The sequence below is a fragment of the Aotus nancymaae genome, unplaced genomic scaffold, assembly GCF_030222135.1.
Source record: "Aotus nancymaae isolate 86718 unplaced genomic scaffold, 86718_ANA_hifiasm-v0.15.2.pri h1tg000072l, whole genome shotgun sequence".
Taxonomy (NCBI): domain Eukaryota; kingdom Metazoa; phylum Chordata; class Mammalia; order Primates; family Aotidae; genus Aotus; species Aotus nancymaae.
The window spans coordinates 11995181-12137885 of NW_026988487.1; the positions used below are offsets into that span (position 1 = coordinate 11995181).

Here is a 142705-nt window from a genome sequence, read left to right on the forward strand (position 1 = left end):
TGCTCTTGGTGACACCCTGAGATCCCTTAAACGCATGCCCTACAGTCTTGTCCTCTATAGTCAAAGACCGTGTCTTTTGACCTGTCTCTAATTATCAGACCACTGAGCTCTGAGGGAAATTAAATATGCATCATGTTCCAGAACTTCTCAGTCATTCAGTCCACAAATATTGAGCACCAATGATACAGAGTTCACTGGTTGATCAGAGATGAATTAAACCCAACCCCTGCTTTTGCCAAGCTCTCAGTCTAATGGGGGATCAATACTATTGGACTATAAACATTCACACAGTATATTAAGTCCTGTTTTTTAAACCAGTGTATTATAATAGCCCAGTGAGGAAGTAGCCGCTAGAGAAAGTACCCTAGAGTTGGTAACTTCTGAGTTCAGTTTTGAAGGACTAGTAAGAATTTGAGCTGGATGCAGTGGCTCATGATGTAATCCCAGCACTTTGGGAGGCGGAGGCGGGTGGATCACCTGAGGTCGGGAGTGCAAGACCAGCCTGGTCAATATGGTAAAATCCCGCCTCTACTAAAAATACAAAAATTAGCCATGCATGGTGGCACACACCTGTAATCTTAGTTACTCAGGAGGCTAAGATTACACAGGAGAATCACTTGAACCCAGGAGGTGGAGGTTGCAGTGAGCCAAGATTGTGCCACTGTACTCCAGCCTGGGCAACAGTGTGAGACTGTCTCAAAAAGAAAAAAAAAAATTGGAGGCAAATGATACTCTAAGCAGAAAGTAAACACAAAGTGACTATTCATTCATAATTCAAATATTTATTGTACAACTACTAAGTGGCAGACATTATTACAAACACAGAAGATTCAGTTACTCAAACTCTGCCTATCCCTGCCTTTTTCCAGACAAACCCCTAAGCTTCCCCTCACCAATGGGTATGAAAGACCATGGCATCTGTGGAGGAGTATTTAATACCCTGGTCACCTGTGAATCTTCTCCCCCACACCAGCCACCAACAGCCATTGATTCACAGACCTTTATATTGGTAACACCTCCAGTTTATCCATATTCAGTGGTATCTTGTGAATTTCAATCAAGTCTGCCAAACTATCCACATTGTTTAAAATACTGAATAACCATTCAGTGTGTTTATTATCACTTCCAGGTTTGCATTACCTGCAAAGTTAGTAAAGCATCTTCCCTAGCATCTTGATCAAGCCACTCACAGAAGTATTAGACACATCGTGTTTGAAATTAAATTATCACGTGCCAGACACATGGTGCTGACCAAAAAGGGTTGTCTCCCCACTGACATCAAATGATTCCCTCATTCGACAACCCTAATTTTGACTATGTGCTTGACACTGTCCTAGTGATAGATCAGTAGACATAACCAACCCTGCTCTTGAATTATTTAGTATCTAGACACAATTACAAAGAAAGATGCTACTAACCCTGACACAGTAAGTCAGGAAATATTTCTGCAAAAAAAAAAAAAAAAGGTGGGGGTGGACATTTAGGCTAGCTCTTGGCAGATGCATAGGAGTTTGCAGGGAGGCTAAGAAGAAAGGAACATCCAAGGGGAGAAAACTGTGTGTGCAAATGTGATGCTTCGGGAATCTGTGAGTGCCTGGGTGAGGCTGCAGCTTGGAGAATAGGGGGATTGGAAATGTGGGCGGGTACCAGACACTAAGAAGCCCCATGTCTAATTAATTCTTTAAATCCATGTCATCCTCCATCATGTCCACAAAGACATCTTGAGAAGCCATTCCGTTTTGTTGCGGAGCTGAGTGTGCCTGAGGTTCCAAGTAGCACCACTTCTTGATAAATAATTCAAAGCTCTGTCTTCATGAATCCACATACATCTTCTCATTCAAGGAGTGCTGATTTATAGACACTTAGCTTTTGAACACAAAAGGCTCTGATTCTATTTGGTTGAGTTTTTTTTTTTTTTTTTTAAGTGCTCGGGATTTACTACACTGATAGGCACATATGGAAAATGAGCACAAGAGGAGCTGGGGGCTATTTGTATAAATACACAGGAATGCTAATACAGTCCAACTGCAGAGGAACTGTCTTGCTGCCTGCCTCCCAGTCTCTCCATCTCAATGGGCAGAGAGGGACAAGATGCTCTCTATCCACCCCAGTGATTCCCTATTACAGCTCAGCCCCTCTGTATCACAGATGGGAAAATCATCAAAAGCCAAGCAGAATGCATGGAACCACTCAGAGCTCTGCACCTTGGCTGATGAAGTTTTCACTTCTTGAGGCCTTTTCAATTTCTTCAAATCCAAAGCATGTGTGGACCTCTACAGGAAGGTTGTATGGCTGAAAGGAGAGCAGGACCTGATGTGAGGGAGGTTATGCCATGCACCAGCTGCATGATCTTAGGCAAACTACTTAATCTCTCTGTGCCTCAGTTTTCTCACCTCTGAAATGGGGGTGATGATGAGTAGATGTCATAAGGATTAAAGAATGTCTGGAGTACTCCCTAACCACACTCATCTTTAGTTCAAAATTGTGCTGAAGGGGATTTATGTCTTTTGCCATCTTTTTCTTTGGGTTTTTTGAGTATGTATGTTTGTGTGATGGAGTCTCACTCTGTTACCCAGGCTGGAGTGCAGTGGCACAATCTCAGCTTACTGCAACTGCAACCTCTGCCTCCTAGGTTCAAGCAATTCTCCTGCCTCAGGCTCCTGAGTAGCTGGGATTACAGGCACCCGCCACCATGCCTGGCTAATTTTTTGTATTTTTAGTAGAGACAGGGTTTCACCATGCTAACCAGGCTGGTCTTGAACTCCTGACCTTGTGATCAGCCTGCCTCGGCCTCCCAAAGTGCTGGGATTACAGGCATAAGCCACTGCACCTGGCCTTTTGGTTTCTATCATATCTGCACATCTATGGTGTAAAGTAGGAACTTAACTTCCCTTTGTATAAATATCTTCATCATATGTGAAGTTTTTTGGATATTTCTTTAATCCAGCAGCTCTAAGGTGAGTGAATCTAGTGTTGATTAAGGTTGAGGAAACAGGCTTTCTTATTATGCTGTCAAATTGTATTTATATAATCAAATTTAAAATATAAATACCCTAAAATCTTATGATCTTGCTCCAGAACTCTATCTTACAGAAATACTAGTAGGACCATGTGAAGCACAAAGTGTAACATTGGTTGTAATGGTAAAAAAAAAAAAAAAAAAAAAAAGTTGAAATAATTTAAATATGCATTCATATCTGAATGAATAAATTATAGTATATCCCTACAAATAAAATTCTACACAACTATTTAAAAGGTACCATATGTATAGACTTGGAAAGAAGTCTATAACATATTGGAAAGTGAAAAAGGAAGTTGCCACACAATATGTACAGTGTTAATACTCATTTTGGATTTTAAAAGCCATATTTAATAAAAATCACTATGATTTATTCAATGCTTATTAGTTATTTAAATATTTTACCCTTACAGCAACCCTTGAGATAAGTACTATTATCCCATTTTGTAGATGAGGAAACTGAGGCACTGAGAAGTTAAGTAATTTTCCCAGGGTTGTAGAATTAGCAAGTGGTGGAGCCCAGAACTGAGCCAGCCCATCCGGCCCCTGAGCCTGCCCCTTCAACTCCACATGTCAGAAGCAAAGAAGAAGGCCTCAAACTGGAATGGGGAGGACCATCCCTCTCTGCCCCCTTTATCCACTTTTGTGTTGTTTGGATTTGTTACAATGAGCGTGTAATTGAAAAATAAAAATTTTATAAAAGCACCCAACCACGTGGAATCCTTGCCTGGGATAGGAGCCAAGAGCGGGCGGAGGGACCACAGACACTTCCCAGCTGGGCTAAGCTCAAATCTGACATCCACAGATCCCCAATAAACACCTTCCTCATCGGCAAGGAGAGGTGTGTGGGGAAAGGCACTAGTTTGGGCCTAAGACAATCTGAGTTCAGTCCCACTTTTTCCACCTACCAGCTAGGTGGGCTTTGACAAATGCCTTAACCTCTCTGAGCTTCCACTTTGCAGCTGCAAAAGACTGATGCCACCATTACAGGCTTGCTATGAGGATTAAAGAGAATGATTGATGCACAGCAGGTGATCAGGAAGAGGAGCTTTATTGAGGACTACATGATTAGGTACTGGGGAAAAAAAAAAAAAGGAAGAGGAGCTTGTTGAAGGCTACTTGGTCCCCATCCTCTCAGCAGCTATGGCTCCAGGGGACTTAGCATCACATGAATAAAGATAAAGTCTGCTGGCTGACATCATCCGGGAAGATTTTATTGTCACACAGGGTTTGCATCCAACTCTCAGCTCCAAACTCAATTCAGAGAAAGACGATTTCACAATGATATTGTAATTTCAAAAGCCCAATGACTTCCCAAGTCTCCCCCTAGCTTCAAGGCTCCTCTCATTCCAAGGAACAAAAGGGATGGAAAGAGAGATTTCTGTTCCCACTTTACGCAGTGATCTAGTCTCAGCCCTTGGTGTTCCAAATCTAGTCGGGTGTTTGGAAGAAATAATTTGCCTCGAGTTTCCCTGTCAGTGGGTCTGGGAACCGCCTGGACAATTGGATGCAAAGCTGCAACATGGAAAGAACAAAGCTTTTAGACTTGGGTCCTGCCTTTAGAAACCTGGACTTAAGGGTGTTCAGTACAGGGGGGACAGAGAAGGGCTGGGAGGTGTTTTGACCCCTTTAAAGTTTATATATCAACTTTAAAATGACTTTAATATTCTAATATTCTCCCTTTTAATATTAGCCAGCATTACCTGCATTGATTGGATTATCTAGATAATTACTGGAGTGATTATCTCCACTACCTCTACTCCCAGCCCCTAACTGGGTACTGACCTCAGAGTGAAAGCATTCTCCCTTCTGAAGGTCCTTGCAAAGTCTGCGTGATGCTGTGTAATCTCCCAAGCAGCTTCATTTGTCACTATTGTGCATTCCTACAGATTCTTAGTGTAATGACACCCTTTCTGAAGCAGCAGCGATGGTGCCAAATGGCACTTGCATTTCCAGGAAAGCAGCCAAACTCATTAAGTTAATAAAGGAATTTAGCTGTATAGAGATACCTCCTTCACATACATTCCCGAAAAACCCTCACTCTTACAACTCAGCAGCAGCAGCCATTAAATCTCTGCCTCCACCTGCAAAGCACTGACCCCACTGAGTCAAACCACATTGGCCCTGTGGTCAGCTGCAGAAGACAGGGCACATCTCAGAGCCTGGCCAGCTGACTTCTCTACCACTTCTGCTCCCAAAGCAACTCCCCAAGGTCCCTCTCTCCATGCCAGCACGAGCCTCATTAGGGCCGACAGATCCTAGATGGGGATGGGACAGGCAAGCTCTGTCTGCCCAGTTGTTATAGCTGGACTGTCTGGAGTCACAGCATACTCTGGACTGGCAGGAAGCAGTTGTCACATGAGTCATCACAACAGCCACCTGTGTAGTCTTTCTACCTCAGTCTTGCCCCTCTCTGATCATGTTTCGCCGATGCAGCCAGGGTAATCTTTCTAAACTAGAAATCTCATTGTATCACTCCTCCACCATATTGTTTCAGCAGCTCCACATGGCTCACAGGAGACCAGTCCAAACTCCTAATAGCATCAGGCCTCCCAGGGTACTCTCCATTACCACTTCCCTCTCCAGCCTCTCCTCACATCATCACCCATCCAGCTCCCAAAACACACCCAGCTTTCCCACACTCTAGGCCTTTGTGTACCACTCTTCAGATGCTGTGATGCCTTCACCAGCTCCTCTGCTTCCTTTTCCTGCATAACTACAGTTCATCCTTCAAGACTCCATGCAGAAATCTCCTGTAACCCTTACCTGGCCTCCCAAGTTTGCATAACTTAGGTATTCCTTTTAAACTCCACAGCAATAAGTGTGTCTCTATACCTGAGCATGTACCACACTGAATCATGGTCATCTCCTTTATTCTCAGACTCTGCATCTACAGCATGAGCACCCAAAGAGTGGGCACTGTGTCTTTTTCACCTCTGCATGTCTATGTACCTGGCACATGGAGGCACTAGATAAATGAAGCCACAGGGTCCTGTCTTGTGGAATGGGCTTCGGTGCCCTGCATGTTGAATTCCTGTCTTTCCTGCCATCCTACCTCCTCAATGACCTTTATAGAAATGTCCAACCTTTTTCTGGTGCCCAGATCTCTCTTCCTTGCTCTCTTAGCTTCTCTCTTTCTTTCTTTCTTTCTCTTTCTTTTTCTTTGGTTTTTTTTTTTGTTTGTTTTTTCAGACAGAATCTCACCCTGTCACCCAGACTTGAGTGCAATGGCACGATCTCGGTTCACTGCAACCTCCACCTACCAGGTTCAAGCGATTCTCCTGCCTCAGCCTGCCTCAGCCTCCCGAGTAGCTGGAGCTACAGGTACATGCCACCACGCCTGGCTAATTTTTGTATTTTTAGTAGAGACAAGGTTTCACTATATTGGCCAGACTGGTCTCGAACTCCTGACCTCCTGATCCACCCACCTTGGCCTTCCAAAGTGCTGGGATTACAGGCATAAGCCACCATGCCCAGCCTCTCTTAGCTTTTTCTCTTCTCCTCTATCATATGTACTTGTCAAACTGAAGCTTTAAGCATTTTTATTTCTCCACTCTTGGGAAAGGTTTCACTGGGTCCCATCCACTTCCTTGGAGTAACTCATCCATCTCCTGACCAGCCCTGGTTCCCTCACCTCAATCCCTATGCCTTTAACTCCACCAGGTGTTGGGGAGTCCCTTCACCCTCCTGCCATCCTGCAAAGGGATGTGAGAGCCACCTGGGGGTCAGACTCGGGTTCACTCAGCCCAGGTTCTGGCTCCAACCAGGTCCCCTAAGACACATTATCACTGCTCCATAGTGAGGGGTGGCTGCATGACGGACTCATTTCCCTTAATAATCCTACACTGATCAATTGTTGAGTTCAGCCAAGCCTCTCAGGAAGGGTTTTATATTTCCTGTTGGCACCAGCTCTTGGCATAATGAATTGCTGGAGTTTACTGGCCTCTGAATGTGTTTCAAACACACTTCTTCCAAATGTCAAGGCACAGAAGGTAATTAGTATCCTGGAAGTAGTGGCCACGTGTGGGTTGTGGTCTTGCACCAAGCCTCCTACCCTGTTCCGTCAGGATTCAGGATCCTCCTTCATGAGAACCAGCGAGCATGGAAGCATGGATTCAACTAGGGATGCAGATCACCAAAATCACTGAAAGGGAATCATAAGGCAAATAGCAGTAGGAGACAATGCTGGTGCTTACAAGGGCCACCAATGGCTGACTTGCAGGGACACTGTGGCCAAGACAAGAGACCCCCATAGGTAGAACCCAGGGCAGAGGCTGGTCCAGGAACCCCAGGACTGAACGTTCAGTTGATTTATGAAAGAAGACTGTGATGATAAGGATCTAGTCAGGAAAACTGAAACCACTCTAGTATTTCAATCACAGGAAATTTAATAGGGAGGATGGGCCACAGTGAGGATAAAAAGACTAAGAAGCCACACGGGTTTGGTAAAGCAACCCAAATATGAGCAACAGCAGGGGCTAGTGTCCCCTCAAATAGCTGCAGGACATAGGGGGATGACAATATTACCAAAACCAAGATGCTAGGGCCATCTAGCCCAAGCTAGAACCATAGCAGAGGTTGCCAGGAAAAGCTGAGACCATGGTGGGAGGGCCATCCAGCAGGGACTTGAAACAGCTGTGCAGATGCAGCCATGGCCAGAGCAGAGAGAAAGGAGAAATGGCCTGGCCTCTCCCTTCCTCATGCTCCAATCTCCTGCCAAATCTAGACAAACACCCCTGGCAAGGGTACCTGGGAAACACAGCTTGCAGGAGAAAGAGAGGGAATGGATCTAAAAGCCAGGGGCATTGACCAGCCAAGGGACCACTGGACAAATAGACACCCATAGTTCATATGTCCCTCTCTGTCCTCCTTAGCATTTTATAGCATTTGGTTGTGCCTTTTCTCAGCTTCCATCCTTCTAGACTTAAGAGCTTGTCCCCACAAGGCAGTCTTCTGTGTCCATCCTATGGGCTCAATTCATTTTACAATTCTCCAAATACTTATTATGTATCAAATATGTGCCAGGCACTCTGCTGGGCAATGGGGGAAGGAAATGCTGAAAGAAATAAGCTATCACTCTTCTGAAAGCACTTGTGGTCCGGGGGATGGGGTATCAGATAGTGCTCAGCACTCTATAACAAGAAGTAAATAATTTATGTGTGGTCAGTGAAGGAACTTTGCCTGGGGTCATGGGAGAAGGCTTCTCACAAGAGATGATATCTGAACTGGAGTAGAAGAGGAGGAGTTCACCGTCCAGATTGAGGGAGCAGTCTCCCCAAAGGCACCCAGTGGGTGGCAAAATGGTTCTGGAGATGCCCAGAAGGCAAGGCGGGCATGGAGACCACATGGGGAGAAAGATACAGACAAGGCCTGAAGCTTGGATGAGGGCTAAAGGACCTGGAGTGCCACACAGTAGTGGGAAGTCATGGAAGGAGTTTACCAAGGACTGTGATGTGATTAGGTGCGAGTTCCAGAAAGGTGTCTCTGACTACCTATGTGGAGGGCCAGTGCTAAAGGACCTAGAGCACCAGACAGCAAGTGGGTAGTAATGGAAGGGGTTTATCAAGGGGTGTCGTGATGAGGTGCGAGTTCCAGAAAGGTCTCTCTGGCTGTCTATGTAGAGGATGTGTTGGAAGGGGTGGGATCAGAGGCAGGGAAAAGAATTTGAGAGGTGACTACAGGGTAATACATGGAAGAAATGTTGATGAGCAGAGGGGATAGAGAGGAGAACCAGAGGCAGGAAATGAGCTGTCTTAGGGACAGAGCACTGTGAGGGAGGATGAGGATGCAGGCAGCAGGCGCCTGATACATGGCCTGGCGCTGGGCTTTGCATTTTCAAGCTGGTGCTGAGATCAGAGCTGAACCCAGAGCCCTGAGGATGTGCAAAGAGAAAGGCTGAGCCCAGATCCCTGAGGATGTGCCTGGTGGTGCCAGGCCTTGGGGACCCTTTTTGCTGCAGTTGTACATTGGGCACTGACATCAGAGTTCCCTGACTCATACCAGAGCAAGGTTTGAGTCATTTTCCCAAATCACTCCCTGTATCACCTCTTGGTTCATCTATTTTGATGGCTCTGAAATTTTCTCTCTTTGCCCACTGATTTCTGAGCTCTAGAGCAGAAACTTACGTTCCCGAGAGCCTGTTTGAAAGACTGAAATCTCTGGTCTTAGGTTCACTCCCCTAGTTCCACCTATTTTCCCCAATTCTTCCCTCCCTCCTCCCTATCTTAGCCTTGTATTATATGACAGTCTAAGATACTAAGAAGCAACATGGAAGAATCAAGAACTGTATTTTTTTAGCCCATTCAGATGTGAGTAAACAAATACAAAGAAGAAATAAATGTAAACAGCAATCCTTCATCTTCTACTCCCCAGAAAATATCAACTGAGACATTTCATGGGGATGAGTTTAGAGCCAGGTCTACATTTGTCATATCCTTGCACAGTCCTGCACAATGAGAAGTTATGCACCTTTTATTGAGAGCTGACTTTGTGCCTGGAATCGTGCAGGACACTGAGCACTCAGAGGTGGACAAGGCACACTCTCTGCCCCATAAATTCACACCTTAAGCCCCTGCAGTCTGGCCCCAGCTTGCTCCTCCAGCACCCTCTCCTGCCACTTCCCACCACACATCCTTCAACCATAGTGACATAGAAGGACTGGGACTGAGAAATAAAAACTCCATAGACACAGATGAAAAATGAGGCATTTAACTCGTGGTTCTATGGAGAGAGAACTACTTGGACCTAACTCAGCAGACTGTTTGGGGGCCACCACAGGCACAGTAAGACTGACAAGGAACTACATAATTCAGTGAATACATACTAGGAACAGGTTTTGTGCAGTGTTGCAGCAAAGATCTGGGAGGAAGGCAAGAAAGCAACAGACCAATCTACCGAAAGAAGCCAGGTGCTGGTAAGAACCCTGGACAGCTCCATGAAGGCCAGCTCTTGTCCTGCCATTTATTCATTCCTTTGTTCAACAAACATATAGTGAGCTTCTACTTACATATAGCTAATCCACTGCATTGGGTGCCGGGGGTATGGTGGAGTGCAAAATGGACATAATCCCTGCCCTCAAAAAAAGTTATAGTGTAGGAAACAGGCAAGAACACATCAAGAATCAGTGGCATCTCCGTTGCAGCCCGAGAGAGCTCCCTTTGTCTGGGGAAAACCGCAGATGGGCCTTGTCCAGGCCACACCTCCTTGAATAGGGGGACTCATTTCATATGCCCAAGATTCATTGGGCAGCAGAGTATTAGGGCCATGCACAGTGCCTCACACCTGTAATCCCAGCACTTTGGGAAACTAAGGTGGTAGGATTGCTTGAGCCTAGAAGTTTGAGACTAGCCTGCACAACATAATGAGACCCTGTCTCTACAAAAAAAGGAAAAAAAGCCAGGTATGGTGGCTCACATCTGTAGTCCCAGCTACTCAGGGAGCTGAGGTGGGAGGATCACTTGAGCCCGGGAGATCAAGGCTGCAGTGAGCCGTTATCACATCACTGCATTCCAGCCCTGGTGATAGAGTTAAGACCATGACTCAAAAAAATAAAAAAATTTTAAAATATTTTAAAAAGTGATCACAGCGGGAGGCTAGGAGATCCTTAAGAGTCAGGAGAGGCATCCCATTAGTGCATCTGCTAATTGCATCTCAACCAGCACTGGATTCACAGAAAGGTTCCCCTTCTTGCTCCAAGAAGGAACCTTCCAGACTGCTTTTAATGTGTCCTCTCATGGTTCAAAGAAGCCATGCACGGCCCTATTTCTGTTGAATTATCGCCACCTACTGGCCTAAATTAAACTTTGTCAAGAAAAGGCAGACAAGTAATGCAGCTTAAAGAGCAGTTGACATCATGGATCTGTAGTTTTCTAGGAAGGCTTAGCAGGGCTTTCACAAGGGGCCTCATTAATTCTCCACAGTAAGCCCCAGATGGTTGGAAATTTAGCTTGTTCTTAAAGGCTTCTTGAAAGGAATTCCATGCTTACCTCCCCTAACTCATTCCTACAACTTAGCATCTCTCACTGGGCGGAATTCCTACCCCAGAGTTAATCCCAGTTTCTTCTGCTGCAGTTAAAGCCCCCTTGCTTTGATTGTCATCCATGGAGCTGGATACACTCAGTGGCCATCATCTGACTTCTGCATTTTTGGGCTCAGAAGCCTCCATAGGGAGGGGTAGGCAACAATCCACTTAAGGCAATGGACACAGATATGTTCCGAGAGGTTCGGGCTTCCTCCATGTGAGGGCCAAAGCAAGTGCAGAGCAAGCTTAAAGCAGCTTCAGGAGTGACAGGAGGACAAGCCTGTTGGAGAGGGATATGCTGGCAGCCACTCGGAGAGCACACCTCTCCGCACATTAGAGGTATTGTGATGCATGGGAAGGAGGAGGCTTTGGGGTCTTATAGATCTGGTTCTTGTCTGCAAAACAGGTATGATAATTTTAATCTTAAAAGAGAGTTGGGAAGATGAAATGAGCTGGCTTTACAAAGTGCCTGGAATGAAGCAGATCCAACTCAACATTGTCATCTGCTCCTCTCCCCACTCCCAGGACTGTCATTAAGAAAACTCAATTCAGGCCAGGCACAGTGGTTCACACCTATAATCCTAGCACTTTGGGAGACCTAGGTGGGCAGATCACCTGAAGTCAGGAGTTAAGGACCAGCCTGGCCAATATGATGACACCCTGTCTCTACTAAAAATTTTTTTTTTTAATTATCTGGGTGTGGTGGCACTGCCTATAATCCCAGCTACTTGGGAGACTGAGGCACAAGAATCACTTGAACCTGGGAGACAGAGGTTGCAGTGAGCTGAGATCATGCCACTGCACTCCAGCTTGGGAAACAGGGTGAGACTCCGTCTCAAAAAAAAAAAAAAAAACTTGATTCAGCCATTTTATGTACTCACAGCACATACTGTTCTGGAGTGACTCGGTGTACAAATTTACATATAAAGATATATGATAAAATTAAATTGTTATTACGTTAGTATGTACAGCAAGCAAAATTAAATGAGAGTAGGGAGAAAATAAGATGAAACCAGGAGGTAACACTGTAGACAAATCATGTGCTTTAAGATTGAACTTTGCATGTACATTTTTAAGAGATGAGCCAAACCTCTGACTTGAAAGCCTCCCAGAAGACAAACCAAAGATGTGTGTCTAGTTGCTTAGTGCCGTGGTCAAAAGACAAAAATAATGAACTCTCAAGAGAAGCACATTTCTGAACCCAAATTTTTAAATGTGTGATCTCTTCAACCCAGAAATTCTTCTACTAGGACTCTATCCCTTAGAGGTACTCACATGAATGTGACAAGATACACGTGTGTCCAAAGTTGGTTATGACAGCATGGCTGGTAAGAGGAAAATGCAAATGAAATCCAGCTAGATTTCCATCAAATTTGACTAATCAAATAAATTATAGTAGACCTAAGCTATTAAAAACTCAACAATTACAAAAAAGAAGCAAGAACAACTAAGATCCCTGTGTACTAACATGGGGGGATCTGCAAAATATTTTAAGAGGAAAAAAATTCACTCCTAAAAAACTTAGGTCGTATATATTTGGCACATAGAAAAGTAACTGTGATCATATAAAACTGTTTTCTTTCATGGAGCACTGAAACATTCATGTAACATCGGCTATTCTTGGGGAGTAGATACGATGGTGCAGAAAGTCAAAAAACATTTTTACTTTTCCCCCTATATATTTCTGTATTATATTTTTATGATCCTAATAATCTAAAGAACAAGTTGAAAATGTCATTTTAAAAGTTACATGTAATTGGATAGTAGTATTGCATCAACATTTTAAACTTCCTGAATTTTATCATTGTACAGTGGCATATAAGAAAACATCCTGATTCTTAGTAGATATTGCCAAAGTTCTTAGAAGTAAATGTTATGGGCCATCCGTGGTGGCTCATGCCTGTAATCCTTGCACTTTGGGAGGCCAAAGTGGGTGGATCACCTGAGGTCGGAAGTTCGAGACCAGCCTGGCCAACATGGTGAAACCTCATCTCTACTAAAAATACAAAAATTAGCCAGGCGTGGTGGCAGGCACCTGTAATCCCAGATACTAGGGAGGCTGAGGCAGGAGAATCACTTGAACCTAGGAGGTGGAGGTTCCAGTAAGCTGAGATGGAATCAGTGCACTTCAACCTGGACAACAGAGCAAGACTCTGTCTCAAAAATAAAGAAGTAAATGTTATGATATCTGCAGCTTACTCTCAATAATCAGCAAACATAAATAAATAAAACAATAGTAAATGTTAATAATTGGTGAATCTAGGTTAAGGTTATATAGAAGTTCACTGTACAACTCTTGACATTTTTCTCTATGTTTGAAATGTTTTCAAAGTAAAAAGTGTCTCTGAAAAGTTATGCATGACTTCTTCCTTTTAGCATAGAGACTTAGGGGGTGCCTTGCCTGGTTTCTAAGAGAGCCTTGTTGGTGGCCCTATAAAGCGGGAGCCAGTCATCATTCTTTATTGAGATTTAAATGCAGTTAAGAAAGTCAGATGAGAATACTCAGAGTGAGAGATGCGTTCTGTTGTAAATGATGTAAATTGGCTGTGACCTTTGAATACCATATGTTCTTGGAAGATGGTGATGCAGGTGTGTGTATTCTTGTCCAAGTTCACAGGAAATTAAAAGCAGACCATGGTAGGGGGAACTCCAAGTCCTCATATTTCCTTCACTTTACATTAGAGGAAAGACTAGGAGGAGGAAGAGAAATCACAGGCAGAGGAAGAGGGCTAGATGAACTAGACTATATTTTTTTAACAAAAGATTTCATCTGTTGATGTTCAAAGCACTGTTTTATCTAAGCCTGAAACGCACCAACTTTGGGGAAATGAATTGTCAAACTATTGAGATGATTTTGTTGGGTTCAAAATACCAGCACACATCTGAAGGGAATAGCTATTTCCATGTCAATCATCCAGGAAGGAGGATAATCCTGGGGCCCATGCTAGGAGTGATATGAATGTAGAGCAGCTTGTTCTCTTTTTTTTTTTTTTTTTTTTTTTGATGGAGTTCAGCTCTGTCACCCAGGCTGGAGTGCAGTGGTGCAACGTCAGCTCACTGCAACCTTCACCTCCCGGGTTCAGGCAATTCTCCTGCCTCAGCCTCCTGCATAGCTGGGATTACAGGCTCTTGCCACCATGCCCAGCTAATTTTGTTGTTGTTGTTGTATTTTTAGTAGAGATGGAGTTTCACCATGTTGGTCAGGCTGGTCTCGAACTCCTGACCTTGAGACCAGCCTGACCAACATGGTAAAACCCCATCTCTACTAACATGATGATTAGCCCACCTCAGCCTCCCAAAGTACTGAGATTACAGGCATGAGCCACCGTGCCCAGCCCACTTGTTCTCTTTCTAAGTATTAGAGCCAGGCGGACCTGGCCTCCAAAGGTGAAAGACACTGGAGAATCTTCGGGCTGGGGAATGACCTGCCCGTTTCTGATGGAAATCACCAGAGCTGCAGAGAGCTCCAGCTGGAAAAGGAACAGCAGGGATGATCCTGGACCAGAGAGCTCCGAGGACAATGTGAACCACAGCTACAGAGAGTGATACCCTCTTCCTCGCTGATCCTTCGGGAAGGTCTTTCTCAAAAGCATATCCTCATGTCACAGTCTGAGCTGTGCCATGAATTGGGAAAGCCCTGTCCCACATTTCAGGAATAGGCCAGAAAAGAGCAGTGCCCCAAAATGATTGAGACAGAGAGGACACCTGGGCCCAGCAACTTCAGGAGGATAGAAACGGAGTCTGAGACCAAGGGGATGACAGCAAGGCAGTAAAGGCCACTTGGTCAGAGGGAAACCAAGGACTGACTTCAGAACCCCATGAGGCAATGTCTGGGACACACTTAGAAATAGGTGGGAGGAGGGGAATTTCAAGGAGGCTGATTTCCAGAAGTTATCCAGATCTGGATTCAAGTCATAGTAATTTGAACATAGAAAGTCTGACTTTTCTCTGCTGGAACATTGGCCATACAGATATTCCTCATGAGTTAAGTTTTAATTGAAAATAGCTTGACTTGAATAAAAGTAAGATTTAATGTGTTCCTAAAATGCCTCCGGGAAAGGAAACAAAGACTCAAAGCACCAGAAATAGGAATAACTTTAAAAATACAGGCTCAGAGAGTGCCAGTGAGTCCTCTCCACCAAACCCAAGAGGCTGCTTCAATGCACAGAAAGTACTTGAGTGCCATCAAGTGGCCAGAGTGAGTAGCTGTTTAGAAGGATAAAAAGGAAAGCGTTCAAAAGACAATCAGTGTCTGTAGTATTTATTGCGCTGACATGGACCAGGCACTGATTTAGGCATAGGGGATACAACAGTGAACAAAACAAGCTAAGTCCTGTCTCCAGGGACCTTAACATTCTCTTGACAGGAGGGGATGACAGAAGGTAAACAAATAAACAAGTCTATAATATCAGGCGGTAATAAGTGTCATGCAGAAAAATGGAGCAGGGTCTGGGTGCGGTGACTTATGCCTGTAATCCCAGCACTTTGGGAGGCCGAGGTGAGGGGATCACGAGGTCAGGAGATCAAGACCATCCTGGCCAACATGGCGAAACCCCGTCTCTACTAAAAAAAAAAAAAAAAAAAAAAAAAAAATACAAAAATTAGCTGGGTGTGGTAGTGCATGCCTGTAATCCCAGCTACTCAGGAGACTGAGGCATGAGAATCGCTTGAACCCAGGAAGCGGAGGTTATAGTAACTGAGATTGTGCCACTGCACCCCAGCCTGACAACAGAGCAAGACTCTGTCTTAAAAAAAAAAAAAAAAAAAAGCAGGGAATGGAGGAGTACTGCTTCTCTGAATATCTGTTGAAACCATCCCAAGACAATGGAAACAACACTAGTGCAAAGACCCTGGAGTGAGAATATTCTTGGTGTATTCAAAGAACAGGGAAGAGACTAAGAGAACCCAGGGCAGAGTAAGGGAGGGGGACAGGGTAGAAGATAATGCTGGAGAGATATCAGGGGCTAGATCATGCAACCCCCGGGAGCCACTGGGAGGACTTCAGGGGACTTGGGAAGTTGGTTTTTGTTTTCTGGGATTTTTTTAAGACTGAGTTTTGCTCTTGTCACCCTAGCTGGAGTACAATGGCGTGATCTTGGCTCACTGAAATATCTGCCCTCCAAGGTTCAAGCAATTCTCCTCCCTCAGCCTCCTGAGTAGCTGGGATTACAGGTGCCCACCACCACGCCGGGCTAATTATTTATATTATTAGTTGAGACGGGCTTTTACCATGTTGGCCAGGCTAGTCTCAAACTCCTGAACTCAAGTGATCCACCCACCTTGGCCTCCCAAAGTACTGGGATTACAGGCATGAGCCACTGTGCCCAGTTGGATTTAGGAAGCTTTTTAGTATTATTTTATAGGGACAGGGTCTTGCTGTGTTGCCCAGGCTGGTCTTGAACTCCTGGCCTCAAGTGATCCTCCCACCTTGGCATCCCAAAGTGCTCGGATTACAGGCATGAGTCATCGTGCCTTTGGTTGGACTTTGCTTTTTATTCAGAGTGAGATGTGAGTATGGGGAAGTCTTGAGCTGAGAAGTGACTTGACCTAATTTATGTTTTAAGTGGATAATCCTGGCTGCTGGACTGAGAGTAGACAGTAAAATGACAGCGTCAGCATGGGTGGGGGGACTTGGGAGGCTAGCACAGTGATCCCAGTAAGAGACAATGGAGGGCTGCACCAGCAGCCCCCGTGGGTATGGTGAAAAGGGTCAGACTTCTGATCTATTTAATAGGTTTAGTGGATCTCCAGTGGCCAGTGATTTAATCAATTATGCCTATGAAGTGAAACCTCCGGAAAAAAAAAAAAAAAAACCCACAGTTTTGTTTGTTTGGGGTTTGGAGAGCTCCCAGGTTAGTGAAGTAGGGAGGGGCAGGGAGAGTGAGGTCCTGGGAGGGCAAGGTATCGCTGTGCCCCTCCCCACCCACACCTTGACCTCAGCATCGTTTCCATTGGGCCATTCCTGAGCTGTATACTTCATCATGAATCAGTAATAATAAATAAAGTGCATTTCTCAGTCCCGTGAGTCATTTCAACAAATTATTGAACCTGCCGGGGGCTGTGGGAACCCTCAAATTTATCACCAAGTCAGACAGAGAGGTGCCAGTGGTCTGGGCACCCCATTTGCAACTGGCATCTGATATGAGGCCAACTCTTCACTGAGCCCCTACACCTGTGATGTTTGATGCTGACTCCAGGCAGTTAGTATATAGAATTGCACTGCAGAAAACCAGTTGGTGTCAGAATTGACTGGTGTGAGGAGGAAAAAAACCCCACACAGCCCTCCAGGCTCCAGGCCATTCCTCCCTCCACGTGAGGTCTCAGGGTCCTTAACGGAGTGCTCAGACCCCCCCCCTCGCCTCCCCCCACATCATCCCACTTTTAGCACAGCGCTTTTCCACTTCTGGTCATTCAGTCTAATATTAGAATGTCCTACAATGTACTTATTAGCCATTTTTAAAACTAACATTCAAACAATTTATTTAGGCCGGACACAGAGGCTTTGTATTGTATAAATGTAATAATTTATAATTGTATAAATGTAATCCCAACACTTTGAGAGGCCGAGGTGGGCAGATCACCTGAGGTCAAGAGTTCGAGACCAGCCTGGCTAATATGGTGAACCCTTATCTCTACTAAAAATACAACAAAATTAGCCAGGCGTGGTGGCAAGTGCCTGTAATCCCAGCTGCCCAAGAGGCCGAGGCAGGAGAATTGCTAGAACCCAAGAGGTGGAGGAAAGGTTGCAATGAGCCAAGATCTTGCCACTGCACTCCAGCCTGGGTGATAGAGAGGGACACTGTCTCAAAAATAAATAAATAAATAATATATATATATATATATAAAGGTTACTAAGCCCTTTTGCTGAATTGAAGCCTCTTGGTAAACCTATGATGTCCCATTTAATAGATGAGCAAACTGAGGATGAAAGAAACAAATCAGGCACACAAGGAGCCCTTGTTCAAGTAAGCTGTGGGCTGAAGCCTGGGCTCTGCCAGTCCAGGTGAAACCAAAGCATCTCCAGAAATTCCTGGTGGTGTGTTACATCAGCAAATGAGTTGGGTAATGTCATTACTCAACCTGGAGTCAGCAGGATCTTGCAGATTCAACAAAAGAGGAAGTCTGCACCCAGCTCCCTGAGGCCTGCTTGCAAGAATGAGGAAGGGGCTATTCTGCTTTCAGGTGAGAATGTTCACCAGCTAAGTGCTGGGCTGCCCACAAGGCAAACAGCCCCCTGGGCCTAGGACCTATGCTTCAGTGCCCCCGGTAGCATGGCAGGACATTCAGTACAACTCAAGAAGCCCCCAAAACCATGAGAGGCTGGGGAAAAATGCTCCCTGGCCCAGCTCTAATGTTTCCCAGTAAGGAGCTGCCCTGTCAGACAGAGGAAGGCACACTCATTCTGAGAGGCTGGGCCTGGGCTGCAAACACAACTGCCTGAAAAGTCTGCCTCCTGGCTCTGCAGACAGGCTCTACGTGATAACTGGCGGAGTGCCTGCATGGAGATGCACGCACCGTGTGTAGTATGGGCCTGTACCTGCTGCAGCATCAGCTAATCTAGGCCTCTACCCTTGGTCTGCCTACAGACACCATGTGGCCCATCTGGATATGTGGCTCTGAGCGTAGTCTACCCAGGCCTGTTTTGATCCCACCCTCTGGCCACGCCTCTTGCGGGTTTCCTCTGGATGACTTTTCCTTCCTGCTCTGGCTGACTGGGGACTGTTCTTGCTGGTTGGTGTCCCAGGACCAGGAGAGGTCTGAAGAGACCTGAGAACAAGCAGCTCTGGACTCAGCTCTGGGTTCTGAAAGCCAATTCCCTGCTCTGCAGCTCTTCCCACCCCACCTCTTCTCAGCCTTGCCGCTCAAGTGTTGATCTCAGGAGTCCAGGACCCAGGAGAAGGAAGAATCTGAGGAACGCAGAACAGTGAGTGTTGCCCACACCCCATACTCCATCACCACATCTCCCTTCACCCTCACCCATCCTGCCTGGCCCTAGGCCCCATCCCAGCACCTCCATATCAGCTGACTTCTTCCAGTGTCCCGCAGGACCCTCTGGGCTCCTCCCTCCTCTGACTTTTCCTACCACTCCCCTTCTATCGGCATCTATCTACAGGTGCCCTGGGGTTTATAAAACTGGATTCTGAATGCTGAATAAGAACAGTAAGAGCACTGTTCTTTGCCTGATACCCTCACCATCCGTAAACATCCCCCAGATACCCCCTTAACTCTGGGACAGAGATGGCTGGTGGAGCCTGGGGCAGCCTGGCCTGTTACTTGGAGCTCCTGAAGAAGGAGGAGCTGAAGAAGTTCCAGCTTCTGCTGACCAATAAAGTACACTCCAGGGGCTCTTTGGGTGAGACACCTGCTCAACCAGAGAAGACGAGTGGCATGCAGGTGGCCTCACACCTGGTGGCTCAGTATGGGGAACAGCAGGCCTGGGACCTGGCCATCCATACCTGGGAGCAGATGGGCCTGAGGTCACTGTGTGCCCAAGCTCAGGAAGAGGCAGGTGAGTAGACAAAGGACCCCTCTGCCTACTGGAGAGTTCCTGGCCCCAACTCTTCCCCTGCCCTCTTGGGACCCCACCATCACCACTGAACCCTCCCTGCCAGGCCTTCCTCTGGACAGTGACATGGAACTGCCCTGTCAAAGGGAGATTCATGCCCCAGACTAGGCTTGAGCCAGAAGGCTTGCTGGGGGGATCCTTGCTGCACCTTAGAGCCCTACAGCTTCCCTCTTCTATTCAAGTGCATTCCCAGGACTCATGTGGTCCCCATAGTACCTGGGAGGGGACACCCAAAGGGCCCAAGAAGGGAGAGAGAGAGGTTGACATTCAGAAGGACACCGGCAAAGGTGGGCATGGGTTTTAGACCAAGCTCCCAAGTGGGGCACTTGCCTGGCATTGTAGTTATGAGCACAGACTTGGGAGTCAGGCACTATCACCAGTCCTGGCACTATGGCCCTGGGCAAATCACTTCACTGCTCTCCACCTGTTTCTCTGTCTGCAAAATGGGAGAGTGAGAGCCCACCTCCCTGGGCTGTGTGAGGGTTAAAAGAGCTCACCATGTTAAACATTTAGCACAGAGTCTGATATACAGTATGTGCTCAATAAATAAGATTTCTCATTGCTGTTAATGCTGCTGCTTCTGTTATTATCACTATTAGCCACCCTGAGTGGCAGATGCTGTTAGCCCAGTATGGAACAGCTGAGGCTCAGAAAGAGCAGTGATTTGCACAGGGAGGTAGTCAGGACCAGGACAGATATGCAAATTTCCTGATCCCAGATCAGGACTTTTTGTCTATCAGTATCTATGAGAGCATCATTCTTCAGATAAACTTCTAGAGGAGGTTGTAGAGGACTGCAGTAGGTTCCCTGGTGTCTCCTGACCTCTCTTGGTTGAAACAGGCAACCAGCTTAATATGAAGAACCCAAGCTCAGTTGCTCTTTGTCTCCTTCCTGTAGGCCACTCTCTCTCATTCCCCTACAGCGTAAGTGAAGCCAGCGCAGGGTCTCCCAACCAACCCACCTCTACTGCAGTGCTGAGGTCCTCGATCCCTGAATTGCAGGGGTGCACCCAGGGCTCAAAGAGAAGCATTTTGAGACACCTACCTGACACATCTGGACACCACTGGAGAGGTGAGGCTTGCTGAGTGGTGCTGACAGCTCTGGGTGGGACTGTGAGTCAGCAGGCAGGCTCCACCCAGGTGATATGTCTATGCGTGGGGACCTGGCATGGTAGAGAGAGCAGAGGAAAGACAGGGGAGCCAGGTCGGGGTGAGAGGAGTAGGCCTAGAAATTATCTTTCAGGAAACTTCCAGGGCCGAGATTGCACCCCTCCCCATTTGACAGATGGGGAAGCTGAGACCCATGTGGATCAGGCGTGAGTCTGGCCCCAGGAGAGCTCAACTCATAATATTGATGGACTCTGAAGATCCTTAGGGTCAGAGTAGTCCAGAAGTTCCAAGGAGGACTCTGCTTTCCAGACAGACCCCAAGACGAAGCTAGGCTTAGTCCTCAGCCCAAGCTAGCTTCCTCACATGACTTCTCTATTCACTACTAAAAGAATAAAATTGTGTCTCTACTTTGCAGTGGCTTTAAAAATAATATTATTAAGACCCATCTCTCAGCCCCAGGTTCCCTGGGCTGGCTTTAGGGGTTCTCACCCCCACCCATAGTGGGCCCAGAGCTTTGGAGGTCAGCAGGGGCTGGATCTGGTTGGCCCCTGAAGGAAAGAGCGGTCCTCGAAGAGACAGCTTGTGAGAGCTTAAAATATATGCAACTAAAAGGAAATAGATGTTCAGTCAGTAAATGGTCGTTTTTCCTTTCATTTTCCCCTAGAAATCACTTCCTCACTCCTCTACCAAGCTCCTTTAAGCTCTCCAGACTATGGGTCTCCAAGCCATGAGTCACCCAATGCCCCCATATCCACAGCAGAGCTGGGGAGCTGGGAATCCCCACTTCAGTCCAGCCCAATGCCCAGAGAGCAGGAGGCTCCTGGTATCCAGTGGCCTCTGGATGAAACGCTGGGAAATTACTACACAGGTGAGACCCTACTGAGCTCCTGGTGGGGTGGTAGGGTAGGAGAGGCAAATGCAGGGACAAAGAATCCCCTGGGGACCAGGTTGGCAGGCTGAGCAGAGGTTCTGGAAAACATCTGAAATTTCTCTCAGGAAATCCCACCCTTGGAGCCTCTCCACTGGTCCAAGGCACTGTTTCCAGGAGGCTCCTGGGCATTAAAATACAGATGTGTTACCCAGCACATCTGGGGGACAGCAGAGCAAGGATGGCAGAGCCAAGATAGAATTACACATCACCTGGTTTACTGGACAGGGCACTGGCCTGAGGTCAGGAGAACTGGGTTCAATTTCCACTGAGTTCCTCACCCCACAAGTGGCCTATAGTGAGTCCCACGCCCATAAGTGCTCACTGGACACTCCGTGGGTTAGACCATGTCCAGGTCTTCACCTGTACATTGAACTTAAATTTTACAACCACTCCATGAGATAAATATTGCTATTATCACAACTTGGAGATGAGAAAACCAAGGATCAAAAAGATAGTCTCACAGTTAGTACTAGCAAAGATGGGATTCAGCCTTCACTCTCTCATGCAACAGTTCACATGTTTAACTTACACAGGGAGTGCTCTCATCTGGACAATGAAGACAGTCATACTAAAGTCACAGGTTCAGAGGCTCCTGATGCAACAGGCTCCTTAACCACTAAACTACACTGCCTCTCAATGCCAAAGGATGCCTCCTTTGAAATCTGAGAGATGTTAAGTTAAAAGGATTTCTTCTGCACCCAGCTAGGAGTAAACTTGTAGATTTCATGGTCCTAAAATATGTCCTAGGCTCAAAGTGTATCAGTTTACTTAATTATTCACACCTCTTGCCATTCAAAAAAAAAAAAAAGCAGCAGCCATGTAATAAACCTGCACATATACTACCAGAGCCTAAAATAAAAAGTAAATAAACCCATATTTTTAAAACTTTGATAGGGCATATAAGGAAAGATCAACGTTCAGGTTAAACTAAGGAAAACAGAAGTCAAGAAAGGAAGATTCTAGTACTTTAAGTTCTTTCTTTCTATATCTGAGAATCACAAAGATAACTTTTTCTCAGAATTATTTTGTGAACTATAAAACCCAAACAATAGACAATTAAAACTGAAAAACAGAAAGGATGAATATAAAGACAGATCAGAGCCATCTGTAGAAGCATAGAAATGCAATAACCTTAAAAGAGAAAAAAACAAGTGTGAAAACCATGAAGACTTACACATTGCTATAAATAAAGGTTCCACTGGTTTTGGGGAATCTAGCAACATAGTAGGTTACACAATACCCACTAGAAATATAGTGGATTACACAATACCTGCTACTCAATAGAAAAGACCAATGCAAGAGAAGTACGTTTTTCTAAATTCTGAGGGAATCTTCAAATAAGGAACTTTAAAAAAATAACCTCTTAGTTTCAGAAGCACGTGTGCAGGTTTGTTCTCTAGGGAAATTATGTGTCACAAGTGTTTGGTGTACAGATTATCTCGTTGCCCAGGTAATAAGCATGGTACCTCTAGGTAGTTTTTTTTTTTTTTTTTTTTTTTGAGATGGAGTTTCGCTCTTGTTACCCAGGCTGGAGTGCAATGGCGCGATCTCGGCTCACTGCAACCTCCGCCTCCTGGGTTCAGGCAATTCTCCTGCCTCAGCCTCCTGAGTAGCTGGGATTACAGGCACGCGCCACCATGCCCAGCTAATTTTTTGTATTAGTAGAGACGGGGTTTCACCATGTTGACCAGAATGGTCTCGATCTCTTGACCTCGTGATCCACCCGCCTCGGCCTCCCAAAGTGCTGGGATTACAGGCGTGAGCCACCGCGCCCGGCCTCTAGGTAGTTTTTTAATCCTTACTCTCCTCCCACTCGTTACCCTCAAGAGGCACCAGTGTCTGCTGTTCCCTTTTCGTGTCCATGTGTACTCAATGCTTAGTTCTCACTTATGAGTGAAAACATGTGGTATTTGGTTTTCCATTCCTGTGTTAGTTTGCTTAGGAAAACGGTCTCCAGCTCCATCTGAGTTGCTGCAAAAGGCATGATCTCGTTCTTTTTTATGTCTGTGTAGTATTCCATGTGTAAATATACCACATTTTCTTTAACCAGTCATTGGTTGATTCCATACTGTTGCTACTGTGACTAGTGCTGGAATGAACATACATGTGCATGCATCTTTATGATAGAATGATTTACATTCCTTTGGGTATATACCCAATAATGAGATTGCTGGATTGAATGTTAGTTCAAAGTTTTTTGGGAAATTGCCAAATTGCTTTCCACAGTGGCTGAACTAATTTACATTCTTACCAGCAGTGTATAAGCATTCTTGTTTCTCTGCAATCTCACAACATCTGTTATTTTTTGACTTTTTAATTGTAGCCATTCTAACTGGTGTGGGATAGTATCTCACTGTTGGTTTGATTTATATTTTTCTAATAATAAGTGATGTTGAGCATTTTTTCATATGCTGTCGGCCACGTGTATGTCTTCTTTTGAAGTGTCTATTGGTGTCTTTTGTCCACTTTTTTTTTTTTTTGAGACAGAATCTCACACTGCCATCCAAGCTGGAGTGCAGTGGTGCAATCTTGGCTCAGTGCAACATCTGTTCCTGGGATCAAGCGATTCTCCTGCCTCCGCCTCCTGAGTAAGCTAGGATTACAGGCATATGCCACCACACCTGGCTAATTTTTGTATTTTTTGGTAGAGATAGCCCATTAGCTAGACTGGTATCAAATTCTTGACCTCACGTGATCTGCCCGCCTCAACCTCCCAAAGTGCTAGGGTTATAGGCATGGGCCACCTCGCCCAGCCATTTGTCCACTTTTTAATGAGATTGTTTTTGTCTTGTTAATATGTTTAAGTTCCTTATAGATTCTGGATATTCAAACTTTTTCAGATGGATAGGTTGCAAATATTTTCTCCCATTCTGTGGGTTGTCTGTTTACTTTATGGGTAGTTTCTTTTGCTATGCAGAAGTTCTTTAGTTTAATTAGGTCCCATTTGTCAATTTTTGTTTTCATTGCAATTGCTTTTGGCATCTTCCTCATGAAATTTTTGCCAGGACCTATGTTCAGAATGGTATTTCCTAGATTTTCTTCAAGAGTTGTTAAAGTTCTAGGTTTTACATTTAAGTCTTTCATCCATCTTCCATTGATCTGTGTGTGTGGTATAAGGAAGGGGTCCAGTTTCAGTCTTCTGCATATGGCTAGCCAGTTATCTCAGCATCACTTATTGAGTAGGAAATCCTTTCCCCATTGCTTGTTTTTGTTAATATTATCAAAGATAAGATGGTTATAGGTATGCAGCTTTATTTCTGGGCATTTTATTCTGTTCTCTTGGTCTGTGTCTGTTTTTGTACCAGTAGCATGCTGTTTTGGTTACTTTAGCCTTGTAGTATAGTTTAAAATTGGGTAATATGATGCCTCCAGATTTGTTATTTTTTACTTAGAATTGCTTTGGCTATTTGGGCTCTTTTTTGGTTTCATATTAATTTTAGAATATTTTTTCTAATTATCTGAAGAATGTCATTGGTTGTTTGATAGGAATAGCATTGAATCTAAATTGTTTGGAATAGTATGGCCATTTTAACAATATCAGTTCTTCCTATTCATGAACATGGACTGTGTTCCATTTGTGTGTGTCATCTCTGATTTCTTTCAGCAGTGTTTTGTAGTTCTTACTATAGCAATCTTTCACATTCCTGGTTAGATGTATTCCTAGGTATTTGTGTGTTGGGGGGGAGCTATTGTGAATGGGATTGCATTCCTGATTTGGCACTCAGCTTGGATGTTGTTGGTGTATGGAAATGCACCAACATTGCACAATGGGTCACATATTACTTATTACCCAATATAATAAATTGATTTTTTTTCTCCTGAAACTTTGCTGAAGTTGTTTATCAGATCTAGCAGATTTGGGGACGACCCTAGGGGGTTTTCTAGGTATTAAACCATATAATCTGCAAACAGAGATACTTTGACTTCCTCTCTTCCTATTTGGATGTCTTTTACTTCTTTCTCTTACCTAATTGCTCTGGTTAGGACTTCTAGCACTACGTTGAACAAATGGTGAGAATGAGCATCCTTGTCTTGTTCTGGTTCAAGGGAAATACTTCCAGCTTTTGCCCATTAAGCATGATGTTGGCTGTGGTTTTGTCCTAAATGGCTCTTACTATTTTGAGATATGCTCCTTCAATGTCTAGTTTGTTGAGGGTTTTAACATAAAAGGATGCTGAATTTTATCAAATGCCTTGAGATGATCATGTGGGGGCTTTTTTACTTCTGTTTATGTGATGGATCATATTTATTGATTTGCATATGTTGAACCAAACATGCATTCCAGTGATAAAACCTACTTGGTTGTGGTGAATGCGCTTTTTGACATGCTGCTGTATTCAATTTGCTAGTATTTTGTTGAGGATTTTTGCACCTATGTTCATCACAGTTGGTGTCCTTAAGTTTTCTTTTTTTGTTGTATCTCTGCCAGGTTTTGGTATCAGAATGATACCTAACTCAAAGAATGATACCTAACTCATAGAATGAGTTGGGGAGGAGTCCCTCTTCCTCAATTTTTTTGAATAGTTTCAGTAGAAATGGTGCCAGCTCTTCTTTATATGTCTGGTAGAATTCAGCTGTGAATCTATCTGGTCCTGGCCTTTTTCTGGTTGCTAGAATTCTTATTACTGATTCCATTTTAGAAATTTGTTATTGCTCTGTTCAGGGTTTTAATTTCTTCCTGGTCCAGTCCTAGGAATTTATCTATTTTTTGTAGGTTTTTCTAGTTTGTGTGAATAGAGATGTTCACAATCGTCTCTGAGGATTTTTTGTATTTCTGTGAGGTCAGTGGTAATATCCTCTTTGTCATTTCTGGTTGTGTTTATTTGGCTCTTCTGTCTTTTTTCTTTTTCTTTATTAGTCTAGTTAGTGGTCTATCAATCTTACTTTTTCTTCCACAGAACAAACTTTTGATTTTGTTGATCTTTTATGTGTTTTATTTCCATCTCAATTTCATTCAATTCATCTCGGATTTTGGTTATTTCTTGTCTTCTGCTAGCTTTGGGATTGATTTGCTCTTGTTTTTCTAATTCTTCTATTTGTGATGTTAGATTGCTAATTTGAGATTTCTCTAACTTTCTGATATGGGCATTTACTGCTATAAACTTACCCCTTAACAGTGCTTTACCTGTATCCCAGAGATTTGGTATATTATATCTTTGTTCTCATTGTTCAAATAATGTTTTGATTTCTGCCTCAGTTTCATTGTTTACCCAAAAGTCACTCAGGAGCAGGTTGTTTAATTTTCATGAATTGTATGGTTTTGAACTATCTTCTTAGTATTGATTTTTTTTTATTATGCAGTAGTCCAAGAGTATAGCTGATATAATTTGTTTTTGTTTTGTTTTAAATTTGCCGAGAACTCTTTTTTTTTTTTTGTACTTTAGGTTCTGGGGCACATGTGCAGATCATGCAGGATTGTTGCATAGGCACATACATGCCAAGGTGGTTTGCTGTCTCCATACCCCTGTCACTTACATCTGGCATTTCTCCCCATGTTATCCCTCCCCAACCTTCCCAACCCCTGTTGTTCCTCCCCTACCCCCGCAACAGATCCCAGTGTGTGATGCTCCCCTCCCTGTGCCCATGTGTTCTCATTGTTCAACACCCACCTATGAATGAGAACATACAGTGTTTGGTTTTCTGTTCTTTTGTCAGTTTGCTGAGAATGATGGCTTTCAGATTCATCCATGTCCCTACAAAGAACATGAACTCATCCTTTTTATGGCTGCATAGTATTCCATGGTGTATATGTGCCACATTTTCTTTGTCCAGTCTATCATTGATGGGCATTTTGGTTGCTTCCAGGTCTTTGCTATTGTAAACAGTGCTGCAATGAACATATGTATGCATGTGTCTTTATAATAGAATGATTTATAATCCTTTGGGCATATACCCAATAACAGGATTGCTGGGTCAAATGGAAGTTCTATTTCTAGATCCTTGAGGAATTGCCACACTGTCTTCCACAATGGTTGAACCAATTTACACTCCCACCAACAGTGAAAGAGTGTTCCTATTTCTTCACATCCTCTCCAGCATCTGTTGTCTCCTGATTTTTCAATGATCACCATTCTAACTGGTGTGAGATGGTATCTAAATGTGGCTTTGATTTGCATTTCTCTAATGACCAGTGATGATGAGCGTTTTTTCATGTTTGTTGGCCTGATAAATGTCTTCTTTTGAAAAGTGTCTGTTCATATCTTTCACCCACTTTTGAATGGGTTTGTTTGTTTTTTCTTGTAAATCTGCTTTAGTTCTTTGCAGATTCTGGATATTAGCCCTTTGTCAGATGGGCAGATTGCAAAAACTTTTTCCTATTCTCTTGGTTGCCAGTTCACTCTAATGATTGTTTCTTCTGCTGTGCAGAAACTCTTAAGTTTAATTAGATCCCATTTGTCAATTTTGGCTTTTGTTGCCATTGCTTTTGGTGTTTTTTGCCATGAAGTCCTTGTCTATGCCTATGTCCTGAATGGTTTTACCTAGGTTTTCTTCTAGCGTTTTTATGGTGTTAGGTTTTATGTTTAAATCGTTAATCCATCTGGAGTTAATTTTAGTGTAAGGTATAAGGAAGGGGTCCAGTTTTAGCTTTCTGCACATAGCTAGCCAGTTTTCCCAACACCATTTATTAAACAGGGAATCTTTCCCCGTTGCTTGTTTTTGTCAGGTTTGTCAAAGATCAGATGGCTGTAGATGTGTGGTGTTAATTCCGAGGCCTCTGTTCTGTTCCATTGGTCTATATCTCTGTTTTGATACCAGTACCATGCTGTTTTGATTATAGTAGCCTTGTAGTATAGTGTGAAGTCAGGTAGTGTGATGCTTCCAGTTTTGTCTTTTTGCTTAAGACTGTCTTGGCTATGCAGGCTCTCTTTTGGTTCAATATGAAGTTTATAGTGGTTTTTTTCAGTTCTGTGAAGGTGGTCAGTGGTAGCTTGATGGGGATAGTGTTGAATCTATAAATTACTTTGGGCAGTATGGCCATTTTCATGATATCGATTCTTCCTAACCATGAGCACGGAACATTTTTCCACCTGTTTGTGTCCTCTTTTATTTCCTTGAGCAGTGGTTTGTAGTTCTCCTTGAAGAGGTCCTTCACATCCTTTGTTAGTTGTATTCCTAGGTACTTTATTCTCTTTGTAGCAATTGCGAATGGGAGTTCACTCCTGATTTGGCTCTCTGTCTGTCTGTTATTGGTGTATAGGAATGCTTGTGATTTCTGCACATTGATTTTGTATCCTGAGACTTTGCTGAAGTTGCTTATCAGCTTAAGGAGATTTTCGATTGAAACAATGGGGTCTTCTAAATATACAATCATGTCATCTGCAAATAGAGACAATTTGACTTCCTCTTTTCCTAATTGAATACCCTTTATTTCTTTTTCTTGCCTGATTGCTCTGGCTAGAACTTCCAATACAATATTGAATAGGAATGGTGAGAGAGGGCATCCTTGTCTGGTGCCATTTTTCAAAGGGAATGCTTCCAGTTTTTGCCTGTTCAGTATGATATTGACTGTGGGTTTGTCGTAAATAGCTTTTGTTATTTTGAGATACGTTTCATTGATACCTAGTTTATTGAGAGTTTTTAGCATAAAGGGCTGTTGAATTTTGTCAAAGGCCTCTGCACCTATGGAGATGATCATGTGGTTTTTGTCTTTTGTTCTGTTTATGTGGCGGATTACATTTATAGATTTGCATATGTTGAACCAGCCTTGCATCCCCAGAATGAAGCCTACTTGATGGTGATATATAAGCTTTTTGATGTGCTGTTGCCTTCAGTTTGCTAGTATTTTATTGAAGATTTTTGCATCAATGTTCATCATGGATATTGGCCTGAAGTTTTCTTTTTTAGTTGAGTCTCTGCCAAGTTTTGGTATCAGGATGATGTTGGTATCATAAAATGAGTTAGGGAGGATTCCCTCTTTTTGTATTTTTTGGCATAGTTTCAGAAGGAATGGTAACAGCTCCTCTTTGTACATCTAGTAGAATTCGGCTATAAACCCGTCTAGACCTGGACTTTTTGTGGTTGGTAGGCTATTAATTGCTGCCTCAAATTCAGACCTTGTTGTTGGTCTATTCTGGGATTCAACTTTTTCCTGGTTTAGTCTTGGGAGGGTGAAAGTGTCCAAGAATTTATCCATTTGTTCCAGATTTGCTGGTTTATGTGCATAGAGTTGTTAGTAGTAATCTCTGATGGTGGTTTGTATTTCTGTGACATTAGTGGTGATATCCCCTTTATCATTTTTTATTGCATCTATTTGATTCTTCTCTCTTTTCTTTTTTATTAGTCTAGCTAGTGGTCTGTCTATTTTGTTGATTTTTTCAAAAAACCAGCTCCTGAATTTTTTGCTTTTTGAAGGGTTTTTTTTGTGTGTCTCTATCTCCTTCAGTTCTGCTCTGATCTTAGTTATTTCTTCTTTTCTGCTAGCTTTTGAATTTTTTTGATCTTGCTCCTCTAGTTCTTTCAATTTTGACAATAGGGTGTCAATTTTAGATCTTTCCTTGCTTCTCATGTGTGCATCTATTGCTATAAAGTTCCCTCTAGACACTGCTTTAAATGTGTCCTAGAGATTCTGGTACATTGTGTCTTCATTCTCATTAGTTTTGAAGAACATCTTTATTTCTGCTTCATTTCATTGTTTACCTAGTCATCATTCAGGAGCAAGTTGTTCAGTTTCCATGTAGTTAAGCAGTTTTGAGTGAGTTTCTTAATCCTGAGTTCTAATTTGATTGTGCTGTGATCTGAGAGACTGTTCATTATGAATTGCATTATTTTGCATTTGCTGAGGAGTGATTTACTTCCAGTTGTGTGGTCAATTTTAGAGTAAGTGCGATGTGGTGCTGAGAAGAATGTATATTCTGTGGATTTTGGGTGGAGAGTTCTTTAGATGTCTGTTAGGTCCACTTGGTCCAGATCTGCATTCAAGTCCTGGATATCCTTGTTGATTTTCTGTCTCGTTGATCTGTCTAATATTGACAGTGGAGTGTTAAAATCTCCCAATATTATTGTGTGGGAGTCTAAGTCTCTTTGTAGGTCATTAAGAACTTGTTTTACGTATCTGGATGCTCCTGCATTGGGTGCATGTATGTTTAGGATAGTTAGTTCTTCTTGTTGCATTGATCTTTTTACCATTATGTAATACCCTTCTTTGTCTCTTTTGATCTTTGTTGGTTTAAAGTCCATTTTATCAGAAACTAGGAGTCCAACCCCTGCTTTTTTTTTTTTTTTTTTTTTTTGGCTCTCCATTTGCTTGGTCAATCTTCTTCTATCCCTTTATTTTGAGTCTACATGTATCTTTGCACATGAGATGGGATTCCTGAATACAGCACACTAATGGGTCTTGACTTTTTATCCAGTTTGCCAGTCTGTGTCTTTTGATTGGGGCAATTAGGCCATTTACATTTAATGTTAACATGTTAATGTGTGAATTTGATCCTGCCATTTTGTTACTGGTTGGTTGTTTTGCCTGTTAGTTGACACAGATTCTTCATTGTGTTATTGGTCTTTACCATTTGGTACATTTTTACAGCGGCTGGTACTGGTTGTTCCTTCCCATGTTTAGTGCTTCCTTCAGGAGCTCTCGTAAGGCAGGTCTGGTGGCGATGAAATCTTTCAGCAATTGCTTGTCTGTAAAGAATTTTATTTCTCCTTCACTTATGAAGCCTGGTTTGGCTGGATATGAGATTCAGGGTTGAAAGTTCTTTTCTTAAAGGATGTTGAATATTGGCCCCCATCTCTCTTCTGGCTTGTAGGATTTCTGCCAAGAGATCCACTGTGATTCTGATGGGCTTCCCTTTGTGGGTGACCCAACCTTTCTCTTTGGCTGCCCTTAGCATTTTTTCCTTCATCTCAACCCTGGTGAATCTGATGATTATATGCCTTGGGGTTGCTCTTTTTGAGGAATATCTTTGTGGTGGTCTCTATATTTATTGGATTTGAATGTTGGCCTGCTTTGCTAGGTTGGAAAAGTTATCCTGGATAATATCCTAAAGAGTGTTTTCCAGCTTGGATTCATTCTCCTCGTCACATTCAGGTACACCAATCAAGCGTATATTAGGTCTTTTTACATAATCCCACATTTCTTGGAGGCTTTGTTCCTTTCTTTTCACTCTTTTTTCTCTAATCTTGCCTTTTCATTTTATTTCATTGACTTGATCTTCAATCTCTGACATCCTTTCTTCTGCTTGATTGATTCAGCTATTGAAACTTGTGTGTGCTTCGTGAAGTTCTCGTGCTATGTTTTTCAGCTCCATCAAGTCATCTATGATCTTCTCTAAGCTGATTATTCTAGTTAGCATTTCGTCTAACCTTTTTTCGAGGTTTTTAGTTTCTTTGCATTGGGTTAGAACATGTTCCTTTAGCTCAGAGAAGTTTGTTATTACCCACCTTTTGAAGCCTGCTTCTGTCAATTTGTCAAACTCATTCTCCATCCTTTTTTATTCCCTTGCTGGTGAGGAGTTGTGATCCCTTGAAGGAGGAGAGGCATTCTGGTCTTTGATAATTTCCTCCCATTTATGCTGATTTCTTCCCATCTTTGTGGATTTATCTAGCTTTGATATCAGGGAGCTGCTTGAGGAGGCAGTCTGTCCCTTGTCTGCCTGCAGAGGCACTGCTGGGCTGTCACAGACTCAGTTCCACTGCTTTGTAAGCTTCCTCTGGCTTTTGTTTACACAGGAAGATTAAACCCGCCTCTATAATAGCAGACACACTTCCCCCCACCTAGCTTGATCATTCCAGGTCAAGCTCGAGCTGATGTGCTGGCTGTGAAACTCTCAAGTGAGAGGGATCAGGTTTGCTGGGCTTTGTCGGGGAGGGACCCACCCAAGGTTTGCTGGGCTTTGTGGGGGAGGGACCCACCCAGCCGTATAACCTCTCTCCCTGTGCAGGTAACTCGCAGGGCTTTTCAGTTCAGCACAGGTCTCCTGGTCTGTGGGTTGCAAGGGCCATGGGAGAAGCACAGTATCTGAACCAGAGTGCTGGAGGGGAGAAAGCCCCCAATCCTCCAGTCAGATGCACTTCCCAGGTGGGACAGCACCCCATCCTGCCTTGGTTTGCCTTGCTTGGGTTATACCCACTCTCCAACCAGTCCCATTGTAATGAACCTGGTACCTTGTTTGGAAATGTGGAGACCACTCGCCTTCTGCATCTCTCTTGCTGGGAACTGTGCTCCAGAGCTGCTTCTATTGGCCATCTTGGTGGAATCCTCTGCTGAGAACTTTTTATGGTAGATTGTGTGGTTGATTTTGCAGTATATGTCATGTGCAAATGAGAAGAATATATATTCTGTTGTTTAGGATGGAGAGTTCTGTAGATGTCTGTTAGACCCATTTGGTCAAGTGTTGAATTTAGGTCCCAAATATCTCTGTTAGTATTCTGCCTCGATGATCTGTTCAATACTGTTGGCAGGTGTTGAAGTCTCCCATTATTACTATCTAGTTATCTAAGTCTCTTCAGTCTCTAAGAACTTTTTTCTAAGACTATTAAGGTGGTACCTCTATGATTCTGCAAGAACTACACCATTACTGGGTTTGGGGTGCCCTCTAAAACAGAAATACCTTGGATCACAAAACTCAAGTCCTTTCAAATCTGGAAAGCCCTCCCAAAAAGGCTGGCTATAAATAAGCCCGGACAGTGAAGACTACAATAAATACTCAACTCTTCAATGCCCAGACACTGAAGAACATCTACTGCCATTAATACCATCCAGAAAAACATGACTTCACCAAATGAACCAAATAAGATACCAGGGACCAGTTCTGGAGAAAGAGAGATATGTGACCTTTCAGACAGAATTCAAAATAGCTATGTTGAGGAAACAAATTCAAGATGGCACAGAGAAAAAATTCAGAATTCTAGCAGATAAATTTAATAAAGAGATTGAAATGATTAAAAATAATCAAACAAATTCTGGAGCTGAAAAAATTCAATTGGCATACTGAAAAATGCATCAGAATTCTTTAACAGCAGAATAGATCAAGCAGAGTAAAGAATTAGTGAGCTGGAGAGATCCAAGATGGCTGATGATTAGCAGCTCGGGCACGTACCTCCCAGTGAAAGCGCAAAGAACGAGAGGACGCCACACTTTCAGACGAATATTTGTTGCTCACGGACCAGGAGATTCCCAGTGGAGGAGCCCCACGGGTCGCCAGGGCGACTCTTGTGGCCGGCGTGGTGGTTTTGCTGGTGCCTTAGCACGCCAGTTCTTGGTGCAGAGTCCGGAGATTCCCGGGCAGAAAAGCACCATCAATCTTAACACCACTGTTTTGGCCGGCTCAGTGGATTGCTCAGATCTCGGCGCAGGGAATCAACAAGTTGGACGTCAGAGACCCAGTTAGAAAGCCGGTAATTATAAAGACGACAGACGGACAAATATATAATGAAGGGAAGAAACCAGCGTAAAAAGGTAGAGAATACTCAAAATCAGAATGCCTCTCCCTCTACAGGGGATTGCAATTCCTCATCAGTAACGGAACAAGGCTTAATAGATTACACGTGTGTTCCAATAACAGAAGCAGGTTTCAAAACGTGGGTGATAAGAAACTTCTGTGAATTAAAAGAACTTGTTCTAACCCAATGCAAAGAAACTAAGAACCTTGAAAAAAGGTTTGACGAACTGTTAATGAGAATGGACAATTTAGAGAAGAATATAAGTGAATTGATGGAGCTGAAAAACACAACACGAGAACTTCGCGAAGCATGCACAAGTTTAAACAGTCGAATTGATCAAGCAGAAGGAAGGATATCAGAAGTCGAGGACCAGCTCAGTGAAATGAAACGAGAAGACAAGAATGCAGAAAAAAGGATGAAAAGGAATGAGCAAAGTCTCCAGGAAATATGGGACTATGTGAAAAGACCTAATTTACGTTTGATAGGTGTACCTGAATGTGATGAAGAGAATGAATCCAAGTTGGAAAATACTCTTCAGGATATCATTCAGGAAAATTTTCCCAACCTGGCAAGGCAGGGTAATATTCAACTCCAGGTAATACAGAGAACACCACAAAGATATTCTTCAAGAAGACCAACCCCAAGGCACATAATCGCCAGATTTATTAGGGTTGAAATGAAGGAGAAAATACTAAGGGCAGCCAGAGAGAAAGGTCAGGTTACCCATAAAGGGAAACCTATCAGACTTACAGCAGATCTCTCAGCAGAAACCCTACAAGCCAGAAAAGAGTGGGGACCAATATTTAACATCCTTAAAGAAAAGAACTTTCAACCCAGAATTTCCTATCCAGCCAAACTAAACTTTATGAGCGAAGGAAAAATTAAATCTTTTGCGAACAAACAAGTACTTAGAGAGTTCACCACCACCAGGCCTGCTTTACAAGAGCTTCTGAAAGAAGCACTATACATATAAAGGAACAACCAATATCAGCCTTTCCAAAAATATATCAAAAAGCAAAGAACTTTAACACAATAAAAAATTTACATCAACTAATGGGCAAAACAGCCAGCTAGCATCAAACGCCGGTATTAAACCTATATATATTTTAATTGGATAAAAAGCCAAAACCCATCGGTATGCTGCATCCGGGCCCATCTTACATGCAACAATACACAAAGACTCAGAGAGAAGGAGGAAGATTTACCAATCAAACAGAGAGTAAAAATAAACTAATAAACAAAAAACAGGAGATGCAATTCTCGCCTCTGATAAAGTAGACTTTATAGCAACAAAGATCAAAAGAGGCGAGGAATGACATTACATAATGGCAAAAGGATCAATGCAACAAGAAGAGCTAACGATTCTATAGATCAACGAGATAGAAAATTAACAAGGATATTCAGAACTTGAACTCAGACCCGGAACAAGTAAACTTAATAAACATTTATAGAACTCTCCACTTCAAATACACAAAACATACATTACCACCTCACACCTATTCCAAAGGTGACTATATAATTGGAAGTAAATCACTCCTCAGTAATCGCATAGCATTTCATAGGTTTAAATTAAATATTGGTTGGCTGTTTGTTTGTTATCTTCTTCCCTTATTCCTTCCTGACTACATCATTAAGTATAATTATCAGTATAAAAGAGCTTTTCAATACCCATTACTAAATTGCATTCTAGCCTGGGCAAGAAAGCAATACTCCCATTCTCTCCCCCTCTTTCTTTTCCTTCTCCCTCCTCCCCATTCTCTCTCTCTCTTTCTCTTCCTTTTTCCTCTTTCCTATTCTCTCTCAAAAAAAAAAAAAAAGAAAAAAAAAAAGAAAACAAATCCTTCCCAAAAGAAATCTTGGTCTGAGTGCAGTGGCTCATGCCTGTGCTAAAAAAAAAAAAAAAAAAAAAAAAAAAAAAAGAATTAGTGAGCCTGAAGATAGGCTGTTTGAAAATACACACAAGAGACAAAAGGAAAAAGAATAAAAAACAATGAAACACACCTGCAGGATCTAGAAAACAGCCTCAAGATGGCAAATCTAAGAGTTATTGGCCTTAAAGAGGAGGTAGTGAAAGAGATAGGAGTAGAAAGTTTATTCAAAGAGATAATAACAGAGAACTTCGCAAACCTAAAGAAAGATATCCAAGTACAAGAAGGTTACAGAACACCAAGTACATTTCACTTAAAGAAGACTACTTCAAGGCATTTAATAATCAAACTCCCAAAGGTCAAGGATAAAGAAAGGATCTTAAAAGTAGCAAGAGAAAAAAACAAATAACATACCATGGAGTTCCAGTACATCTGGCAGTAGACTTTTCAATGACAACCTTGTAGGCCAGAAGAGAGTGGCATGATATATTTAAAGTGCTGAAGGAAAGAAAACTTTTACCCTAAATAGTATAACTCATGAAAATATCCTTCAGCGGCGGCAGGAACAGAGGCAGAAGGGGTCCTGCAGTGACAACGTTGTCGGCAGGGGTGGCCAAGGGAGCTGAGCACCGAGGGGACTTGCCCGCTCAGAAGCTGGATCCTGAGCCGGGCAGGATGGATCACCACCAGCCGAGGACTGGGCACTACCAGGTGCTTCTTAATGAAGAGGATAACTCAGAATCATTGGCCATAGAGCAGCCATCTATTTCAAACCTGGCACCATAGATTGTGCAGGCTGCCTCTTCACCAGCATTTGAAACTGACTCTTCCCCTCCACCGTATAGTAGTATTACTGTGGAAGTACCTACAACTTCAGATACAGAAGTTTACAGTGAGTCTTATCCTGTGCCACCTCCCTATAGTGTTGCTACCTCTCTTCCTACATACGATGAAGCTGAGAAGGCTAAAGCTGCTGCAATGGCAGCTGCAGCAGCAGAAACATCTCAAAAAATTCAGGAGGAAGAGTGTCCACCAAGAGATGACTTCAGTGATGCAGTCCAGCTCAGAGTGGGGAATGATGGCATTTTCATGCTGGCATTTTTCATGGCATTTATTTTCAGCTGGCTTGGGTTTTGTTTATCCTTCTGTATCACCAATACCATAGCTGGACGGTATGGTGCTATCTGTAGATTTGGCCTTTCCTTGATCAAATGGATCCTTATTGTCAGGTTTTCTGATTATTTTACTGGATATTTCAATGGACAGTATTGGCTTTGGTGGATATTTCTTGTACTTGGCCTGCTTCTTTTCTTCAGAGGATTTGTTAATTATCTAAAAGTCAGAAACATGTCTGAAAGTATGGCAGCTGCTCACAGAACAAGGTATTTCTTCTTATTATAGAGACTGCATCAACCCAACATTCCTTTTTTAATACCAACGTGAAATTTCCAGATCATCAGTAACCCTACAACTTTAATAGGATAGAAGACTACTAATAGCAGAAGACAAATTAGTGAAGAAAAGACAGAGCTTCGAAATTGAATGGCAGGGTGGTTTATGTTTACAGGCCACTTCTGTTCATTCTTTAAGTATCTATATTTCATTTGTTTTGCACATAAGCAGATGTGCCCACTTAAGAGATCTGCATATACTTGAAAGAAATCATAAAGTTGTAGCACTTCAGTCCAGTCACATTTGGTTAATCAGTGTTTGATATAATTGAAAGAGGTGAGTGATAAACAGTCTTCCAGCATGTAAATGCCATTGACTTTTGACCTGACATTTAGTATAATAAAAATGAGATTATTAACCATGAAAAAAAAAAGAAAGAAAAGAAAATATCCTTCAAACATGAGGGAGAAATAAAGATTTTCCCAAACAAAAGCTAAAGGATTTCATCAATACCAGACCCATTCTACAAGAAATGCTAAAAGGAGTACTTCAGTCAGAAAGAGAAGAACATTAGTGAGAAATCATCACCTGGAGGTACAAAAGTTACTCATAACAGAAAGTACACAGAATATTTTAACACTGTAACTATGGTGTATAACCTCTCTTATCCTAAGTAGACAGACTAAATGATGAACCAATCAAAAATAATAGCTACAACAACTTTTCAAGACACAGTACAATAATATATAAATAGAAGCAACAAAAAGTTTAAAAAGCAGGGAGATGATGTTCAGGTGAGTTTTTATTAGTTTTCTTTCTACTTATTTCTTTGTTTATGCAAATAATATTATCAGGTTAAAATAATGAGTTATAAGATGGTATTTGCAAGCCTCATGGTAACCTCAAACCAAAAAACATAAAACGAATACACAAACAATAAAAATTAAGAAACTAAATCGTATCACCAGAGAAAATCATCTTCACTAGAGGAAGACAGGAATAAAAGAAAGAAAGAAGAGAAGATCAGAAAACAAAAAATAAAAATGACAGAAGTAAGTCCTTACTTATCAATAATAACATTAAATGTAAATGGACTAAGTTATCTAATCAAAAGACATAGACTGGCTGAATGAATGAAAAAAACAAGAACCATTGATCTGTTCCCTACAAGAAACACATTTCACCTATAAAGACACACATAAGCAGAAAATAAAGTGATGGAAAAAGATATTCCATGCCAATGGAAACTGAAAAAGGGCAAAAGTTACTATACTTGTATCAGACAAAATAGATTTCAAAACAAAAACTGTAAGAAAAGACAAGGAAAATCACTATATAATGACAATAGGGTCAATTCAGCAAGAGGATATAACACTTTTAAATATAGATGCATCTAACACATGACCACCCAGCTATGTAAAGAAAATATTACTAGAGCTAAAGAGAGAGATAGGCCTCAATACAATAATAGCTGGAGACTTTAACACCCCACTTTTAGCATTGGACAGATCTTCCAGACAGAAAATCAGCAAAGAAACATCAGACTCAATCTGCATTATAGACCAAATGGATCTGATAGATATTTACAGAACATTCCAAGAGCTGCAGAATACACATTCTTTTCCTTAGCACATGGATAATTCTCAAGGATACACCATATGTTAGCTCACAAAACAAGTCTTAAAACATTCAAAAAATTGAAATAATTTCAAGCATCTTCTCTGACCACAATGCAATAAGATTAGAAATTAATAATAAGAGGAATTTAGAAAACTACACAAATACAAGAAAATTAAACAATATGCTCCTGGGTCAATGAAGAAATTAAGAATTAAATAAAAATTTCTTGAAACAAATGATCATGGAAACACAATACACCAAAACCTATGGGATATATTAAGAGAGAAGTTTATAGCTATAAATGCCTACATCAAAAAAGAGGGAAAACTTCAAATAAACAATGTAATGATGCATCTTAAAGAACCAGAAAAGCAAGAACAAGCCAAACCTACTATTAGTAGGTGAAAAGAAATAATAAAGATCAGAGCTGAAATAAATGAAATTGAAAAAATACAAAAGATCAATGAAACAAAAAGTTGATTTTTTGAAAAGTTAAAATCAACAAACCTTTAGCCAGGCTAAGAGAAAAAGAGTGAAAATCTAAATAAACAACATAGGAAATGAAAAAGGAGACATTACAACTGATACTGCAGAAAATCAAAGGATCATTAGTGGCTGCTATGAGCAATTATATGCTAATAAATTGGAAAATCTAGACGAAATGGACAAATTCTAGATACATGCAACCTACCAAGACTGAACCAGGAAGAAATCCAAAACCTAAACAGACCAATAACAAGTAACAACATGGAAGCCATAATAAAAAGTCTTCCAATAAAGAAAAGCCAAGGACCAGATGGCTTCACTGCTGAATTCTACCCAACATTTAAGAAGAGCTAATATCATGCCTAGGCACGGTGGCTCACACCTGTAATCCCAGCACTTTGGGAAGCCAAGGCAGGTGGATCACGAGGTCAAGAGACAGAGACCATCCTGGCCAACATGGTGAAACCCTATCTCTCCTAAAAATACAAAAATTAGCTGGGTGCAGTGGTGCGCACCTGTAGTCCCAGCTACTCGGGAGGCCGAGGCAGTAGAATTGCTTGAACCCAGGAGGCGGAGGTTGCAGTGAGCCAAGATCAAGCGACTGCACTCCAGCCTGGTGATGGAGCAAGACTCTGTCTCAAAAAAAAAAAAAAGAACTAATATCATTTCTACTGAAACTATTCCAAAAAATAGAGTAGGAAGGAATATTACTGTGATACCAAAACCAGACAAAAACACATCAAAAATTTGACTGAAAACTTAAATCTAAGACCTCGAACTATGAAACTGCTACAAAAAACCGTTAGGGAAAATCTCCAAGACATTGATCTGTAAAGATTTCTTGAGCAATACCCTACAAGCATAGGCAACCAAAGCAAACATGGACAAACAGGATCACATCAAGTTAAAAGCTTCTGCACAGCAAGGGCAGCAATAGGAGGCTGCACCCCTCTGCTGGATTTAGACAGAAGGAGGACCGGCTGGACTGGAAGCTCTAGCAGACATGGCCTGTCTGGCTAGGTGAGGTGGTGGTGGGTGGAGTCACCCACCCTGCCTTCAGAGTGTTTCCCGAGGCACCAGGAGTTTGCCTCTGCTGGCTGAGTTTAGACAGAAGCAGGACTGCTAGCAGACGTTGCCTGCCTGGCGACCAGTGGCAGGGGTGGGCAGAGTCACCCCCACTGCTGTCCAAGTGGGAAACCTGAACAAAATAACCTGAAGAATAGTTTCATGACAAGTATAAAAACTACATGGCATGCTTTTTAATCTATTAAGAAAAAAAGTAGGAAAACTTGTTTTGGTAAAAGACAAGATAGTAGGTCGGGCGTGATGGCTCATGCCTATAATCCCAGCATTTTGGGAGGGCGAGGCGGGCAGATCACTTGAGGTCAGGAGTTTGAGACCAGCCTGGCTAATGTGGCAAAACCCTAGCTCTACTAAAAATACGAAAATTAGCTGGGTGTGGTGGCATACGCCTGTAATCCCAGCTACTCAGGAGGCTGAGACAAAAGAATTGCTTGAACGTGGGAGATGGAGGTTGCAGTGAGTCAAGATCATGCCACTGCACTCCAGCCTGGGCTACAAAGTAAGACTCCATCAAAAAAAAAGAAAAGATAGTAAATGTTTTAGTGTTTGTAGGCCATAGGGTCTCTGTTTTAAGTACTCAGGTCTGCCCTCGTAGCCTGAAGGCAGCCATAGACATAAACAAGTGGGCATGGCTGTATTCCAATAAAACTATACTCCAGAACAATAAATTTTAAATGTTATGTTATTTTCACATGCATAAAATATTATTTTTCTTTTGATTTTTTTCCAACCATTTAAAAATGTAACAATCATTCTTAACTCACAGGCTGTACAAAAACAGGTGGCTGGCTTGGGTTGGCAAACTTCAGCCAAATCCAGCCAGCCACCTGTTTTTGTGGATTTGACCAGAGTTTGCCAACACTTTGGTCAGGAGCATAACATTAAAATAAACTTGTTAGAGGTACCAAGGGTAAGGGTACAATTTTTAGTCTGGCTTTTCAAGAGGATTTAGCTACACAGCATGGTAACAGAGCCATGAAAACCAGGAGGTTCTGGAGAATGTGGCATCTAGAAGAGCAAAGCCCTTCTGTGGCACCTCAGACAGGCACGAGTGGATCACTTGAAGTCAGGAGTTTGAGACCAGCATGGCCAACATGGTGAAACGAAAATACAAAAATTAGCCAGGCATGATGGCAGTTGCCTGTAATCCCAGCTACTCAGGAGGCTGACGCAAGAGAATCGCTTGAACCTGGGAGACAGAGGTTGCAGTGAGCTGAGATCATGCCACTGCACTCCAGCCTGGGTGACAAGAGTGAAACTCTGTCTCAAAAAAATGAATAAAATAAAATAAAATTCACCTAAGGAGAGAAGGAAGAGGCACTCAAAATACTGTGAAGAACAGAAATTGTGACTGTTGTTCTATTTGGAGTCTGACTAAGACAGGAGCCTGAGGTCCCTCCCTGGGAAACAATCACATACGTGAGCTCAGCTCCTCACAGGTCAGGAGGCATCTTCCATCTGTCTCAGGTTGGGCTCGCCTAGAAGCCTGAGATCGGATTTGCTTGCAGGTGGTTTATTGGGGCAGTGATTGCTTAAAAACATCAACAGGAGAGAGAAGTAAGGCAGGGAAGCCCAAGAAAGGTAGATTATGGAACAGGTTACCTTGCGAGCAACTGAAGTTCCATGCTGCTGCGGATGTCTGGGAGACAGTGAGAACATGCCTGAGTGTTATCTGCCCTGGGGGCAAGGGACCCCCATCTGTTGTCCACTAAGGGCATCTCCTGGACTGCAGTACTATCCCCCAGTATTTCTGGCCCTCCTGGCTGACAGGTGGAGAAAGAGCCCTCAGACAGATGACCAAAGCTGCTGCCAAGAGACACTGTTGGCAGGTACTGCAACAGCAGGAGCTCAGGGGATGCTGTCAGCATCTGCTACACACTCCACTATCTCCTCCACTGTTCCGTGACCTCCTACAACCCCCAGCTTATGGATGAGAAAACTGAGGCTCATAGGAGCTAATGGCCGGCATCATGACCTTAGTGAGGACAGAGAGTTATGTCTGTTTTGTTCACTCTTTATCCCCAACCCCTACAGCAGCACCTGGCACATAGTAAGCACTTAATAAATATTCAGTGATGAAAAGTCATTCAGGGAGTATGACTTGGTTGAGTCAAGACTTGAACTGGGATCTTCTACCCCCAAAGCACATGTTCCTTCTACCACATGGCGAGAACATACCAGTGTCTGCAGCCAGTGCAGTGTGTGTCTTGGAGTAGGTGCCTAAAACAGTTTTTAATTAATTATTCTATTCTCTACCTTTATGTTCCTTCTTTCCCTCCCTTAGGAATCAGAGAAAGAGACCAGAGCCTGTGGAGGGAGAGCAGCTGTTCCAAATGGTCCTGGAAAAATGAGGATTTGAGCCAAAAATTTACACAGCTGCTACTTCTACAAAGGCCTCACCCCAGAAGCCATGAGTGCCTGATCAGGAGAAGATTGCTTCATAATGTGGACGAGGATCAAGGACGTTTAATTGAGATCAGAGACTTATTTCACCCAGGCCTGGATACCCAGGAACCTCTCATAGTCATACTGCAGGGGGCTGCTGGAATTGGGAAGTCAACACTGGCCAGGCGGGTAAGGGAGGCCTGGGAGAGAGGCCAGCTGTATAGGGATTGCTTCCAACATGTCTTCTACTTCAGCTGCAGAGAGCTGGCCCAGTCCAAGGTGCTGAGTCTTGCTGAGCTCATTGGAAAAGACTGGACAGCCACTCAGGCTCCCATTAGACAGATCCTGTCTAGGCCAGAGCGGCTGCTCTTCATCCTCGATGGTGTGGATGAGCCAAAATGGGTCTTGAAGGAGCAGAGTTCCGAGCTCTGTCTGCACTGGAGCCAGCCACAGCCAGCAGATGCACTGCTGGGCAGTTTGCTGGGGAAAACTTTACTTCCCAAGGCATCCTTCCTGATCACTGCTCGGACCACAGTTCTGCAGAGTCTCATTCCTTCTTTGGAGCAGGCACGCTGGGTAGAGGTCCTGGGGTTCTCTGAGTCCAGCAGGAAGGAATATTTCTACAAATATTTCACAGATGAAAGGCAAGCAAGTAGAGCCTTTAGGTTGGTCAAATCAAACAAAGAACTCTGGGCCCTGTGTCTCGTGCCCTGGGTGTCCTGGCTGGCCTGCACTTGCCTAATGCAGCAGATGAAGCAGAAGGAAGAACTCACACTGACCTCCAAGACCACCACGACCCTCTGTCTGCATTACTTTTCCCAGGCTCTCCAAGCTCAGCCATTGGGGTCCCAGCTCCGGGGCTTCTGCTCCCTGGCTGCTGAGGGCATCTGGCAAAGAAAGACCCTTTTCAGTCCAGATGACCTCAAGAAGCATGGGTTAGATGAGGCCATCATCTCCTCCCTCTTGAAGATGGGTATTCTTCAAGAGCACCCCATCCCTCTGAGCTACAGCTTCATTCACCTCTGTTTCCAGGAGTTCTTTGCAGCAATGTCCTGTGCCTTGGAGGATAAGGAGAGAGGTGAACATTCTAATCACATCATGGGTTTGGGAAAGTTGCTAGAAGCATATGGAACACATGACCTGTTCAGGGCACCAACCACACGTTTCCTATTGGGCCTGTTAAGTAAACAAGGGGCGAGAGAGATGGATAACATCTTCGACTGCCGGCTGTCTCAGGAGAGGAAGAGGAGGCTTCTGCAGTGCGCCCAGTTCCTGCAGCCCCCACTGCAGTCACACTCTCTGGAGTTCCTCCACTGTTTGTACGAGACTCAGGGCAAAAGGTTCCTGACACAAATGATGGCCCATTTCCAAGAAGTGTGCATGTGTGTGGAAACAGACATGGAGCTCCTGGTGTGCACTTTCTGCATTAAATTCTGCCACGATGTGAAGAAGCTTCAACTGATTGACAGCAGGCAGCGCGGACCAGCATGGAGCCTTGACAGGGTAGTCCTGTGAGTCCTCTACCTCCCGTGTCTCCAGCTCCTCTGTCAGTCCATAAGCCCAAGTGTCCTGAGCACCAGAGGCACAGTCACTAAGCCTGGTTGGGGGGGTGGGGGTGGCTAAAGAATCAGGGTCGCCAGTGACTTCTAACTGCCCGCTCTGTCCACCTAAGCTCCTCTATAGTATCCAACTGTGGGGCAGACTCTGCTTGCTTCTGGAGACGTCACTGGACCCTGCCTTGTGCTGCCACCTCTCCTCCTACCCTTAGAATGACTACCCATCTTCTCTCCTGGACCTGTTCCCAGCTTCCAGCTGACCTTAGCTACCCCCACACTCCCCAAGGATCAGGGAGCCCCCCCACCCCTGCTCCTCTCTCTGGCCATTCATTCTCTCAAAGAAATTGCTCCTCCAGCTGCTTCAGAAACCCTCTTGATGACGACATTGGCCCTGAGATCTTCCCCATCAGCTATCAAAAAGAGTTTCCTGGCCAGGCACTGTGGCTCATACTTGTAATCCCAGCACTTTGGGAGGCTGAGACAGGCAGATCACGAGGTCAAGGGATCGAGGCCATCTTGGCCAACATGGTGAAACTCCCTCTCTACTAAAAATACAAAAATTATCTGGGTGTGGTTGTGGGCACCTGTAGTCCCACCTACTCAGGAGGCTGCGGCAGGAGAATTGCTTGAACCCAGGAGCTGAGATTGCGCCATTGCACTCCAGCCTGGGTGACAGTGACTCTGTCTGAAAAAAAAAAAAAAGTTTGCTATTTTTCCCTGCAAAACTGACTTCATAATTCTTTGTGACTGTGGTGCCACCGTTGCCCCAGGCACTCAACATGAAACCCACTCTCTGGTTTCGCAAGAGCAGCTTCCTCTAGGCATTCTCTAGCCCAGCAACACTCAGAACTTCCCCATCCCGGTTCCCCCACCTCTGCCGCAGTATAGATCACATGGTATTGGTATGTGTCTGTGTCCTGCTTTAGATGATTCATTCGATATTTATTAAGCACTGATTCTATGCCAGGCCCTACAGATGACAGATTAAAAAACACAATCCTGGCCGGGCATGGTGGCCCACACCTATAATCCCAGCACTTTAGGAGGCCAAGCTGGGAGGATCACAAGGTCAAGAGATTGAGACCATCCTGGCCAACATGGTGAAACCCTGTGTCTACTAAAAATACAAAAATTAGCCAGTCATGGTGGCAGGCACCTGTAATTCCAGCTACTCGGGAGGCTGAGGCAGGAGAATCACTTGAACCTGGGAGGTGGAGGTTGCAGTGAGCCAAGATTGTGCCATTGGACTCCAGCCTAGAAAACAAGAGCAAGATTCCATCTCAATAAATAAATAAAAATGCAAAAATTAGCTGGGCATGGTGGCTCATGCCTTAGTTCCAAGTATTCCGGAGGCTGAGGCAGGAGAATTGCTTGAAGCTTGTAATAAGCTGAACTCTTGCCACTGCACTCCAGCCTGGCAACAGAGCAAGACTCCATCTCAGAAACAGAAACAAAAACACACCAAAAAAGAGCACAATCCCTGCCTTAAGGAGCTCAAAAAACAGGGGAGAAGACAAACATTTCATTTAATACTGACAACAGGGTGTGGTGCCTACAACAGTAGAGATATGGACAAGGTACTGTGGTGTGGCCCAAGGAAGGGAGTGATCACATGAGTGGACAAAAAAGAAAAGATTCTCAGAGGAAGAAATGTTTGATGTGGGTCTTTATATTCATATTTTTAAAACTTTTTCTCACAATAAAACTCATGTTCATTAAAATATATATATACAAAATATATATATATATATACATATATATATATATTTTTTTTTTTTTTGAGACAGAATCTTGCTCTGTCACCCAGGCTGGAGTGCAATGGCACACTCTCTGCTCACTGCAACCTTTGCCTCTCGAGTTCAAGCAATTCTCGTTCCTCAGCCTCCCGAGTAGCTGGGATTACAGGCGTGCGCCACCACACCCAGCTAATTTTTTTTGTCTTTTTAATAGAGATGGGGTTTCACCACGTTGGCCAGGCTGGTCTCGATTTCCTGACCTCAAATGATCTGCCTGCCTCAACCTTCCAACGTGCTGGGATTATAGGCATAAGCCACCATGCCTGGCCCTTCTTATATTTTTAAGCCACCATGCCCGGCCCTTCTTATATTCTTAAAATATATACAACACCATTTTGAATGACGACATGCTATTCCATAGGGAAGTGCCATGGCTAATTTGACCATTCTCCTATTCTTGGCCATTGTAAGCTGTTTCTAGTTATTCATAATTATAAATGTGGGGTAGGCCTTAAAGGATCTGGATACAGGTATTCCAAGTGGCAGTGGACCAATGGGAGACCTTCAGAAGAGTTCCAAGCAGCCAGAGGCAGAGGCCAGATGGTGGCTGGCCGGGGGTGGGTACTGGGATGGGTAAGGGGAACCAGGAACACCAGACCAGAGAAGACAGTTTGGGATAGGTGGGAGCAAGTAGGGCCTTAAGAGAATGCCATGGGAAAGTCAGAGGCTTCAGCTGCAAGTGGGAGGGGAAATTTTAAAGGAAGCGAGTCAGCTAGGCAAGGCAGAGAGAAGAGTAAGAAGGCTACTATAAACAACAAAGTGAAAGTTTAGGAAGAAAGGGTGGAGGTTGGCCAAGGGCTGTGGGAAGGAAGAGGAGAACCAACCAGAGATATTAAGGAAATGAAGATGGCAGGATGAAAGGTTTCAGATTGTGATTAAGCATTGTGTGTTTTCAATATAAACTTAATTTTTTTTTTTTTTTTTTTTTTTTTGAGATGGAGTTTCGCTCTTGTTACCCAGGCTGGAGTGCAATGGCGCGATCTTGGCTCACTACAACCTCCACCTCCTGGGTTCAGGCAATTCTCCTGCCTCAGCCTCCTGAGTAGCTGAGATTACAGGCACACGCCACCATGCCCAGCTAATTTTTTGTATTAGTAGAGACAGGGTTTCACCATGTTGACCAGGATGGTCTCGATCTCTTGACCTCGTGATCCACCCGCCTCGGCCTCCCAAAGTGCTGGGATTACAGGCTTGAGCCACCGCACCCGGCCTAAACTTAATTTTTTTCCAGTCCTCTTAATTAAAGATGGCAAATGCTGACAGAAATTAAAAAATTTTAATGTATTTTTCAAGTTTCACAAAACTAAGCAAATGTAAAAGAAATTCAAATAAACTTTCATTTATGGCTTTTTTTTTTGAGTGGGGGGGATAAGTCTCGCCCTTGTTGCCCTGGCTAGAGGGCAATGGCACGATCTCAGCTCACTGCAACCTCCGCTTCCTGGGTTCAAGCGATTCTCCTGCCTTAGCCTCCCAAGTAGCTGGGATTACAGGCGCCTGCTACCACCGCCGGCTGGCTTATTTTTGTATTTTTAGTAGAGATGGGGTTTCACCATGTTGGCCAGGCTGGTCTCAAACCCCTGACCTCAGGTGATCCGCCCGCCTCGACCTTCCAAAGTGCTGGGATTACAAGCATGAGCTACCACATCCAGCCTCATTTATGGCTTTTTTACTTCTCTCTGTGTCTGTGTGTGTGTGTGTGTGTGTGTGTCTGTGTGTGTGTGTGTGTTTGAGATGGAATCCCGCTGTGTCTCCTAGGAATAGTGCAGTGGCATGACCATACCTTACTGTGCAACATTGGCCTTCCAGGTTCAAGCCATTCTCCCACCTCAGCCTCCTGAGTAGCTGGGACTACAGGTGCACACTACCACATTGGCTATGCTTTTTTTATTTTTTGTGGAAACAGGATCTTACTATGTTGCCCAGGCTGGTCTCAAACTCCTGAGCTGAATCGATCTTCCTGCCTTTTCCTCCTAAAGTACTGGGATTATAGGCATGAGTCACTACGCTCAGCTGGCTTTTTCTATATGTTTATAGTACTTGTACTTCCACAATTATTAAAACTTAAACTGCTCTAGGACTTTTGGGATACTCTGTAGTAGTTGTTAATCCTCACACACCCCTCTGCAGCAGATGCTATTGCTGTCCTGTTTTTACAGCCAAGGAGACGGAGTGAGGCACAGAGATGCAGAGCCCATGTGCAGGCAGCTCCTTGCCTCTGCTCCTTGCCCCCGCACAGCAAGAGGCCAGGTCCTATACCAAGCACCGAAGATTTAAAAAAAAAAAGACAAGTGTCTGTGTCTGCCCTCAAGGAACTCTCAGACTGAGGGAGAAACAGACATACAAAATGAACACTTCAGTGTCCCATGGTAAGGGCTGTAGAATGAGGAGTCACATGGAGGAGAGGGATCTAGCCCTAGGTGACAGGAGCAGATAGGGAGGCTGGTCGGTACTGGGGATGGCACTGCCTACTGTGGTCTGGTGCTCAGGGGGACAGATTTCAACTGTGCTGTGCAGGGCTGGGCACCTCAAACCCCCCACACACAACACATCTCTCCTGTCCTCCTTTCTCTCCCTCAGGTTCAGGTGGGTCACAGCCACAGATGCCTATTGGCAGATTCTCTTCTCCGTTCTCAAGGTCACTGGAAGCCTGAAGGAGCTGGACCTAAGTGGAAACTTGCTTAGCCTCTCTGCAGTGCAGAGTCTTTGTGAGACCCTGAGATACCCTCGCTGCCTCCTGGAGACCCTGCGGTGAGTCTGGCCTGGATTCTGTTCTGAAGCAAGGATGGGGAGGAGATCCAAGGCAGAAGCTGAGTCTGGCCTGAGGGATTTGCCTTCGTATTCATCAGATACTCGTTGAGGCCCTCTCTGGCCAGTGTGACTTTGCTAAACAAACACAGACAGGATGTTTTGCTTATACACACACACAAAATTCTCTCATGAAGTGAGGCTTGAGGGAGGTCTGAAGAATACAGAGGATTGAACTAAGCAAAGCAGGAGGGAAAAAGTTTCAGGCAAAAAGAATAGCATGTACAAAGGCTCTGTGCAGAAGGCAGGAAGAGGCAGTCAAGAAATTGAAAGCAGGCCAGTGTGGCTGGAGGGCAGATAGCAAAGGAGGGAGATAAGATTTCAGATACCAACAAGAACCAGACTATGCAAGCCTTGTGTGCCATGTTGGATTTGGGGTTTTTTCCTGATGGAGTGAGATTTTAAGCAGAAGATTGACAAGATCAGTATGTTTTCTTTTTTTTTTTTTTTCTTTTTTCTTTTTTTAAAGATGGGGTTTCACCATGTTGGTCAGGCTGGTCTTGAACTCCCAACCTCAGATGATCCACCCGCCTTGACCTCCAAAGTGCTTGGATTACAGGCGTGAGCCACCACGCCCAGCCAAGATCAGTATATTTTCAAAATAGAAGCTGGCTGCAACATGGAAAATGGATTTGAAGAGTGCAAAAGTAGAGGTTGGGAAACCAATTAGTAAGAAAATTGAGTAGTTCTTGCAAAGATGATGATAGCTTGGACTAAGGAAAATTATAGTAGTTTTTGTAACAGACAGCACAGCTTAGACTATGGTATTGGCAATGGATATGGAACAGTGGCTAGATGTAAGAGATCTTTAAAAGTAAAATCAACTGGGCTGAGTAATTGATTGAAATTAGGGAAAAATGAAGAGGAAGATATCAAGGATGATTTTAGGTTTCTGACCAAAGCAACTCATGAGATAGTGGCACCTACATTACGATGGAGAATACTAAAAGAAAAGTGATTGGGGGGGTGGAGTGTCATGAGTGTGATCTCATGTTTGCTGGTTTCAAGATCCTTTCAAGGTATCCAAGTGGACATGCCAAGCAGGTATCAAATAAAGCTCTATAAAAACAAATCTCAACAAATTTGAAAGGACTAAAATCATACAAATTATATTCTCTGACCATGATAAAATGAAATTAGAAATCAACAATAGAAGGAAATTTGAGGAGTTCATAAATACACTGAAATAGCAACATACTTCTAAATAACCAAGGGTCAAAGAAGTAATTACAAAGGACGTTAGAAAATACTTTGAAAGGGATGAAAACAAAATTACAACATGCCAAAATGCACTGGATGCAGCTAATGCAGTGCTTAAAGGGAAATTTATAGTTATAAATGCCTCTATTTAGAACAAAAAAAGGAAAGATAGGGCCAGACATGGTGGCTCATGCCTATCTATAATCCCAAAGGTCTGGAAGGCCAAGGCAGGACAATTGCCTTAGATCAGGAGTTTAAGACCAGCCTGGGCAACATAGAGAGACCCTGTCTCTACAAAAACATAAAATAAAAAATTAGTTGAGAATGATATGTGCCTGTTGTCCTAGCTACTTGGGAGGCTGAGGTGGAGGATTCACTTGAGCCCAGGAGTTCAATATTAGAGTGAGATATGATTATGCCACTGCACTCCAAGCTGGGCAACAGAAACAGACTTTATCTCTAAAAAAAATACTCAAAATGTTTAAAAAATTAATGAAGAAAAAGAAAAGATACCCATACACACCTATTAGAGTGGCCAAAATCCAAAACACTGACAGCACCAAATGCTGGTGAGGATGTAGAACAACAGGAAATCTCATTCATTGCTAGTGGGGATAGAAAATGATACAGCCACTTTGGAATACAGTTTGGCCATTTTCTACAAAACAAAATAAACTTTCACCATATGATCCAGCCATTGCACTCCTTGATATTTACCCAAATGAATTGAAAACCTCTGTCCACACAAAAACCTGCACATGCATGTTTACAACAGCTTTGTTCATAATTGCCAAAACGTGGAAGCAAGATGTCCTTCAGGAAGTGAATGGACAAATAAATTGAGATACAAACAGACAATGGACTATTATTCAATGCTAAAGAGAAATAAACTATCAAGCTGCAAAAAGATATGGAGAAATTTTAAATGCACGTTACTAAAAGAAGCCAAACTGAAAAGGCTACAGGCTGTATGATTCCAACTATATGACATTCTGGAAAAGGCAAAACCAAGGAGATAATTAAAAAGTTAGTGGTTTCCAGGGCTTGAGGGAAAGGAGGAATTAATAGAGCACAGAAGAGTTTTAGGGCAGTGAAACTATTCTATCTACTATAATCATGGGTTAGCGTTAGGATTAAGGTTAGGGTTAGAGTTAGTATGTATTATTATACAGCTGTCAAAATCCACAGAATGTACACCAAGAGTGAGCCCTAATGTAAACTATGGACTTTGGGTGATGATGTGTCCATGTCAGTTTATCAATTGTAACAAATGTCACCACAATGTACTAATGTACAGCATGTCAATAGTGGGAAAGATTGTATGAGGGATGTGGGGACAGGGAGTATATGGGAACTCTCTGTACTTTTTGCTCAATTTTACTGCAACTCTAAAACTACTCTGAAAAATAAAGTCTGTTAAAGAAAACGAAAGAGAACAAGAAGAGGAAGAATCTCAAATCAGTAACCTAAACTTAAACTTTAACAATTTTTTTTCCTTAGGTCTTTCATGTTAGTAAAGAAATTTTTTAAAAAAAAAAAGCAAACAAAACCAAAAGCAAGCAGGGGAAAAGAAATAATAAAGACTAGAGTAGAGATAAATGAAACGGTATAGAAAACACTTCAGAAAATCCATGAAACTAAGAGTTAATTCTTTAAAAATACCAACAAAATTGACAGCTTTTAGCTGAACTAACTAAAATTAAAAGTAAGAAGATTCAGATTACTAAATACAGAAATAAAAGATGGGGCATCACAACTGAACTTACAGGAATAAAAGAATTATAAGGGAATATTATGAAATATTGTAAGCCAACAAATTAGATAACCCAGATGAAATGGGCCAACTTCCAGAAAAACACAAATACCTAAACTGACTTAAAGAACAAATACAAAATCTTAATAGACCTATAACAAAGACAGATATTGAATTAGTAAGTAAAAAACTTTCTATGAAACAAACAAAGTCCAGATCCAGATGGTTTTACTGGCGAATTCTACCAAATATTTAAAGAAGAATTAACACTTAGTTTTTCAAACTCTTCCAAAAATATCAGAAAGCCAATTCGTTCTATGAGATCAATATTACCCTGACATCAAAATTAGACTAAGATAATCAAAAGCATCACAAGAGAAAAAAAAATCTACAGGTTAACATCCTTTATGAATATATATATGTGAAATTTCATAACAAAATACTGGAAACATATAAAAAGGATTGTAGACCATGACCAAATGGGATTTATCCCAAGAATGCAAATTGGGTTTAACCTAGGAAAACTGATCAATGTAATGCAACATGTTAATAGAATAAAGAACACAAACTAATGATTATCTCAAAGACAAAAAAAAAAAAAAGCATTTGACAAAAATCCAACACCTTTCACATTGATAACACTCAGCAAACTAGAAATAAAAGGAAACTTTATCAACCTGATAAAGTTGTTAGCAGTGAAAAACCCACAGCTAACATTATACTTAATGGTGGATGACTGAGTGCTTTCCCCCTAAGATTAGGAATAAGACAAAGATGTCTGTTCTTGCCATTTCTATTCAACATTGTACTCGAGGTTCTATCCAGGGCAATTAAGCAAGAAAATGAAATTAATGGCTTCTAGATTGAAAAGAAAGTAATTAAACTATTATTTGCAGGTGACATTATGTTGTATGTAGAAAATCCTAAGGAATCTAAAATATTAAAATTAGGGCCAGGCATGGTGGCTCATACCTATAATCCCAGCACTTTGGGAGGCTTAGATGGGTGGATTCCTTGAGTTCAGGAGTTCAAGACCAACCTGGGCAATATGGCAAAACCCTGCCTCTATCAAAAATGCAACAAATTAGCTGGGCATTGTGGCACACGCCTGCAGTCCCAGCTACTCAGGAGGCTAAGGTGGGAGAATCGCTTCAGCCCGGTAGGCAGAGGTAACAGTGAGCTGAGATTATGCCACTGCACTCCAACCTGGGTGACAGAGGGAGACCCTGTTAAAAAAAAAAAAAAAAAAAAAAAAAAAAAATTTCAGCAAGGTTTCAGGAAACAAGAACAATATACAAAAATTAGTGGTACTTTTATACACCAACAGTGAATAATCCAAAAATTAAAATAGAAAAACAATAAATTTAACAAAAGAAAACTTGTACACTGGAAACTACAAAACAAAAATTGTTGAAAGAAATTACATAAGACCTAAATAAATGAAAAGATGTCCCATGTTCATAGATTGAAAGACTTGATATTATTAAAATGGCAGTACCCTCCAAACTGATCTACAGATTCAATACAATCCCTATGGACAAGCTGATTCAAAAATTCATGGGCAAAAATAAGATTGTATGTCAAGCCTGGGGAACACCCCAAGCCCAGTGTTTAATGGCCTGACAAAGAAGAGCCAACAAACAAGCCTGAGAAGGAGGGGCCACATAGATGAAAGGGACACCAGGAGAGAGTGGTGTCATGGAACCCAACAGAACAGAGGGTCTCAAGGAGGTCAGCAGGGGCTACTGCTGCTGGGAGGTCAAGTAAGATAAGGACTGAAATGTGTCCACTGGATTAGAGATAGAAAAGTCATGAATAACCTCAGCAGAAGTAGCTTATGTAACATGAAGAGGCTGGAATGCAGACTGGAATGGATTAAAGAGGGAGAGAGAGGTAAAAAATGAGACCACAAATTTACTTTCTTCAAAGACTTTGGTAGTGAAAGGGAGGAAAGCACTAAAGCAGAGGGGATGGTGGGCTGAGTAAATGTGTGTGTCCATCTGCTTACTTGCATTTAAGAAGGAAAAGATCTCAGTTTGAGTATCAGTGGAGGAGGAGTGATAAAATATACAAGAAGGAGAAGGAGTTATTGATGGCTCTCTATCCTCAGAGGAAGCGAGTAGGAGAAAGAGTGGCCTTGGAAGAGGAAGGAAATGTTTCTCTACTGTAACAGGAGGGGAGATAAGGACAGGGAAGATAAGGATAGGTTTCATTCTGAGAAGCTGAGAGGTTCCCACTGATGGCATGATTTTTCTCTGAGAAATAGGAATTTTGAGTTGTTTGCTAGGAGTGAGTGTGAGGATTGAGGTGCTGGAGGTTTGAAAAAGACAAGATCTTCAAATGGCCGGAGGACAGCATGAGATCTCTGCCTGTCAGGCATTGCTGTAACCCACGTGAGGGTTGTGGTCATGATTCAAGATGGCAGCCACCTACTCTATTGCACAGGTGGGAGTTGGGGTGGAGAGTGGGAAGATAGTAGAGTTCAGGGTTAGCCAGGGGAATGTGATGGAAGGTCAGAGGGTAAGAAATTCACTGCCGGTGAAGGATCATAGAAGCTAAGCTACATTCCAAGGAAAGTGAAGAAAAGAAAGTGATAAGAGATTGAGAGAAAGGAGATGGCAAGAAAGGAAAGCAACCAAGAGGTTGCTCATTGAAAAGGAGTTACAGTGGGAGAAGTTGAGCAGGCAGAGTAAGGAGGCAAGCCTAGCCTTGTGCTGGGATTTTCAATATCCATATAAAGCTGCTCTACCACCCCTAAAACCTACCCAAGGAGAACCACCAGAGTCCAGTAAAAATGTTTTTGAGTAGGACTCAGGAATCCTGGTTCTACCTCAAACTTCACACCCCAGTAGGAAGACACTAATCTTCAGTGTACTCTTTACAACATTGGCATAGAACCTTACAATCTCAAACCCAAACACCTTCATATCCATTAATTCCTTGGGCCTTCCCAAAAAACAAAACAAAACAAAAAAAAACACTGTGTAAAAATGGCAGAGCAGGGACAATTATTTCTATTTTCCATATATGACGAAATGGGCTGGGGAAGGACTTTCCCTGGAGCCAGACACACACAGGTTCAAATCTTGCCTCTATCAGTTACAAATTGAAAACTACAGGTAGGTTTCTTTATCAAGTTTCAGTTTGATTTACTCATTAATAACATGGATTCACCATGTCTATTGCAGAAGGTGGCTACAAAGTCAAAGGAGATCATGCATGCTATGTACTTAGGACATGTATGCTATATACTTAGGATCATGTATGCTATGTACTTAGTGCCTAAGTTGTCCTAAGAGGCTCAGGGAAATTAACAACTTGCCAAATTCACATAGTTAGCAATGGGAGAACAGGACACAACTCAGTGAGGGGGTGACCCAGCAACACCTACCTCCTCTGTGTCAGGTAAGCCAGGGCCTGATTAATTCTAGCTCACTGATTGGATCACCTATGAGCTGAGGCTCCACGGTCCCATCAGACTTCACCTACAAAACACAAATTCAAAGACAAATTTATTAAGAAATTCAAGATGGTGTCCATAGAGCATTAACCCTCAATCTAGAAGGGTCCTCCTCACACCCCTGCCAATTGCAGGTCCTTCTGAGCATGGGGCCCTGTGCAGCTGCCCTGGTTGTACACCAATGAAACTGACACTCTTCTCACATCTACTTTCTCATTAAGTGACAGCAGCTTCTACTCTGAATACAATCTAGAAGCCTCCCTGGACTCCACTGAGTAACACAGGGTCTACTTAAAACATCTCCCAAAAGTCACTATTCTGATCCAGTTGTTCATCCTCCCACCCAGACCCCCTGCCTCCTGCCTCTCCCTATCCAGCCCCCTCAGAGATCTTTCTCTTTTTTTTGGAGATGGAGTTCTGCTCTGTCGCCCAGACTGGAGTCCAGTGGCACGATCTCGGCTCACTGCAACCTCCTTCAGGGACTTTTCTAAAGCAATGCAGAGACTACATCACTGGTGTCCTCAAAAACTTTTATGGGCTCATCACTGCCCTGGGGAAATAGGTTTCAACATCTTATAATGGCATCCAAGACCTACCACCATCATGATATTTTCTAGCTTTACCCTCAAACTTTCTCTCTACCTGGGTAGCCTTTATGCCAACATCACTACACTAACTGCATGCTGTGATTTCACATCTGCCCTACCAGCCATACACACCCCTGCCTCTGCCCTCACTTCAGTGAACTACTCATATAAGGCTCACCTTTTCCTCCCTGCCTTGACAATCACTCATTCCTCTGCCTTCAGCTGTACCTGACTTGCCCCTCTTTTGTTGCTATTTCATTCATTTATTTACTACATCCTTACTAAGCACCTACTGTATGCTAGATCCTGCTCTGGACACTGGGATATGACTAGAAAATGGGGCCTGGCATGGTGGCTCATGCCTGTAATCCTAACACTTTGGGAGGCCGAGGTGGGTGGACCCCTGAAGTCAGAACTTAAAGGCCAGCCTGGCCAACATGGTGAAACTTCGTCTGTACTAAAAATACAAAAATTAGTTGGGCGTGGTGGCACATGCCTGTAATCCCAGCTACTTGGGAAGCTGAGGCAGGAGAATCACTTGAACCCAGGGGGGTGGTTGCAGTGAGCCGAGATGGCGGCACTGCACTCCAGCCTGGGCGAAAGAGCAAGACTCCATCTCAAACAAAAAGAAAGAAAATGGGCAAAATTCCTTCCTAAAGGAGCTTACATTCTAGTTGGGAAGGAGAACAAGAAACCAAATAAATAAGTAAAATATATTGTGAGTGACATGAGCTGTAGAAAAAGTAAAGCAGAAAGGAGCAGGGAGCCTGGGGGTGGATGTGCAATTTTAAGTGGAAAGATGAGGGAAGAGGTCCCCAAGGTGACTTCCTTCAGAGCAAAGACCTGATGCAAGCGGAGAAACAAACCATGAGATATCAGCTCCAGAAGATTGTTCTGGGCAGAAGCAGCAGCAGAAGCAGCAGGTGCAGAGGCCTTAGGTGGAACTGTGCCTGGGGTGTGTGAGGAACAGAGAGAAGGCCAGTGAGGATGGAGCTAAAAGAGATTAGAGATAAAGACAGAGATGATGAGGATCCAAGTCCCCAGGGCCCTGTAGACCAGGAAAAGGACCTTGACTTGTACTCTGAGTCATGTGGGAAAACGGTGGAGAATATTAATCAAAAAAGATTAAAAAAAAAAAACTATTATTTGTTTCTATGTCTATCCCCAAGTAGCCTGTGCATTTCTGGGGCCTGAGTTTTCTAGACCTCTGCCTGGCCCACAGGCCTGGCACATAGTAGGTGATCAGTAGGCGCTTATGAGTGTTTGTTGAATCAACAGGTGAGTAAGCTCAAGGCCATGGGTTTGTGTCTTCTACAGGTTGGCCGGCTGTGGCCTCACGGCTGAGGGCTGCAAGGACCTTGCCTCTGGGCTGAGAACCAACCAGACCCTGACCGAGGTGGAGCTGAGCTTCAATATGCTCACAGATGCTGGAGCCAAACACCTTTGCCAGGGACTGAGACGGCCAAGCTGCAAGCTACAGCGACTGCAGTAATTGCTCCTGGTGTGCAGGGGAGGTGGGGGGAGCTGCCTGCCACCATGAGGCAGACGGAGGGGACAGGCAGAGAGAAGGTGAGACCTGTTTTGTGGGAGTGGGAGGAGCCTACTGGATCTCAGCCAGGCAGTAGAGGCTCAGAAGGAAGCTCATCCACCCCTGGACAGAGGGAGAGGGACTCCAGGCTCCAAATAGAGCAAGAGAAACCAAGTCGAGTCAAGGGGCATGGATGCAAGGTGGGGACAAGGGGTAGAATTTGTGGCCATTTTCACAGACTACCACAGAGGATGATGATAATAGTGCCAACTTCATAGAGCTATGAGGATTGCAGCAGTGTTTTTCTATTCCTCTCCTGTCCCCACCAGCTGTGATCTACCGAGTAACAGGTCCTCTCACTTGGCATGAGACTCTGCCATGGAGAGCTGAAATCACTGGTGTCCACTTAATTAGATTTTCTATCTCATTCGAAAGGACAGAGCCATGCCCCCTACCATGTAGAAACAAGGCCAGGCAATGTGGTTCATGCCTGTAATCCCAGCACTTTGGGTGGTCTATGTGGGCAGATTTGAGGTCAGTTCGAAAACAGCCTGGCCAACATGGTGAAACCCTATCTCTACTAAAAATATAAAAATTAGCTGGGCATGGTGGTGGGCACCTAGAATCCCAGCTACTGAGGGAGGCTAAGGCAGGACAATCACTTGAACCCAGAAGGTGGAGGTTGCAGTGAGCCAAAATCACACCATTGCACTGGGCAAACAATCACACCATTGTTTGGGCAGCAGAGCAAGACTCCTCAAAAAAGAAGGAAAGGAGAGGGGAGGGGAGAGGAGGGGAGGGGAGCAAGGTTGGCTGGTCGCAGTGGTTAATGCCTATAATTCCAGCACTTTGGGAGGCCAAGGCAGGTCAATCACCTGAGGCCAGAAGTTCGAGACCAGCCTGGCCAACATGGTGAAACCACGTCTCTATTAAAAATACAAAAATTAGCCAGGCATAGTGGCGCACACCTGTAATCCCAGCTACTCAGGAGGCTAAGGCAGAAGAATCACCTGAACCCGGGCGGTGGGGTTGCAATGAACTGAGATCGCGCCACTGCAGTCCAGCCTGGGCCACAGAGTCAGACTTCTTCTCAAAAAAAAAAAGAAAGAGAAAACAATTAGACCCAGGTATACAAGTGGGACATTGAGTAAGTTACTCATCGATGTGGACAGAGTGAGGGGATAGGATCAGTAGGAATCACACGGGATTGAGAAAGGGTGGGTGCCAGCATCCTGAGGGGTTCTGTGGGTGCAAGAGGAAAGTGAAAATCTCTCAGGTTACTGCAAGCCAGGAAAGTTTGTATCTTCTCGGCATGTCACTCCAGACCCCTAAAAGGCCACACATGCTAGGAAGGAAGATCAGCAGAGCAAGCCCTCAGCACAATGACCTGGGCTGGTGTGTATCTTTCCTGTAGGCTGGTCAGCTGTGGCCTCACCTCTGGCTGCTGCCAAGCCCTGGCCTCTGTGCTTAGCGCCAGCCCCAGCCTGAAGGAGCTAGACCTACAGCAGAATGACCTGGATGATGTCGGCGTGCAGCTGCTCTGTAAGGGACTCAGGCGTCCTACCTGCAAACTCACACGCCTGGGGTAAGGCCCTGTGGGTCCCTTCTAGGCAGAGGGCAGAGAAGACAGTTGCGGGGGCTGTCGGACAGGGAAGGAAAAGGGACTGATAAATTCATAGTCAACACACGTTTCTTACCAACTCTACCACTTACACACTGTGTGACTCGGACAAGTCACCAAATTCTCTGTGACTCTTCCTTCATCTGTGAAGTGGGAATATCATACCCACCTCATGGATTGTAATATATATAAAAACAAGGACGGGAAAGATGTGGTGGCTCACACCTATAATCCCAGCACTTTGGGAGGTGAAGGCGGGTGGATCAAGGAGGGGTCAGGAATTTGAGACCAGCCTGGCCAACTTGGTGAAACTCATTTCTACTAAAAATACAAAAATTAGCTGGGCATGGTGGTGGGCGCTAGTAATCCCAGCTACTCCAGAGGCTGACGCAGGAAAATCACTTGAACCCAGAGTTTGAGGTTTCAGTGAGCCAAGATGGCGCCACTGCACTCCAGACTGGGTGACAGAGTGAGACTCAATCTCAAAAATAAATTAATTAATTAATAATTAAAATAAAATAAAAACAAGGACATTACTGGGAAGAGTTGGGCATGATCAAATGATAACTGTTACTGAGGCTACATGTTATAGGCAACTCCCAGATTCCCTTTACTCCAGGCAGTGCTTCATTCATTTATTTACTCATTTATTCATTCACTGAGTGCCTCCAATGTGCAAGCACCGGGCTGGGCCCTGGGGTACAATAGTGACCAAACAGACATGGGCCCTGCCCTCCTGAAGCTTACACTCTAGTGGGGAACACATGAACATTGGTCACCTGTAAATGCACAAGTATATATGTATGAGCTCTGTGGAGTGTTGTGAAAGGAAAGAACAGGGTATTATGAGAATGTGATATTGGGAGAGGATGGAATTGGATCAAAGGACCAGGGAAGACTTCCGTAAGAAAGTGACATCAGGCTGAGGTCTAAAGGAGGAAGAGGTACCCAGGCCAAGCTGGGGAGAGTAGTCCAGGCAAAGAGATGGTATAGGGAAAGGCCTGGAACAAAGAGGTGCTTGACCCCAGAGAGATGAAGGACACTGAGAGGCTGGAGTGGAGCAAGCCCCCAGCCCTCATTTCTATCTGGTGGGCCCCAGAGATTCTTGCCCTTCCCCGAGCAGCCACCCCCACACTATCTCTGGGCCACTTCTGCTCCCCTCTACTCCCTGGGAACAAGCTTATGGGCCACTTCTGTCTTAACACTTAACTATGGCTCCTGCTAGGGCCCCTGCTATATGCTCAAGGAGCAGACAGGGGCTCCAAATCCCCACTTCCAGAGCCTTCTCAGAGGGGGTCTGAGAAACCTGGGCCTCAGGCTTTCTTCAGCAAGGCCTCCCAAACCAAAAGAAGTCGTCAAGGCAGAGTAACAGAAATAGTCTACATTTGGGTTCTCCTGTAGGTGAACTAGCCATTTACAACCATGGGAACTCCATCCCAAAGGGGCAGTACCTTTGCACCCCAGCCTGCTGCTCCCTACTCAGTATTTTTGGCTATCATCACCTCCCCTATGTTGAAGAGCCTCTCCCCAGAGCATGTCCATTGTGAGCAGACGTGGCAGACGCAGCTTCAGGCCCCCGCTCAACACTTACCTGTCAAACCTGGGCTGCCTCCGAGGGGGTTTGCTCTCTAGAGTCCCAAGAAGGTTTCCACCTCCTTCCCTCCTGGAGCCAAGACTTAGTTGAGAAGAATAACCTTCTACTTGAAGAGCTGCCCTCCTCCACAGGGACAAAACAGCCCTCACAGCAGGAGGAGCACAAATGCAGAGCTCTTCACAGGAGACAGGGTCTTTTCACCTCCTCCTTGTCTGTGCCTCAGAACAGGCAGGACAGGAATGATCCACCCCACAGGGTAGATTGAGGAAACAGAGACCCAGAGAAGACAATCGGCATCCCACATCTAGCAGAAACCCCAGAGCACAAGGCCTGGGAGAATGGAACCAGGACTCTCTTCCCAGCACAACTTCCAACCTCTGGGAAGAAAATCCCAGGACCCAGGCCTCAGGTGGTCATTTTCAGGCCATGGGGAATGTCCCTGGCAACTGGTTACAGAGACAGCCTCTGCCAGTGAGAGCTATCTCACCCAAGGCCCCATCTCCTTCCTGGGGAGGCCCGCATCCGATGCCTGGCCGATGTTGAGGTATAAAAGCCCAGACCCCCATTCCAACTCCTTTAAACAGCTCTACAGGATCATCCCACAGAGTCGGCTGAGGCCTCCATAGAGACTGACTCACAGCCCACGTATCCCCGATTGCCTCCCTTCTCTTGCCCTGGTGTTGACCCAAGAACACACCCAAATGAATCTCCTCACTATACCCTCGTCCTCAGAACCAGGCTCTCAGGGAACCCACCCTTCAGAAGGAAGCCACTCCTTCAGAAGGTGACAAGTCCTGGAATTCTAGGCCCGGAAGATCTGAAAACTACATGGGGTATCCCAGGAGGACCTCACTCCCTTTGTGCTTTCAGGCTGGACCAGACAACTCTGAGCGATGAGACCAGGCAGGAGCTGAGAGCCCTGGAGCAGGAGAAGTCCCAGCTGCTCTTGTCCTACACACGGTAAGGGGTAGCCCCAGAACTCCCTCTGACTGATCCAAGCCCAGGGCTGAGCAGAAGATAGAGAAAGAGCCTTGGGGTGACAGACAAACCCGGCCAGGGAGAAACCGAGAAGCTGCAGCACCCAGAGTGAGATGCACTTGTCAGTGCAAATGAAATGAATCTCCCCATACTTCAACTCTTGCGCTAGACAAACAAGGAAATAAAAACATGAAAAAGTAAGTAGGCTAAAAAATTCGCCAGGCATGGTGGCACATGCTTGTAGTCCCAGCTACTCAGGAGGCTGAGGCATGAAAATTGCTTGAGCCAGGCAGGCAGAGGCTGCAGTGAGCCAAGATCACAGCATTGCACTCCAGCCTGGGCAACAGAGTGAGACTGGCTCTGTAAAGTTAACTAATTAATTAATTAATTTAATTTAATGAAAACCAAGACAATGCTGGAGAGAGAGTCGGGCACGATCAAATGATAACTGTTACTGAAGTAGCACGTTCCAAGGGACTCCCAGGTTCCCTTCACTCCAGCACAGCAATTCATTCATTCATTTACACATTCATTCATTCACTGAGTGCCTCCGATGGGCAAGCACTATCCTGGGCCCTGGGGTATAATAGAGAGCAAACAGACGTGGACTCTGCCCACCTGAAGTTTACACTCTAGTGCGGAAGAGATGGACGTTGACTACCTGTAAATGAGCAAGTATATATGTATGAGCTCTGTGGAGTGTTGTGAAAGGAAAGAACAGAATATTATGAGAATGTGATATTGGGGAAGGATGGAATTGGATCAAAGGGCCAGGGACGACTTCCCTGAGAAAGTGACGTCAGTCTGAGGTCTGAAGGAGGAAGAGGTACCCAGGCCAAGTTGGGGAGGGTAGTCCAGGCCAACGGATGGCCTGGGGAAAGGCCCGGAACGAAGAGGCGCTGGCGCCCCGGAGAGCTGAAGAACCCTGAGTGGCTTGAGTGGAGCGAGCTTCCAGCCCTCATTTCCATTCTGTGGGCCCCAGAGTTTCTTGCCCTTCCCCGAGCAGCCACCCCCACACTATCTCTGGGCCACTTCTGCTCCTCTCCACCTCCCTGGGAGCATGCTTACAGGCCGCTTCTGTCTTGACAATTACCTATGGCTCCTGCCAGGTCCCCTGCCACGTGCTCAGGGAGTAGACAAGGCCCCAAACTTCCACTTCCAGAGCCTTCTCAGAGGGGATCCGAGAAGCCTGGGCCTTGGGTTTTCCTCAACCAGGCCTCTCAAACTATAAGAGGTGGTCAAGGCAGAATAACAGAAATAAATAGTCTACATTTTGATTCTGTAGCTGACACCGGCCATTTACAACTGTAGGAACTCCATCCCAAAGGGGCAGTACCTTTGCACCCAAGCCTGCTGCTCCCCACTCAGTATTTTTGGCTATCATCACCTACCCTATGTTGAAGAGCCTCTCCCCAGAGCTTGGCTATTGCGAGCAGACGTGGCTTCAGGCCCCAGCTCAACACTCCTGTCAAACCTGGGCTGCTTCCGAGGGGGTTTGCTCTCTAGAGTCCCAAGAAGGTTTCCACCTCCTTCCCTCCTGGAGCCAAGACTTAGTTGAGAAGAATAACCTTCTACTTGAAGAGCTGCCCTCCTCCACAGGGACAAAACAGCCCTCACAGCAGGAGGAGCACAAATGCAGAGCTCTTCACAGGAGGCAGGGTCTTTTCACCTCCTCCTTGTCTGTGCCTCAGAACAGGCTGGACAGGAATGATCCACCCCACAGAGTAGATTGAGGAAACAGAGACCCAGAGAAGACAATCGGCATCCCACATCTAGCAGAAACCCCAGAGCACAAGGCCTGGGAGAATGGAACCAGGACTCTCTTCCCAGCACAACTTCCAACCTCTGGGAAGAAAATCCCAGGACCCAGGCCTCAGGTGGTCATTTTCAGGCCATGGGGAATGTCCCTGGCAACTGGTTACAGAGACAGCCTCTGCCAGTGAGAGCTATCTCACCCAAGGCCACATCTCCTTCCTGGAGAGGCCCACATCTGATGCCTGGCCGATGTTGAGGTATAAAGGCCCAGACCCCCATCCCAACTCCTTTAAACAGCTCTACAGGATCATCCCACAGAGTCGGCTGAGGCCTCCATAGAGACTGACTCACAGCCCACGTATCCCCGATTGCCTCCCTTCTTTTGCCCTGGTGTTGACCCAAGAACACACCCAAATGAATCTCCTCACTATACCTCCTCCTCAGAGCCCACCCAGTTCCCAGGGAACCCACCCTGCAACCACTCCTTCAGAAGGTGGCAGTTTCCCGGATTCTGGGTCCTGAGGACTTCCAAACCACATGGGGGTTCCCAGGAGGACCCAGCTACCTTTATGCTTTCAGGCGTTTCTAACAATCTCTGAGCAATGAAATCAGGCAGGAGCAGAAGACCCTAATGCAGGAGAAGCCTCGGATTCAGATCTTTCCCATGAGACGGTAAGGAGGATCACCAGAACTCCCTCTGGCTGATCCAGGCCCAGGGCTGATCAGGAGACAGGGAAAGAGTCTTGGGGTGAGAGATAAACACAGCCAGGAAGAAACAAAGAAACCACAGCAGCCAGAGTAAGGTGCCCTTGTCGGTGCAAATAGAATCAACCCCCCGCCCCCAGCTTAAACTCTTCCATAGGCAGACAAGGAGATAACTTGAAAAAGTAAGTGGGCTAAAAAACTAACTGGGTGTGGTGGCAGGTTCCTGTAGTGCCAGCTACTGGGGAGGCTGAGACATGAGAATCACTTGAACCAGGAAGGCGGAGGCTGCAGTGAGCCAAGATCGTGCCTCCAGCCTTGGCAACAGACCAAGACTGCATCTCAAAAAAAAAAAAAAAAAGGAAAAGAAAAGAAAAAGTCAGTGAACCAGCAAATCCCCTAGACCCAGCACAGCTTGATACCAAATGGCCTCTTGTTCAGGAATCCTTTGGTGAAGAACAGAGAAGGTTTGGAACAATGAAAGCAATGATCACAAGAGGGAGACAAAGACAGAAAGAGCCTGTGCGTTGGGAAAAATACCACCCTCGCCATTACTGTCATCCACCACCCTCACCACCACCACCACACCCCCCCGACTTGAGGGGAAGCCCAGGGACAGGAAAGTCCATCTTTCAGTCCCCGAGGAATCAGCTGCAGCCCCTGTGTTCTCCCAGTTGGGTGCATTTCCACCTGACCACAAAGCATATCTGTCCCCAGGTTCCTGGCTGCTGTGTCTCACCTGAAATGGAAGGAAAAGAGCTCCTAGGCTTAAGAGGAGCCATTCATTCATTGAACAAACATTCCCTGCAGACCCACTGTGTGCCGGGCACTATTTTGGGATCTGAGGACACAATGAACAAGAAAGATACGGTTCAACCTCCAGGAGCTTAGTCCAACAGGGAGACATGCACAGGTTATCCCATGAGTGTCTGCAATTACACCTGGGGTCAGTGTGAGTACACTGATGGGCCTATTTGACCTGGACAAGAGGAGCTGAGCTGAGCTCTGAAAGACAGGACGGGTTGGCTGGGCCCAGGAAGGGGTGGATTCCAGGCAGAAGTAGAGGCTCTGAGAGAGAAAAGAGTTTAGCCTCCATGAGGAATGGGAGGCCAGGCATCAGGAGCCGCTACTCAAAGTGTGATCCACAGACCAGCAGCATCAGTATCACCTTTACCAGGAGCTTGCTAGAAATGAAAATTCTCAGGCCCCACGCCAGACCTGCTGAATCAAAATCTCTGGGGTGGGGCCCAGGAATCTGTCTTTTTTTTTTCTTTTTCTTTTTTTGAGACAGAGTCTTGCTCTGTCACCCAGGCTGGAGTGCAATGCGCGATCTTGGCTGACTGCAATCTCTGCCTCTCCAATTCAAGTGATTATTCTGCCTCAGCCAACTGAGTAGCTGAGATTACAGGCACATAACACCATGCCTGGCTAATTTTTGTGTTTTTAGTAGAGACAGGGTTTTATCATATTGGCCAGGCTGGTCTCAAACTCCTGACCTTGTGATCCACCCACCTCGGCCTCCCAAAGTGCTGGGATTACAGGCGTGAGCCACTGTGCCCGGCTGAATCTGTGTCTTAACCAGACTTCCAGATGATTGTTAAGCACACTGAGTTTGAGAACCACTGGACTAGAGGTCAGTGAGTAGGAAGAAACATGCCCCAGGTGACACTGGAGGGTGACAGAGGCCCCAGCAAGCCCTTTGGACCATGTTTAAAACTTTCCATTTTCCCCTAGAAGCGATGGAGAGACATTACAGGGCTGCGGCAGCCAAGTGATAGGTCAGGTTCCTATTTTAAGATCCGCTGCTATGCAGAAAATGGGCAGCAGAGGGACCTGAGCAGAAGCAGGGAAACCTTTCAGAGCATGCTGCAGTGGTACAGCCCAGAGAGGCCAGGGCCTGGGACTCGGGTGGAGGTCATGGAAGTGCAGAGAAGAGAATAGAAAGAAGAGCTATTTGGGAGGTGTTGTCAAGGTGATTGGCTCTTAGGGTTGGTGAGGAAAGAGTTAGGATGATGCCCCAGCTCTTCTGGATGCATGATTGGATGGAGGCCACTCACGGAGACAGGGACCACAAAAGAAGCACAAAATTGAGTTCAAATTCAGATGAGGTTCGGTTTGATTTGGTTTGGTTTGGTGACAGCGTCTGGCTCTATTGCCCAGACTGGAGTGCGGTGGCACAACCTCAGCTCACTGCAACCTCTGCCTCCTGGGCTCCAGGGATCCTCCCACTTCAGCCTTCCAAGGACCTGGGAATTCAGGTGCATGATGCCACCATGCCCAGCTAGTTTTTGTATTTTTGGCAACGATGAGGTGGGAAGGTCTCACTACGTTAACTCAGGCTGGTCTTGAACTCCTGAGCTCAAGCCATCCACCCATTTACCTGCTGTGCCCCAGCAGTAGCACAGTGGGAATTCGCTTGCCTGCCTTCTCCTGCCTCTCAGGAGGACCTGCATACGAAACCTTTGGGAGCTGATGATGACTTCTGGGGCCCCACAGGGCCTGTGGCTACTGATGTAGTTGACAAAGAAAGGAGCCTGTACCAGTGAGTGAAGGCTCTGCTGGTCCAAGGCTGGCCTCCCCCACCCCACTGCCCATCCTTGGTCCCCACAGTCAGTGCCCCCCAACTCACACTGGCCATTGGGTCCCCTCCCCTTGCAAAGACAACAGGCAGGGACAGGACTGAGACACTGGGTATGTGCTTTCCATGATGCAAAAGATGTTTTCTTATGAAACTTAAAATTTTCAAACATACACAAAAATAGAGAGTACAAGGAGCTTCCATGTACCCATTACCCAACTTTAGGCACTGTTTTGCCAAATTTGTTTCAGCTGTTCACTTTCCCCGCTTTGTTATTGTTACAGTATTTTAAATCCAAGACGTCAGGTGATTTTACCCTTAAATATTTCATTATAAATCTCAAAAAAAAAAAAATTAAAACCTTTTCTTCCATAACATAACTACAATACCAATATCACATCTAACAAAGCTGACAATAAGTCTTTCATTTCATCTAATCCCCAATCCATATTCAAATTGCTCAATTGTCTGAAACATGTTCTTGGAGTTGGCATGTTCTTTTTTTTTTTTTTTTTTTTTTTTGAGACCGAGTCTCGCTCTGTCATCCAGGCTAGAGTGCAGTGGCACAATCTCAGCTCACTGCAACCTTCTCCTCCTGGGTTCAAGCGATTCTCCTGCCTCAGCCTCCGGAGTAGCTGGGACTAAACTCGCATACCACCACGCCCAGCTAATTTTTATATTTTTAGTAGAGACAGTATTTCACCGTATTGGACAGGCTGGTCTTGAACTCCTGACCTCAGGTGATCCACTCACCTAGGCCTCCCAAAGTGCTGGGATTACAAGCGTGAGCCACCATGCCCGGCCAGTTGGTTTGTTCTTATCCAGGTCCAGACAAGGTCCACTCATTTTATTTTGTTTGTTATGTTTCTTAGATCTCACTTAACTCTCTTTTAATCTATGTGCTCCTGTTTTATTAACAGCCACCAATGAGCTGAGGACTGTGCTAGTAGCTGGGAACCCTGAGATGAATATGGCAGCCCTGCCCTCCCAGGGTTTATAGTTGGATTAGTAATAATTGTCTGTAGTCACATTCATGATATCAAACTCAGATAAAGTTTTATTTTTTAATCTTTTTTTTTTTTTTGATATACGGTCTGGCTCTGTCACCCAGGCTGGAGTATAGTGGTGCGATCTGGGCCAGTAGCTGGAATTACAGATGTGTGCCACCAAGCCCAGTAATTTTTTGTATTTTTAGTAGAGAGGGGTTTTCACCATGTTGGCCAGGCTTATTTGTTTGTTTTTAAGATAGCGTCTGGCTCTGTCGTCCATACTGGAGTGAAGGGGCATACTTCTCAGTTCACTACAACCTCTGCCTCGTGGGCTCAAATGATCCTCCCACTTCAGCCTTCCAAACAGCTGGGATTACAGGTGCATGCCACCATGCCCAGCTAATTTTTGTATTTTTGGCAGATATGAGGTGGGAGGTCTCACTATGTTACCCAGGCTGGTCTCAAACTACTGAGCTTAATTAAGCCACCCACCTATCTCAACCTCCCAAAGTGCTAAGATTACAGACGTGAGCCACTGCACTCAGCCCGAGGATGAGTTGAATTTTAAGTGGGGATGTCATGTAGACAGCCCTCACTTTCTCCAAGATCTTAGAGAGAACAAACAATTCTTTCTCCAGGAAACCAAGTACGATGATCCCTAATGAGGGCCTGGATACAGGAGAGATGAGTAACAGCACATCCTCACTCAAGCGGCAGAGACTCAGATCAGGTAGTTAAAAGGGGCAGAGCTGGGAGCATCATGATGGCTTGGGGGAGGCCAGCTATGGGAGGTCATCCCTCCATCCCTCTGCCCCTGATGTGGGACAGGGCAGGTTCCCTACCCCCATGAGAGAGCTCCCACTCCTAAGAACAGGCTGGATTTCTGCTTCCCTCTCTCCTAGGCTCAGGGGCTGGTGCTGCCTTTCTCCAGAAAATCTATGGCATGTATCAAATCCTGAACAAGGGTCCAGCCTCCCATTCTTGGCTGCCACGGCCTGGGAATCACATCTCCATCTTTTCCCTGCCATCTTTTAAAAAAAGAAAGAAAGAAAGGAAAAACAGTGTCTCATTTTACCGCTTAGGCTGGAATGCAGTGGCATGTTCATAGCTCACTGCAGCCTCAACCTCCCGAGCTCAAACAATCCTCCCACCTCAGCCTCCTGAGTAGAACTGGGACTGCAGACACACACCACCATGACTGGCTGATATTTTTCTTTTTTCTGTAGAGACGGAGTCTTCCTGTGTTGCTCAGGCTGATCTTGAACCCTTGTACTGGAGCAGTCCTCCTGCTAAGGCCTTTCACAGTGCTGGGATGACGAGCAAGAGCCACGGTGCCTGGTCCCCTTCATCTTTTGAAACATGTTCCTCTCTCAACCTGCCCAACTGGACATACTGGGAGAGTGCCCCTTCTCTTCCAGTGTGGAAGGGGAGATGGGCAGAGGCTGGGCTGGAGGAAATGGAGTGGGCCTACCCAGACAGCAGGCAGGCAGCCAGGGAGCAGGAGCAGAAGCTGCAGACATACTCCCTGCCATGGTCCAGGCAGGCCAGCCTTGTGAAGGCCCTTTACAGTGCAGCCATAGGGGCTGAGGGAGGCCAGGTGGAAGAATGTGGAGCTGACCACTGCCTTGCTGTTTCAGAGGGAAGCGTCCCAAGGATAACACAGCAGGAACTTGCCTGCCTGCCTTCTCCTGCCTCTCAGGGGGACCTGCATACAAAGCCTTTAGGGACTGATGATGACTTCTGGGGCCCCACAGGGCCTGTGGCTACTGAGGTAGTTGACAAAGAAAGGAGCCTGTACCGGTGAGTAAGGGGCTCTGCTGGTTCCAGGCTGGCCTCCCCCACCCCACTGCCCATCCTCGGTCCCCACAGTCAGTGCCCCCCAACTCACACTGGCCATTGGGTCCCCTCCCCTTGCAAAGACAACAGGCAGGGACAGGACTGAAACACTGGGTATGTGCTTTTCATGATGCAAAAGATGTTTTCTTATGAAACTTTAAATTTTCAAACATACACAAAAATAGAGAGTACAAGGAGCTTCCATGTACCCCTTACCCAACTTTAGGCACTGTTTTGCCAAATTTGTTTCAGCTGTTCACTTTCCCTGCTTTGTTATTGTTACAGTATTTTAAATCCAAGACGTCAGGTGATTTTACCCTTAAATATTTCATTATAAATCTCAAAAAAACAAAAATTAAAACCTTTTCTTCCATAACACAACTACAATACCAATATCACATCTAACAAAGTTGACAATAAGTCTTTCATTTCATCTAATCCCCAATCCATATTCAAATTGCTCAATTGTCTAAAACATGTTCTTGGAGTTGATACGTTCTTTTATTTTATTTTATTTTATTTGAGACAGAGTCTCACTCTGTTGTCTAGGCTAGAGTGCAGTGGCACTATCACGGATGACTGCAACCTCCACCTCCTGGTTCAAGCGATTCTCCTGCCTCAGCCTCCCTAGTAGCTGGGACTACACTTGTATACCATCAGGCCTGGTTAATTTTTGTATTTTTAGTAGAGATGAGGTTTCACCATATTGGACCGGCTGGTCTCAAACTCCTGACCTCTTGTGATCCATTCCACTCACCTAGGCCTCCCAAAGTGCGGGATTACAGGCATGAGCCACTGTGCCCAGCCAGTTGGTGTGTTCTTATCAGGATCCAAACAAGGTCCACTCATTTTATTTTGTTTGTTATGTTTCTTAAATCTCACTTAACTCTCTTTTAATCTATATGTTCCTGTTTTATTAACAGCCACCAATGAGCTAAGGATTGTACTAGTAGCCGGGAACCCTGAGATGAATATAGCAGCCCTGCCTTCCCAGGGCTTATAAGTTGCATTGGTAATAATTGTCTGTAGTCACACTCATGATCTCTTATATAACGTATTACCACTCACCAAACACTGCCACAGACATCAGCTCAGCCAGGAGACAGCATCACTCCCACCTCACACCTACAGAAGCTGGGGCATCCTGGGACCCACTATTAACCCACATGGGGAGCCTTGGGAAAATCACTTCTGATCTCTGTAAAGTGTTGTTTTCCATTCTAAGAGTTTAGCATTAATATTAGCACATATGGCCAGGCATGGTGTCTCATGCCTATAATCCCAGCAGTTAAGAGACCAAGGCAGGAGAATCACTTGAGTCCAGGAGTTCAAGGCCAGCCTGGGCAACATGGTGAAACCCTGTGTCTACAAAAATTACCGAAAAAATTAGCTGAGCATGGTGGCATGTGCCTGTAGTCCCAGCTACTCAGGGAACTGAGGTGGGAGAATTGCCCAAGCCAGGAAGTTGAAGGCTGCAATGAGCTGAGATCAGGCCACTGCACTCCAGCCTGGGCAACAGAGTGAGACCATGTTTCCAAATATAGATATTTTCCTGCATTCCACTCTTCTCTGGACATAGATACATACATACATACATACATACATGATTAGATAGATAAAAGATACATAGATCGATAGATACATACATACATACATATCTTAACACATATATTGTTATTGATTATTGGTAAATAGACCCTTTACATATACGAACACTTATTATTTCATCATCACCATCATTGCCATCATCAACATAATAGAAACAATTAACTGCTCCCAGGTGTGTACTAAGCTGTGAGCATGTTAGGTCACTTATTGTCACAACTAAGAGATGGGAGCTATGATTATTCCTACTTACAGATGAGGAAACCAAAAACAAGAAAGTTAAATGACTTGCTCCAGGATCCACAGTCAAGAACAGAAGAGCCAGAACTAAAATGCAAGTCCATCTGAATTCTGAATGGTCTGGGCTTGAAGCCACTGTACCGTATGCGCATGGGGTCTGGCATCCAGCTGGTGCTCAGTGAATTTGTTCAATAAGTGTCTGCCTCTCTCTCTTCTTCCTAGAGTTCACTTCCCTGTGGCTGGCACCTACCACTGGCCCAACATGGGTCTCTGCTTTGTGGTGAGAGAAGCCGTTACCACTGAGATTGAATTCTGTGTGTGGGATAAGCTCCTGGGTGAGATCAACCAACAGCATAGCTGGATGGTGGCAGGGCCTCTGTTGGACATCAAGGCTGAGCCTGGAGCCATCGAAGCTGTGCACCTCCCTCACTTTGTGGCTCTCCAAGGTAAACAAGAGGGAAGGATGGAGAGGAAGTTGGTGGTAATTATGGGTCTGAAAGGGAGTATAGGACAATGATATCCTGGGAAAGGGTGTTGTGGCTTCCTTAGAGGAGCTGAGGGAGGGTTGAGGAGATGGGAACTAAGATTTTCCTGCATTCCACTCTTCTCTGAACATATCTTTTTGAAACACATCTCCCAGCCTCATAAATATGTCTGCCTAAGCTTACTTGAAAGTTTTTATTAAGTGTTATTTATATAGATCATATCACTCAGGGTCCCAGCAGAAAAGAGGTGGTATGCTTACTTGGGATTTTTGAAGAAGCTTTTCAAAGACCAGACCATTCACAAAGTAAGGCTAAATGAACTAACAAGAGATGTTGGGGCACTAGCACAATAGGAAGCCATCACTACTCCTACAGGCAGGGAGAAGAAACAGTGTCATCAGACTCCATTTGAGAGCTGGAGCCATGAAAGAGGGGCTTCCCAACAGAACACCGTAATCACAAAGTATCCTGACCTCTGTCACCTCCAAAGACTTCCCACAGATTAAGTTCCAAGAAATATCAGCTAACAGTCAAAAATCTCACAAAGGAGAAACAAGGCACCAGAAATAAGAACCAGCAGAAACTTAGATACCAGAATCAGTTCCTTAAATCCTTCAGATGTTGAAATTATCAGAAACAGAACATAAGTGTATATAATATGACCAAAAAAATAAGTAACCTTAAAATCATCAGCAAAAATAATGAACCATTAAAAGTGACAAATCAAAGTTGGAAACTAAATTGACCAAAAAAATGAAAAAAACAGGAAAACAATCAAGTAACTTGTAGGGTACCATGATAAGTCCTAATAGATACCTAAATCAAATTCCAGAAAGATATGATAGAAGGGAAAAAAAGGAATATTCAACAAGACAATTGCAAATACATTTCTAGAAGTATCAAGACATACGAGACCTCAAGATGAGAAATCCCAAAACATGCAATGAAAGAAAGAGAAACACTTTGGGAGGCCGAGGCGGGTGGATCACGAGGTCAAGAGATCGAGATCATCCTGGTCAACACGGTGAAACCCCATCTCTACTAAAAATACAAAAAATTAGCTGGGCATGGTGGCGCATGCCTGTAATCCCAGCTACTCAGGAGGCTGAGGCAGGAAAATTGCCTGAACCCAGGAGGTGGAGGTTGCAGTGAGCCAAGATCGCGCCATTGCACTCCAGCCAGGGTAACGAGCGAAACTCCATCTCAAAAAATAAAAATAAAAAAAAGAAAGAGAGAGAGAGAAGGGAGATAAAAAATCAACATTAGTCTCATTATTGTGAAACTACAGAATAACAAAGTATGAGGGAAAGTCGACAGCAGACAGAAAGAAAGATAGATTACCTAGAAAGCTGCCACAATTAGGCTGATGACTGATTTTTGAACTGCAACAATGGAAGACAGAAGACAATGGAATGATTTCTTCAATGTACTAAAAACTGTCAATCAAAAATTGTAAACAAGGCCAGCTCAGTGACTCACACTTGTGATCCTAGCACTTTAGGAGGCTGAGGTGGGAAGATCACTTGAGCCAGGAGTTCAAGACCAGCCTGGGCAAAACGGTGAAACCTCATCTCTACAAAAAAATTTAAAAAATAGCCAGGAATGGTGGAACATGCCTGTGGTCCCAGCTACATGGAGGCTAAAGTGGGAGGATTGCTTGAGCCTAGGAGATCGAGGCTGCAGTGATCTGTGATTGCACCACTGCACTCCAGCCTGGGAGACAGAGTGAGACCCTGTCTCAAAAAAAATACAAAATTTTTTTTTAAAGTTCGCAGAGAAGTAAAACCACTAAAGCCAAGAATGCTTTCTGCAAACAAATGCTTACTGAAGAAAATTCTGAAAAATACATTTCAGGCAGCCAGGCACAGTGGCTCATGCCTGTAATCCCAGACTTTGGGAGGCCAAGGTGGGCAGATCACCTAAGGTTAGGAGTTTGAGACCAGCCTGACCAACATGGAGAAACCCCGTCTCTACTAAAAATACAAAATTAGCCAGTCATGGTGGTGCATGCCTGTAATCCCAGCTACTCAGGAGGAGAATAGCTAGAACCCAGGAGGCAGAGGTTGCGGTGAGCCAAGATCGCTCCATTGCACTCCAGCATGGGCAACAAGAACAAAACTCCGTCTCAAAAAAAAAAAAAAAAAGATTAACACACTGGTTAGGTGAAAAATTAATAGAAGCAATAATAAAGATACACTTCAGGCAAAAGAAAATGATCCCATATGCAAGGTCTGAGTGCAAGATAGAATGATGAGCAAAGACACTAAGATATTTCTTTGCTGTCATACATAAAAATTTAAAAAAGAAAAAGGAATAAAAAGATAGTGAGACATATGGGTAAATCTAACAAAACACTGGCTGGATAAAGCAACAATATTAAGGACTCATGGGGATTTAAAAGAGAGAAACAACTATGTAAATACCAACATTAATAGCAAATAAGAGTGCTAAAGGATTCTAAAATCTTGGTATATTTCAGAAGGAGGGCAAGGCAGGGCTGGCCTATAGAGAGATGCACCAGTACTGCTGCCCAGGTTAAACTACTGAAATACTTCTGGACAGAGCAGTAAAGAGGAAGTCTCCACTTCTTGAGACCTAACAACGACATCTGGTGTTGACCACAGGCTGGAATTGGGGCCTGGGTCTGTTGCAGAATGGATGAGATGCCTGAGGCAGCATTGCTCCTAACCTGCCCTGCATAGAGGCAGGAGGGGCCGAGCCTACCAGGCAGCAGCACAGAGACATCCACGGCAGGTTTAGCAGGGGTGCACACAGGCTCCACACCAGGCTACGTGGGTCAAGCTGGTATCAGATGAAACCCAACCAATGCTGGATGCCTGGAACCTAATGTTTATTAATTTATTATTTATTTTATTTACTTAGTTAGATGGAGTCTTGCTCTGTCACCCAGGCTGGAGTGCAGTGGCACTTTCTTGGCTCACTGCAAATTCCACCTCCTGGATTCAAGCGACTCTCCTGTCTCAGCCTCCCAAGTAGCTAAGATTGCAGGTATGCACCACCACACTGGGCTAATTTTTGTATTTTTAGTAGAGATGGGATTTCACCATGTTGCAGGCTGGTCTCTAACTCCTGACCTCAGGTGATCTGCCCACCTCGGCCTGCCAAAGTGCTGGAATTACAGGTGTGAGCCACCACACCTCGCCAATGTCTATCAGTTTAGTGAGAAAGTTAGAAGAATCTGATGTGTCCCCATGTCAAATCATGATTTTGATAGAAGTTTCATTTAATTGCTGATAAAATGATTTGATAAACAATTTATGTTACAGCTTACATCAGTTATAAGCACTTTATGATTTGTATAGTTTAGCTAGATATTAAATGGGGTTTTAATATTTTTTCTTTTCTTAATTTCCTTATTTCCCAGGAATAGAGATAAATGGGCTTTTATTTTTAGTTTTTCGTTTATCTGTTAGTTGATACGTTAATTTATAGTATCATCCCAGTAGTTCAATATATTTTTAGTATCACCTCAAAGTAAAGGCATTAACTTTACATATGCACATACTAAGGTAATCAATTAAGGCATATATATAAGAAAAATTATTTAGAAGCTAGCAGAAAAAGAAAAATGAAATGAGAAAAATAAAAAGCAAAGAACTGCTCAGTACCCTGGACCAGGAAAGTCTTGTTTGCTGAGACCACAAAAGCTCAGTAAACAATTCAAGCTGCACACCAGGAGGAGAGCATGGGGCAGGGGAATAGAGCCCTGGGGGCCTTAGGAGCCCTAGATCACCTGGTTTAACAGTCAGGGTCCTATGGTCATTCCCTAGGGAAGGTTCCAGAATAAAACAGAGTAGAGGGATGAGGTGCAAGACTACTCTGGGACTGTAGAGGTCCATTTAGAAAGGAAGAGATTGAGGAGAGGACACTGATGGCTGAAACAAGAAGCTGGGACAAGTTACTTGTTCCCACCTAGCAATATACATACAGAGTAATAAACAGCCACTACCACAACCAACCTGCCTCTTCCACAAGTGAGACTGTGGCCAGGGCTCTCCAGGTACTCTGTCAAGAAGAGAGGGACTTGGCTGATGGAGTCAGTGGGCTCACCTCTGTTGTAGCTCTGCCCATGACTGGCAGCAAAAGAATTTGTCTTGCCTCAACCTGGCATGCTCAGGGCTGTACCACCACTCCCTGCTCTAACCAGGGTCTTCCAGGAGAAACCTCATGCAGCTAAGGTCTGCAGTCAGAATGTACCACCAGGGCCCAAGGGGACAAAGTCTGCCTTCAGCTCCTGTTCCAGGCACCCCCTCAGTCCCTGCTCTCAGAGATGGATGACCTGGTCCTCCCCATTGTGAGGAATCCTAAGCCATGCCCTGGTCAGTCTCCTACGTCCATCATGTGGGCCTGGGAAATGAAATTTGTCCAAGGAATCTAGCTTTAAGCCTGCCGTGCTGACAGCCAAATCAGAATAGGAATGAATTCATTGAGCTTGTGGCACTGTCTTTTGAAGACTCCTGGAACTTGGCTAATAAGAACTGTGAACAATAACTAAGCACCCTGTGCCAGGTGCCATGCAAGGTAGTTCCATATATATTAATATCATCTCTATTTTCATAATGAGCCAGGATATTAAGCACTAGTTTTCCCTTGGTGTACCAGTGAGAAAATTGAAGCCGAGAGAGGTGAAGACCCTCTTCCAGAGTTGTGAGTCTATCCCAAGCCCGATTTATCCCAGGCTAAGAGCTACACCCCTACCCCTCCCCAGTCCTGCAAAGCCCATGTCCCACCAGCCTTTCCTAGACCAAATTCTGAGCCTCACCTTGCGGCCAGATAGTACTTACTCTCTTTGGATTCTGTATACCAAGCTTGTACAACCTGCGGCTTGTGGGCCACATGCAGGCCAGGATGGCTTTTAATGCAGCCCAACGTGAATTTGTAAACTTTCTTAAAACATTATGAGACTTTCTTGCAAATATTTTAAAGCTCATCAGCTATCATTAGTATTAGTATATTTTATATGTGTGGTCCAAGACAATCTTCTTCTTCCAATGTGGCCCAGGGAAGCCAAAAGATTGGACACCCCTGCCACAGAATAAGAGGCAGAATGCACAGAGGCCACTTTTAGCTGGCCATGCTCATGCCTAGCCAGGAAACCAATCCCTGGGGCCAGGGCCCCTTCCATAAATTCTTGCTGCCTGCTGTCTGGGCTGCAGCTGTTCATTGCCCTGGAAACGATGACTTCACTGCCTGACACAGGTCTGATTTAGGACTTGGGCCCTGGTGCTTCATCACTGTCGTCAGTGAGATCCTCTGTCCAGTCATTAACTTTCCCTGGTGAGTTTTCTCCCACTATAGCTGAGCTTGGGGCTTTCAGCCTCTCAGCTTCATCACTGTGGGCATTCTCACCCTCCTGCAGGACCAGCTCCAGCAGCCGTAGGGCCAGCACAAAATGAAAAGGCAAGCCTCTTCATTCAAAAATGATTAAGAATGTCAAGACAACCAAACATTAAACCAAGCACCAGGCCCTTCTGAGCTTGGGTCTCTGTGTGACTGCACAGGCCAGACACCTGTGGCTGGCCTTGTCCTTCAGGTCCTTCGTGCCCCCACCCACCCATCTCCTTCAGCACACATAGACCTCTGCTCTCCACACAACCCTCCCACCAAGAGGAAGTGAGCTCCCTCATTTTTGTCACACTCGCTCCTCTCTGTGCTGCCCATGGGAAACTAGGACACTTCACACAGCCACCTGGGTGGGGTCACTCCCGATTTCCACCCTCTCCCCCTGCCCACCCACTCAGGAGTTCAACCAGAAGAAGTTGGTGGAAACCACAGTCATATCCCACAGGCCTCAGGCTTCCTGGAATCAACGCTTGCTGAATCATACAATGATATGATATGAGTCCCAAACTCAGATTCAGCAAAATGGATATCCAAAATACCTTAGTGGCTGCGTGCGGTGGCTCACACCTTTAATCCCAACACTTTGGGAAGCAGAAGCAGGAAGATGACTTGAGCCCAGGAGTTTGAGACCAGCCTGGGCAACATAGTAAGACCTCTCTACAAAAAAATTAAAGAATTAGCCAAGCATGGTGGTGCACACCTGTAGTTCCAGCTACTCAGGAGGCTGAGGTGGAAGGAGCACTTGAGCCCGCAAGGTCAAGGCTATAGCGAGTCATGATCGTGCACTGCACTCCAGCCCAAATGACAGAGCAAGACTCTGTCTAAAAAAAAAAAAAAAAAAAAAAAAACTTAGTACCGTTTTCTTCCCAGACCCCACCAAGAGTTACCAAGAGGACTGGGCCAAGTTGTTTGAGGAAGAAACAGAAAGATCCACAACAGCCAGGTGGATGGATTTGGTCAAGCTGCATTTTATCTATAATACTAACAAGTGGCCCTTACTATCCCCAGTGCTTTATAGACACAAACCCAGTCGATCTGCACAGGGACACCAGGAGGGAGATGCTGTTATCAGCCCCACTTTACAGATGGTGCACAGAGAGGCCAAGTAATCTGCTCAGAGTCCCACAGTTGGTAAGAGCCCTTGCTGGGAGTCAAACCCAGGCAGTCCATATCATTTAGCTACTCTGCTAGATGACTCTCTAGTGCCCCACCTTTATGTGATGTGGGTCTCACTGTCCCTGCTTGAGCAGGAGAGTCACTGTGCCCCTCAACAGCTCACCTGAGCCTGGAAGGTGCTGACCACACACTCAGTGGGGAGGGCAAGGCCAGGCATCAGGCCACAGGCCCAAGGGCAGCATCGAAAGGAGGGAGAGTCCCCAGACTCCTGGACAGCAGGAGCAGCAAAGGCCAACACTGGGCATGTGGCTGGGAAAGGAGGAAGGAGCTGATGGGCTTTCATTGGCAGAGCACTTGTGATGCTTTGGGCCATTGTTCTGTTTGCTGCCTGTATTCCCCGTTGGGCCACAAGCTCTGGAATTGCAGTGCCCATGTCTTTCCTGTTCACAGGTATATCAACAGAGCCTGGCACAGTGTCCATGCTCAGTAAGCTTTTGTGTAATGAGCAGATGCAAAGCCCTGGGCCCCAGACCCACAGAAACATGCCTACCCCATGCTAGCCTTCTCTAAATTTTTCTAATGCAACCAGCCAAAGACAGCTCCAGGTAAGTTTTTCTGCCAGTGAGACTTGCCCCAGTCAACACTCAACCTTCTTTTCCTTTAGATCATAATCTTCCCCACTGCTTCCCTTCTCTCTCCAATGTATCAGCACAAATATACTGTCAGGTTTGGATAAGATGACTCTGCTACAATCTATGGGAAGACCAATATGTGCAAGAAGCGGGTGACCAGCTCATCTCAGATGGCCTAGGACTTTCCTGATCTTGACAGTGACAGTCCTGGACCCCCAGGAACCCTCTCCATCCTGGGCAAGCATGGACAGTTGGCCACCATAGTAAGAAGATAAGTTGGAGACACCCAGCACCTTCTGGAATTCAACCAAAATTAGAGTGGCACCACGCATCTGTTAGTGCTACAGACTGTGATCAGAGTGCTGGGATCCAGTCCTAGGACCAGGGTGGTTGTGGCCTCAGAAAAAGCACTTTCCTCCCAGGATTTCAGTTCCCTCAGCTGACATGTGAGGACATTCCAGTGCTTTGGAGGTCAGGGTGAGACTGCCCATTTAGTGCCACTGATGGCAATGCAAATCAACATCACCTCTTGGAGAAGCAACTCGGGGGTAAAGGAGGTCATACCATTTCACACGCTTTTCTCATCCCTTGGTACTGATTGATTTCAATGCAATAACACAAGGGAAATAGCAGCTTTCTGCAGAATATGTGCATTGCAGTGCTATTTATCATGGTGAAAAGCTGGAAGCAAACTCGACACTGAAATGAGAAACAGAGGCTGAATCACAGAGTGATGCATCCAATAGCCGGGATCATATACTGTGGTAATTAAAATGTCTGACATCCTTGCAACAAGTTAAACTGTCATGGGAAAACAAGAGACAAAGCGTCATGGACTACAATAAAAATATGAAAAGTTGCTGCAGAGAAAGACTTCGATGCAAGAGTCCCATGTAAGAATAGTTGTGCTGTGGCCAGGCATGGTGGCTCATGCCTGTAACCCCAGCACTTTGGGAGGCCAAGGCAGGGTGGATCACATAAGGTCAGGAGTTCAAGACCAGCCTGGCCAACAAGGCATAACTCCATCTTTACTAAAAAGCCAGGCACAGTGGCACATGCCTATAGTCCCAGCTACTTGGGAGGCAGAGCCATAATAATCACTTGAACCCGGGAGGCAGAGCCTGCGGTGAGCCAAGATCATGCCACTGCAGCACTCCAGCCTGGGTGGCAGAGCTAGACTCTATCTCAGAAAAAAAAAAAAAAAAAAGGAGAAAGGAAAAAAGAGTAGTTGTATTGTTTGGTTGGTAAGATTCACAGGTGAATTCTTCCTCATTTTTTCAGATGATAGATACCACTGTGACATAATTTTCATCCAAAAAAATGCAGTTAAATGAGAAAAGTAATGGTCTTCATGGCCCCTTCTGGGATTGACATCTGACTAAGGGCCTTGTCCAGCTTGCTGGATGCTTTGTTGCCCAGAAACCTCTTGCATTGCAGCGGTTGCCAGGCAACACAGGGATGGAGCCAGGACTCCTGATCCCTAGGCCAATGTCTCTCCCATTACCAGTGTCATCCCTCAAGCTCTCTCATAACTTCAACATCCTTACCTGGCACTGGTCAGAGGCTGCAATCAATGATACCAATTCTGGCTGATTTAAGCAGAAAAGGAATACATTGAAAAGTTATTTACTAACTCATAGACTTAGCAAAAGGTTGTGCAACAAATCTAAGGGTGGGGGGTGGGGGAGATAGCGACCCAGTGACACAGAGAAACCAAGGGCAGAGCAGCCAAGGTCACATCAAGAAAATATGAAGACATGCTGCAGACACAGCTACTGTAGGACCCTCCTGCCCAGGAGCCACTAGGCTCACTTACTCTCTTTCTCTCTCTCTCTTTCTTTCTCTTTCTCTCTTTCTTTCTTTCTTTCTTTTGAGATAGGGTCTCTGTCACCCAGGCTGGAATGCAGCAGCACAATCATAGCTCACTGCAACCTTGAATTCCTGGGTTCAAGTAATCCGCCCACCTCAGCCTCCTAAGTAGCTGGAATTATAAGTGTGCACCACCACACCTGGCTCCCACTGGACTCTTTACCCAACTGTTACTGCCAAAATTATCTGTAACTATCTCTGCATCTGTGTTTCACCCCTGTAGACTTGAGGTCCCAGTTAGGGACAGCCACTTAGTCGAGTTATAGCCAAACACCTGTATCATTACTGCCAAGTAGTAGCAGCTTCCTGAGTGGGAGGCTCAGCTTGCCTCCTGCCAAGACCCACACAGTGCTAGGATGAGGAGGCTCTTCCTAAAAGGAAGAGTTTGAATGGTGGGAGGCCAAACACCTGACCAATATAGGCTACTCCTAGTCATTTCATTTTCTCACTGCCCCTTCCTCCTCCTTGTTCTTTACCTGCCTAGAGTCAAACCTGCCAGCATCACCCAATAGTCTCTCATAGCGAATCCACGCCAGCACAGGCAACCAAAGGTTGGATATCTTTCTCAGCTTCCTGGCCAGGGGCTGGACTTGTGTACAAGGTTGGGTCAAGGGTATTCTTTGAGCTCCCTCTTAGGAGCTCAGCACTCCTAAGTGCTCCCACGTACTGGCAGAATTCCCCACAGCCTCCAAACACCCAAGGCCTAGAAATACTCTTCCCCATGCTGGGTGTTCTAATCTGTTCAGGCTGCTGAAACAAAATACCATAAACTAGGTAGCTTATAAATAACAGAAATTTGTTTCTCACAGTTCTGGAGCCTGGTAAGTCCAAGATCAAGGCACCCGCAGATTCGGTATTGATGAAGGCCCTCTTCCTCATAGATGGAGCCTTCTAGCTGTGTCCTCACAGGGCGAAAGGGGCAAGCAAGCTCCCATGAGTCTCTTTTATAAAGGCACCAATCACAATCATGAGAATTTCACCCCCATGACCTAATCACCTCCCATAAAAGCTTCACCTCTTAATACCATCACCTTGGGTGTTAGAATTTCAACATATGGATTGTAGAGGGACACAGATATTCAAGACCATAGCACTAGGCTCCCCCAAGAAGGTACCTGAGCCTAAGCCCTGGGATCCTGTGATGCCAGCAAATCCTGACTCAGTGACAACACTAAATCTGTGCCTCTTGGAATGGGCATGGTAGCTCACACCTGTAATCCCAGCATTTGGGAGGCTGAGGCAGGTGGATCACCTGAGGTCAGGAGTTCGCGACCAACCTGGCCAACATAGTGAAACCTTATCTCTATTAAAAGTACAAAAATTAGCTGGGCATGGTAGCAGGCACCTGTAATGCCAGCTACTCAGGAGGCTGAGGCAGGGGAATCACTTGAACCTGGAAGGTGGAGGTTATAGCGAGTCGAGATCATGCCATTGCACTCCAGCCTTGGTGACAAGAAACTCTGTCTCAAAAATAAATAAATAAAAATACATCTGTGCCTCTTGAATCCATTCTTTGACAGGGGGCCACATGGATACATCTCTGTTCCAAGTGGCCCACTTTAAAGAGGAGGGGATGCTCCTGGAGAAGCCAGCCAAGGTGGAGCTGCATCACGTAGTTCTGGAAGACCCCAGCTTCTCCCCGATGGGAGTCCTCCTAAGAGTGATCCATAATGCCCTGCGCATCTTTCCCGTCACCTCCATGGTGCTGCTCTACCACCGCATCCATCCTGAAGAAGTCACCTTCCACCTGTACCTGATCCCAAGTGACTGCTCCATTCGGAAGGTGACACTAAGAACCAGAAAGGCTGGGCCACGGTGGGTTGATGGTAAACACAAAATGCAGCCAGAGAGCCCCCTAGAGCATCTTCAACTGGGACTAAGGATAGGCCTCTTGCACATGAGAACCTTGAAGTGGGTGAACAGTCCATCCCTTCTCAGCCATGGACTGGTCTCCTGCCTCCCCAAGGTCTTCCCCAGAACTTTGGATGGTTTCTTGCAGCCCCTCTCCAGGAATCAAAGGATTGGAGGCCTCCATGCCTAAACCTTTCCCCATTCTAACTTCTCAAACAACCCTATTCCCATCCTGAAGATAACAAAGAGCAAGTGTGGGCTGTCTCGGTAACAGTGCATGTGGGGAGGGAGGCAGGGCTGATAGAGCCCCACTCTGTCCACCCAAATACACCAATGCACCATCCCACCTATTCAGACAACATTTCATTGGGCAGAAGCCTCCCCTGATCATTGTTCCCTATGTCCCGTAGGCCATAGATGATGAAGAAACGAAGTTCCAGTTTGTGCGGCTACACAAGCCACCCCCGCTGACCCCACTTTATATGGGCTCTCGTTATGCTGTGTCTGGTTCAGAGGAGCTGGAAATAATCCCTGAGGTGAGCAGCCCAGTGTCTGCCTCTTCACCGTGAAGGCAAGTCCTACTTGGAATGCCTGTGGGGCAGGTCTCAGGGCTTTCCCAGGGACAGGATAAATTGAGGTTGAACAGAAAGTGAGTGGGATTTAGGGAAAGTGGGAATGCTTCCAAGACTGAAAGAAAGTTCAGAGAAGGGAGGATCACATGCAGGATAAGAGGATGATGGGGTTTGACTTGGGGCCACTGGGAAGTGTTTGGGCTATAGGTCATCAGTGTCCTCCAGTCAAGACCACCAGGGACACACCTGTAGTTGAACACACTGTGTTTATTACTCATTGCAGTGGCAAAACACATATTAGGGGAACCATGAGATGTCTCAGGAGAGGGTGTTATCATCTGCTATAGGATTTGGGCCTTGGTTGCATACATTGGAGGAAGATCTAAGGAAACGAAGATTTTCTTTAGATTGGCTGTTTTTTCAGGCCACATGGAGATTTGTGGAAGAGCATTTCAGGCAGAAGGAATGTGTGAGAGGCATAGAGTTGGGAGCAAGCTTGACACCTCCAGATGACAAAAACGAGATCAGTATAGCAAGAGATGAGTCAGATCAGAGGCAGAGTCTTCCCAGGCCTCATCTGCCCTGTTGGCCCTGGTGTGCAGTTTGGACTTCGTTCTAAGTGCAATGGCAAGCTCTTGTGGCTTGTAAACATGGTAAAACAAGACCTGATTTATAGCCAAGCACAATGGCTCAGGCCTGTAATCCCAGCACTTTGGGTACCAAGACGGGAGGATCACTTGAGGTCAGGAGTTCAAAACCAGCCTGGCCAACATGGTGGAACCCTGTCTCTACTAAAAGTACAAAAATTAGCTGAGTGTGGTGATGTCCCTGTAATGCAAGCTACTCAGGTGGCTGAGGAAGGAGAATCACTTGAACCTGGGAGGCAGAGGTTATAGTGAGCTGAGATTTCACCACTGCACTCCAGCCTAGGTGACAGAGCAAGACTCTGTCTCAAAAAAAAAAAAAATGAGACCTGATTTGCTTTCATAAAGCTGCCTCTGGCTGCTGGGTGAGAATGAAGGATAAGTAGGCAGGCAAGAGTAAAAGGAGAGAGACAAGTCAAAAGGCTGTTATGGGCCAGGCATGGTGGGTCACGCCTGTAGTCCCAGCACTTTGGGAGGCTGAAGCAGGTGGATCACCTGAGGTCAGGAGGTCAAGACCATCCTGGCCAACATGGCGAAACCCCATCTCTACTTAAAATACAAAAAAATTAGCAGGGCATGGTGGCAGTCACCTGTAATCCAGCTACTCAGCAGACCGAGACAGGAGAATTGCTTGAGCCCAGGAGGCAGAGCCCCACTGCACTGCAGCATGGGGTACAATAGCGAAACTCTGTCTTAAAAAAGAAAAAAGGCTAGGTGTGGCTTATGCCTGTAATCCCAGCACTATGGGAGGCTGAGGTGGGTAGATCACCTGAGGTCAGGAGTTCAAGACCAGCCTGGCCAACATGGTAAAACCCAGTCTCCACTAAAAATGCAGAAATTAGCTAGGTATGCTGGCAGGCACCTGTAAACCCAGCTACTCAGGAGGCTGAGGCAGAAGAATTGCTTGAACCCAGGAGGCAGAGATTGTAGTGAGCTGAGATCACACCACTGCACTCCAGCTTGGGCCACAGAGCAAGACCCTGTCTCCAAAAAAAAAAAAAAAGGCTATTGTGGTTGGGTACAGTGACTCACACCTGTAATTCCAACACTTTGGGAGGCCAAGGTGGGAGAATTGCTTGAGGCCAGGAGTTTAAGTCCAGCCTGGGCCAAGTAGGGAGAACTCATCTCTATGAAAAATGAAAGAATAAGATGGGTATGGTGGCACACACCTGTAGTCCCAGCTACTTAGGAGGCTGAGAGACAAGAAGATTGCTTGAGCCCAGGAGTTCAAGTCCAGCCTAGGCAACATGGAAAAACCCCATCTTGCTTTAAAAAAGGAGAGAGAGAAGAAGAAGAAAAAAAGGAAAAGGCTGTTGCAATACTGCAAGCTATAGTTGAAGGTCACTTGACTAGGAAGGTAGCGAGGGAGATGGAGAAAAGTTTGTGAATTCAAGGTTGATTTTGAAGGTAGAGCCAACAGGACCTGCTGGATTGCCCGTGTAGGGAAGGAGTTAAGAATGATTCCTAGTTTGGAGCCTGCATGTTCAGTAGATGGTCCTATCCTTTACTGAGTTTAGGGAAACGAAAGGGACCATGTTTGGAGGACAGTGGGGAATTAAGAGTTCTGTCTTAGGTGTGATTTAGGAAAGGGGATGGATATAAATTTTTGTCAACTGAAAGTGGGTCGAGTTTAGGATCTTTTGGGAAGACAGGCTTTGGGCTGGAGAAATGAGGGTTTGGATTCAAGATGGGGGAGGTTGAGGAAGAAGGATCTGACTTAGGATGATGAGCACTACTTTTAAGGACAAGCCCTGACTCACCCATATAGTACCCAGTGGTATCCTCATCCTTCTGTGGAAATTTGGGAAAAGAGCGGTGTCTGAAGGTGATGATTGATTTCAATACAGGGATCATCGGAGTGTCCCTATGGAGCCAAGCAGGGCCAAGAAGTTATCAGGTGGGGAAAGGCCTCCCATGCAAGATGAACAGGGTTGGCAACTCAACTCTTTGCCTCTTCAGGAACTGGAGCTCTGCTATCGAAGCCCTGGAGAACCCCAGCTGTTTTCAGAGTTCTATGTTGGCCACTTGGGATCAGGGATCAGGCTGCAAATGAAAAACAAGACAGATGAGACTTTGGTGTGGGAGACCTTGGTGAAACCAGGTAAAACCAGGACACGTCCAGAGAGCTCAGAGGTGGGAGGAGAAAGAAAGTCAATGAAAGTGTGTGTGTGTGTGTGTGTGTGTGTGTGCAGTATCACAATTTATTGATGAGAAGAAGTAGCCCCCAGGAGGTAGGTGGCTTTCTCAAGTTACGTAACAGTTGTTATGACTAGAATTTAAATGAGTCCATCAGACCCTCTAAAATGTGTGCTCTCTCCCATGCACAATGGTGTCTTCACAGTGCCCTTGAATGAACAGATGTCGACATCCACAAAGCTTTTGGCTAAGTTTCTCATGATAGCTTGGATGTGAGGTGAAAGAATAAGACCTAGATACTTATATGGCTGTATGGATTAAGCTGATTTGACAATTTCAGATACTCTCCCCCGTATCGCTCAGTATTTTCAAGGAAGACAAGAGGAAATCAAATAATAAATTTTCTGGGATGGAGAAAACTTATGGACTCTTAGTCTAGTACTAACACCCTAAGAACCCAAACCTCCAAACAGTCCTTCTAGGACAACCAGCCCTAGTCAGCTGTCAAAAAATGGCAAATCCATTCTGAGCTACAAGCTGGCTTCGCAGTATGGCGGAAAGAGGGTGGGCGTTACTGAGTCCTGGCCTGTGTGCAACTACCGATGGAGAACTAGCCCACCCCAACTTCAGACCTGAGTTCAAATCCCACTCTGGCACTTACTTGCTGGGTGACCTTGGGAAAATTACTTAATTCATTTGAGTCCCTCTTCTGTAAAATGAGGATCGTAATGACTAATTTGTAGAAATGTTGGAAAGATTAAATAAAGCGATGTCTATACATGCCTTGCAGTAATCCTCAACAAATCATAGCAATATTATCTTTTTCCTCATGTTAGGCCAATCTCTGCCTCTTATCAGTCTTAATTCTGTCCCTTGGAACTCAGAAAAAGTCTATCTCCTTCCGCATAAGAAAGCCATTGAGAATCTTGGAGACTGTGCTGATAGCCTTCCTGATGACTCTTGTTATACAAGTTAGACACTCCAGCTGCTTCTATCATCATTCCTCTTCCATTTTGGTTTGTAAATTCCTTTTTTTTTTTTTTTTTTTTTTTTTTGAGACAGCATCTTCCTCTGTTGTCCACACTGGAGTGCAGTGGCACAATCTCGACTCACTGCAACCACTGCTTCCCAGGTTCAAGCAATTCTCCTGCCTCAGCTTCCTGAGTAGCTGGGACTACAGGTGCGCACCACCATGCCCGGCTAACTTCTTTTTTTACTATTTTTAGTAGAGACAGGATTTCACCATATTGATGAGGCTGGTCTGGAACTCTTGACCTCATGATCCACCTACCTCGGCCTCCCAAAGTGCCGGGATTTCAGGCATGAAACACTGTGCCCGGCCGGTTTGTAAATTCTTTACCATCCAGTCACCTTTCTCAGTAGATGCTCCAGTGTGGGAATGAGTCAGAATTGAACCCTAGACCGTCCAGGCAGCAGAAAGGATGTGAAACACCCTCTTTTCTCCACCCACATGGATGCAGTGTTCCTGGTATCACAACCTGAACTCCCTCCCCTGTACCCACCTCCTGCACCATGAGATCATACTGAATTTGGAGTCTGCTCAGACTCTCAGGCCTTGCACATATGAGCTGCTTGGAACTTCCCCTTTCTCTCCTTTGCAAAGCAATTTTTAAGTACCTTCATTTTTGTTATCTTTTTTTTTTCTGTTAAAATTCATTTGTTATTCCCATGTCCGAAGATTGCTTGATGTTGATTCTAGATTCTGACATCCAAATCCAGAATGTACACCTTTGGTTGGTGCCAGTCTAGAAGGCCAAAGAAAAGAACAAGGAAGTAGATTTCCGCTAGAACAAGGAGGTGCTAAATAGTTCAAGCTATCTAGCAAGGGGTTTGCTTAGTTGACCAGGGATACAGTTCAGACCAACACTGGATCAAACCAAGTCTGGGATGTTGTAGGAGAAATTGCTATTGCTCATTTGGATGCCTTCTCTCTTTTCTTTTTCTTTTTTTTTTTTGAGACGGAGTTTCGCTGTTGTTACCCAGGCTGGAGTGCAATGGCGCGATCTCGGCTCACCGCAACTTCCGCCTCCTGGGTTCAGGCAATTCTCCTGCCTCAGCCTCCTGAGTAGCTGGGATTACAGGCACGCGCCACCATGCCCAGCTAATTTTTTGTATTTTTAGTAGAGACGGGGTTTCACCATGTTGACCAGGATGGTCTCGATCTCTTGACCTCGTGATCCACCCGCCTCGGCCTCCCAAAGTGCTGGGATTACAGGCGTGAGCCACCGCGCCCGGCCTGGATGCCTTCTCTCTATTACTCTATGATCACAACTTCTGGGCCTCAGTTTCCCCATATGCATAAGGAAGGGATTCACCTAGATAACCTCTAAGGACCCTTCCAGCCCTTACTCCATACCCTATCAGAATTTGTCTGTAGCTTTCTTCTAAATCAAAGAATCTCAGCCAGGCGCAGCGGCTCACACCTGTAATCCCAGCACTTTGGAAGGCTGAGGTGGGTGGATCACAACCTCAGGAATTCAAGAGCAGCCTGGCCAACATAGTGAAATCTCATCTCTACTGAAAATACAAAAAATTAGCCAGGCGTGGTGGCACACGCCTGTAATCCCAGCTACTTGGGAGGCTGAGGCAGGAGAATCGCTTGAACCTTGGGGAGCAGAGGTTGCAGTGAGCTGAGATTGCACCATTGCACTCCAGCCTAGGTGAAGAGCAAGACTCTCTCAAAAAAAAAAATCTCAGAAGTGATTGGGAGTTTGGAGGGGAGGTGTATCATGTGTGTTAATAACTTAACACTGTTACTGATGCATCTTCATCTCTGTTTTCCTCCAGGAGATCTCATACCTGCAACTACTCTGGTCCCCCCAGCCCCCAAAGGTCAGTAATAGCTCTCAGAGACCACAGGAGGCAGTGGCAGTCTGGTTCTGGGGGGAAGGGAATAGAGAAAGGAAGGGACTCATCAATGCAGACCTCACAAGGGGTCAGGCTCTGGAGAGCGGTGCATGGTCCCTCCCCAGATCCCCTTGTCCTATCCACAGAGGCCCTAGAACTCCACACCTGAGAGCCTCTAGTGCCCCCATCAGGAACCCCACTTCCAGTCCCCACTCTAGCAGAATGCCAGGCTAGATGCTGACATGAAGGAAGATAGAGGTGCATTTCTGGAGACAAAAGGAAGCAAGGGATGCAGAAAAGAGAGAGAAAAGCACGGAACATGGGGATTGGAGGTGGAGGCTGTGGTCAGAGCCTGTCTGTTCATTGCCAGCCTTACCTTCCCCTCTGGATGCCCCGGAGTTGCTGCACTTCGTGGACCAGTATCGAGAGCAGCTGGTAGCCCGAGTGACATCAGTGGAACCTGTCTTGGACAACCTGCTTGGACATGTGCTGAGCCAGGAGCAGTACGAGAGGGTGCTGGCTGAGGACACCAGGCCCAGCAAGATGCGGAAGCTGTTCAGCTTCAGCCGGTCCTGGGACAGGAGCTGCAAAGATCGACTCTACCAAGCCCTGAAGGAGACCCATCCTTACCTCATTATGGAACTCTGGGAGAAGGGCAGCAAAAAGGGACTCCTGCCACTCAGCATCTGAGGTATGAACACCAGCCCTTGAGTCCTGGCTTTGCTTGACCCTTCTTTGGGTCTGTTTCTTTCTCTGCAAACAAGTTGCCATCTGATTTGCCTTCCAGCACTAAAGTAGTGGAACTTTGATGATGCCTTTGCTGGGCATTATGTGTCCATGCCAGGGATGCCACATGGGGCCCCAGTCCAGGTGGCCTAACAGCATCTCAGGGAATGTCCATCTGGAGCTGGCAGGACCCCTGCAGACCTCGTAGAGCCGCATCTGGTGGCCACAGCAGCCAAGCCTAGAGCCCTCCGGATCCCATCCAGATGCAAGGAGGAATAGGAGGGACATGGAAACTTTTGCCTCTGGCTATGTCACAGGATGAGTCCCAAAACTGGGGTTCAGCATGGGAGGCCACGTGGATTACTGGCTTCACGCAGGAAGATATACAAGAGCAAGCCGACAGAAAAGTGGAAGGAAGTTTATTAAGAAAATAAAGGAATGTTACAGCTCTTTTAGAATTTGTCTAGCAGGTTTTCCAGTTCTTACCAGAAAACCCCTCAGGCCACACACCCATCAGGCTGGCCTTGTCCTTCGGGTCCTTCATGCCCCACCCACCCATCTCCTTTAGCTCACACAGACCTCTACTCTCCACATAACCCTCCCTCCAAGAAGAAGTGAGTTCCCTCATTTTTGTCACACTAGCTCCTCCCTGTACTGCCCATGGAAAATTAGGACACCTCACACAGACAACTGGGTGGGGTCACTACCCAGCCCCACCCTCTCCCTATCCCCATCCAGCCAGGAACTCACCTAGACTAGATTGCTGAAAACCACAGTGATATTCCACAGGCCCCAAACTGTGGGTTCCCTGGAACCAACACCTTCTGAACCATACAACGATAGATAGTCCCAAAACTCAGATTCAGCAAAATGCATCTTCAAAAGATCTTACTACCTTTTTCTTTCCAGACCCCAAGGGTTATCAGGAGGACTGAGCCAAGTTGTTTAAGGAAGAAACAGAAAGAACCACACACCCAAGTGAAGATGCACTTGATCAAGCTGCATTTTATCCATAATACCAGCAGGAGGCCTTTGCTATCCCCAGTGCTCTATAGACACAAACCTAGTCAATCTGCACAGGGACACCAGGAGGAGATGCTGTTACCAGCCCACTTTACAGATGATGCACAGACAGGTCAAGTAATCTGCTCAGAGTCCCACATTTGGTAAGAGCCCTTGCTGGGAGTCAAAACCGGGCAGTCCAGATCATTTAGCTGCTCTGCTAGATGACTCTCTAGTGCCTCACCTTCATGTGATGTGGGTGCCACTGTCCCTCCTTGAGCAGGAGAGTCACTGTGCCCCTCAGCACCTCACCTGAGCCTGGAAGGTGCTGACCACACACTCAGCAGAGAGGGCAGGGCCAGGCATCAGGCCACAGGCCCAAGGGCAGCAACTAAAGGAGAGAGAGTCCCCAGGCTCCTGAACAGCAGGAGCAGCAAAGGCCAACACTGGGCATGTGACTGAGAAAGGACGAAGGAGCTGATGGGCTTTCATTGTGGAGCACTAGTGATGCTTTGAGCCATTTTTCTATTCATTGCCTGTCTTCTCTATTGGGCTATGAGCTCTGAAATTGCATTATCCACATCTTCCCTGTTCACAGCTATATCCATAAGCCCTGGCACAATGTAAGTATTCAGTAAGCTTTTGTATATTAGGCTGGGCACAGTGGCTCAGGCCTGTAATCCCAGCACTTTGGGAGGCCAAAGCACCCACACAGTGCTGGCCAACGAGGTTCATCCTGAAAAGAAGTGTTTGAATGGTGGGAGGCCAAACACCTGACCAATGTAGGCTACTCTTGATCACTCCATTTTCCCACTGCCCCTTCCTCCTCCTTGTTCTCTACCTGCCCAGAGTCAAACCTGCCAGCATCACCCAATGGTCTCTCAGAGTTACACCAGCACAGGCAACCAAAGGTTCGATATCTTTCCCAGCTCTAGGGCCAGGGGCTGGGCCTGGGTATGAGTTTGACTTAAGGGAGTTCCTGAGATGCAGCCACCTTAGAGAATTTCTCACAACCTCCAAAGGCCCCAGGCCCAGGCATATCCCCTTCCACATGCTGGGTGTCTTAGTCCATTCAGGCTCCTGTAAGAAAATACCATTAACAGGGTGGCTTAAGAATGACAAATGTTTATTTGTTTATTTCTTACAGTTCTTGAGAGTATTTAGACCAAGAACAAGGTGCTGGCAGATTCAATGTCTAGTCAGGGCCCTCTTCCTCATAGATGTCACCTTCTAGCTAGCAAAGAAGCTCCATTGGGTCTTTTTATAAGGGCACTGATCCCATTCATGAGGATGCATGCTCAGTGGAGGGTACCACCCTTTACCGACTTCGGGGAAACTGGAAAAGGAGCTGGCAAAACTGAAGAGGGGTTTTTGGACTATATAATCATGTCAGCCAATTCTTAAACATAAATGTCTCAATATGTATACACATCCTATTGGGTCTTTTTCTCTGGAGAACCCTGACTAATACAATGTTGCCCTTAGGGTTAATGAGTTAACATACTGAACACTTTATATATATTATAAATGGTCTCATCCTGACCTTCACAGCACTGGAATGCCTCACATATCAGCTGAGGGAACTGAAATCCTGGGAGGAATAACACTGCCTCCTGGCAGATGCAAGGAGGAATAGGAGGGACATGGGACTCTTTGCCTCTGGCTGGAGACAGAAAATGGAAATGAACATGTGTCCTTGTGAGATCTGGATGGCTTATGAAGGGAGGCAGAGGGAGAGATTTAGTTTTCACTTGTTATTCTGTCCAGCCACCCCAGAAGCAGCATGAGGGGAATTCCCACAAGGGACTACTTCAAACCATACCAAGATGGGGCTGGCTGGAATTCCAAAGACAGAAGCACTAAATTCAGGGTGATCAGTTCAAAGCCTTTAATAGGGGAGCTGACACAGAGAGTGGAGTACAGTGTATCTCTGAGACTAACAGCAAGAGAAAAGGGATTCTACATAGATATTTCTGCAGCAAGAGAGTCAGGTATGGAGTTTATAGGAGGCTCAGGGCTACAACCAGTTTCCTTCAGTGTTTTGGGCAACAACCTAGATAACTTTGTCAGTGTCTGAGAATGTTCAAGGCCTCGGTTTGGGTTCAAGCCTGCTGGGAAAAACCTGCAGCTGGCTGGGTCACAGCATAGTTAAGGCAGTCAGATCACAGAAAGAAAGCAGGGGTAAAGGGGCATAGGGATCCTATCCATCTTCTGGACCTTCTGACTTTTTTGCTTATATCACATTGCCAACATGTTCAGTAATGTGGCTGACTGTGGGAATCTTCCTCTAGAGATGAAAGTGTTCCTGAACTTTTGTATCTCAGCTCTTGTAATAAAAGTAGAGTCTAGCAGGATACCCACACTTTGAGAAAAATGTTCTTTACCTAAGATCCAGGTAACTGTCCTTTTCCCTGGTCTCAGGTAGGATAAGCCTATGTAGAAAGCATAAACAAGGCCAGGAACAGTGGCTGATGCCTTTAATACCAGCACTTTGGGAGGCCAAGGTGGGTGGATCACCTGAGGTTAGGAGCTCAAGACCAGCCTGGCCAACATGGAGAAACCCTGTCTCTACTAAAAATACAAAAATTAGCCAGGTGTGGTGGCCCATGCCTATAATCCCAGCTACTCAGGAGGCTGAGGCAGGAGAATCAATGAACCTGGGAGGCAGAAGTTGCAGTGAGCCAAGATTGTGCCATTGCACTCCAGCCTGTGCAACAAGGGTGAAACTCCATCTCAAAAAGAAAGAAAGAAAGAGAGAGAGAGAAAAAAAACCAGTTTAGGCCAAGACCCTGGCTTTTCATTTCAAAAACAAGAAAGTTATGCCTAACGAACTTGCTGATTTGAATGGATTTCAGGTCAGCTGCCTGGGTCAGCAGTTTTCTGCTAAATGTGGCAGGTGTACAACCTGCATCTGAATTTGATGTCCTCAGCTCTCTTAAGAGAGAAAAAAAAATGCCCTATTTGTTTCAGACCTTCTTTCTTCTCCAAATAGCCAAGGCTCCTCATGGGAGTCCCTCAAGCATAGGGGAGTCCTCTTAGGACTAAACTATTTGCTTCTGTTGCCTGCACTGCACATCACATTGCACAGCATAGTGCAATTAGTTGATTCTAGCTTATTCCATTCTCAAGATAAAACCCTGGATCTCTCTAGAGGAAGCTCTGATTCTCTCCTGTGATCAGGAAGTTGCAAGTACAGTCTGGTAGCTCAGGGCCTTCCAAGGAACTGTCCTCCAAGTTTTAGCTCCCAGCTGGAGGTGAAATGATTGTTGGGGCCACAACACTGAGAATCAATGCAGGCAGGGTATATGGGGGTTGCCCCCAACTTCCTGCCATACCACCTCTAAGGAGTGCCCAATTTTTTGTGGGGAGACTCAAATGGCCCTCCTTTGCTGGTGCCATGGGGGTATTTTTAATGCATGGGAGGCGGGTAGTCAGGGAACGAGAGAGAGCAGGCATCCTTGAAGCTGAACCGAGATGTGTGAACACTTAAGTGATAGCCTGCTAGTATGGCCATCGGGGCCTTCCTTTTTCTAAAGGTGTTCAGTATATTCACTCATTAACCCTAAGGGAGACACTGTATTAGTCAGGGTTCTCCAGAGAAAAAGAACCAATAGGATGTCTATAATATTGAGACATTTATTTTTAGGAATTGGCTGGCATGATTATTTAGGCTGGCAAGTCCAAAATCGATAGAATAGGCTGGCAGGCTGAAGACCCAGGGAAAAGCTGATGCTGCAGTTCAAGTCCAAAAGCCTTAGAAAAGCTGGAAGGATTCTCTGCAGCCTTTAACTGTTTGTTTGGATGAAGCCCACCCACACTGAAAAGGGCAATTCACTCTACTCAAAGTCCACCAATTTGTGGCTGGGCACAGTGGCTCATGCCTGTAATCCCAGCACTTTGGGAGGCCAATGCGGGCAGATCACCAGCTCAGGAGATGGAGACCATCCTGGCTAACATGGTAAAACCTCATCTTTACTAAAAATACAAAAATTAGCAGGGCATGGTGGTGTGTGTCTGTAATCCCAGCTACTCGGGAGGCTGAGGCAGGAGAATCGCGTGAACCAGGGAGTCAGAGGTTACAGTGAGCTGAGATGGAGCCACTGCACTCCAACTCCAGCCTGGGTGACAGAATGAGACTCTGTCTCAAAAAAAAAGAAGTCCAATTTAAATGTTAATCTTGAATAAAACTAGAAATTTTTTTGTAACAAGGAATTTTGGAACTGTACAAACACATTAAAATTACATGATATGACCCTGAATGACCACTGGGTAAATGATGAGATTAAGAAGGGAGTTAAAAAATTTCTTGAAACCAGTGATAATGGAAACACAACATACCAAAATCTATGAGATACAGCAAAAGCAATACTAAAAGAGAATTTTACAGCTATAAGCATCTACAGCAAAAAAAAGAAAAACATCAAATAAATAAGCTAATAACACATCTTAAAGAAAAAAAAGCGAGAGCAAACCAAACCCAAAATTAGTGAAGAAAAGAAATAATAAAGAGCAGAAATAAAATTCAAACAAGAAAGTACAAACGATCAACAAAACAAAAATTTGTTGTTTTGAAAAGATAAACAAATTGACAAAATCTTAGCCAGATTAACAGACTAAGAGAAAAGGAAAAGAGCCAAATAAATGAAATCAGAGATTAAAAAAGAGACACTACAACTGATACTGCAGAATTTCAAAGAATCCCTGGTGACTACTCTGAGCGACTATATGCCAATAAACTGGAAAATCTAAAAGAAATGGATAAATTCTTAAGTACAATCAACCTACCAAGATTGAACCATGAAGAAACCCAAAACCTGAACAAACCGATAATAAGTAACAAGATCTAAGCTGTAGTAAAATGTCTCCCAGCAAAGAAAAGCCCAGGACCTGATGGCTTCACTGCTGATTTCTAAAGAAGAATTAATACCAATCCTACTCAAACTATTCTGAAAAAATAGAAGGGAATACTTCCAAACTCGTTCTCTGAGACCGGTAATATCCTGACACCAAAACCAAAGATGCATCAAACTACAAAAACTATAGGCCAACACTGATGCAAAATCCTCAACAAAATCGTAGCAAACCGAATCCAACGACACATTTTAAAAAATCATTCCTCAGCTAGGCACGGTGGCTCACACCTGTAATTCCAGCACTTTGGGAGGTCGAGGTGGGCAGATCACCTGAAGTCGGGAGTTCGAGACCAGCCTGACCAACATGGAGAAACCCCGTCTCTACTAAAAATACAAAATTAGCCAGTCATGGTGGCGCATGCCTGTAATCCCAGCTACTTGGGAGGCTGAGGTAAGAGAATCCCTTGAACCCGGGAAGCAGAGGTTGTGGTGAGCTGAGATCGCACCATTGCACTTTAGCCTGGGCAACAAGAGTGAAACTCCATCTCAGAAAAGAAAAAAAAAAATCATTCATCATGACCAAGTGGGACTTATCTCAGGGATGCAAGGATGGTTCAACAAAATGCAAAATAATCAATATCATATAACAACAGAATGAGGACAAAAACCATATGATAATTTCAATGGATGCTGAAAAAGCATTTGATACAATTCAACATCTCTTCATGATAAAAAAAAAAAAACCCTCAAAAAACTGGATATAGAAGGAACATACTTCAACATAATAAAATCCATATGCGACAGACCCACAGCCAGTATCATATTCAACACTGAAAGCCTTTCCGGGAACACAGCAAGGATGCCACTGTCACCACTGTTATCAACAGTACTGGGAGTCCTAGCTAGAGCAATCAGATAAGAGAAAGAAATAAAGGGCATCCAAATTACAAAGGAAAAAGTCAAATTATCCTTGTTTACACATGACATGATTTTATATTTGGAAAAACCTAATGACTCTACCAAAAAACTATTACAACTGATAAAACAAATTCAGTAAAGTTTCAGGATACAAAATCAACATACAGAAATTAGTAGCATTTCTTTTTTTTTTTTTTTTTGAGATGAAGTCTCGCTCTGTTGCCCAGGCTGGAGTGTGGTGGCACGATCTCTGCTCACTGCAACCTCCACTTCCCAGGTTCAAGCGATCCTCCTGCCTTAGCCCCCCTAGTAGCTGGGATTACAGGCACATGCCCCCATGCCTGGCTAATTTTTGTATTTTTAGTAGAGACGGGGTTTCGCCATGTTGGCCAGGATGGTCTCAAACTCCTGACCTCAGGTGATCCACCCGCCTCGGCCTCCCAAAGTGCTGAGATTACAGGCGTGAGGTACCTCCTGCTCGGCCATTAGCATTTCTATGTGTCCACAGTGAACAAGCTGAAAAATAAATCAAGAAAGTAATCCTGTTTACAATAACTACAAATATAATAAAATACCGAGGAATTAACCTAAAGAAGTGAAGGATCTCGGCCGGGCTCGGTGGCTCACGCCTGTAATCCCAGCACTTTGGGAGGCCGAGGCGGGTAGATCACGAGGTCACGAGATCGAGACCATCCTGGTCAACATGGTGAAACCCCGTCTCTACTAAAAATACAAAAAAATAGCTGGGCATGGTGGCGCGTGCCTGTAATCCCAGCTACTCGGGAGACTGAGGCAGGAGAATTGCCTGAACCCAGGAGGCGGAGGTTGCGGTGAGTCGAGATCGTGCCATTGCACTCCAGCCTAGGTAACAAGAGCGAAACTCCGTCTCAAAAAAAAAAAGAAGTGAAAGATCTCTACAAGGAAAACGAAAACGTTGATGCAAGGTATTGAAGAGGACGGCCGGCCCGATGGCTCGGGACCTTCCGGAACTAAGCCCCGGGGGAATCGGGGAAGAAGCCTTAGCCCAAGTGCAGGGGCGCAGGATGGGCTCCGTGGACTCCCGTGGGCGCAGCGTGCGGGGCACACGGGGGTGCACAGGATCAGAGAGACCAAGAGGACCGACGCGAGGATGAGCTCAGCCAACCCACTAAGCCCCACATGTCCCGCCCCGTTCCGCAGTTTCCCTCCCTCACTCCTGCAGGTCCTTGCCTTAGTTGCCACCTATTCCTAAATCCTGAGTCGTCTCCATAGCAGCGAGGCCCGAGGTCGAGCGAGGCCAGACACAAACAAGTGTGTTGGGCTGGGAGAGACACAGATGCATGTCCACTTTGGATCCGGATTTTTTTTTTTTTTTTTTTTGAGATGGAGTCTCCAACTGTTGTCCAGGCTGGAGTGCAGTGATACCATCTCAGCTCACTGCAACCTCTGCCTCCTGGGTTCAAGCGATCCTCCTGCCTCAGCCTCCCAAGTAGCCGGGATTACAGGCCCCCACTACCACACCTGGCTAATTTTTTTGTATTTTTAGTAGAGACGGGGTTTCACCACCTTGGCAAGGCTAGTCTTGAACTCCTGACCTCGTGATCCACCCACCGCGGCCTCCCAAAGTGCTGGGATTACAGGCGTGAGCCACTGTTCTTAGCCTTTTTTTTTTCTTTTTTTTTAGAGCTAGTTTCACTCTTGTTGCCCAGGCTGGACTTCACAGGTGCAATCTCGGCTTCCTCCCGAGTTCAAGTGATTTTCCTGCCTCAATCTCCTGAGTAGCTGGGATTACAGGTGGTGCCACCAGACCCAGCTAATTTTTTGTATTTTTAGTAGAGATGCGGTTTCACCATGTTGGCCAGGCTGGTCCCAAACTTTCTGACCTCAAGTGATCCTCCTGCCTCGGCCTCCTAAAGTTCTGGGATGACAAGCATGAACCACCGTGCCCGGCCTGGATCCAGATTCTAATAGCAACAGCTAGGATTCTGAGGAACAGGGAGTGAGCTGGGAATCAAATCCTTGGCTTTACCACCCATTAGGTTTGTGATCTTGAAACAGGTTTTCAGATGTGTAAGAAGGGAATCATAAAGCTGGTGTCAAAGGGTTGTTTGATTAGGTGAGCTCATGAGTGGGAAGTTGTTCTGGGCGAGCTGTACACAACAGTAGGCAGGCCGTAAACCTTAGCTTCTTTGAGCCTGAGGCTGTTGTAGGTGCCAGTGATAACAGAAGCACAGAGTATCTGCTCTCAAGCAATTTATATTCTAGTGGCAAGGAAATACGAAATACACACCCACATCTGTAATCCCAGCACTTTGGGAGGCCAAGGCAGACAGATCACCTAAGATCAAGAGTTCAACACCAGCCTGGCCAGCATGGTGAAACCCATTCTCTACAAAAATACAAAAATTAGCTGAGTACAATGGTGGGTGCCTGTAATCCCAGCTACTCAAGAGGCTGAGGCAGGAGAATCACTTGAACGTGGGAGGTGGAGGTTGCAGTGAGCCGAGATCTCACCACTGCCCTCCAGCCTGGGCAACAGAGCAAGACTCCATCTCTCTCTCTTTTTTTTTTTTTTTTTTAAGATGGGGTTTCATCATGTTGGCCAGGCTGGTCTCAAACTCCTGACCTCAGGTGATCTGCCCATCTTGGCCTCCCAAAGTGCTAGGATTACAGGAGTGAGCCACCACACCCAGCCAAGACTCCATCTCAAAAAAAAAAAAAATTTGTTTTTTTTAATTAGCCAGGCATCATTTCACATGCCTGAATTCCCAGATACTCTGAAGGCTAAGGCAGAAGGATCCCTTGAGCCCAGGCTTCAGTGAGCCATAATCATGCCACTGCACTCCAGCCCTGGTGACAGAGCAAGATCCTGTCTGTAAATAAAAATAATTGGCTGGGTGTTTGCCTATAATCCTAGCACTTTGGGAAGCTGAGGCTGGTGAATTGCTTGAGTTCAGGAGTTTGAGACCAGCCTGGGCAACATAGTGAGACCCTGTGTCAAGAAGAGGAAGAAGAAGAAGAAGGAGGAGAAGGAGAAGGAGAAGAAGAAAGATCTTTTTGAATAGAGATACATGGCAACTTCCTCAGCATGGAGGAGACGGTGGAACAACACATGGAGATGATAGGAATGAGAAATGCAGAGCAGCGAAGATAATTCTCAACAATGGTGGAAAACTGGAGTCTCTCAGGATCTTTGTGTTCAGATTAATCCGCCCTAGATGAAGTTTTCTTTCTCTTTAAAGTGGGCCACTTGGAACAGGGAGATGTCCACATGACCCCTGTCAAAGAATGCATTCAAGAATCATGGATTTGGCCGGGCGAGGTGGCTCACCCCTGTAATCTCAACACTTTGGGAGGCCGAGGCAGGTGGATCACCTGAGGTCAGGAGTTTGAGACCAGCCTGGGCACCATGGCAAAATCTCATCTCTACTAAAAATAAAAACAAATTAGCTGGGTGTGGTGGCTCATGCAGTGAGTCGAGATCACGCCATTGCACTCCAGCCTGGGTGACAAGAGTGAGATTCCACCTCAAAAAAAAAAAAAGCAGCGTGGATTTGCTTCCACCAGGCACTATGATGGGAGCCCTGGACTGAGCTCAGTGCCTTTCCTGAAGCAATCACTCTCCCGAGGAGTAGGATTTTCAGGTCCTAGAACCCAATGGAGGCTGTGGGCAATACTTGTCTCGATGGTGGGATAACTGGTACAGATTTAAACTTTGAGCCATCCACACACTCTGGTTCAGGCCTCAGTCCTGAAGCAAGAAGGAAGCAGAGGAACCAAGGGAAGCAAGAGGGTCCTGTGGAACTGGTGATTACCTGTGTTGTGTCAGGTTGTATGATTGTGGGGACTGTATTAAGTGCTACTCACAGGTTAGCCCCAGGCAGACAGGAATGTGAAGGAGGAGAGCAGAAGAAGAGGAATGGCCAGACAGGAGCATGACCGCTGGAGAGAACTTGAAGGAAAGGCTGGCAGTAGTATGGACACTGCTATTGGTCAGGAGTCCAGCCGTGTCCTTGGTTTCCTAGCAACTGCTGATAAGCAGGTAGTTGCTAGGCAATGTGAAGCCATCCAAGCAGGCAGGTAAGGACCTTTGTCTTCTTAGGCACCAATCAGACCATCACAGGGTATTGTTAATCCTGAAAATGGCCACTGGGTCCCTTACTTTGATTTTTTTCATCTATTAATTGTCTTCGTTGCACAGAAACGAATATAACCGTGGTGCACAAGGTCTGGTAAAATGAGAAAGAAGTCACCCCATGATCTCATTATCCAAACAATACAAAAATTCTGTCTTTATTCTTTCCATTCCAGTCTTTCTCTGCAGGAACACATTTTCATCTTATCATCCTAGTATATGTGGTTTTAAATCTTGTTTTTTTGACTTTGATTTAAGCATCCCTCAAGCTACTTAAGAGTTTTCAGGTTAATCTTCCCCTGATTACTGCATAACTCCTTGCAGTAGATACATCATTTAATTAACTATTCTCCTCTTGTTCTGAAATTGAGTTTGCTTCCGATCTTTTGCCGTGATAAGCAATACTGCAATACACATCCTTCTGCAGAGAGCTTTTCTTTATTCTTTGGATGACTGTCTTGAAATCAACACTAAGGGATAGGATGATTGTGTCAAAGGACATGAATAGTCTCATGACTTTCTATATTTTGCAATAACTTCCCTCATGCTGGGTGCAGTGGCTCATGCCTGTAATCTTCACTCAGTGTTATAAGCATGCCTATTACAGGCTCATGCCTCTAACACTTTGTGAGGCCAAGAAGGAGGATCACTTGAGGCCAGGAGTTCAAGACCAGCCTAGGCAACATAGCAAGACTCTGTCTCTACAAAACACATTTATTTTATTTTTTATTTTTATCTTGAGACAGAGTCTTGCTCTGTCACCAGGCTGGAGTGCAGTAGCGCAATCTCAGCTCACTGCAACCTCTGCCTCCCAGGTTCAAGTTATTCTCCTGCCTCAGCCATCTGAGTAGCTGCGATTACAGGTGTGTACCACCATACCCAGCTAATTTTTTTTTCTAAGATGGAGTCTTGTTCTGTTTCCCAGGCTGGAGTGCAGTGGTGTGATCTCAGTTCACTGCAACCTCCACCTCCCGGGTTTAAGCAATTTTCCTGCCTTAGTCTCCCGAGTAGCTGGGACTACAGGCACCTGCCACCGTGCCCAGCTAATTCTTTGTGTTTTTGGTAGAGATGGGGTTTCACCATGTTGGCCAAGCTGGTCTCAAACTCCTGACCTCATGATTCGCCCACCTCAACCTCCCAAAGTGCTGGGATTACTGGCATGAGCTGCCACACCCGGCTGTGAAATTCTTAATGATTATATCTTTGAATTTGTGCTTTGTAAGTGAAGTCTGATGGGACCATGAGCATGCATAGGGGCAGGAAAGGAGGGTAGGGAGGCTTGGAGCCACAGCTCCTGTGGAATCCCACCTCCCAGGTACCACCCCACAGCCCCCAGACAGGTTGGCTTCCTGCTCTCTGCCCCTCGGAGCCCCAGGCTTTACCCAGTCTCCCCTTCTCTGCCCTGCTGAGCAACCACTGCTACCCCTATCCCCAGTAGGGGACTGGATGGAGCATGGGGATGATCAGGATTGGATGTGAGCTCCCCGAAGCCTCTGAGGCTGAGGCAGGATATGGCAGCAGATGACCCTACATTGGGCTGGAAGTGCCACAGCACCTTCAGCAGGTGACTAGGCCTATCCAGGGACATCCTGGTGTAGAGGTTGCCATACACTTGGAGGTTTCCCATGTACTGTGGGTTTGGGTAGTGGACCTGTGGAAAGGAGAGATTCCTGGCTTGACTTCCCTTCCCCGAGCCAGGGCATGCACATAGATCAGAAGTTGGCAAGAGGAGGAATTCAGCAGCCAGTTTCAAAGCAGCCATGGTTTCCAGGATAACAAACAGCTGCAGTCCAGGCAGCAGAGATTCCTGGAAGGTCCTTTCTCCCACCCACCCACTGACACATACACACAACCACCACCACCACCAAAGCTTATTTCCTCAGCTGGGCATGAACACTTTGAGCTAAAAGTGGCCTTTGTGAATTTTGCCTCTTGCTTTGTGTACACATTCTAAAAGGAACAAGTCTGTTTTGCTGCAGGGTGAGGCCCAGGATGTGGCCTGGGAAAGGCTAACAGGACAGTCTTTGAAGGTGAGCAAGCCTGGGGTGGGTAGCTGAGGGGGTGGGGATTGGGAGGTATACCTCTTACCCTTGGGTCAGAGGGACATGGGTTAGAACCCCAGCAGTTAGTATTTTATTTTATGTTATTCTATTCTATTTTATATTTATCCAAGACACAGTCTCAGTCTATCACCCAGTCTGGATTGCAGTGGTGTGATCTCAACTCACTGCAACCTCCGCCTCCCAGGTTCAAGGATTCTCCTGCCTCAGCCTCCTGAGTAGCTGGGATTACAGGTGCATGCCACCATGCCCAGCTAATTTTTGTATTTTTAGTAGAGAGGGGGTTTGGCCATGTTGGCCAGACTGGTCTTGAATACCTGAACTGACCCCAGGTGATCCACCCACCTCAGCCTCCCAAAGTACTGGGATTACAGATGTGAGCCACCACACCCAGCCCCCAGTAGTCAGTATTAGTGGCAGATTTTAGACAGATTCCTTCACCTCTCAGCCTCAGTTTCCTCATTGGAACATTCGAGGAAATACTGGTGCCTAATTCAGGGGGTCATGAAAATTAAGTGAGACCATCTCTGCAGAAATGTTGGGCACAGTTCCTAGCACACAGTCAGTGCTCAGTGATTGGCGGCAGCTGCTGCTGCTATCATCCATGTATGTCCTAGGGGTCAACAACATGGTTAACTGGCCACTGTCCAGATCCAGGCTTTGGCCTGGCAGACTGAAATCCCTGATTCCTATTGACTCAAACAGTGTATCCTTCTTCCAGGGAAAAATCCCCCACATAGACGAAGGAAACCTATCAAAGTAAAGCCCAGAAGCAAAGATCCTCCTAGAAGAGGGCTCTCTGTCACCTCTGAGAGGCGTATGTACTCTGGGCAGGTCCCAGAAACAGGAGCTAAAGGCAGTCTTCGTCCATTCAGGGTCTTTTGGTGGATTCTGGCTCCAGGCCTTGGACTCATGAGGTTTTTCCTGGAACACTCTGGTGCCAAGCAGAGAGGGAAGTTGTAGCTTGGGACCTTCCAATGTCTGTACTGTCAGGGATGCCTAAGGGTCCTAAAGTCCCTGGTCTGGGACAAAGTTAGCTCTCATTGCTGGGCACAGGCATAGCTTGCACCAGGGTGAGGCCATGGAGTCAGCCAAGCTCTCTCAATTCCTGATGGATAGAGCCCCCAAGGGTCCCCTGGGCTGGGACCAGTACCATTTTGCAATATATTCATTTCTATACAGATAGACCAGGTAAAAAATAGCAAGGTGTCCTGGAGACACCGGGGCCTCTGCTGTCTGAGCTCCAGATTTAGCCTCCCACCTTCTTAATATGCAATGGACCCTGCAGTTGCTAAAGCACTTGTAATGCCCGCACTCCTCACTTACACCCAGCTCCTCCCAGTAAGCCTTTGCATGGTTCTGCCCAAGACCCTCATGGTTACTGAGATTTCCCCACTACCTACTCCCACCTAAACCCCATAGCTAGGTTTGTGTGACTTTCTCAAAGCCACAGCCCTACACATAGCTCTTCCATCCCACTCTATACACCCTTCCATTACACCCTGAAAACCCTCCCATTGCACCCTACGCACCCTTTCATTCTACCCTCACACCCTTCCATTCATCCATCACACAATTCCATTTCATCCTTCATACCCTTCCATTCCGTTCTTCACCCCATTCCATTACAACCTTCACATTCTTCCACTCCACCTTACACACCCTTTGACACTCTTCCAGTCCACTACACGTCCTTCCATTTCTCTCTTCACATCCTTCCATTCCATCCTTCACATCTTCCATTCCACCTTAAGCATCTCCCACTTCATGCCCCTCAGTTCCACTCTTCACACCCTTCCATGACATCCTTCAAACTCTTCATTCCACCCTAAACATCCTCCCATTCCACTTTTCACACTCTGGTCCTTCTATGTCCTTCCATTCCACCCTTCACAACCTTCCATTTCATTCTTCACATTCTTTCACTACACCTAAAATGTCCTTTCATGCCCCCTCCACGCCTTTCAATTTCACCCTTCATAGACTTCCATCCGGCCAGGAGCAATGGCTCACGCCTATAATCCCAGCACTTTGGGAGGCCGAAGAGGGCGGATCACGTGAGGTCAGGAAGTTCGAGACCAGCCTGGCCAACGTGGTGAAACCCTGTCTCTTCTACAAATACAAGAAATTAGCCAGGCATGATGGCGTGTGCCTGTAATCCCAGCTACTCAGAGGCTGAGGCAGGAGGATCCCTTGAACCCAGGAGGAGGATGTTGCAGTAAGCCGAGATTGGGCAACAGAACAAGATTCCATCTCCAAAAAATAAATAAATAAACTTCTATCCATCCTTCATACCATTTCATTCCACCTTACACACTTTCCATTTCATCTTTCAAATCCTTCCATTCCACTCTCCACATCTTTCAATGTCACGCTTCATATCCTTCCCTCCATCCCTCATACCACTCCGTTTCTTCACATTCTTCCAATCCAACGGTCACATCCTTCCATTTTAGCCTCCTGGCTTGGTCTCCCAAAGTGCTAGGATTACAGGCTTTTGCCACAGCACTTGGTCAGTAGTTCACTCTTTATGGCTGAATAGTAATCAGTTGCATAGATAAACTACATATAGTTGATCCGCTCACCATTAGATGGACATTTGGATTGTTCTCAGTTTTCAGCTGTTACCAATGATCCTGCTATGGACATTCATGCACTAGTCTCTATGTGGACACACGTTTTCATTTCTCTTGGGTAGAAACTTAGGAGTGGGATTGCTGGGTTGGATGGTAAGTGTATACTTAACTTTTTATGAAAGTACCAAGCTGTTTTCAAAAGTAGGTGTACCATTTTACATTCTCAACATCACAGATAAGGGTTCCATCTTCTCCTCATCCTAGCCAAGTGGAAGCCCCTCTTTTTTTTTTAGATGGAGTCTTGTTGCCCAGGCTGGACTGCTGTGGTGGGATCTTAGCTCACTGCAACCTCCAACACCCAGGTTCAAGCAATTCTCTTGCCTCAGCCTACTGCATAGCTGGGACTACAGGCACGTGCCACCACACCCAGCTAATTTTTTGTATTTTTAGTAGAGATGGGGTGTCACCATGTTATCCAGGATGGTCTCGATCTCCTGACCTCGTGGCCCGCCTCGGCCTCTCAAAGTGCTGGGATTACAGGTGTGAGCCACTGCATCCCCTGGAAGCCCTTTTAGCTGAGGTGGTTAAGCCGTGAGGACGTGAGTTTGCTGTTGCCATTATTCACTGCATCATTCATTCCGCAAAAACCTGAGTACCTACCACTACCTAGTAGGCGCTGGCCATGCAAGAATTCCCTGGCAACACTATAAGACAGAGAGAGGCAGCACCCTGGTTACAGTGTTTCAGCACCCTGGTCTTGGTTCACCTTGGGCCTTTCACTAGCAGGAGGCAGGGAGTTCTCATGATGGCAGTTTGAGTTGGATTTGCTGCAACTAACAGAGCTGACCAGTGGATGCCTCCAATCTACTGGGACTCAAATAAATCCAAGTGATTGTTCTCCTTCCATTCCAGGAGGGAACAGCAGCCAGACTTGGTACCTCAGGTGCAACAGAGATGCCAGGACATGCAAGTACCCAGCAGCCTGTGGCAGTACCGATGAAACAAGACAGGGCTTGGTGGATGACAAGGAGGCCTGAGTACACCCCAGGTGGGTCCGAGAAATGGGCTTAGGTGAGGCAGGTCTTTGAAGGATTTGTTCTTAGTCATGTGAGATGCTCAAAAGCCTGGAGTCCTGCTTTTGCAGGTAAAGAGCAAGAAGAGAAAACAGGTTGTACAGATACAGATGGAGATAGAGAGACAGAGAAAAAGGGAAGAAGGCAGAGAAATGCACCAATTCTTTAGCTCTATTATCTCTGGACCTTGGGATTGTGGGAGGCTTTATTTTACTACTGATTTGGCCTACACTGTTTTCTCAATTTCTAGTTTCCTACAAAGATGGTGTGTTAGCTTTTTCACGTATTCAAATTAAAATTTAAAACAGACCCCACAATAAATATTGCTTTTAAAAGGAGAAAAGGGACGCTCCCCACGCAGCTGAGAGCCTGGCTGGCTGCATTTCGGCTTCTTAGGTGCCAAGCCTGCTCGTGTCCCGAGGTCCCAGCCAGCGGCTCGCGCATCCTCCCCATCGCGCCGCCAACCTGGTTGCCATGGAGATAAACCTTGCTGCGCTAGACTACCGAGCCGCCGGCCGGGGAGCTGGAACCTAGCGAGTCAGCCTCTGCAACAGGCTGGGGGCGGAAGGAGGAGCCAGGGGAAGCTGCGCCTCCGCTGAGAGGCCCGGCGGACCCTGCAGAGGCCCCCTGCCCCTCTGGCTCCGCCCCCACCCAGGGCGGTAGAAATACAGCCGCAGCCGAGACCACCGCCCACTGCGCTCCGACCCAGACCCATCTGGCCCAGCTGACCCACCTGCCCGCGTTCCTGCCCATGGCTGACGGACTGTTTCAGCGCAGACCCTGGGGTCCCCAGCAGATTCGCCCGGACCCCGAGTCCGAAGGCCTGTTTGACAAGCCTCCCCCGGAGGACCCTCCCGCTGCCCGCGCGCCCAGGTCCGCGTCGGCCGCTGGCAAGAAGGCTGGTCGGCGCGCTGGCGGGAGGGCGCAGGGGGGCCGCGCCGGGCAGCCCCCGAAGGCCGCAGCGCGCCCCCTGCCCAAGGAGGAGGCGCCTCCGCTGGACGAGGGCTGCTATCTCGACCATTTTCCGCACCTCTCCATCTTCATCTACGCGGCCATCGCCTTCTCCATCACCTCCTGCATCTTTACCTATATCCATTTACAGCTTGCCTAAGTGGCCAGCGCGGGACGTGGTGGGTGCAGGGCCGAGCGGGGAGGGAAAGGAAAAACAGGGCTCAGCATTTTGTGTTTTGGAACAGCGCCGCACCCCCTTCATGTAGCTTTCCATGCTTGTTTCTTTCCTTCTTTGTTGTCACTATCTTTGTCTGTCAGTAGGAAGGTACAAAGTAGATGCCGGCAATGAAGTAAGGGTGTTATTTGCACCTGCAGGTGAGGGGTAGTGGCGTTTAGAATTCTGGGGTGTGATTGAACCCCGTTTATAATTAGGAGAATGTCCCTGAACCCCCACCACTCTGTGACGTGGGGGCACGCGCAGGGATCGCATCATTTTGTGTTTGGGGAGCTCAGAGTGCGCCCAACCTTAGATTCTTTAAGGGATGAGCCAGACCCAGACCCACGGCCTTCTAGTGAGGGCCCGGCTGGGAGGGTCGGCGCCCTGGCCCGGGCTGGGCCGGAGCCCTGTGATGCTGCATCGCCCCCAGGAGGAACCAGCTGTGTCCCGGAGTTGGCCCGGCCGAGAGAGGACGAGAGCGCGCCGGAGGCGTAGCTGGAGCGTGGGACTCGGTAAGTGGCGTTTGTCGGAGTATCGTACTGCGCCCACAGGGGCTCTGGCTGACCCCCACTGTGCGTTTTTCCTGCCTTAGACTTTGTTGTGGCTGCCCGGAGGAGCCGAGACTTATAGCCGGAGGAGCTGTCTTACCAGGAGACTACGCTCTGGAAGTGTCCAGGACTCGTGGGACCCGTGGCTGCAGACCCCACCGGGACGCTGGCGCACTCCCCAGGATGAGACTCTGGGGGCCTTAGGGGTCCACGGGAGGGCTGTCCTTGGGGACTCTAGGATGGCTTCGTTCTGGCCCAGAGCCCTTCTGTAGCTGTGGGACCCAAGACAAAAGGGGCTGAGGGATTTGTCACTGACAAGAGTTCGTGCGGGAAAAGCACCTGACCCCTAGGGGTTTGTCATCTTAGACTCAAAAGGCTTAATACCAGAAACCACCTTGGCAAGCTATTTACCCACCGGCCATCTCTGTTTACTCATGAATGTTAAATGTCAAAACGCAGCGCTCTAACCCTGCATATTCTTTACTTGCAAATGTCTGTAATTGTGAGCCCTCTGATGGAATAAATTATCTCTTTTTCAGCCTCCTCTATATTCAGTTCTCCATTAATTGCCAACTCTGCAATGGGTCCTGCCAAGCTTCCTGTGGCCTGCTCCACAGCATCCCTACTGTCCCTCCAAAACAGACCTAATCCCGACTCAGCATTCCAAAATACAGCCTCTCCCTCCACTAAATAGCTACAATGGCATCTTTCTCCGTATCAGGTCCTCACAACATGCCAGTGTCCGAGTCCACCATCCCTTACGGCAGATCAGCCACTATCCCGCTGTGGCATTACCTACGGCCCCTCAGTATTTAGTCTCCACTTGCCTCCATTATTAAGACTGAGTACAGCCCCCCAACTAAGCTCTGGAATTTGCCCCCTGGGTCTTTACAAACTCCGTATTTCCAATATCAGGGCCTTGCCGTTTCTTAGTTCTGACTTCCCAGAATCCCAGATCACTATGTGCCTTGATATCTTGCCCTGAGACACTTGAGTGCCACAAGTATGACAGCCACTGTTCCCCAGTATCAGCCTGTGCTTTACAATCACACTTTCCTACAACAATTCCACCACAGCAATCGGTGGCACTATTTCCTAAAATTTTGTCTGCAAAGTACCACAACATTTCTCGCTCATTATTTTCCAGCTTTCGATATTGGATATTCTATCTTCTACTATCTCTGAGTGCTGACTGCTCACTAACTCCCAATATATAGCCTAGTGCTCTCCAAACATTTGATCTCACTGTTTTCCTTTCACACAGCCCCTATTATCTCTCATACAGCCCTTCGATGACTACTCAGGATATGATCCCCCAGTTTCCTTTCCTCAGCCAGTCTCCTGATAGTAGAGTAGATAATAGAGTAGACTCCTCCCTGCTTCCCCAAACCAAAGTTCTCTGTTCCTCAACATTTGATCATTGTTCCACAATATCATGGCCCTTTTGTGCCACCAAATCTGGGCCTCCATTTTCTTTTATTCCTTTTTTTTTTTTTTTTTTTTTGAGATGGAGTCTCTGTGGCCCAGGCTGGAGTGTAGTGGCACCATCTTGGCCCATGGCAACCTCTGCCTCCCATGTTCAAGTGATTCTTGTACCTCAGCCTCCCAACTCACTGGGACTACAAGTGCCTGGCACCATGCCAAGCTTTTTTTTTTTTTTTTTTTTTTAAGACTGAGACTCACTCTATGGCCCAGGCTGGAGTGCAGTGACCTGATCTTGGCTCACTGCAACCTCTTCCTCCTGGTTCAAACAGTTGTCCTGCCTCAGTCTCCCAAGTAGCTGGGATTACAGGCACGTGCCACCATACCCAGCTAATTTTTTTGTATTTTTAGTAGAGACGAGGTTTAACCATGTTGGCCAAGCTAGTCTTGAACTTCTGACCTCAAGTGATCCACCTGCCTCAGCCTCCTCAAGTGCTGGGATTACAGGCGTGAGCCACTGCTCCTGGTCTGGGCCTCCATTTTCTACCCTAAATTCCAACATCTGGTTCCCATGACTATACTGTTATTAGATCCTATTTTCTCTACAGTCTTAATATTGGCTTCAATATTCTCCTAAATATCCAGCCCCATTTGATCGCCTTATTTCAGTATTCATTGCGTTGTTTCCCAAATACTTGATTACTGTCTCAATATTGTACTCCACTCTTCCCTGACATTAACCCCATCACAGCTGTCTCCAATATTAAACCCATTCCAGCCCCCAAATTCATTTTCTTCCCATACCCCCATGTTCTCTCCTATCAGCCCATCACTCTTCCCCATACTTTTCCCCATTTCACTCTCCTTCAAATTCCTGGTTCCATAGAGCGCCAGTGTTTGGCCTGTATTTTCTTTTCTTTTTTCTTTTTCTTTTTCTTTTTCTTTTTTTTTTTTTTTTGAGACAGAGTTTCACTCTGTCACCCAAGCTGGAGAGTAGTGGTGTGATCTCAGCTCACTGCAACCTCAGCCTCTTGGGTTCAAACAATTCTCCTGCCTCAGCCTCCTGAGTAACTGTGAGTACAAGTGCATGCCCCCATGCCCAGCTAATTTTTTTGTATTTTAGCAGAGACAGGATTTCACCGTGTTGCCCAGGCTGGTCTTGAACTCCTAAGCACAGGCAATCTGCCCACCTCAGCCTCCCAAAGTGGTAGGATTATAGGCATAAGCCATCACACCTGGCCTGGCCTGTATTTTCTAATCAATATTAAATTTTCATTACTCTCACATTATCCACACAATGATATACCACTTAATACTAAGTACTAAGTGTACACTTAATACTAAGTACTAAGTGTACACTTAATACTAAGTACTAAGTGTACACTTAATACTAAGTACTAAGTGTACACTTAATACTAAGTACTAAGTGTACACTTAATTTGTACACTCTAATGTGTACACATAGTAAGTGTGTACCTTTAGTATCATCATGCGTCTAACCTGGTCAATTTTCCTCTTATATAGTTTGAGTTATAGTTTAGGTATCCCAGGAATATGTGATCACATAGCTCCCTACTGCCCACCTAATTTCACAATTACTGCTTACCTGTATTGAGCTTGCAACTGTTCTTCAATTTCTGGGCTTTCAGTAAGAGTTTTCTTTGTCCAAAATATCAAGCCTTTCCCTGTCTGCTCGGTAAACATGGACAGCCTTTTAAAATGTAAAAACAAATGGGCCCCCAAGCCAGGTGCCATGGTGCACACCTGTAGTCCAAGCTCCTTGGGAGTCTGATGCAGGAGGATTCTTTGATGCCAGACATTTGAAACTAGCTAGGCAACATAGCAGAGACCCCATCTCCAAATAAAACAAACAAACAAGGACCTGTTTTTGGGTTCCTTGTGCCGTGTGGCTCAAAAATCAAATTAGAAGCAAATTCTAGAGTTTTATTGGCCTGGCTAAGGTCAGTCACATCCCCATCTTCAGCTAAAAGGCAGGAGACTCATTTTAATGCGCAATTTTGTGAAAATAGCATGCAATCGGAAAGAAATAGTTCCCAGAGGAAAACTAAAGAGCCATGGATGCTAGGCAGGTGAAAATATCAGATATCCAATAAACTGACTTTCAGTAAGTCACAGAGGATGAAGGCAAAGCCAACTGTTTTGGGCAATGTTGGTTGTCAGTGGTAGGTCAATACATGGAGACAGTGAAGTGAGCAGTAGCTTCTGAATATATGGAACAGTAGTAAGTCGTTGGGAAACAGTTGCCATTTAGCGATTTGAAATAGTGGAAACTGATACTGGGAGAATGGATTAATTTTTTAACTATGTCATTGCTTGTTAGGGTCCAAGCACTGGAGATGATTATCCGCAAAACAGAGACAACCCTTGCCTTCATGAAGCTCCCTTTGTTAATGATGGAACTGACCATGTGGCAGGCTTTGTGTTTTATAATTCACTGAGTTCTCACAATCCTATGAGGTAGGTTCTGTTATTCTTCCCATTTGGCAGATGAGGAAACAGGCATAGGTGAAATGGTTTTCCCAAGGTCACAGCACAGCAAGATTTTGAACTCAGGCATTGTTTCCGGAGTGTGTATTCTTCTCTTTATCAGCTATACATATATATATATATTTTTTTAAGGTGGGGTTTCACCATGATGGCCAGGCTGGTCTTGAACTCCTGACCTCAGGTGATCCACCCATCTCAGCCTCCCAAAGCGCTAGGATTACAGGTGTGAGCCACCGAGCCCAGCTTTTATCAGCTATATTAAGAAATAATTCATTCATACTTGGGAGGTTCAGGTTTTTAAAAAAAAAAAAAAAAAAAAAGAATTCATATAACTCACAACTCATTCATTTAAAGTATACAATTCAATGGCTTTTAGTATACTCACAGAGTTGTGCAACCATTACAATTGATAGTGGGACTTTTTTGTTTCGTTTGTTTTTTTGAGACAGGGTCTGGTTCTGTCAGGCTGGAGTGCAGTGATGCAATCTTGTCTCACTGCCACCTTCACCTTCTGGGATCCAGCCATTCTCCCACCTCAGCCTCCTAAGTAGCTAGAACTACAGATGAATGCCACTATGCCCGGCTAATTTTTGTATTTTTTGTAGAGATGGGGTTTTGCCATGTTACCCAGGCTGGTCTCAACTTCCTGGGCTCAAGTGATCCACCCACCTTGGTCTCCCAAAGTGCTGGGATTATAGGCATGAGCCAACATGCCCAGCCTGATATTGGAACATTCATTATACATCACCTTAAAATGAAACCTCACACTCCTAACCCAATTCCCTCCAACACCCTAAGCAACCAATAATCAGCTTTGTTGTCTCTATAGATTTTCCTATTCTGCATATTTCATGTAAATGAAATTATATAATATGTGGTCCTTTGTGACTGGCTTCTTTCACTGAGCAAGTTTTCAAGGCTCATCCATGTTACAGCATGTATCAATCAGTGTTTCATTTCTATTGCTAAATAACATTCCATTGTATGGACATACCACATTTTATTTATCCATTCATCCGTTGGACATTTGGGTTTTTACTTTTTGTCTATTAGGAAAAATGCTGCTATGAGCATTTATGTATAAATGTTTATGTGGACATGTTTTCAGTTCTCTAAGAATGGAATTGCTGGATTACATGGCAATTCTGTTTAATCATTTGAGAAACCACCAGACTGTTTTCCAAAGTGATGACACCATTTTTTCCATTCTCACCAGCACTGTGTGAAAATGTCAGTTTCTCTACTTCCTTTTACCAAAATGGATCTATCTTTTTATTATATTCATCTTAGTGAGTATTAAATGGTACATCATTGTGGTTTTCATTTGCATTTCCTAATGGCTAATGCTGTTGAGTATCTTTTCCTGTGTTTGTTGGACATTGCATATCTTTGTAGAAATGTCTATTCACATTTCTTACCCATTTTAAAATTGGGCTCTTTGTCTCTCTTTATTATTGAATTCTAAGGTGTTTTTTTTTGTTTTTTGGTTTTTTTTTGACGGAGTCTTGCTCTATCGCCCAGGCTGGAGTGCAGTGGCATAATCTCGGCTAACTGCAACCTCTGCCTCCTGGGTTCAAGGGATTCCCCTGCCTCAGTCTTCCCAGTAGCTGGGATGATAGGTGCATGTCACCACGCCCAGCTAATTTTTTGTATTTTAGTAGAAATGGGGTTTCATTTCCACTAAAATGTGTTGCTCAGGCAATCCGCCCGCCTCAGCCTCCCAAAATGCTGAGATTACAGGGGTGAGCCACCGTGCCTGACCTTTAAGGGTTCTTTATATATTTTAGATATAAGTCCATTATTAAATGATTTACAGTTTATTCTCGCACTCTGTGGGTTGTCTTTTCACATTTGTGGTGGTGTTTTTGAAATGCAAAAGTTTTAAATTTTGATAATATCCAGTTTATTTTTTTTGTTGCTTATGTTTTTGGTGGCATAGCTAAGAAAGTATTGACTCACCAAGATTATGAAGACTTAAACCTAATGTGTTTTAAGAGTTTTATAGTTTTAGCTCTTAAATTTAGGTCTTTGATCCATTTTGAGTTCATTTTTGTACATGATGTGCAGTAGGATCCAACTTCATTCTTTCATAGGAGGGTATTCAGTTGTCCCAATACCATCTGTTGAGAAGACTCTTCTTTCCCCATTGAATTATCCCAGCACCCTTATCCAAATCGTTTGACTCTAAATATGAGGGTTAATTTCTGGATTTTGTTCTTTTTTAAAAACTATTTTTGTGTGTGTGAGGGTTAATTTCTGGATTTTTTTTTTTTTTTTTTTTTTTGACACGGAGCCTCGCTCTGTCCCCCAGGCTGGAGTGCAGTGGCATGATCTCGGCTCACTGCAACCTCCACCTCCCAGGTTCCAGCGATTCTCCTGCCTCAGCCTCCCAAGTAGCTGGGATTAAAGGCTCGTGCCACCACGCCTGGCTAATTTTTGTATTTTTTTTTTAGTAGAGATGGGGTTTTGCTATGTTGGCCAGGCTGGTCTTGAACTCCTGATTTTAAGTGATCTGCCTGCCTTGGCCTCTTAAAGTGCTGGGAATACAGGAGTGAGCTACTTCACCTAGCCTGGATTCTTAATTTTATTCTATTTATCTATATGTCTATCCTTATTCTGTTAACACACAGTCCTGATAACTATAGCTTTGCAGTAAATTTTGAAATTGGAAAGTATGAATTCTCCAACTTTGTTATTCTTTGTCAAAATGGCTTTTGCTAGTCTAGGTCTTTTTGAATTTCTATATACATTTCAAGAACAGCTTGTCAATTTCTACAAATAAGTCAACTAGAATTTTAATAGGGATTGTCTTTATCAGCATCATGAAAATGGACTAATATAATTAGTTTTCTACATCTGTTAAATTTCTTCAAAGGATTTTACTTTTGATATCTTTATAAATGGAATTGTTTTCTTAATTTCATTTTCTGTTTGCTCATTGCTAGTGCATAGAAAAAAAATTAAGCCTGGATACAGTGGTTCATGCCTGTAATTCCAGCACTTTGGGAGACTGAGGCTGGAGGATCACTTGAGCCCAGGACTTTAAGACCAGCCTGGGCAACACAGCAGGATCTCATCTCTACTAATAACTTAAAAAATTAGTCAGGCATGGTGGCAAGCTCCTTGTGGTCTCAACTACCCAGGAAGCTGAATTGGGAGGATCACTTGAGCCTGGGTGGTTGAGGCTGCAATGAGCTGAGATCTTACCACTGCACTCCAGCCAGGTCAACAGAGCAAGACCTCATCTCAAAAAGAGAAAAACAATTTGTTTTTGTTTTTTGTTTTAAATATGGGGTTTCACCATATTGGTCACGCTGGTCTCAAACTCCTAACCTCAGGTGATCCGGCCGCCTCAGCCTCCCAAAGAGCTGGGATTACAGGTGTGAGCCACCGTGCCCAGCAACAATTGCTTTTTTAACATTGATATTATATTCTGAATCTTTGCTGAAACTCATTTATTTGTTCTAATCATTATTTAGTTCTAATAGCTTAACATGACAATAGGATGGTCTTATACAAGATCATATCTTCTGCAGATATCATCGTTCTTTCCAAGGTGAATTTTTTATTTCTTTTTCTTGTGTAACTGTCCTGAATAGAATCTTCAGCACAATACTGAATAGGATAGTGAAAGTGGACATCCTTTTCTTTCTTTCTTTCCTGATATTCAGTCTTTCACCATTAAGTATGATGTTAGCTTTGAGTTTTTCATAGATGCGCTTTATCAGGTTGAGGAAATTCCTTCTGTTCCTAGTTTGTTAAGTGTTTTTGTCATGAAGGGGTGTTGAATTTTGTCAAATGTTTTTATGTGTCTATTGAGGTTATCATAGGATTTTTGTTCTTTATTCTCTTGAGGTGGTGTATTTCATTAATTCATTTTCAGAAGTTAAACCAATCTTATATTCCTGGGATAAATCCTACTTGGTCATCATGTATAACCATTTTTATATACTACTGGATTTGATTTACTTATATTTTGTTGAGGATTGTTTTTTTTTTCTTTCTTTCTTTTTGGAGACAAGGTCTCACTCTGTTACCCAGGCTGGAGTGCAGTGTTCATAATCATGGCTAACTGTAGCCTCAACTTCCCAGGTCCTCCCACCTCAGACTCCCAGGTAGCTGGGACTACAGGCATGCACCACCATGCCTGGCTAATTTTTTCTAGTGTTTGTAGAGATGGCAGGGGGGTCTCACTATGTTGCTTAGGCTGTTCTTGAACTGTGCTCAAACAATCCTCCCATCTCAAGTCTCCCAAAGTGCTGGGATTACAGGTGTGAGCCACTATGCCTGGCTTTTTTTTTTTTTAAAGACAAGAGTCTCATTCTGTTACAGGGCTAGAGTGCAGTGGCAGGACCTCGTCTCATATTGCAACCTTTGGTTCCCAGGTTCAAGCGATTCTCATGCCTCAGCCTCCTGAGTAGCTGGGATTACAGGTGCACGCCAGGCTAAAAAAAAATTATCTCACAGTTCCAGAAGCTAGACTTTTTGTTTTGTTTTTTGAGACAGAGTCTTGCTTTTTCGCCCAGGCTGGAGTGCAGCGGCGTGATCTCGGCTCACTGCAACCTCCGCCTCCCAGGTTCAAGCAATTCTCGAGCCTCAGTCTCCTAAGTAGCTGGGATTCCAGGCGTGTGTCACCACATCTGGCTAATTTTTTACAGGGTTTCACCATGTTGCCCAGGCTAGTCTTGAACTTCTGAGCTCAGGCAATCTCTGAGCTCAGGTAATCCTTCAAAGTGCTGGAATTACAGGCGTGAGCCACCGCACCCAGCTATGTTGAGGATTTATTTATTTTTTTTTTTTTTGCATTTACATCCACTATATAGTGGTGAATAGGCACGACGTAGAGAATAAATAAAACCAGGGAAGGTTTGATATTACAGAACAAGATCTAGTATTGGGGCAGGGGGAAGAGTGAGAAATTGGGTGAGATTGATGCTGGATGGAAGATGGGACAATTTTTAATCCTTTATTCTACCATGGTTCTATTTATTCTATTCTATAGATTCATTTTCACATGTTAAAACAACTTCACATTCCAGGGAAGCAGAGAATGGGTAACCAGCTGTATATAACTCTTATTTATTCCTAAATTTTTGAAGGGAGAATTTAGTTATTAGAGGACAATAGGGCCAACTATATTATTTCTGCAGAGACACTACCATGACAAACAGCAAAAGTAATGTCCAACAATTATTAAGCATGTACTCAACATGAAATGGACCTGACTTCAAACACTGGATTCACCCTTCTATCCAGGTCATGACCATATTTAACTGTATTCTAATAAACTGTATTACTGCATGTATAATGACGAAGTCTCAGCTGTTTCCTTAACAAGCAGCTTATATACTCATGAACATCTCAATATTCTGATTTCACTGACATGCTAATAAGTTTCCTGTGACTGCTGTAACGAACTGATGACTTAAAACAACAGAAATACATCCTCTTGGTTGGGCATGGTGGCTCACACCTGTAATCCCAGGACTTTGAGAGGCCGAGGCAGGTGGAACACCTGAGGTCAGGAGTTCAAGACCAGCCCAACAAACATGGAGAAACTCAGTCTCTACTAAAAATACAAAAATTAGCTGAGTGTGGTGGTGCATCCTGTAATCAATCACAGCTACTTGGGAGGTGGAGGCAGGAGAATTGCTTGAACATGGAAGGCGAAGGTTGCAGTGAGCGGAGATCACACCATTGCACTCCAGCCTGGACAACAAGAGCCAAAACTGGATCTCAAGAAAAAAAAAAAAAGAAAATTATCTCACAGTTCCAGAAGCCAGAAATGCAACCCACCTGTTGGCTCTAAGGGAGAATCTCTTCCAGCTTGTGGGGGCTGCATTACTCCAAACATTTTGTTTTGTTTTTTGAGATGAAATCTTGCTCTATCACCCAGGCTAGAGTGCACTGGCACAATCTAGGCTCACTGTAACCTCCACCTCCCAGGTTCAAGCAATTCTCCTGCCTCAGCCTCCTGAGTAGCTAGGATTACAGGCATGTGCCACCACACCCGGCTTATTTTTTATATTTTTGGTAGAGACAGGGTTTCACCATGCTGGCCAGGCTTGTGAACTCCTGACCTCAAGTGATCCACCTGCCTAGGCCTCCCAAAGTGCTGGGATTACAGGCGTGACCCACTGCACCCGGCCCCAACTTGCCTTTGAGGTCGTAATATGCCCTCCTTTTCTGTCTCAAATTTCCCTCTGCCTTTCTCTTATAAGGACACTTTTCACTGGATTTAGGGTCCACCCAAATAATTCAAGATGATCTCCTTATCTCCATATCCTTAATTATATCTGCAAAGACTCCTTTTCCAAATAAGTCAACATTCACGTGTTCTAGGAATTAGGACATGGACCTATCTTTTGAGGGAGCACTGTTCAATCCACTACAGTAGATTCTGAATAAGCTACCAATGTGAAAAGAACAGTGTTTTCACTTGAGTACAAAGTCATACTGGAAAGAAAATATACCATGGCATCATAGACAGCAGAAAAAAACCAAACCCTTTAAAACACATATATTTAATGTACAGAACTGGAAAAAGGACTTCTTGATAATAAACATATTTAATGTATATATAAGCTTTCTATATCTATGAATATTTCATTACAAATACACCCTAAGTTACTTCTCTACATAAAGGAGAAACTCCAAGTCCTGCTCTTTAGGAAGACATGGAGAGCAAGCATTAAGTAACTTAGCAACCAGTGCTATTTCTCCCATTTCCTTGGGTGACCTAACATTTTACAAGGACTAATTACATAAAGAAATATTAGATTCCACTGAGTTTAAATACAAGACACAGCTAAAATTTCCCACTGAGGGCATTAAATATTTGATGCTTCTAAGTGTAAATAATTATGTATAAGGCAGATTCCAAAACCAAATGAAGTATGAAAAGAAATTGGCATAAATACCTAACAGTAAAATGAAATTTCACTACTGAGTATGCTAATATGCTTCCTTTTCTATTTCAGTGGGCTCTGCATTTTTTAATCTAAGGTCTTCTGCTGGACTCTAAGATAGAACATTGCTTAACATCACCAGGGTTTTTGTCAGGGGAAGGATTTATTTTGGAAACAAAACCAACTTCTTTCTTCTTTATTAAAGATCAAGGTTGTCTTTTTTGCTACATGCTTCTTTCAACTATATATTCACTCCCTCATGTAAGAAAATTTACAGGGCAAAAGCAAGTACTGTGTTGGCTGTCCCGCAGTGTAATGACTGGTTAATAAAAAAGCCACTCAGCTTGGGCAATATAGTGAAGCCTCATTTCTACAAAAAAAATTTTTTTAATTAGCAAAGCATGGTGGCACATACCTGTGGTCCTAGCTACTTGGGAGGCTGAGGCAGAAGGATCACTTGAGCCCGGGACACAGAGATTGCAGTGAGCCAAGACTGTGCCACTGCACTCTACTCTAACCTCGGTAACAGAACAGGACCCTGTCTCAAAAACATAAAAAAATAATAAAAGAGCCACCTGTTTAATCCCTTTCTCACCTGGTCTCATCCAAAAAATAAGTCAAAATAATCAAGGTCACGAAGAACTTACGACCAAGATACAACTCTGCAAATAATCTTTAACTGGCCATGGCTTCATTTGTTTGATCCCTTCCCACTTATAAGACTCCAAGGAACAGATGCTTCAGCCTAGTTCAAAGTAGTACACACATACCTCAGGAAAGTGGACCAATAAAGAGGAAGACACAGAATACAACAAAGAGTTGACAAAGCAAATCTAAAAAAAGTATGGCTGGTTTGAACAGTCACTGGTATAAATTCCTTGTGATTCTACTTTTTGACAATCTCCTCCTTTTGACTATTCAGCAACTAAGATATTTTCAATCGTTTCGATTCCTTTTCCACATTGTCTCTAATGTTTTGGAGTTTTCTGGAGTTGTGAACCAGGGACACTAAACTCTCCCTAAAATCACTAGTCCCATGATCTCTGCCAGCATTTTGAAGCTCATCAAAGAAAGTCAATGTCTGTTTGAGTTTGACCTGAACAATTTTTTGCTCTTCTAATTCTGCAAGAAGGGCCTGCTTAGTATATAATTCAGTCTTATACTTCTCCTGTAACTGTTCAATTTCTTTCTGGAGATGCTGAAAATCTTCCTCACTATAAGGTGTCTCCTTACATTTATCTTCAGGAAGCAAGATGTTTGGGGGAATACGTAAAATCAGCTGCAAAAACAGTTGCTCCATTTTGCTAAAAAGGTTATCAAAACGTCCTTTCATGAAGCAAAGAAACTTCTCTGTGCATTTGCGAATTTGCACTGGGCTAAGGTCACAGTCTGGGATGCCATCTAGCTTCTTCAGAATAACCTGTTCAACGGCCTGCATCACTTCAAATAGGTAGTCTTGAAATGCAATGTAGATCCGAAGCATGCATGTTTGTGGCGTGAAGCCAAAAAACTGGGCCTCATAGGTCATTGGATCCACAGACATCTTGGTTTATTTTGCTATGTTATTTTCAATTGTGAAAAATCTGCAAATGGAAAAATAAAATAATTCACTTGGAAAAAAAACAATCTTCTGCAGGAAGTAACATATCACATTACAGATAGCAAACAAGGAAGCAAATAAACAAAAAGTTTTTGTTCCTTTATGCCTGATGCCACTTCCACAACAGGATATAAATTCTTGCCTCTCTGAGGCTCCTTCCATTAGCCTATACCCTCTCTTTTCCCTCCTCATTGTTCATTTTCCTTACCTGTGACTTTGGCACAGACCAGTCTTCTGAATTGTTATCATCCTAGACAACTTTGAAGTCTAGACAGCTGGCTTAACCAATGCCCTAGAGACTTAGTTTCTTGAGCTTCAATGATCTACACCTCCACCTCTGAGCCAACTGGCTCTTGATATTTGTAACTACTCTTCCAAACTTCTCCTACTTTTTCACTACTTCCTCTTAAACAATTCTTTCAACTCTTACTCATAGACTCACATTATACCCTAATCTTCAAGATTTACAGCCCCTAACCCTCTCTTTCTTGTTCTCAGCCTCTCCCACTTCACTTCTTTTCCCTATTCATTTTAGGCCTCATGACCTATCATTTTGATCACTTCATTGCCAATGTCCTCAATTTGCTTGTCCTCCAGCCAAGCCACCTGAAAAAAACACAATTAGAAAATAAATAAATCCCTTGTCAGCTTTATAACCCTGCATGTTTTTTCAAGGGTCTGGGAGTAATTCCTCTCAAATATAAACATCTAGGAAAATAAAACCCTTATCTCCTTGTCATTGTGGGAGTTCAACCTAGGAAAAGATTTTCATCCTAGGAAAAGATTTTCCTGGGATGAAATGATATGCTTGTCATAGAAATAAGAGAAGTTTTATTATTCCTTCAGATAAACGCAATTAGCTAAAATAAACTGCTACTTCAAATATCAGGTGAATTGAGGATGCACTTTATGAAATAATTTGCAGCAAGCAGTGCAGTCAACTCTTCTTATGGGAAGACAAGATGCTGCTAATCTTAACAATTTATGTTTGTAGGCCGAGTACAATAGCTCATGCCTATAATCCCAACACTTTGGGAGGCCGAGACGGGCAGATTACCTGCCAGGAGTTCAAGACCAGCCTGACCAACATGGTGAAACCTCATCTCTACTAAAAATACAAAAAAAAGCTGGGCATGATAGTGCACACCTGTAGTCCCAATTGCTTGGGCCTGGCCAACATGGTGAAACCTCGTCTCTACTAAAAATACAAAAATAAGCTGGGCATGATAGTGCACACCTGTAGTCCCAATTGCTTGGGAGGCTGAGGTGGGATAATCACTTGAACCTGGAAAGCAGAGGTTGCAGTGAGCCAAGATCACCAGTTGCACTCCAGCCTAGGCGACAGAGCAAGACTCCGTCTCAAAAAAAAAAAAAAAAAAGGAAAGAAAAGAAACTGTCTCGCTGTTGCAGAGCCTGGACTTGAACTCCTGGGCTAAAGAGGTCCTCCTGCCTCAACAGTAGCTGGGACTACAGGTATGCACCACCCTACCTGGCTTAAACCAAGAGTTGTTTTATCAACAAGTTGTCAGGGTGATATTTGGGTGACTTCTTCTTCTACCAATTATTCATATCTTTTTAAAATTTTGTAATTTTTTTTGAGATGGAGCCTCACTCTGTCGCCCAGGCTGGAGTGCAATGGCGCAATCTCTGCTCACTGCAACGTCCTCCACCCCGGTTCAAGTGATTCTCCTGTCTCAGGCTCCTGAGTAGTTGGGATTACAGGCACGCACCACCACGCCCGGCTAATATTTTTTTTTGCGGGGGGAGATGGAGTCTTGCTCTGTCGCCCAGGCTGGAATGCAGTGGCGCGATCTTGGCTCACTGCAACCTCCGCCTCCCGGGTTCAAACAATTCTCCTGCCTCAGCCTCCTGAGTAGCTGGAATTACAGGCACCCACCACCACACCCAGCTAATTTTTTGTATTTTTAGTAGAGGTGGGGTTTCACTGTGTCAGCCAGGATGGTCTTGATCTCCGGACCTTGTGAAACGCCTGCCTCATCCTCCCAAAGTGCTGGGATTACAGGCGTGAGCCAGCGCGCCCGGCCATTCACATCCTTTTTAAAATACCACTCTTTTCAGCCTACCTTATAAACTACCAGACTTGATGGTCACTCCCATCATTCCAAAAATCTTTAATGCTTCCTTAAAACCCATGAATAAAGCAGGATGCTAACCTCTCCTACCATGAACTGGCTACTCTGCTCCAACCAAACCAAGTTATTTTCTTTCCCTCAAGGAGGGATGCCTGAGCTAAATGTCACTCAAAGAACATTAAAATACACTTCCTTGGCCGCGCTCGGTGGCTCACGCCTGTAATCCCAGCACTTTGGGAGGCCAAGTGGATCACTTGAAGTCAGGAGATCGAGACCAGCCTGTCCAAGATGATGAAACCACTGTCTCTGCTAAAAATACAGAAATCAGCCAGCATGGTGACAGGTGCCTGTAATTCCAGCTACTCGGGAGGCTGAAGCAAGAGAATCGCTTAAAGTTGCAGTGAGTCGAGATCGCCCCATTGCACTCTGCACTCCAGCCTGGGCGACAGAGTGAGACTCCATCTCAAACAACAACAAAAACAACCAACGAATACACTTCCTTGATTAAATCCTTCCTTTGCATTCCCATTAGGACCTCTCTTAGGGCACTGACAGATAAACTACCGCCTCATCTTCTCTGCTAGACTTGGATTTCCTAGCAGAGAATGAGTGCTGCCTCATCATTTGCCGATTCCACGCGTAAGTGCCCAGGCCATCTCGGCGAATTGAGCTAAGAGCCCAAGATTCCGCTGAACAGGACCCAGAAGGCAGGGCGCAGGAACTGCTTCCGGCCGGCTCCGGGCTCCCGTTGGGTCCCGCGCCCGCGCTGCATGGTAGGACCTTCAGTTCGGAGCCCGCGGCGAGGCCTACCCAGCAGGTCGCCGCGCTCCCCTGCGATGACGCCTAAACCAGTCCCACCAGTCCCCGCATCTCCTCAAGAAAAATGCTGCTCTGCAGCACTTACTGGAGCGACCATGAGGGTGACGAATTCGAGCACACACAGGCTTCCTGCCACCTCCTCTAAACCGCCGCTGGCATGCCAAGGACAGACGGAGCGGTTGGCTCCCCAAAATTTCGACTGATACGCGCCTCGGCGAACGAAAGCAAACGCGGGATGCTCTCGCTCTCCTGATTGGCTGGTTGGGGACACCTCAATTAGTGACAGAAAGGGGCCGAGCGGGAAAGTTAGCTGTGGCCGGCGGGGATTGGCAGAAGGAACCGATACTTACTCGTTTTTCCCGGACGTTGGCTGGTGGAGAAGCCAGGCTGGGGCGCTGGGGCGTTGAGGCGACGCAACTCGTGATTGGCGGGAGTGCCTTACTTAGGGCTCTACGGATTGGCGGCTGGCCGGTTGCTTGGCGCTGATTGGGCAGCCACAGGAAGGCTACGGGGGGAGGGGCGGGGGGTGCTTTGGGCCCGCCCCGCCGCCGGGACCCGCTGGCGGAAGGGGAAGTGGCGGGGCGGGCGACGGTGGGGAAGATGGCGTACCAGAGCCTGCGGCTGGAGTACCTGCAGATCCCACCGGTCAGCCGCGCCTACACCACTGCCTGCGTCCTCACCACCGCAGCCGTGGTGAGCAGCCTCAGCGCCGCCTTCCCGTTATCTGGGCTGGATATGACTGGGTCTTCAGGAAACTGGGGTTTGGGCGTTGGGGAGGTCCAGAGGGGCTGGTCCCGGCGATGGGTGGAGGCATACAGGGATTACTCTGGGGTTCGAGTTGGCCCCGAGAAAGTGTATCCAGTGACCTGAGAAGGGAGTGCTGCTTCATGGGGGATCTGGTCAGTTTCTGAGAAATGAGGGCCGGACCCGTAGTGGGTTAGGGTTGCGGGAGCCTCCCACCCAAGAAATGTGTCCGAGAGCTCTGGTGATGGCCAGGTGGTACCGTGGTGACTAGTGAGAGGAAGGTCCGCTTAGGGAAGAAACAGGAATGAGGAAAGCAAGCTGGAAACTGTCGAGAGGGGAACAGCTTATAATAAAGAGGGTCTTTGGATAATAAGGGGCTGGCTGGAGGTACCCAGCCCTAACGGTGGCAGGGTCTCGAGTCTCCGTTATTTCAATTGAGTTTTGTTGTTTGACACAGCTGTTCCAGGTGGTGCCCATGTGGAGGGTAGTCATAGCAGCTGTTTTTACTTGTCCTGTGTCTAAACTATCACCACCTGTCTGCCTCTCATTTCTTCATGTCAGCCTCAACTATTGCAATATAAAACAAACTTTTTTTGTGTTAGGTATTGAGGATACAAAGAATTCTACCAATTCTAGAGATTTCTTTGCCAACCTTTTCCTCTGGCCTAAGAAGAAAAGCTTAAAGGAAATCAGTCTAAGTGACTGAGAGTTGGAAATTGCTAGACCTACTAATCCTTTGTTGTAAATGATGAAATTTTGTCTCTTGGTTGATTTGCTTTAAGAAGCTCTTTTTCTATTTCAGCAGTTGGAATTGATCACACCTTTTCAGTTGTACTTCAATCCTGAATTAATCTTTAAACACTTTCAAGTAAGTGGATCATCACAATAGTGATTAATGCTTCAGTTTATTCCTTTTCTTACAGTTTAGTAGCAAATCCTGTTACATACTAGCTTAAAAAAGAACCCAGTGGGGACCTTTGATTATAATTGTTTTGTCAGGACATAAAGCAGTGATTCTGCAACCTGGTTGGACTTGAGAATCCCTTAGGGAACTTTGAAGAGATTCTCAAGTTCCTCAACAAGTACCAAGTCAGAATTTGCAAGGGTAGGAATTAAAATCTGTGTTTTATTTTTAAAAGTTCCCAGCATCGTTTTGATATGCCCAGTTCCTGTATTTGGATATCACTGGTTTAGAGTTAATGTTGTAGTTTGAGAGGAGACTGACCAGGTGGCTGCTCAGGGGCTGTCTCAAAGGGATGGCCTTATTTTGTCCATTCACCACCTAGGCACACCCACCACCTTGGTGTTACCACCATGGTCCAGAAACTTAATTCTGTTAGTGCTTTTAAATTGTGATCTGTCTTCCAGAGATCAGATCATACTAACAAAATTCCAAAAGACCAACATCTAAAGCAACATGGTGGTTTATTAAATTACAGTGGGAGATAGTCCTTTCCAGTGATTAAAATGCTAACAGCAGCCAGGTGTGGTGGCTCACGCCTGTAATCCCAGCACTTTGGGAGGCTGAGGCAGGCAGATCACCAGAAATTAGGAGTTTGAGACCAGCCTAGTCAACATGGTGAAACCTGTACTCTACTAAAAATACAAAAATTAGTCAGGCCTGGTGATGCATGCCTGTAATCCTAGCTACTGGGGAAGCTGAGACAGGAGAATCACTTGAACCCAGGAGATGGATGTTGCAGTGAGCAGAGATTGTGCCATTGCACTCCAGCCTGGGAGATAAGCAAAACTCTGTCTCAAAATAAAATGCTAAAAGAGAGATGGGATTTCCTGTTCCAGGATGATCTTACAGACCATAGTTGGCGTAGGAGAGAGACCCAAAAGCCAATAATTGTGCCTCTACCCATGCTGTCCCCTCTGTCTCAAATGTGTTTCATTCACTTTATACCTGTTGAGCTCTAGCTTGCCTTTAAAAATGCAGCTTTTGTGTAACCTTTATGTACTCATCCTCCTCTGTTTTAGAGCATCTCTCACCTTTACTTTGCAGTTATTTATATGCTTGTCTCCTCACTAGGATGAGGACTCTAAAGTCTGGATAATTGATATGTAGAACTAATTGTTTCAACATTAATAGTTACCAGTTCTCAAGAATTTAGTGATTTGTAAAGCAGTCCTGTCATCTCTTGTCACTGTGTTCCCACAATACTCACATGACTTGGAGCTGTAGTTCTATCCAAGTAAGTCTTACTTTCTACTTGGCTTGCTTGGCTTTACTTTGCCTGGGGTTAAACTCTTGATGACACTGTGCATTTGGAGTTAGGAGTTCTAGATTTGTCAGCAGAGTCTCCCTCTACAACCTGTGGGTCCTTGGTCAGGACATTTAAAAGTTCAACTTTTAGTTGAATAACTAGTTATTCAGTCAGTTTCAGTAAGTCTTTTAGTTTCCTATCTGTGAAATGAGGGGTAGCCTGCTTGTCTCACAGGATTATTAAGATCACAAGAGGTAGTAGAAATTTTTAAATGTTAAATACGGTACATTGTGAGTGGATACTGTGAGTGTGGAGACGTTGGGCAGGGAAGACTGTATCAGGGTTTCCAACAAGAAAATGAGTGTTCAGCCGGGCACAGTGGCTCACGCCTACAATCCCAGCACTTTGGGGGACCGAGGTGGGTGGATCATTTGAGGTCAGGAGTTTAAGACCAGCCTGGTCAACATGGTGAAACCCTACCTCTACTAAAAATACAAAAATTAGCCAGGTGTGGTGATACCTGTAATTTCAGCTACTCAGGAGGCTGAGGTAGGAGAGAGAATCACTTGAACCTGGGAGGCAGAGGTTGCTATAAGCTGAGATCATGCCACTGCACTCCAGATGGGGCAACAGAGCAAGACTGTCTCAAAAAAAAAAAAAAAAAGAAAATGAGTGTTCTTGTATCTCCCAAGTAGACTATAATTATTATAGTATTAGTTCTTGCAAGGAGTTGGCCATTTGTTCAGACTAAAACTTGGCTATTTGCCTTAGAATTTTCCTTTCTGGCCAGGTGCAGTGGCTCACGCCTATAATCCCAAAACTTTGGGGAGGCCGAGGTGGATGATCCCTTGAGGCCAGGAGTTTGAGTCAGCTTGGGCAACATAGTGAGAACCTGTCTCTGTTTTTAAAAAAAGTTTTTTTTTTTCCTCTTTATAGATTACTCAGTCTTGGATACGTTAAAAATTTTTAAATTAAAAATCAAAGAATTTTCTTTGATATGTTTCTGACTGCCTAATGTAAACATTTCTCAGCAATTTATATTAGACCCTGAAGTTTTTCTCTGGTATGTCAGATCTATTTGTTATATGATGATACTACATATGAAAGTACTGTTTTCTGTTCAACAAATTAACCTAGTCTTTCTACCAAACTTTTTCCATAAGACAATCACAATTTAAAATTTTCTGTCCTATTATAAATCTCACAGTCCCAATGATGTCTTTCAAACTTTTAACTAAAAGCAGCAAAAATCTAACATCAGATTATATGCCCTCATTTTGTTTCAGAACAGAATATCACTCTGTCCAAGGCTTCTCAACCATCATAGTCATAGGATGTGTCTTTTGTATTCATATGGAACTGTTTCCTGGTAATTTATTTGACTTAATACATCTTTCTCTTAATTTTTTTTTAACAGATATGGAGATTAATCACCAATTTCTTATTTTTTGGGCCAGTTGGATTCAATTTTTTGTTTAACATGATTTTTCTGTATCCTTTATTAAATGGGGTCAGCATCAAAACTTTGTTTTCTTAGGAAGTAAAAGATTAAGTTGAAACTTTTAATCCTGTTATTTGTTTTTGGTACCATCTTAGCTATAATTTCTGGATCAGTGGTACATAAAGTAGTTGGTTAGGTAGTAGTAATGTTTTGAAAAGGTTTGTAGGTCGCTGTTCAATTGGGAGGTTTTAACCATAAAAAGATACCACTTCTACTTTTTAGTTGCTTACAAATCTGATCAAGGGAGGGGAGAAGTGATTTAACTGAGGTATATTTCCACAGTAACATCAACAGGTACAAAGTGGTAAAACAACCTGAATACCATGATAATTTAGCAGAATTTGGGCATAAGTTTTAGAGTGGGTTCATGAGGAGTGGGAACTTGTGATCTCCTTGGGTCCTGGTTGCGGGAACTACTGGCTGAAAGACAGTGGTGTGTGTCTGCTGGGCTTGTCAAGTTCCGGTTTGTCGAAAGAGAGGGAAACTCCGGCTCTGATCAATGGCAGTTGGGGCCATGGAGCATGGCATTCCTCCTCTACCCCTGCCCTCTGTTAAGAGGGAGTTACAGTTCAACTCATCTGCAGCTGCATTCCTTCCTGAGGATGGCAGGAATCCATTTTAAATCCTATTTACGATATCATTCTGGTAAGTTTCCAATAAAATTTTTTCTCATCATAATTCATCTTTATTGACTGAGGTGCTCATACCAGGTCTGGAAAAGTAGTTTAGCACACAAGGCTTCTTGCTACGGATTTCTTCCAAGTTAGGTTGTGGAAAAGCAAAGATGGTGCAGATTAAGGTGCAGCTGAGCACAGGAAAGACTGTACAATTTTTTAAAGGTTTAATAGGAGACTGGAAGCACATCCGTATGTTATATGGATTAGTTCCCAGCTAGGGACAGTTTGTAAAATATGGTGCTGGTCTTGACCTTTTCTAAAACGCTTGGTAAAAGAAGGTTAATGGCATTACCACTCAAACATTCTTACACAAATGAAGACTTGACTTCTTACAAATAATGTGGAATCCAAGTGTACTTACATAACATTAAATTTTACTTTGTTCGTATTCATGTGCTTAATATTTTCTTAACTTGGAACTTAAGATATCGTTACTGTCGAATGCTAGAAGAAGGCTCTTTCCGGGGTCGGACAGCAGACTTTGTATTTATGTTCCTTTTTGGTGGATTCTTAATGACCGTATCCTTCAACAAATAGAACACATACAGGAAAATGTTAACACCCTGTTTCTTCCTAAAGCTTGTCATCTGTCTCCCAAGCAATTCACTAGATATTCTGAACAAACAGATAAAAGTAGACCTCCAGATTTTAGCATCAGGGCACTATCATTTATTTATTTTTTATTTTCTTGAGATGGAGTCTTGCTCTTGTTGCCCAGGCTGGAGTGCAGTGGTGCAATCTCAGCTCACTGCAACCTCTGCCTCCCAGGTTCAAGCGATTCTCCTGCCTCAAGCCTCCCAAGTAACTGGGATTACAGGCATGCACCACCACATTCGGCTAATTTTGTATTTTTAGTAGAGACGGGGTTTCTTCTCCATGTTGGTAAGGCTGGTCTCAAACTCTCAACCTCAGATGATCCGCCCGCCTTGGCCTCCCAAAGTGCTAGGATTATAGGTATGAGCCATCGTACCCAGCCCACCATCATTTATTTTACAGCACATTTTCTGTGACAAGTTTCCAAGCCTAGAGGTTAACAGGATAAACAAGTCAAAGGAGCTTTTAACCCAGGTGGGTTACTATTAAGTGTCTCAGTTATATCATTGCTGCTTGGCGTACTTCACTTTTAAAGTAAGTTGGTAAGACATTTACTTGGTGGCTATCAAAACCAATAAATTATTTTTTAGAAAAAGAATTTTCATCTATACAATAGTCTGAGATATGCTACTCTTGGACAAGATGGTTTTGTTCCAGCTAGCTTTATTCACCTCTGTAAAGGTGCTAACCATGAGCAAGCTTTAATATAATTATTGACCAAAGAATTAACACATTTTCCAAAGAGGCAAGAACTTCACAAAAGCAGAGTATTTGTTTGAAGTAGCTGCAATCTCAATAATTTAGCCTAAGCAGATTTTTGCATGATTGCTCTGGGTAATTATTTTCTGTTTTTTTTTCCTTCTATTCTAAAGATGTAACAACTTGACCTTTCCAGCTCAAACGTTTGTTAGAACACAATTGTTAGTTCTCCTGCTCAGTCTTCCCTATTAAACTTTTAATGTTGATATTTTCCTTAATGCTATCTGCTAGCTTTTTGGTTTGTTTGTGAGCTTAGTTTTCTTGGGCCAGGCCTTTACAATAATGCTCGTCTACGTGTGGAGCCGAAGGAACCCCTATGTCCGCATGAACTTCTTCGGCCTTCTCAACTTCCAGGCCCCTTTTCTGCCCTGGGTGCTCATGGGGTTTTCCTTGTTGTTGGGGAACTCAATCATTGTGGACCTTTTGGGTAAGGCTCTTCTCACTATTTTTTAAATTCTTTTACCTGTAAATGTATTTTGTCACTATTTTTTGTGTATATTCTGTTTGGCCTTCATGTATAAGTATTGTAAAAGACTACAATATTAGTTCATTAATAATTATGCTGCCATTCATCCTAAATATAGGCAATTTATGTTGGTAGATATGCCTGCAATCTAAATTTTCATTGTCTCCCTCATCCTTTATTTCTGCTTGACTTTAGGTATTGCAGTTGGACACATATATTTTTTCTTGGAAGATGTATTTCCTAATCAGCCTGGTGGAATAAGAATTCTGAAAACACCATCTATCTTGTGAGTATTTACATACTCTTACAGGCAAACCAGGATAGGGAGTCATGATCTGTGTTTTCTTGGGCTCTCCTAGCTCCTAGTACACATAGTTGAGGTCAGTAACTATTTACAGATTGAGCAAGCTGGCTACAGTTGAAGAGCACTTGGATTGGGTAGTAACAGACAGTGCCAGGGTTGTGGCCAGAGCAAGGTTAACAGGCTCAGGATATCTTGGGAGTAACCTGGTAATTGTTGTTCCAGATGACCACTAGAACTTCCTGTTCCAGGAGGAGCCTACTGTTTTTATGAAAGCTGCTGTCCACGTTTAGTGAAGTAAGGTAGCAAAATGAGCAAAACTGATGAAAGTTTCTAATGGTGGACTTTCTGGCCTGCCAAGCAGGTGGTTGAGATAAGCAGTGAAGCAGAGTGGAAATAGCTTTGGACTGGAAACCAGGTGTAGCTGTCCTACTGACCAGTCAAATAGCAAGTCCCTTCTTTTTTGCAATTCAGTTTCCCGAGATAGAACTTTGATTTCTTTTTCTTTTTTTTTTTTTTTTGGACATGGTGTCTCACTCTGTCACCTAGGCTGGAGTGCAGTAGAACTTTTGATTTATGAGACCTCTTTCTACTCTGGAATTTGGTGTCCTTGGGAGATACCATATTAAAAAGGGCTCACTTGAGAAATAAAATGTGAGTTTTTGTTATAAAATGTTTGTTGTAGAATAGTTAAGCAAGAAAGTAAAATTTTCCATGATCCTGACACGTGGATGTAGCAGTGGCTACCATTGTTAACTTTTCTATATGTATTCTTCAGTCTTTACTATCTGTGTACTTTTTTTTTAAATGCTGAACCAGTCAAGGCTGTTGTGCACTATGATTGCGCCTGTGAATAGCCACTGCTATTCTTTGGCCAGGCCTTTAAAATAGCCACTGCATTCCATCCTGGACAACATAACACATGCCTGTAATCCCAGCACTTTGGGAGGTGAAGGCAGACAGATCACTTGAGCTCAGGAGTTTGCGACCAGCCTGGGCAACATGACAAAACCCCCATCTCTACAAAAAACATAAAAATCAGCTGCACATGGTAGCACATGTTTGTAATCCTAGCTACTTGAGAGGTTGAGGTAGAAGGATTGCTTGAGCCCAGAGGGGTTGAGGCTGCAGTGAGCTAAGATCGCACCACTGCACTTCAGGCTGTGGGACAGAGTAGCACCCTGTCTCAAGAAACAATTTTGTAACCTTGTAAACTTAATATGTCATAATTTTTTTTTCCATCTAAAGTGTTATACAATTGTAACAGCTAGATGATATTCCATGGTATGGATATGGCATAATTTTACTAATTCCTTATTGATAAACATTGACATTAGTGCTTGGTTTTCTCTTCTGTAATTGGAGTGGTGAATATCCTTCTAGCTAAATTTCTGCACACATCCATGATTATTTTCAAAATGTAATTCCTGGAAGTAGAATTGCTATTTTGTTACCAAATGCCTTCCAGAATGGATGTTCAAGTTTACATTTCAACTAGCATATATGTGTTCATTTCCCCACATCCTTATCAAACAAGGGAGGCATTTTATTACCCTTTCCTAGTTGGATAGTTATAGGATGATGTCTCATTGTTTATGATTTTTAAAAGATGTTTTGAAACAATTTCAGTCCTACAGGAAATTACATGTGCAGTACAGGGTCTCACTTCATTGCCCAGGCTGGAGTGCAGTGGTATGATCATAGCTCACTGTTAACTCAAACCCCTGGGCTCAAGTGACCCTCCCACCTCAGCCTCCCAAGTAGCTGGGACTACAGGTGCACACCACCAGGCTCTGCTTATTTAAAAAAAAAATTTTTTTGTGTGTGGAAATGTGGTCTCTCTATGTTGCCCAGGCTAGTCTCGAACTCCTATCCTCAGGCGATCCTCCTGTCTCTTGGCCTCCCAAAGCATTGGGATTACAGGTGTGAGCCACCACGCCTCACTTTTTTTTTTTTTTTTTTTTTTTTGCAATTGTTTTCTGGCTCAAGGAGATATACCAGGCTCATGTTGTGCTCTCCTTGATCCAGTCCTGGAATCAGCTGTTTCTTCAAGGAGCCCTGGTTCCTTTAAAGTGGAGAATGGTATTTAGAAGCCAAGATCTGGGTGCTAGATGTGCTCATTGCTATTGAAGTGTTGCTATTCCCAGATCCTCTCAGTGAACAGAGCAGTGGAATTATATCTATATATGATAATGTATACACATGTATATTTTTAGATCTGTTTATTTTCAAAAACATAGGTTTATACTACCATTTCTAGTACTACCTCATGGTTCATACTCGCTTTTTTCCTATTTGTTTCCTCCTGTATTTTATTATGAAAATTTCCAAACTTATAGGAAATCAGAAAAAAATTAGAGGGAGCTTCATTTAGCCACCACATAGATTCTGTAATCAATAGTTGCCTATTCTTTTTTTTTTTTTTTTTTTTTGAGGTGGAGTTTCTCTTTTTGCCCAGGCTGGAGTGCAATGGCGTGATCTTAGCTCACCACAACCTCCACCTCCCAGGTTCAAGCAATTGTCCTTCAGCCTCCCGAGTAGCTGGGATTACAGACATGTGCTACCACACTAATTTTGTATTTTTAAGGGATGTGGTTTCTCCATGTTGCTCAGGCTGGTCTTGAACTCCCTACCTCAGGTGATCTGCTGGCGTCGGCCTCCCAAAGTGCTATGATTACAGATGTGAGCCACCATGCCTAGCCTAATAGTTCCCTATTCTTTTTGCACACCTGTTGCTCCATCTAGCTTTCCAGTCCAAAATGTATGTACCATTATATGTATACTTAATTCCTTGTATACTTTAGTATGTATATCATTAACTAGAGTTTAGTAATTATGTGCAACAAAATATACAAATCTTTAGTGTGTCAACTAATGAATTTTTGTAAATGCACACATGTGTATATATCAAGGCAGAAAATTACCATCAAACAGAAAGTTCCCTGATGTCTTTCCCTGTCAGTCATTGCGCCTGTCCCCCAAGAAGCAATCGCTATTCTGATTTTGACCTCTGTAGATTAGTTTTTCATGTTCTACAACTTCGTGAGTAGAATTGTACAGTATGCATGTACTCCTTTGTATAAGGCTTCTTTCAGGTCGGGCATGGTGGCTCATGCCTGTAATCTCAGCACTTTGGGAGGCCGAACTTGGCAGATCACAAGATCAGGAGTTTGAGACCAGCCTGACCAATATGGTGAAACTCCCATCTCTACTAAAAATACCAAAAAATTAGCCGAGTGTGGTGGCGTATGCCTGTAATCCCAGCTATTCGGGAGGCTGAGGCAGGAGAATTGCTTGAACCCGGGAGGCAGAGGTTGCAATGAACTGAGATCACACCATTACACTCCAGCCTGGGTGACAGAGCAAGACTCCATCTCAAAAAAAAAAAAAGCTTTTTTTTTTTAATTCAACATAATGTTTTTGAGACTCATCTATGTTCTTGTATGTTTTTGTAATTTGTTCCTTTTTATTGCTGAGTATTATTTGATTATATGAATGTACCACTCCTTTCCATCTGCCCTTTCCAATTGTCCTAACCTGATTCTTAATATGCTTGTTTTTACCTACCTAATTACCCCCATATGTAACCAGTGTTTCATCATAGTCTCCACCTCCTCAATATGGATGCCTTGCTCATCTCACTCACCCTCAGATTCCGCAGACCAGGCTGCCCTCTTATGGGGATGCACTCCCCGCCCTGCTTAGGCTAACATCTTGTCAGACCACTTCCATGTATGCATGGTCTGATGGGCTCTTGACTCCCTCTACCAGGCTGTGCCCCCACCCCCATCCTGCTAATGTTTGAGCAGTAGAAGGGAGCTCAGTTTTGTTTTTGTTGTTGTTGTTGTTTTTGAAATGGATTCTGACACTGTCACCCAGGCTGGAGTTCAGTGGCTCAATCTCGGCTCACTGCAACCTCCACCTCCCAGGTTCAAGTGACTCTCCTGCATCAGCCTCACCAATAGCTGGGATTACAGGCATGCGCCACAGCTAATTTTGTATTTTTGGTAGAGATGGGGTTTTGCCATGTTGGTCAGGCTGGTCTTGGAACTCCTGACCTCAGGTGATCCAACTGCCTTGGCCTCCCAAAGTGCTGGGATTACAGGCATGAGCCACCACACCCGGCTGGGATCTCAGTTTTTAATATACTTTCCTTTGATTATTGTGAGAGCCAACATTCTCATGTTTATTGACCACATGGATTTCCTTTTTGAATTGCTTGTTGAATAAAAAAATAAACAAAAACAAAACAAAATGAATTGCTTGTTGAGCTCTTTGCCCATTTTTTCTATTGGTATGTTTGTTTTCATTGTTAATTTGTAAGAATTTTAAAAACTGATTTTGAAGTATACTTACATCATAGAACTTAGAGAGTCTTTTGGACATTTACTATCCCCTCCTGCGTTCTGCAGTAATTTTTCTTGGGATGTGTTGTTAATTTTTAAAAAATTTTAATTGTAAAATAATACCTAACAAAATTCACCGTTTTAACTAATTTTAAATGTTCAGTGTCATTGAGTATATTCATACTATTTTGCTTCCATCACCACCATCCGTAGAACTCTTTTCATCCTGCAGAACTGAAACTCTGATTAAACAACTCCCCAACCCCACCCCAGCCACTGCCATTCTATTTTGCTTTCCTGAATTTGACTACTCTATGTTACCTCATAAGTCGAATTATACAGTATTTGTTCTTTTTTGTCTGGCTTATTTCATATTTCATTTAGCTTAAAGTCCTCAAGGTTCATCCATGTTGTACCATGTTTCCGAATTTTCTTCCTTTTTTTTTGAGACAGTCTTGCTGTGTTGCCCAGGCTGGAGTGCAATGGAGCAATCTCAGCTCACTGTAACCTGTGCCTCCCAGGTTTAAGCAATTCTCCTGCCTCAGCCGTCTGAGTAGTAACTGGGATTATAGACATGTGCCACCATGCCAGGCTAATTTAATTTTTGGTGGAGATGGGGGTTTTGCCACATTGGCCAGGTTGATCTCGAACTCCTGGCTTCAAGAGATCCACCCGCCTCAGTGTCCCAAAGTGCTGGGATTACAGGTGTGAGCCACTGTGCCCAGCCCATTTCCTTCCTTTTTAAGGCTGAATAACATTCTATTAGACTGGGTGCAGTGATCTCAGCTGAGCCCAGGTGGCACAGCTATAATATCAGCTACTCGGGAGGCTGAGGCAGGAGAATCACTTGAACCCAGCACTCTAGCCTGGGTGACAGAGTGAGACTCCATCTCAAAAAAAAAAATAATAATATGTACGTGCCTACCATATTTTGTTCATTCATCTGTTGATGGACATGGTGATACCTTGATTATGGGGAGACATTGTGAAATGATAAATATGTGAAAGTCAGGTTACAAAACAGATGTTGTGTGATTTAACTTTTTAAAATTAGGTCATGTAAAAGTTCCTGAAGAATTACTAAAACATGGACAATAATTACCTCTAGGAATTTAGGATATTTTGTTCATCTGTATTTCCTCCTTCTCTATAATTATTATGATATGGATTGCTTTTGTAGTAAAAACCAGCAAAAGATAAAATCTAATGTAAATGTTAATAATTATAGATGCTCTTAGAATATGTTAACTGTTTAATTGGCAGGCAGATGTAATACTTACCTATTGGTAGACCCCTGTGGGCGCTGAACTGACCTTGTATTACCTAGGACCTGAGATGACTCTGGGACCAAATTATATCTGTTGCCTGTCTTTTAGGAAAGCTATTTTTGATACACCAGATGAGGATCCAAATTACAATCCACTACCTGAAGAACGGCCAGGAGGCTTCGCCTGGGGTGAGGGCCAGCGCCTCGGAGGTTAAAGCAGCAGTGCCAATAATGAGACCCAGCTGGGAAGGACTCAGTGATACCCATTGGGATTCTTTTATCCTTGGTTGCAAAAGTGTGGACACTTTTGACAACCTGGCAGATTTTAACTCCAGAAGCACTTTATGAAATGGTACAGTGACTAATCCAGAAGACATTTCCAGCAGTTTGCCAGTGGTTCCTCACTACACTGGTACTGTAAGTGTAATTTCTTGGAGCCAAAAAACTAGAAACAAATATCCTGCCACCCGTAACAAGTACGTGAGTACTTGATTTTTATGGTATAAGGCGGGGCTTTTTCCTTCCTCTTCTTGATAGATGAGGCCATGGTGTAAATGGAAGTTTCAGAGAGGACAAAATAAAACTGAATTCCATTTTTCTCTCACTGTATTAAAGCTTTTGTGTGTGATCTTTTAAATTATGATGATGTAGCTCTCCTCTGTAGATCTGAGCTCAGAACAGTTTTCACGGCTGCTCTTGTGTCTTCACAAATTTTCACTGGATTTCATTTCAGGATTGGAAATATTTGGCTGTTATGCTGTGGTTGTATAAGTCTTACTGATTCAGAATGCAAGATTCAGCAGGAAGATGATTTATTTCCGTCACCTGGATAAGTTGTTCTCCATCTGGGTTTTGGAAAACATTGTCAGACAACATGGAAAAAAAGGAGGGAGGGTGGTTCTTGTAGCAGTAGGAATTCAGCTGTAGGAAAGTCAGCTGTAAGCAAAAAGCTAATGTGTCATCTTATTTGCTCTACTTACATTTCTCCTTTAAGAAGTATCCAGGGAAAGACTGGTAAGGGTCACATTTTTGGAAAACTAGGAAGCTTTTCATTAGGCTTTTTTTTTTTTTAAGTTTTAATTAAAAAAAAAAATTTTTTTTTTAAATAGAGTTGGGGTCTCACTATGTTGCCCAGGCTGGTCTTGAACTCCCAGACTCAAGCAATCCTCCCACCTCAGCCTCCCAAACTGCTAGGATTACAGATATGAGCCACCATGCCCAGCTTTTTTTCCCCCTTTTTTATTAAAAAATTTTTTTGGTTTATATGAGGTCTTCCTCCTTTACTAAAAAAAAAAAAAAAATTTGTTGTTTTTTTTTTAATTAGAGATAGGGTGTCAGATTTTCATTAGATTTGGAAAACAAGTTAGAATATTGACTTTGGAGCCAGATGAACAGATACCAGTTAGTCAGTCGTATGTTTCTCCAGGGTCTTTGGCTAGTTAACATTAGTCATTTGCTTCATGAAAATCCAAGAACCTTTTCAGAGCCAAGTACTTGGATTACCTTCCCAATCAGGTAGAAATTAGACAGGGTCCACAGAATTAGATACTTAATGCTGTGGCTCAATAAATACTTGCCCCAAATATTCAGTCTTCCCTGAGTCTCAGCAGGTTTGCATTCACACTGCTTAAGTAACTCACAGACCTGGAAGAGTCAAAAGAGCACCCCTAAGGAAAGAGATGATTCCAAACAGCTATCATTAACAGTGTGTAGACACAGGTCCCTTTCCCAAAAGTGGATTATTAGTAGTACAACCTTTCTTAAGGGGTAGCTTTCCAGAATGTGCGATTGTCCTCGGAAGGATAGACATAGGCTTAAACATAACATAAATCCTAAATAGGAATTTTCAGATTGTTTTTGAAGTGAAAAGTATTTTAATGTCTTTAAATGGAATTGGATAACTAATGGAATTTAAGTATTTTACATGTTGCTAGTAACTTTGAATATGATTGCTGCAATATGGAACCTGAGTCTATGGGACTGCTTTTTCTTTAAGTGGTTTTAAAAAGCTTTTTAAAGTTTAAAAGCCAATCTTAAAGTGTATACTCCTTATGAGATTCTTAAGTTTTATCATATCTTGTTTTTGCTCAAGAAAGCTTTATCAGTGATGTTTGTTAGAGCTTTTTGTTTTTTTAAAATTGTTTTTGGGCTAGAGATGGGTTTCTCTAGTTTTATTTGTTCTCCCTGAGTTAACTTTGAGTTATCCAAGTAGTGGCATTTTTGTGGTAAAATGCTAATTCTAAAATCTGTTCACTCACTTTTCATTTAAGTAGGGAATATCTGTATACATTAATGACTGGGTAAAACAGGAAATCTATTTTGAATGTATAGCCTAAAGGCAGGCAGTTATGGGATTTTTGGTTTCTCTGATTTTATAGGGTGCAAGTTCCTAGTGGCAGGATGACATGCTGTGTGACTACACTGTGTCCTGAGCAGTGGTAATTTCAATCACCTCTCATCAGTTTGGCCAGCCCTACTACCATGATTCCTAGCCCTGTGTTGCTTGACAGGATACCTGTGCTTGAATGGACATATGGAAAAGTCCTTACTTTCCCCCCAATTTGCCTCTCAATCTTGATTCTTCCAGAACACACTTCCTTTTCACAATGCAAATAAACTAAAAGTGAGATTTGATACATGGAATTTTGTGACCAACTAACCTTACACATGATGAGGGATTCCTGGATTCTTCCAGTAATACTGAAAAGCACACTTGACTTAAGCATAGGTTTTTTTGTTGTTGTTATGGAAATACACTATACGTTCATTTAAAAATAAATGGACGTACAAATTGCATCTCCCTAGGAGATACATTTTTATACATTTCGGTGCGTTTTTTTCACTATGGATTTCTATTTGTTTCTCTCTTCCACTTGTTTTTTTCTGTGCCACTCTTATATGTCCTCATATCTTTCATACCTCTTGTGTAGTCTTTAGAAGCAGACAGAGGTGTCTCCAGGGCCTCTGAAAATAGGGACAAATTGGAGCTGTTACCATGTTTAGTAATGGGCTTCCTAGAATTATTATCATTTATCCTGACGATGTTTTATGTTGTGGTTGTTTTTCTTTGACAGGTGAGTTCCAGCTATGTTGTTAGTCATGATCCTGCCATTATTTTCTGTGTTCTGTAGGATATCTCCAGGCTGTTTAAACATATTTTATGAGTTTGCAATAAAATTGTTGAATCTTGTATGACCAAGTCACTTCTCAGAAATCCACAGTGACTTCTTAGTAAGCCCCTCTATCATATTCATCCTTGTTTTTTTTTTTTTCTTAACTTGACTCCCACTTCTACCTAACAGGGACCTCAACTTAAGTATCTTCAGTTCTTCAAGGCCTGGCCTTGTTCCTGATTCCTCCAAAAATTTTGACTCTAAGGCCTATTTTATTGTCTGTCTCTGAATCCTATGAAGCTTCAAGTCTGTATGACATATTCTTACGCCAGATTATATATTGTCTTGTATTGTTCCTAGCTGGTACATGTATATTAGTCTTGTCTCCCTCATGAGAATGTAAGCTCCTTAAGGGCAGGGACCATGTCTTAATTTTTGTATCCACCACAGTGCCTAGCACAGTGCTTGGCACATGGGTGCTGAATAAATACTTTTGTTTATTGATCGGCAAAGTATTATCTGGTATTTTTAATTATAGAGGGATTAAAGTGTATGCATGCAAGCTTGGGCCTCATTGCTGAAGCTTGTGTTTGTCTCTGAAAGTGGGATGGAGCAAAACAGAACATGATTAAGGGCAGTGATTTGGTGGTCAGAAAAGCAGAGGTGACTGCCAGCTGGTATGGTCATGATCAGACCAGTTAAGTCCACAAACCATCCTAGACAAGTTGGGAATGGAATGTGTCTGACACTTCATCTTTTGGAGAAAGAACCAGGATATTCTTTCAATAGTTATTAGCTTGTTAGTATCTGCATATAAACAAGACTGAACCGCAAGAGACTTCTTTAGGAGAAACACCAGATTTCAGTCTACCAATGGGAGAAATGTGGACAACATGGCTTGATGTATACCTAGGACTTAATTTTTCAACTCTTTGGTCCTCTTGGCTTTGAGGTTACAGAATAGCTGCCAGGTCATTAGGCCAGAGATTATGGATGAGTTACCTACAGATTGGTTACCTTTTTTTTTTTTAAAGCTTGTATTTAACATTGACATGAAAATCTTCACTTTTGGCTTCTCTTGATAAAATTAGAAGAACTGGCAATAATCGGTCTGCATGACAGCCATTGCCTGGAAATGATTAGTGACTGCATCCAGAGGTGACGTGCTCCATCAAGAAATAAGCCCACCCATTTATATTACCTAAATTATTGTAATCATTTGGAATGTAGGACTCCTACATTAAGTTACTCTGGAAAGCACACTGGGGAAAAGGACTGAGATGTCTTTACTTAAGGTCCATAATTTGAAAGTTAACATTTATTTTTAATTTTTTTTTTTTTTTTTTTTTTTTTGAGACTGAGTCTCGCACTGTCGCCCAGGTTGTAGTGCACTGGTGCGATTTCGGCTCAATGCAATCTCCACCTCCTGGGTTCAAGCAATTCTCCTGCCTCAGCTTCCCGAGTAGCTGGGACTATAGGCGTGCGCCACCACGCCCAGCTAATTTTTTTGTATTTTTAGTAGAGATGGGGTTTCACCATGTTGGCCAGGATGGTCTCGATTTCCTGACCTCGTGATCCGCCCGCCTCGGCTCCCCAAAGTGCTGGGATTACGCGCGTGAGCCACCGCTCCTGGCGTGGTTAACATTTATTATCTCGTAGTTTTCGCTTGCCTTTCTAAATTAGTATTTCAGTACAGGAAGTGAAAATTTGTCAGTTTCATTTTTTTTAATTGTCAGTTTATTCTTAAACACACATCTGCTGCTGGTTCAACATGAACATTTTCAGCAATGCCTGGTCACCAAACTGTCAGCAACTAGAGGAAAATTCTCTCTGACCTGGAGGAAAGGGGAAGTTTTTTGTTTTTATACTTGTTCTCTCACGAATGATGGGAAGGGAGATTTTTAACAGGTTCACATACAGGGCGAGTTTCATGGAAACGAGCTTCAGAAGATGTCCTTCGCATAAGTTAAAGCTTACAGTGTATTCTCTGGAAATAACATTCCCTGTAAGAGCAAACAGCTACTTGCCATTCTCCATGGTAAATTAGCAAATCATCTAAGAACTTTTAGGAGGGGTAGTTATATCCTATTTTTTTCTGCTGCAGTTCTGAATCTTTTCATTGATTGAAGAGTCTATAATGGGGTTGGACAGCCATGTAGAGAACTTGAGAGTCTGGCTGGAATGGTTGGGGAAAAGGAAAGATAAAATACAATTTTAGTTTCATTGAACTCCCACGATAAAATACAATTTTAGTTTCATTGAACTCCCTCCTTTCTCTGCTTGTATTACTGGAGGCGACCACATCCGCTGGAGTAGTCATTTTCTGAGTTTAATTCATGTATATCATAGAATTTGTTTTCCTCTTCTGTAACACAGGATGATTTGGGGACATTTGAATGACTAATCTCAGAAGACTCGGTTTCTTTATCTGTAAATTAAGGATAATTTAATAACCAGTATCTACCAAGTAATTTGTGGTAGAATTAAGAGGTTGGTTAAAGGGTTAGATAACCCTATAACTTGTTTAGAGGATTAGATAATACACGTTTGTGCTTCTCATTGATTTTTACAGAATTAAGTATTTTCCTTGAAGAATGACTTATTTCGACAGAGAAGGGGAAAACTCGCGTTTACTGGAAAGACGTAATGCTACTAAAACAAAACAATGAGAAAAACCTCGTTAACCTAGACTACAGTCCTACGGAACCGTACACTTTGTTTTTCGCGGTTGTGGCTCGGGATCTTTTCCTGGTTGCACCTCAGGCTCTGCTTTTCCCACCCCCAGGAACTGAAAGCCATCCCAAGCCCCCGATGCATGCTGGGAGTTGCAGTCCCTTTTCTAAAGGCTGGGGCGGCCGTGAGGTCATCGGTGGTCGCCAGGAGCCTCCAGCACGTGGCGAGGAGAAGGCAGTGCGCGCCCGTTGTTGGCACCTGGGAGGGGGCCGGAGCTGCCGGCGCGGCGCTTGCGCTTCCCGCCGCGGTGCCCTCCCGACATGCCGGAGGAGGCGGGCTTCCCGCCGGCCAAGAGATTCCGGCCAAGCTCTGGGCCTCCGAGCCGCGCTGGGTCCTTCCCTCCCGGGAGGCGAGTGGTGATGCTGCTGACGGCGGGCAGCGGCGGCAGAGGTGGAGGAGGAGGCCGCAGGCAGCAGCCGCCCCTGGCCCAGCCCTCGGCCGGTCCCTACCCTGAAGCCGTGGAGTTGCAGCGCCGGAGTCTGCCCATCTTCCAGGCGCGGGGGCAACTGCTGGCCCAGCTCCGAAACCTGGACAACGCGGTCCTCATCGGTGAGTGGCCGCGCCAGCGAGCTCTTCCTTGCTCTTCGTCCGTGGCTTAGCGAGAGCAGTTTTGCTTACATGATAAT

At 44.5% G+C, this 142705-nt stretch overlaps 6 protein-coding genes, 1 non-coding gene and 1 pseudogene across 16 annotated transcripts in view; 7 read left to right on the forward strand and 1 right to left on the reverse strand.

Moving 5' to 3' along the window:
- Positions 1 to 18759: 18759 nt before the first annotated feature.
- On the forward strand, positions 18760 to 106821 carry NLRP1 (NLR family pyrin domain containing 1). 6 transcript variants are annotated; one of them, XM_021672759.2, is made up of 18 exons: positions 18760 to 18963; positions 19253 to 19548; positions 20503 to 20676; positions 21379 to 21582; positions 42760 to 44371; positions 48790 to 48960; positions 57335 to 57505; positions 58960 to 59130; positions 61631 to 61720; positions 68401 to 68492; positions 68989 to 69562; positions 71666 to 71889; positions 82430 to 82692; positions 83171 to 83296; positions 85936 to 86077; positions 88921 to 88965; positions 89351 to 89671; positions 90616 to 93064. In XM_021672759.2, exons 2-17 carry the CDS (start codon positions 19278 to 19280, stop codon positions 89668 to 89670), a joined length of 4650 nt encoding a protein of 1549 aa, XP_021528434.2. In that variant the 5' UTR covers positions 18760 to 18963; positions 19253 to 19277; the 3' UTR covers position 89671; positions 90616 to 93064. The 6 variants fall into 6 exon arrangements, 3 of the variants coding, with proteins under 3 accessions (XP_021528434.2, XP_021528435.2, XP_021528437.2); XR_010339131.1 differs by lacking the exons at positions 18760 to 18963; positions 19253 to 19548; positions 20503 to 20676 and adding exons at positions 106142 to 106277; positions 106699 to 106753 and having other exon boundaries at positions 21424 to 21582; positions 90616 to 90872; XR_010339130.1 differs by lacking the exons at positions 18760 to 18963; positions 19253 to 19548; positions 20503 to 20676 and adding an exon at positions 106142 to 106821 and having other exon boundaries at positions 21424 to 21582; positions 90616 to 90872.
- On the forward strand, positions 35930 to 39980 carry LOC105722811 (NEDD4 family-interacting protein 2-like; annotated as a pseudogene).
- LOC135271029 (U7 small nuclear RNA) lies at positions 90143 to 90204 on the forward strand. The gene has a single exon (XR_010339176.1). It is a non-coding gene; the product is annotated as a U7 small nuclear RNA (small nuclear RNA).
- Positions 106822 to 106834: 13 nt separating the features above from the next.
- On the forward strand, positions 106835 to 107413 carry LOC135268064 (uncharacterized). Its single transcript, XM_064367594.1, has one exon. It carries the CDS (start codon positions 107054 to 107056, stop codon positions 107411 to 107413), a length of 360 nt encoding a protein of 119 aa, XP_064223664.1. The 5' UTR covers positions 106835 to 107053.
- A 374-nt stretch (positions 107414 to 107787) lies between these two features.
- LOC105722812 (uncharacterized) lies at positions 107788 to 108566 on the forward strand. The gene is given in 5 exon segments (XM_012460528.2): positions 107788 to 107982; positions 108063 to 108085; positions 108087 to 108184; positions 108186 to 108218; positions 108220 to 108566. Coding segments are annotated over 5 exon segments (378 nt in total). The 5' UTR covers positions 107788 to 107795; the 3' UTR covers positions 108257 to 108566.
- A 9890-nt stretch (positions 108567 to 118456) lies between these two features.
- On the reverse strand, positions 118457 to 123711 carry MIS12 (MIS12 kinetochore complex component). 3 transcript variants are annotated; one of them, XM_012460529.2, is made up of 3 exons: positions 123454 to 123711; positions 120665 to 121062; positions 118457 to 120439 (listed from the first exon to the last, which is right to left on the reverse strand). In XM_012460529.2, exon 3 carries the CDS (start codon positions 120397 to 120399, stop codon positions 119782 to 119784), a length of 618 nt encoding a protein of 205 aa, XP_012315952.1. In that variant the 5' UTR covers positions 120400 to 120439; positions 120665 to 121062; positions 123454 to 123711; the 3' UTR covers positions 118457 to 119781. The 3 variants fall into 3 exon arrangements, with proteins under 3 accessions (XP_012315952.1, XP_064223665.1, XP_012315953.1); XM_064367595.1 differs by having other exon boundaries at positions 118457 to 121062; XM_012460530.3 differs by lacking the exon at positions 120665 to 121062 and having other exon boundaries at positions 123454 to 123710.
- A 238-nt stretch (positions 123712 to 123949) lies between these two features.
- Positions 123950 to 136532, forward strand: DERL2 (derlin 2). Of its 3 annotated transcripts, XM_012460531.3 has the most exons (7): positions 123950 to 124061; positions 124915 to 124980; positions 127740 to 127813; positions 128926 to 129019; positions 130085 to 130280; positions 130515 to 130605; positions 136343 to 136532. In XM_012460531.3, the coding sequence occupies exons 1-7, from the start codon at positions 123969 to 123971 to the stop codon at positions 136446 to 136448; spliced, it is 720 nt and encodes a 239-aa protein (XP_012315954.1). In that variant the 5' UTR covers positions 123950 to 123968; the 3' UTR covers positions 136449 to 136532. The 3 variants fall into 3 exon arrangements, with proteins under 3 accessions (XP_012315954.1, XP_012315956.1, XP_064223666.1); XM_012460533.3 differs by lacking the exon at positions 124915 to 124980; XM_064367596.1 differs by lacking the exons at positions 127740 to 127813; positions 128926 to 129019; positions 130085 to 130280; positions 136343 to 136532 and having other exon boundaries at positions 130515 to 130580.
- Positions 136533 to 142339: 5807 nt separating this feature from the next.
- DHX33 (DEAH-box helicase 33) overlaps positions 142340 to 142705 on the forward strand; it is a 31000-nt gene continuing 30634 nt past the window's right edge. Inside the window, exon 1 of the mRNA XM_012460534.3 lies at positions 142340 to 142628. Within this exon, the coding sequence (XP_012315957.1) occupies positions 142340 to 142628 (289 nt within the window). The remainder of the gene's footprint in view (positions 142629 to 142705) is intronic.

Bases quoted from the DNA above. Each gene is read 5' to 3' on its own strand.
- NLRP1 (XM_021672759.2), top strand. From the start codon at position 19,278: ATGGCTGGTGGAGCCTGGGGCAGCCTGGCCTGTTACTTGGAGCTCCTG. The intron at 48,961-57,334 runs GTGAGTCTGGCC...TGTCTTCTACAG, and splicing joins TGCCTCCTGGAGACCCTGCG to GTTGGCCGGCTGTGGCCTCA. The intron at 71,890-82,429 runs GTAAACAAGAGG...ATTCTTTGACAG, and splicing joins TCACTTTGTGGCTCTCCAAG to GGGGCCACATGGATACATCT.
- LOC135268064 (XM_064367594.1), top strand. From the start codon at position 107,054: ATGGCTGACGGACTGTTTCAGCGCAGACCCTGGGGTCCCCAGCAGATT.
- MIS12 (XM_012460529.2), bottom strand. From the start codon at position 120,399: ATGTCTGTGGATCCAATGACCTATGAGGCCCAGTTTTTTGGCTTCACG.
- DERL2 (XM_012460531.3), top strand. From the start codon at position 123,969: ATGGCGTACCAGAGCCTGCGGCTGGAGTACCTGCAGATCCCACCGGTC. The intron at 124,981-127,739 runs GTAAGTGGATCA...TTTTTTTAACAG, and splicing joins TAATCTTTAAACACTTTCAA to ATATGGAGATTAATCACCAA. The intron at 130,281-130,514 runs GTAAGGCTCTTC...GCTTGACTTTAG, and splicing joins AATCATTGTGGACCTTTTGG to GTATTGCAGTTGGACACATA.